The sequence below is a fragment of the Xenopus laevis genome, chromosome 2S, assembly GCF_017654675.1.
Source record: "Xenopus laevis strain J_2021 chromosome 2S, Xenopus_laevis_v10.1, whole genome shotgun sequence".
NCBI classification, from domain to species: domain Eukaryota; kingdom Metazoa; phylum Chordata; class Amphibia; order Anura; family Pipidae; genus Xenopus; species Xenopus laevis.
The window spans coordinates 96456166-96600344 of NC_054374.1; the positions used below are offsets into that span (position 1 = coordinate 96456166).

Genomic DNA, 144179 nt, shown 5'->3' on the forward strand with positions numbered 1-144179 from the left:
AATAATAAAAAAGGGAATAGATCAAAACAAAAATGGGGCACGTATCCGTGTGGCTCCTGTAACATTTGTCCCTATATACAAAATATCAAAGAAGTCGAAGACAGATTTGGCAAGAAACACCTTCTGCGGCAATGGAGCAACTGCAGAACCCACGCAGTGATATATATAGGATCACCTGTCCTTGTAATTTATATTACATAGGTAAAACAAAAAGATCTTTGAATAAAAGGATTTCTGAGCATATAAATAGTATAAAATCGACGCAGAGAGCGTTACTGGAGACTCAATTTCCAGGTCCATCTTGTACAGACAAAAAATTGCCTAACCCCAAGAAAGTTAGTCCTTTGGGAAAACACTTTTATTTACACCATAACGGCTCGCTAGATGGCTTAACAGTGTCAGTTCTTGAAAAAATTTCTCTAGGAATCAGAAGAGGGGATCTAGATCACAAACTGCTCTCAACAGAAAGCAGATGGATCTATGAACTCAATACTCTCAATCCCCATGGTTTAAATGAGAGTTTATCATTACACACGTATATAGGTTCATAGAAGCTAAAATTACTACAATTCTGTCAGGCATAATTATTCTAAACAGGATCCTTTAACACTTTCAAAAATATAACGAGATCTGAAATAATATAAAAAATAAAAAATAAAAATTATGTCCGTTGGTTTTTTTACACAAAGATTAATTAGCAGGCAACCTATTAAGAAGTGTAAATCTATGTGTACTGAAGTGCTATTTTATTGATATATAGTATCTAAATTCATGGGAATGTCAGAATGATGTATTGAAACAATTGCCAATGTGATCAGAGTGGTTACAATGTATTGTATCCAATACTGACATAAGAATGTTATGATCACGTGAGGTATCTTGTATAGGACACAGACGTTGTGACGACTGCGGATCACGTGACATCAAGAAACCAATCGGCGCGCTCGTGAGAAGTTAAATATCGCGAGAACACGCCGCCATTTGCCTTTGAAAAAGCCTAACCGGCGAAACGTGCGTCAGGCACCGTAGCTTTGCCGCTAGCTTAGCGGTTACAAAACTGGGAACCATAGGAATTTAATTTAAGCTCGCAGTGGGTCAGAGGTTCAGAGGGGGAGGAACGGGAGATACTATTTCATGGTGGGGAATCGATCACTAGTGTGTCACGTTCAGCGGATCTGTCAGTATAAGGTGTTGCCTTTGCAGTGTCTAGGGAATAGGCCAATATGCTTTAGGTGCCTCTGAGAGGACACAGTGTTAGTTAAATTCTGCGCACACCATACTGTACAGTGGCTGTTCAGCCCCCCCTCCGAACAGAAGGATTGGGGATATTACGCTTGAGGACTCAAGGGCACCCCCCCACAACCCCCAATCCACGCTCACCTCATAACCAGTCTCTTCGGAGATCACTGCTTCAGTGCTAACTTATCCTTAATGTACTCCCTGACTACTATTCAGCCAGTATAGGGAAACGGGTGATGTAAGATCGATATGGGAACAGTCTAAGGAAACAATTACACTGTTACCCCTGCTTATACAAATTCCAGATCGGATTTCCACCCTTCTCTTTTAATTGTTTTTAGTGGTTGTAATAATTAATTCCCTTTCAATCAATGAATTTTAGTATATGAAATAAAAGTTACTTTTTATGATGTCTCTTTAATTAGTCCAAGCCGCAGGATCAAGTACATTCCCATGTTCACAACTCAGCACTATGCACTTTAAAGATTTGAGTCACCATGAATTGTTAAGAATTGCACTTTAATTAATTTTGCTTTAATAATCACAGAAGAGATGATTGGATTGATCACAATAAGAACACAACAACTTATTTAAGTTCCATAGTTGATCGCTTGAAGCAGGAAGACACATTGTTTAACACAGGTTAATTTAAGATTGTGCGACGCTATATACTCCGCTTTTTGTCTCTCCTTTTGAGCATCGAACCAGGTTTTTTCCCTGGTGTCCCACAGGCCACAGAACACAGGCCTCTATGCTAGGATTATTCCTTGCTCAGAACCTAATACATATACAGTATTTATATATTTAATAGGGAATGCAAACTGTAAATAATGGGGCAGCACAATGATTTAGAAATCACCTTTAGCAGGTCCCACAGATAAATCAATGTGGCAGGATTAATGTGATCTTCTTAGGCTGGAGATTGCTTACTAAAGCCTATAGAACTATTACAATGCCCCTAGCTCAGAATGACTGATTGTGCTCTCTATTAGATGAAAAATCTACCAGTGTATCATAATCTAACTTTTGCACACCTGTGACCGTCACTTTCTAATTTTAAACACTAGAGGGTGCTCCCTGTCTGTATTGATCTTAATTTACTTTTAATACTGCAGAAACTTACATAGCTTTAACTAATGAATGCAAACAGCATATTTTCATGTTCTGTATTGTATCATCCTTACAACCTTTGTGTAAGTATACTTCTGTAACTTGATATATGACTGTAAATACACATACACAGTGGAATACCCATTTTACGTTTTTCAGGGGACCAGGAAAAAATGATTTATTAGCGAAATTTTATTAAAGCAACTCTTTGTTCAGGTACTGAAAGTAAATAAGCACAGGAGTCAGTTTTCTATATTTACTGTGATAATATACTATATTATATATAATAATTAATAAGGGTTAAGCATTGCAGCATTCATTTTATGATATGTCACATGCACAACCTGAAGCAATAAATGATTGGTGCAGGACTTATGAGGTCCAGACTAATTAGAATTGACTATTTACAGAACTATGGCAAAACATGGCATTCAGAGACTCCAGAATCAATATAGTTCATACACATTTTCATGGAGGTCACTTCAGCTACTGCAAAATTAACACATTTACTTTTTTTGTGGGGAAAATCCAAAATGGGTGACTACATCTTTCTACTCCAAACTCCCATGCCACAAATTCTTCCTAAATTTAGCAGTTTGGAATATCTCATCAAAGCTTGCTTTTTACAGCATCTTATTTTCTAAGGTGCCAAGATAAATAATCATGGATCCACCCAACATTTTGATACGTGTTATTCGTAGGATTACACAACTATGTGGCATGCAGGGACAGTGGACTAACTTGGGGTATCATGCAAAAAAAAACTTCAGACCCCTCACACAATAATCTCTACTGTCCGTGGTAATCAACTACAAGTACAATGGTCATGTGAGCACTCTGCTGGCTGCAGCAGCAATTTGGCTGATCAAACAGGGCCCCCTCAAGAGGTGAGCTTTTATTTAAGCCACTGTGTAGAGATTTTGAAATTTACCCTGTGTATACTGTGCATATAGTATTTCCCATTTCATTTTTGTACAGTGTTCCAGAGGAGCAAATGAAATTATAATTGTAGCTCTGACTGTACAACCTGTACTTGCCTATTATTCTTATATTTATGTATTTGTTTTACTGTCATATTTATATTTTCATTTGGATTTTTCCAATGCTTTTGATATACGGTTACTTCTCATCTAACAGATCTAACTGCAGGGCGGTGTAAATCTAAAAGAAAGAAAACAAACAACAGACACATAGAAAAAAGGAACTGAAAAGAACATACATGGGAGTTGCAGACAGCATTACTTACTTACCAACAACAAAATTATGACATAACAACCAAATAATAGACACAGACACGTACATGGTGGAGAGTGGCCGCAGCTGTTGTTTATTAATTATCAAATCAATAAGAACAATAACCATTACTAATGATACTAATACCTGCTCATAAATATCTTCCCAGCCAGCCTCTGCATCAGATCTCTGCAGCAGACCGCCTTAAAGATTAACAATAATTATCCTTAAGCCCCGCCTATTTACCACCTAGTCAGGGGCATACCCCCACACGACACTTTCTCTGTCATCAACAAGTTACAGCTGCGACAATATATATATATATTTAGTTTTTTTAAACATATCTTTATTCAATAACCGGGTGGGTGGGATTTCCAGAACGATCCTCTCCCTTCGGCGAAGAATGAAGACTGATTGGCTTGTTTGCCTTTTTATAGCTGGCTTTCACGGCTTTTCTCGTTAAGCCATGCCCCTTTTTTGAAGTAACCAATCAGAAGACAGGGATTAAAAAATTGACCAATCGGAAAACAGGTAAGCTTACAATGGGAAAAAACACGTGAAGCTAAAAACTTTAACCAAAAAAAGAGCTGTCACACTCCCATGTATGGGAGAGTTAAGTCTCTCCCCGTTCAGATATTTCATATACAATACATTTATTTTATTAGTATTAGGAAACCCTGTGTTAATTATCAACCCAGTAACATAAATAATGCAATATAACAATACCCGACTAAGCAGTGGCAGCCTTGTGCCCTGTAAGGGTAGTATATATTTATTGCACTCAATCATTCTTTTAAATAACCACCAATAAAACCACCAATAAAAATACCATGGGTAGGTCAGCAGGGCTTTTCTATTAAAAAAGCATCCACAGCATTCAGACCTGGAGGTAACCTAACTCCTACCTTCTGTGGCACAACATAATTAGCTTTTGTATTTTGTGTTCTATCTTTGGTCCTTATTAATATCAAAGGCATCAAGTAAGGACGCACTAAATCTTGTTTTATTCAGCACTTTTGCAGGATTCAACTTAACCAAATCCAAGCGACCCTTTAAAGTGATACTGACACTAAAAAGTGACTTTTTAAAATATGAAAGTATATTAAAAGTTACCTATAAATCATGTTGATTTGATGGTGGTGGTTTGAGTTTGTAAGTTATTGTAAGTTTGTAAGTTATTGTTCGTAGAAGTTTCTAAACCATGACTATCTTGTCAACCTGACTGTCCCATCTCAGACTGTCAGTTAAAGTTTCTAATGCTAACGGACTCCTGCTGTACAAATATGGCAGCCCCCTCATACAGGAACATGGGGCATCAGACAGGTAATGTAAAAGCATTGGGCAAATACTTTATGGCAAAGTTATAAGTAGCTTTCAAAGGCAATATTATGATAGATGTAAAAAAATAATTTAATTTCTGGTGTACCTCTTTAAGTGGTCTACTTAACTTCTCATTTATGATCCCTAATTCCACAGCAGTATGGAACCCTTAGAAGTGCATATCACTTGCATTTGCTGTCCATTACTTCTAATTTTTTAGGATATACGCTAAAGCTTAACAGGTGCACAAGTGAATAATGTTTATCCTAGCAAACACATTAAAACAATTTAGGCTTTCCTAGAGAAAAAGTCAAGGCTTTTTCAAACTGAGTTCTCTATGCAATAAAACACAACGCTGTGTTAATTTCATCCTTCTAAAAAGTAAGGACTTGGCTATATGTGTTGCCCAGTGTAATTAGTTCATCAGTTTCATAAGTTTGACACTAAAACTGCACATCGTCGTACGATTCATCATTCTCATCATCTTCTGGGAGGACATCAATGTATTCACCATTTCGCATATCTTCCCATTCTTTCAAAAAGACAGAAAAAAACATATATACATTATAGGAAGTCTTGAAATACAAGAGATTCTGCTGGGTATGTTGTACACTATTTAACTTGGTACAATCTGGGGGCTTTTAATATTTTGTTTTGTTACCTGAATTTCCATAGTACACTACAGACACATGGACCCTGCAACTTCCGCTACGTTCTTATCGGATGATTGTAATACTTTACACAGAGAGATTGTGGCACTAAATTGGTAACCTCTGGAAACTTGATTTGTCTAGTGTAGTTAGAATTATTATTCTTATACTTATGTATGTTCTAAGGCAGATGCATCCATACTTTACTAATGTGGTCTACTTTTAGTGATCTTGCCACATTATGATCTACATTCAGAAAAGCATTGTTATTCTGTTCCATGGCAAATATTACTTAAATTTTATATTGATTCATGAGAGAATTTATATTGCTGTAATAACTATTTCTTATGTAACCTTAGCGTAACATGCTTGTCTGAATAAAAAGAATGTAACTGGAGGATGATTTAGACAAGCTGTTTGTTGACAATGTCTTGAGATCTACTGATCACCAGCTAAAGGTCTACTGGTAGATCCTGATCTAACTTTTGGGCACCCCTGTTCTAAGATGAAACAGTATTTGTTATTTAAAAAAATAAGAAGCAACAACACTGCGACAACATATTGTTATATTTTTAAAACCTTTGTTTTATTTTATCTCATACTATCTACTTTCTTTTATTTTTCCTACTTTTCCTTTTCCTCCCTTTATACCCTCTTTCCACACCAATGCCTCTGACAGCAATAAATACATAGGTACATTGTCATTGTTATAGTGAAACATTAAAAATTGTTGAGCAATGTGATTTGTAACAATGTGTCCTGCTGCTAAAAATCTAAAAAAAATACAGTTAAAAAAATAATTATTATTATTAATCTTAATCTATATAGCACGGACATAGTTTGCACAAAGATTGTACATAATTCACATGTAAGTGCTGTTCCTCTTGTTGCTTAAAATACAGTTACAACAACAGCAAGCAATGTTACCTTTTTGCTGTGCCCTAGTGCACAATCACAGACTTTGGGGCCAGTGCACGCAACAAATTATAGTACGCACAAAGAATATTATTGGGGACCGCAGGAAAACCACCACCTGGGCCAACCTTCCTCTTTCCCTAGTGGGAAGGGCGAACCTTGTTAAGATGGTATTCCTGCCTAAATTCTTGTATAAGCTTCATAATGCCCCAGCATATATACCCCAAAGCTGGTTTAAACAACTGGACAAAATCACCAGCTCCTTTCTCTGGGAGAATCAAGCCCCCCGCATCAGTTTGACAACCCTCCAGGCCCCTGTATCAGGGGGAGGCCTGGCGTTGCCAAATTTTTTACTCTATTACCACGCCTCACAACTGGTTTATGCCCACTGGTGGCTGACGTTTGATTTGAATAATCATGCCCTTTTGGCGGAAGCGGCATGTGCCACCTCACTTGAGGCTCTGGCAAATCATTTGTACAGAGGAGGGAACTCCGTTTTTCCTCAGACTTCATCTATGACCCCAGTGATGAAAATTTTTAATCTATATATTAAGCACATGTACCCCCACCAAGACACCTGGTCACCTGGCACCCCCTTATGGGAAAATCCCAACCTCCAGCACTTTAGGGGGCTTCCCGATTCTGGGCTTTGGGCGTCACTGGGAATCAAATACTTGACCCAAATTGTAGAGAGAGGGCAGCTTAAACCCTTCCAGACCTTGAGAACAGAGCACCAGCTCCCTACTAATATGATATTTCGCTATCTGCAATTGAGTCATGCCTTCCAGGCCCAGTTTCGGGTTCGTCCTTTAAACTTAAACCAATGCTCGTTGGAACGATACCTCAGGCAGCCAGGGCTGCAAAAAGCCATATCTTGGTTTTATGCTATTTTACAGAAATCCTTGGGCTCACATATAGACCGTTTACGCCTAAAATGGGAAGTGGGAAGTGGATATCCCAGGTCTGGATGAGGAGGAGCAGATTCCAGAACTTTTCATGTCTAATAGGGATAGACTGATACAGTTAAAATTTTTCAACAGGGTGTATCTTACTCCCCAACGGCTTGCCAAGATCTACCCGGGAACGCCAGACACCTGCTACAAATGTGGGGTAGAGGTTGGTACTCTCTTCCATGTGTTTTGGGAATGCCCTAGTATTCAAGGTTATTGGGGGAGAGTACTAGATTTTATTCAGTCTAGTTTTGACTTACCGAATATTCGCTCCCCGGAGCTTTGCCTAATGGGTCACACTGAACCACTTACTTTCCCCCAGTGCCAGAGATTGTTTTATTTGCAATTACTTTATTATGCTAAGAAAGCCATCTTGTTGACTTGGAAGGATACTTCCCCTCCCTCTTTAAGTCGATGGACGATAAACGAAATTCTCCCCCTGCAGAAGGCAGTGTATTTGGCTAGAGGGTGCCCGGAAAAATTCCTAAAGATATGGGGCCCTTGGCTTGAGTTGCCTGACACTGCTACTCACTCATTTCAAGCATTGACTTAGGCATGGTGATATTGCTCCTCATGAAGCTAATGCATGTATATTGTTTTGTAGTACCTACTATGTAACCTTTGGTAGACAATTGTAAGACTCTCTTTTCTTCTGTACTTTGTATGTCTTTTTGAAAAAAGTTAATAAAAACAAATTTTTAAAAAAAAAAGAATATTATTGGGGTGTTTTATTAAATTGCAACTTTTACGGTTTGGGCTTTTTGACTCAAAAAATCTGAAAAAGTAGTGTGGAAAAAAGCTTGATTTTACAGGATTTATTATGTGACAAAACAATGTTGAATCCAAAAATACTCCAGCTAACACCTGTCAATCATGTAGAAGTCAATGGCAGATGTCCCTTTTACAACTGGAAGATCTTTTTTTGATTTGTGGTTTTAGAGGTTTTTGGGTGATGCTGGCTTTTGTACGACAATACAAAAAAGTTCTAGTTATTGTGCAACAAGTCGAAAAAGTTGCGCTTTTTGCAACTTTTCTGCAACTTTACCTGTTAGTGCTTATTCAGTTCAGATCTTTTAATAAAATTACATTAGTGGTTTCTGAGAAAGTGAGTTTATTCATGGATTCAAAAACCTCTAAAACCACTGAAATTCAACCTTTAAAGGGATCCTGTCATCGGAAAACATGTTTTTTTCAAAACGCATCAGTTAATAGTGCTGCTCCAGCAGAATTCTGCACTGAAATCCATTTTATCAAAAGAGCAAACAGATTTTTTTTATATTCAGTTTTGAAATCTGACATTGGGCTAGACATTTTGTCAATTTCCCAGATGCCCCCAGTCATGTGACTTGTGCCTGCACTTTAGGAGAGAAATGCTTTCTGGCAGGCTGCTGTTTTTCCTTCTCAATGTAACTGAATGTGTCTCAGTGGGACATGAGTTTTTACTATTGAGTGCTGTTCTTAGATCTACCAGGCAGCTGTTATCTTGTGTTAGGGAGCTGTTATCTGGTTACCTTCCCATTGTTCTTTTGTTTGGCTGCTGGGGGGGGAAAAAGGGAGGGGGGTGATATCACTCTTAGGGTAAGGCCAGACGAGGAGATTCGGGGAGATTTTGTCGCCTGGCGACTTATCGCCACATCTTTTGCGCGACTATCTCCCCGAACTGCCTCAGCGTTTTTTCCCCATAGGCTAGAATGAAAAGTCGCCTGTGCTAATGCACACGCGGCGATGCGTTTTCAATAGTCGCCCAAAGTGAGGCAACTTTGGGCGACTATTGAAAACGCATCGCCAGGCGACAAAATCTCCCTGAATCTCCTCGTCTGGCCTTAACATCTATGGCCAGCTTTAGGGTGAGATTTTTAAAAGATCCGATCCTCATCGTGAGACTACGATTTTCTCGGAACGATCGTATGATCGTACGAATTGACCTAAAAAGACCAATTTGCCAGGAAAACAAAGGGGAGCTGCCTGCTTGGCCCTGCAAACATAGATAGATTGCACTGGGACCGACAAAGATTTTTTGGCCTGGCCGATCAATTTCCTGACAGATGTCGGACGAAATATTGTAAGATGTACGATCGTTTGAATCCCACTAACCGCACGATAATTTCGAAGGATTGGTCGGACTTCCCTAAAATCAGTCGTTCAGCAAGAAGAATTGTCGCGTCTATGGGGAGCTTTACGTGCAGTACAGCAGTAAAGAGTAATTGAAGTTTATCAGAGCACAAGTCACATGACTTGGGGCAGCTGGGAAATTGACAAAATGTCTAGCCCCATGTCAGATTTCAAAATTAAATATAAAAAAATCTGTTTGCTCTTTTGAGAAATGGATGTCAGTGCAGAATTCTGCTGGAGCAGCACTATTAACTGATTCATTTTGAAAAAAAAATTTCCCATGACAGTATCCCTTTAATAAATAGGCCTCCACGTGTAAACACCAAATTTTGCAGTTATTCTGACCTGCACAAAGTTTTTAAAAACGTTTATAATGTGTGCACAAAATATTTTTTTTTAGCACATAGCTAAGAAGGAATTTAGAGGGAAAATTAGCACCAGGGCATATTTATTTGGATTAAGGACCTCAAAAAACAGGAACTACAAATCATATTGGGCCTTTCTCCTAAAGTATGTTTTATACTTTTTATTGTGAATAATTTTTAATTGTGGTAAATATCCCACTATGGGTCAAGGTTTATAGTAGAAGTATGATCAATCTAGTTGGTATAGCACAGGTATGGGATCCGTTATCCGGAAACCCGTTATCCAGAAAGTCCCAAATTACGGAAAGGCCGTCTCCCATTTACTCCATTATAATAAATGTATCTAAATTGCTTGTGGGAGCATGTGAAAGGGCTGTGAAAGGGCTGTTTTAGACTTGGGTTGGTGTAGAAGCCCAAAATTTTTGGTGCAAGATCATTTGTTTTTTTTCTTTGTAATTGCTTAGTTGCCACATAATAGCATTGCAGACATATGAAAATATATATTGTTTATAAAGGGATTCCAACATGGCTACAAAAATATATAGAAGAGTGAATAGGTGTTCCTGACAGATCCCACCCTAATTGGCCTTTAGGTTATGCTTCAAAGAGTACTGAGAAAAACATATAAGCCTTCACTCCAAATCTTAACCTAACTTGCCTCCCAGGCCCGGACTGGCCATAGGGCCATTTGGGCTAGTGCCTGGTGGGCCGCTCCATTTATGGGACAGGAAGTAGAGCCGAATGGGAGTCAAAGCTGAGTGGGAGCTGAATGGGGGCCGAAGTGAAAGCCACAGAAAAGAACTGAAGCCACTAAGAATAAAGAAGCTGCTGTCTCCTGGGAGGAAGCAGACCACCTGCCAAATTGTAAAGGTAAGTTTCCACTCAACACCAATGGTGTTTTTTTTTTCCAAAAGTGTACATTGTGTGTCTTTTTAACTTTTGTAGGGGGAGAGCCCTGACCGCCAAAGTTGTTTTTTTACTTTAATGGAGGACCCTAGCCACCAATATTTTTTTAAATTGTGGGCATGATTTTTTTTTGCCAGGGCTGCTTTTTACTCCTAGACCAGCCCTGCTCCCACCTCTCATGCCAAAAGTTTCACTTCCTCCAGCAGTCCCAGCCCATACTTTAGGAACCTATGTCAAGATAGGATAGTTTACAGGCTGTGTTTTCAGTTTGCATACGGTATATACATTTTTCATTGCTTTATTATTATTACTATGATTATTATTATAAATTAATGATTTGTGAAAACTTTGACTCCCACTTGTAAACATTATACATTTTACCATTTCCCTTCATATTGAGTACAAAATACAGTGTACTGAGTTACAGGAAATGTATACTTAGAAGAAATACCGTACTAAGTAAAACCTCAGCTTCCCTTGCTCATACTGTAGTTGTACTCCATTTATAAACACTCTGTTCTGACAATGGTACAGTGCATTGTGAATTTCCTGTAGCTGATTGTGAAAGACTTCCACGAATTTACGTCTGCCTAACCAACGTGAATCAAGAAGAGCGTGTGTTGCAAACTTGCAATTCCTAGAATGTCTGTTGCTTCATTTTAAGGAGTGGGATGGTGGTGATTGCAGCATCTCCAACTTCTGCTATCCATTTACACATATATTTTTTGTGGCTCTTATGCAGTAAAGCATACTACTGGTTTGTTTAACATCTGCTTACTCTATTCCTGCAATCACACTTGTATGTTCTATTTCTGTAACAGCAGACTTCACCATCCTGCACCCTGTGCTGTGTAAGATTCAGTCCCCCAGATATTGGTTATATCAGTACTACACCAGAAAATGTAAGTGTTTGAAAGGAATGACAATATAATGTCCTCTTGTCCTGCACTGGTAAAACCAGCATGTTTGCTTCAGAAACTCAGCTATAGTTTATTTAAACAAGTTGCTGTGTAGTCATGGGGCAGCCATTCAAGCTGGAAAAAGGGAGAAAAGGCACAGGATACACAGCAGTAGTATACAATGAGTTTCTTCTGTTATCTACTGTGTATGCTGTGCTTGAATGGCTGCTCCCATGGCTACACAGCAGCTTGTATATATAAACTATGGTTGTGTTTCTGAAGCAAACACACCAGTTTTACCAGTGCAGGGCAACGGTATATAATACTGTCATTCTTTTAAAATGATTTAATTTTTTGTTGTTGTTGCTATTCCTTTAAAATTTAATCAGAAGTAACCCAGTCTTGGAAATGGAGGTGGTACTGCCTACAAAACTACAGTTTTCTGTCACCCCATTGCCAGGGTTCAACATGTGGTGAGATGGACAACTTATTGGGTAGAGATGGGTTTGACCCAAGTGTCTTGGTACATACCGGTACAAATGATACAGTTTATAGTATATGGAACATAACTTCTAGATCTTCTAAAGCATAACTTCTAGAACTTCTACTGTAGATCTAGGAGCTAAGGTAAATACTGCCACAAATCAGAATCCACTGTCTAGTTTTCCATTCCCCTTTACAATTTTTTGCACCCTCCTTAACTCTGTCCCACTCATACCTGTTTCCATGGCTATGTTTTGCCTTGTTTCTGTACAGGGTAAAAAAAAATAATAAAAACAAGTAAAACAAAAACATTAACATAAGCAATTCCCACAAAAATTGCAGAGTGTAGTGGCAGGGTCCAGGCGATTGCCATACAAATCAATGGATGGGCATTTCTGATTGTTTTACCACCTGGGTATAACCAAATTTGCCATTGCCTTTAAACCCGAGGTCAGCTAATTTTGATCAGCTAGATAAGAGCTAGGAAGCACAAATCTGGCTCAAGGATTTGGAAATCCACTGCACCATCTTTTATGGATTCCCAATAAAATCAGCCACATATTACTGTTCACCAAACATACAGAGGCAAAAGAACACCTGCTGCTTAAACCCTACCATTTATTAACATTAATAATAATTAATGCAGCATTATGATAAATGAACGTATTATGTGTTATGATAAATAACATGCATTTTAAATAATAATTTATAACATTGCAATCTTAGTCTGACCTCATGACACTATCATATCAAAACAATCCCATTATCAATGTAAAGTGATACAAGCAGCCATTTTCAACATTCTAATGCTGTAATAAAATGTTATGAATGGCATATACTATAGCACCCAAACTGGTGAAGGGCAAAAAGGCTATAATTTTAGAAAATGAAAATGGCTGTTCCTTAGCAAATGGTGGTTTTCTTAATTGATAGATAAGGCAAAAACAACTATTTGAAAATGTTAAACCTCTACTGAGATAAGATAACAGGTAAAAACAAGACAATGCTAGCTTAGTTTGGGGCATGCCTCTCTTGCCATTTCTGGCATTGTTTTCTATGAACAGGATATTCCCCCCATATCTGCAAAATAAAGATATTTCACATGTTAACGTTACCTGGAACAAAATCGGCATATTCTTTTCCAGTCTGCTCCTGTTCATAATCTACAGATATTTGGAAAATATTCTCAGTCAAATACAATTTTTGTAATAAATAAGAAGCAAGGAAATAGGCAGACCTGATTACTCTGATATAGGACATTATAAAGGTTATTAAAAAGACACCACCATGAGTCCTATCTGTAAAGTATTAGGTGGTGAAAGTGGTCAAGTTTTCAAAATATGTAGGGAAATGTAATAAAAGTCAGTAAGAAAGATTGTGAATGTTATCATTTGCACCAGTGTGCAGAGTATCTTATAAAACTTCTTACTAAAAAAGTTATTATGCTGCCTTCAAGTACTTCTTAAAGTGTTCGAATTAGAAGTACAAATTTTTATTTTTATTTGTGCCAATTGTTTTTCTCTTTATTACATTCCACCCTTTGCCTATTAATACAATTTCAGCTTTGACAAAAAATTTGATGACGCTTTGACACAAATTCCGCTTTGAAACTTCACTAGTCTATTTATATTCTTTATCTAAAGCTTTTTTTCTCTCCTTTTTTTAGAATACAGAATAAGAGAGTAGAGAAGGAAGAAAAAACTTCCTCTGTGTCTATACAGTTTTGACCTAAATATTGTTGAAATGCGTCTGAGTAAACCTTATGACATTTTTTCCCCTATGACCAGAAGTGTTTCAGTGCTGCTTGGTAGCATTGGGCTCGTGCTCCAGGTATTCCCTGGGTTGGTTTCCTTACAGATTAGATCTATTCTTGACCTTATTTGTAAGCAGTGACATTACTATAGGGAGCTGCCTCCCAACCCTGTTAAAAAAGATTTCCTTCACCCCTCACACTCAGCAACCTAACTAACCACCCCCCGCTCCCCCACCAAACACACACAACTACTATTTTTCTGGCCTATGTGGTGGAGGACCGATAATGGAAACCAGTGTTGACCACTTCCTGTTTTTAAACCACACCCACGTATAAACAACACCCATGTTACCACATGACTTTTTAAGACCATATCCTCATTAATGGTGGTAGCAAACCAAAAAAACAAATGGTTGGTGCTCACTGCAGGGACATCACTCATATGTGAAAATTTAGTCATACCATAAACATACCCTTAAATCCATATGCCTCCTCCCCCCCCCTGTGGATAACACAGCAACCTCCAGCACATAATTAAACACCTTAGGGGCCCCCAACAACAATTTTCAAATGTTAGCAATCCCCCAGAACAAACCCTACCAGTGTATGTGTAAAGTGTATGTAAGGCAGAGTATGGCACACAGGGAGCATAGGGCAGGCAGAGTAGGAGACAGGGAAACCAGATGAACAGTTCATACTGTGCTACAGACAGTGACACAATACTGGTGACTCTCCCTGTTACAGGTGTGAACAATGCATGGGGGTTTACAGGTATGAAAAATGTAGGAGCTTACGGTCTGAAAATAATGCAGGAGCCAGTTAATCTCAGTGTGGATACCTTTAAAATCTTAAACAATTTCACAGCAGGCATATTTTCATGTGGGGGTCCACACAAATGTGGATGTGGGCCGCATATCAGTGCTGCCCCAGTTGGACAGCACTGATATAGACCATGAATGACCTGCTACACTTATTTTACAGTTAATATCACCTGCATTTCCATACTGTAACTGTTTCTCCTTCTTTTGTGCCATTGCATATACTGGAAAAGTGTTCTGCTGCGGGGCTTGTCGATTTGAATCCAGCCCTAAGAACAGAGAGAAGTTTAAACATAGCCAACAATCTTTTCATGCCATCTTTGTATAGGTTTTCCACCTGCCCAGTATTTTACAGTTCTATAAAATAAAACCATTTTTTATCTGATGCCAGTATTATTAATAGGAAAGAAAGATAGCAGACACAGAAAGGCTGGTATTTCATCAAAGATATGCAATATTTGTGTATCTAGATGTGCATAGTCTATAGGCAATTTTTATAGATGTAATATAGCTGCAGAAAGGTCCACAGAGCTAACATTTTAGGTTTTGTGCCCAGAAAGATAAAAGAGAATTGAACCAAAAAGAGAAGCAAAAAAACAATGCTGTCTTAAGCACTTTCGCAATGTCCTTTTTTTTTGTAGAATAAGAGACCCCTATCCTGACAGCATCTGCAGCCATCACGGATTGGCACAAGACCACAGCACAGAGGTTCTCCAGTCAGAAGCTTCCTTGCCTCTGCAGTGATAGCTGTGCCAGGTTATGAAGGTGTCCATAACACAGCAGTCATTTGTTTTTAATATATAGTTTTTTTATGAAGCCAAGGACAATTTTCACGACCTCTGAGATGTAAATTGTTAAAACTTTGATATCAGACATTTTGCTGTCATAACATACTTACTCAAATCAGGATTAGCTTTTATTATCCTTGGTGATGAAGTATAAATGCTGTTTCTGAAAAAAAATGAGATAAGTAGAGTGGCTAGTAACATGTCATTATTATAACCTCATTCAACCTGATGCTGACTAATATAAGGTTTTCTTTTTAAGCTAGTATAAGATATTTGGTTTTTAATGTATGAATTTGAAAAACTTTGTATTAATCTTCCCTTCCTACCTTAAGGGGGAGAGGGTTTAGATTTGATTCAGTTGAACACTAAGGGGCCCATTCACTAAGTTTGAGTGAAGGAATAGAAGGAAAAATGCTCGAATTTCGAGTAGCTTTTTGTGCTACTCGACTATCGAATTGATGTAAATTTGCCTGAGTAGAATGATTCGAATAGATCGAGCGCAAAAACGCTGCGACTATTTGCCCATTCAATAGTCTAAGTACTATCTCTTTTAAAAATACTTTGACTTCCTACTTCGCCACCTAAAACCTACCGAATTGCTTTAAAAGCCTATGGGAAAGTCCCATAGGCTTGTTTTCTAAGTTTTTGATCGAATAAAAAGGCATTTGATCGAATGAAAATCCTTTGATCAAATATTCGATCGTGCGACTATTTGCCGGGCGAATATTCGCCCATTCGACTATTCGCCGGCACGTAAATACGCCCGAATTGCCTATTCGATTCTATTCCCCAGTCTAATTTCGAGGGATTTAACCCCTCGAAATTCGACCCTTGATACATCTGCCCCATAGTATAGATGGGGTAATTTCTGGCATTTGGTGTGAGAGAATTTCGTGCACCCGTTTTTTTTACGCAAATGTGCTGGGCAATGTGGGAACATTGAGGCAGTAGCTGCAGAAAGTAGCTGCAGAGTTCTCTTGTGCCAATGTATGCAGAACAAAAAGCAGGAAGAAGGAAATAGAACCAAGTGAAACCATGTTGATGCAAGTACCCTTAACAAATGGGATTTTATGTGCAACGGACTAAATGGATTTAGTGATGTGAGGGTTGACAAAACATAGACCAACACCGGACCCTAACCCACCCGCTCACAACCAAACCCAATCCGACCCAGCAAGTCCCCTCTATTTGCAGACCCATGTCTGACCCACCATTTCTGATGTCACGAAAGGCAGTGGGACAGGCACATGACTATAAATAGAACATCGGTGGGGAGAGCAGAAGAAAGAGCTCAACCCTGACCTTCCCACACATCACTACAGGGAAGTTGTGAATAACCCCGACAGTACTATAAACCAAATGCTGAATAGGTAATTGTACTTTCATCCATTTCATAGTAAAGGAGACTTTAAAGAGAATTTACTATTTACTGCATTCCCCAAACTGCAACAGTGTTCTAAAAGATCTAACGCAAGCTAGGAAAAGAACTCTGGATAAAACATAGCCCAGATCTGAAGATACTGCTCAGGATAAGACAGAGGAACCTGTTTTTTTAAATACTTTTGACCTAAATTCCTACTTGTCTAACATCGCAATTACATTCCAGTAGAGATGTCGCGAACTGTTCGCCGGCGAACTTGTTCGCGCGAACATCGGGTGTTCGCGCTCGCCGGAAGTTCGCGAACGTCGCGCGACGTTCGCCATTTTGGGTTCGCCATTGTTGGCGCTTTTTTTTGCCCTCTCACCCCAGACCAGCAGGTACATGGCAGCCAATCAGGAAGCTCTCCCCTGGACCACTCCCCTTCCCTATAAAAACCGAAGCCCTGCAGCGTTTTTTCACTCTGCCTGTGTGTGCTGAAGAGATAGTGTAGGGAGAGAGCTGCTGCCTGTTAGTGATTTCAGGGACAGTTGAAAGTTTGCTGGCTAGTAATCGTTTTGATACTGCTCTGTTATTGGAGGGACAGAAGTCTGCAGGGGTTTGAGGGACATTTTAGCTTAGGTAGCTTTGCTGGCTAGTAATCTACCTTCTACTGCAGTGCTCTGTATGTAGCTGCAGTGGGCAGCTGTCCTGCTTCTGATCTCATCTGCTGACTGCTGCAATAACAGTAGTCCTTGTAAGGACTGCTTTTATTTATTTTTTTGTTGTTTTACTACTACTACTACTACTACTACTATAAGAGCCCAGTGCTATTAGTCTAGCAGTGTTGGGGAGTGGGACTGGTGTGCTAATCTGCTGCTCCTAGTAGTTCAGCAGCACCAACTTTAAATTTTTTTTTTAATATTCATTTTTTTTTTATTTTACTTTTTTTTATTTTACTACCGCTGTAGTAGTGTATAAGTTGACCTTTTAGGCATTATTTGCCCTGTAGGCATTATTTGCACACTGTTTTCTTCAACCCGCCATCGAGCTGTGTGACCTTGTTCACATTCTGTCTAAATATCCATAATATTACCGTCTCCAGAAAAAACACCGGAGTCACTTTTTTCAAGCAGCCATAATATATTTTACGTAATCCGTATCCACCGCTGTAGTAGTGTATACGTTGGCCTTGTAGGCATTATTTGCACACTGTTTTCTTCAACCCGCCATCGAGCTGTGTGACCTTGTTCCCATTCTGTCTAAATATCCATAATATTACCGTCTCCAGAAAAAACACCGGAGTCACTTTTTTCAAGCAGCATTCATATATTTTACGTAATCCGTATCCACCGCTGTAGTAGTGTATACGTTGGCCTTGTAGGCATTATTTGCACACTGTTTTCTTCAACCCGCCATCGAGCTGTGTGACCTTGTTCACATTTTGTCTAAATATTGATAATATTATCGTCTCTAGAAAAACCACTTGAGTTACTTTTTTTCAAGCAGCATTCATATATTTTACGTAATCCGTATCCACCGCTGTAGTAGTGTATACGTTGGCCTTGTAGGCATTATTTGCACACTGTTTTCTTCAACCCGCCATCGAGCTGTGTGACCTTGTTCACATTTTGTCTAAATATTGATAATATTATCGTCTCTAGAAAAACCACTTGAGTTACTTTTTTTCAAGCAGCATTCATATATTTTACGTAATCCGTATCCACCGCTGTAGTAGTGTATACGTTGACCTTGTAGGCATTATTTGCACACTGTTTTCTTCAACCCGCCATCGAGCTGTGTGACCTTGTTCACATTTTGTCTAAATAGTGATAATATTATCGTCTCTAGAAAAACCACTTGAGTTACTTTTTTTCAAGCAGCATTCATATATTTTACGTAATCCGTATCCACCGCTGTAGTAGTGTATACGTTGACCTTGTAGGCATTATTTGCACACTGTTTTCTTCAACCCGCCATCGAGCTGTGTGACCTTGTTCACATTTTGTCTAAATATTGATAATATTATCGTCTCTAGAAAAACCACTTGAGTTACTTTTTTTCAAGCAGCATTCATATATTTTACGTAATCCGTATCCACCGCTGTAGTAGTGTATACGTTGACCTTGTAGGCATTATTTGCACACTGTTTTCTTCAACCCGCCATCGAGCTGTGTGACCTTGTTCACATTTTGTCTAAATATTGATAATATTATCGTCTCTAGAAAAACCACTTGAGTTACTTTTTTTCAAGCAGCATTCATATATTTTACGTAATCCGTATCCACCGCTGTAGTAGTGTATACGTTGACTTTGTAGGCATTATTTGCACAGTGTTTTCTTCAACCCGCCATCTAGCTGTGTGTATTATCGTTTCCAGAAAAACCAACTGAGTTTTTGTTGTTTTTTTAAAAATAATGCCAGGCAAAGGCAGGCCGCCACGCAGAGGCCGTGCTAGGGGCCGTGCTGCTATGCAATCCTGTGGCCCTAGCAAATTGCCCAGTTTTAAAAAGCCAATGACCCTGAACTCCCAAAATGCTGAAGAGGTAGTTGACTGGCTTACACAGCACACCCCATCCTCTACCGTTTCTAACTTTACCACAACATCCTCCTCATCCTCCACTACTATGGCCACCCCACGTAACACTTCCTCCACCACCGGTGCCCCTTCTTCACTGGGGTCAGAGGAGTTATTTTCCAATGAGTTTCTTGAACTGAGTAATGCGCAACCATTATTGCCAGAAGAAGATGAAGGAGATGAGGACCTTACACCAGATTTAATTCTGGCAGAGAACACGATAGAGATGGACATAATGAGTGATGAGGAGGAGGTCCCCGCTGCTGCTTCCTTCTGTGATGTGTCAGAAGAAATTGATGCATCTGAGGAGAATGATGATGAGGAGATTGATGTTTTGTGGGTGCCTAGTAGAAGAGAGCAAGAGGAGGGTAGTTCAGATGGAGAGACGGAGAGTCAGAGAGGCAGTAGGAGAATAAGACTTAGAAGAAGCAGGGAGGACAGCCCGCAGGGATCAGTAGGGCAACAACATGTATCGGCACCTGTGTTCAGCCGGCCAACGCACCCGCCATTGCCGCCAATACCGCCAACTCCGCCAACTTCTACTGTTACCGCCAGATCGCACACTTCCAAAAAGTCAGCAGTGTGGGATTTTTTTAATGTGTGTGCCTCTGACAAAAGCATTGTAATTTGCAATGAGTGCAGTCAGAAACTGAGCCTTGGTAAGCCCAACAGCCACATAGGTACAACTTCTATGCGAAGGCACATGAGCGGCAAGCACAAAGCACTTTGGGAGCAACACCTCAAAGGCAACAGGCAAACTAAAAGCCACACTCCTTCTGGTCCAGCATCTTACTGCTCTACCTCTGCTCTCCTTGACCCGTCTGAACCACCCTCCACTCCGCCTTCCACCTTGACCACCTGTTCCCATTCCCAGTCATCTGCCACCAGCCAAGTTTCTGTGAAGGCCATGTTTGAGCGTAAGAAGCCAATGTCTGACTGTCACCCCCTTGCCCGGCGTCTGACAGCTGGCTTGTCTGCACTCTTAGCCCGCCAGCTTTTACCATACCAGCTGGTGGACTCTGAGGCCTTCCGCAAATTTGTAGCAATTGGGACACCGCAGTGGAAGGTACCCAGCCGCAATTTTTTTTCTAAAAAGGGAATACCACACCTGTACCAACATGTGCAGAGCCAAGTTACCGCATCTCTGTCACTTAGTGTTGGGCCAAAGGTCCATATGACTACTGACGCATGGTCCTCCAAGCATGGTCAGGGCAGGTATGTCACCTACACTGCCCACTGGGTGAACTTGGTAATGGCTGGGAAGCAGGGAATGGGTAGCTCAACAACAACAGTGGAGTTGGTGTCACCGCCACGGATTGCACGCGGTTCTGCCACCACCTCTACTCCTCCATCGCTCTCTACCTCGTCTTCTTCTTCTTCTTACTCTGCTGCTGGGTCCTCCTTCTCCTCCTCCACACCTGTGCACCCCCAGCTCCCCCTAGGCTATTCGACGTGCCAGGTACGCCGTTGTCACGCTGTCTTGGGGATGACGTGCCTGGAAAGCAAAAACCATACCGGATCTGTACTCCTGTCATCTCTGCAGTCACAGGCCGATCGGTGGCTGACCCCACACCAACTGCAGATCGGAAAAGTGGTGTGTGACAATGGAAGCAATCTGTTGGCAGCGTTGAGACTAGGCAATTTAACACATGTGCCCTGCATGGCACATGTGTTAAATTTAATAGTCCAACGTTTTGTCTCCAAGTACCCAGGATTCCAGGACGTTCTCACCCAGTCCAGAAAGGTGTCGGCCCATTTCAGACGTTCCTACACAGCCATGGCACGCCTTGCTGACATTCAGCAGCGCTACAACATGCCAGTCAGGCGTTTGATTTCTGACAGCCAGACTCGCTGGAATTCAACGCTCCTTATGTTGGAACGTCTGCTGCAACAACAAAGGGCCGTCAACGAGTACCTTTTTGAACTGGGTGGTAGGACTGGATCTGCACAGCTGGGGATTTTTTTCCCCCGTTACTGGGTGCTTATGCGCGATGCCTGCAGGCTCATGCGACCTTTTGAAGAGGTGACAAATATGGTCAGTCGCACCGAAGGCACCATCAGCGACCTAATACCCTTCGCTTTCTTCCTGGAGCGTGCCGTGCGACGAGTGACAGATGAGGCTGTAGACCAGCGTGACGAGGAGCTGGAAGCGCACGATTTCTGGTCGGAATCACCAGAACGAACCCAGGCACCTGCTGCAACGCAGGGAGAGGTGCCAGAAGTGGAGTCAGAGGAGGAAGGTGGCTTTGTGGAGGAGGAGGAGGAGGACCAACAGGAGCAGGCTTCCCAGGGGGCTAGTGGTGACCTTTTGGGGACCCCTGGTCTTGTACGTGGCTGGGGGGAGGAGACCGTGGATGATGCAGTCCTTGATAATGAGGAAGCGGAGATGGATAGCTCTGCATCCAACCTTGTGAGAATGGGGTCTTTCATGCTGTCATGCCTGTTGAAGGACCCCCGTATCAAGAGGCTTAAGGAGAAGGACCTGTACTGGGTCGCAACGCTACTAGACCCTCGGTACAAGCATAAAGTGTCAGAAATGTTACCAACATACCACAAGTCCGAAAAGATGCGGCATTTACAAACCAGCCTGCAAAACATGTTGTACAATGCTTTTAAGGGTGATGTCACTTCAGGAACTCATCAACATTCCAGGGGCAGAGGTGCCAGTAATCCTGCCACGAGCACACCTGCAAGGACAAAGCCCTTTGGCCAGTCTGTAACGTCAGACATGCAAATGTTTTTCTGTCCAAGGCAGCGCCACAACCCTTCTGGATCCACCCTCAAAGAACGCCTCGACCGGCAGGTAGCGGACTACCTGGCATTAACTGCAGATATCGACACTCTGAGGAGCGATGAACCCCTGGACTACTGGGTGCGCAGGCTTGATCTGTGGCCAGAGCTGTCACAGTTTGCCATGAACCTCTTGTCTTGCCAGCCTCAAGTGTGCTCTCAGAAAGGACCTTCAGTGCAGCAGGAGGGATTGTAACTGAGAAGAGAACTCGCCTAGGTCACAAAAGTGTCGATTACCTGACCTTTATTAAAATGAATGAGGGGTGGATCTCGGAGGGTTACTGCACGCCGGAAGACTTGTTCTGACTTCTATGCAGCTGTCCTTCTCTTCAAGCCTCATGACTCCACACACAGCTGTCCTTTAGCGTCCTCCTCCTCCCTCCGCCACCGTTACAAACTAGGGTGCAAACCCTACTGGTTTAATTTTTTCTGGCCTCTGTGCTTCAGTGGCTGCGACCAAAAAAATGCCTATTTTCTGCATTTATATGACATAATTTTTCTGGCCTCTGTGCTTCAGTGGCTGCAACCAAAAAAATTTATATTTTCAGCATTTATATGGCATAATTTTTCTGTCAACTGTGCTTCAGTGGCTGCGACCAAACAAATGCATATTTTCAGCATTTATATGGCATAATTTTTCTGGCCTCTGTGCTTCAGTGGCTGCAACCAAAAAAATTACTATTTTCAGCATTTATATGGCATAATTTTTCTGGCAAACTGTGCTTCAGTGCTGCGACCAAAAAAATGCATATTTTCTGCATTTATATGGCATAATTTTTCTGGCCTCTGTGCTTCAGTGGCTGCAACCAAAAAAATTTATATTTCAGCATTTATATGGCATAATTTTTCTGTCAACTGTGCTTCAGTGGCTGCGACCAAAAAAATGCATATTTTCTGCATTTATATGGCATAATTTTTCTGGCCTCTGTGCTTCAGTGGCTGCAACCAAAAAAATTTATATTTTCAGCATTTATATGGCATAATTTTTCTGGCAACTGTGCTTCAGTGGCTGCGACCAAAAAAATGACTATTTTCAGCATTTATATGGCATATTTTTTCTGGCCTCTGTGCTTCAGTGGCTGTGGCCAAAAAAACTGGGCAAACAATGCCTACAAGGTCAACGACGTTGACCTTGTAGGCATTGTTTGCCCAGTTTTTTTGGCCACAGCCACTGAAGCACAGAGGCCAGAAAAAATATGCCATATAAATGCTGAAAATAGTCATTTTTTGCCATACGTTGACTCAACGTATATGGCAAAAAATGACTATTTTCAGCATTTATGTGGCATATTTTTTCTGGCAACTGTGCTTCAGTGGCTGCAACCAAAAAAACTGGGCAAACAATGTCTACAAGGTCAACGTATGGCGAAAAATTACTATTTTCAGCATTTATATGGCATATTTTTTCTGGCAACTGTGCTTCAGTGGCTGCGTCCAAAAAAACTGGGCAAACAATGTCTACAAGGTCAACGTATGGCGAAAAATGACTATTTTCAGCATTTATATGGCATATTTTTTCTGGCAACTGTGCTTCAGTGGCTGCGTCCAAAAAAACTGGGCAAACAATGCCTACAAGGTCAACGTATGGCAGTTGTTTAAAGAGAACAGTAGATTACTAGCCAGCAAAGCTACCTAAGCTAAAATGTCCCTCAAATCCCTGCAGACTTCTGTCCCTCCAATACAGAGCAGTATCAAGCAGATTACTAGCCAGCAAACTTACTATCATCTGTCCCTGAAATCACTAACAGCTCTCCCCCTACACTATCTCTTCCAAGCACACACAGGCAGATTTTTCAGATACATTTTTGCCCTTGATCCCCCTCTGGCATGCCACTGTCCAGGTCGTTGCACCCTTTAAACAACTTTAAAATCATTTTTCTGGCCAGAAATGTCTTTTCTAGATGTTAAAGTTCGCCTTCCCATTGAAGTCTATGGGGTTCGCGAACCGTTCGCGAACCGCTCGCATTTTTGCGCAAGTTCGCGAATATGTTCGCGAACTTTTTTTCCGACGTTCGCTACATCCCTACATTCCAGCATGACCCAGATCATGGAGTAGTTGTGATCTGCCTGCTAAAATGTTGTATAACCATTAACGGCTGCAATCAAAATCATCAAAAGTTAGCTTAAATTTGTTTCTGTTTTTTTTAACTCATGTTTTTACTTGCACCTTCAGACTGCCGTTCAAGCCAATGGGATGGCAGGGCAGATCAGAGCAACCTTTGGAACCTTACTGCCAAGTCTATTTGTTTTGCCTTGCCATTGACCCATCCAGGCAACATCTTGAACCACACAGCCATGCTCACCACCCACACTTCACCACTCTTCAGTAATCCCAGATCATTCATCTGTTTTTAGTTCATAGTGTGATTGTGATCTTTACTTTTTATGTTTAATTCTGTCTCACTTTGATATGTCTCTCTTAAGCATATTAGGCACCAGGCATATGTTAAATGAATACAGTCATATGAAAAAGTTCAGCCTACATAATAATTAACTCCACTTTCAACAAAAAAGATAACAGTGGTATGTCTTTCATTTCCCAGGAACATCTGAGTACTGGGGTGTTTTCTGAACAAAGATTTTTATTGAAGCAGTATTGAGTTGTATGAAATTAAATCAATTGTGAAAAAATGGTGTGCAAAAATGTGGGTACCCTTGTAATTTTGAATGCATGTAACTGCTCAATAATGATTAGTGGCAATACCAAATTGGTTGGATTAGCTCATTAAGCTTTGAACTTCATGGAGAGGCATGTCCAATCATGATAAAAGGTGTTTAAGGTGGCCAATTGCAAGCTGTGCTTCTGTTTTACTCTCCTCTGAAGAGTGACAGCATGGGATCCTCAAAGCAACTCTCAAAAGATCTGAAAACAAAGATTTTTCAGTAATATGGTTTAGGGGAAGGCTACAAATAGCTATCTCAGAGGTTTAAACTGTCAGTTTCAACTGTAAGAAATGGAAGGCCACAGGCACAGTTGCTGTAAAATCCAGGTCTGGCATATGCGGAGGATTGTAAGAATGGTTACAGACAACCCAAAGATCACCTCTAAAGACATGCAAGAACATCTTGCTGCAGATGGTGTACCTGTACATCGTTCTACAATTCAGAGCAATTTGCACAAAGAACATCTATATGGCAGGGTGATGAGAAAGAAGCCCTTTCTGCACTCATACCATAAACAGAGACACTTGTTGTATGTAAAAGCTCATTTAGACAAGCCACAGTCATTTTGGAACAAAGTGCTTTGGACTGATGAGACAAAAATTGAGTTATTTGGTCAGAACAAAAAGCACTTTGCATGGCAGAAAAAAGAACACAGCAAATTTGGAGGAGGTTCCTTCATGCTGTGGGGCTGTGGGGCTAGTTCAGCCATCCAGAATCCAGACACTCATCAAAGGCTATAGGAGGGTTCTAGAGGCTGTTATATTTGCAAAAGGAGGCTCAACTAAGTATTGATGTAATATCTCTGTTGGGGTGCCCAAATTTATGCACCTATCTAATTTTGTTATGATGCATATTGCATATTTTCGGTTAATCCAATAAACTTTATGCCACTGTTGAAATACTACTGTTTCCATAAGGCATGTTATATATTAAAAGGAAATTGCTACTTTGAAAGCTCAGCCAATTATAAACAAAACTCCAAAGAAGAGGGGTTCCCAAACTTTTTCATATGACTGTATATATTGTCTACAAATAGAGTTTCTAAGTTTGTTAAATGAGGTATAATATGTAATTGGATAAAGCCAGCGTATATGAAGGATCTAATTTCAAAGGTTAAACTGTTTGGCTTGTTACCCCTGGGCTAATTAACAGTGTTTTTGCAATTGTGTAATTAATGAAGTAATGTCCGTCTTTTAGATTTAAATAAGCCAAAGGACGATGGTTGGTTTTAACCTGTTGAAATAATTTTTTTTATTTTAAACTTCTGAGTGGACGTGGAGTGCTCGCGATCTTTCATTCATTGCAACTCACCTCAAGCTACAGGCTCGGGGCGATGCACCTGTGCCACCCTCTTCATCTGGTGAGTACGTTTTTCCTCCGTTTATTATCCTCAGCATTGTTAGAAGGATTAGCTGATCCAGGAGTGGGACCCGGGGTTCATTCACACCCGAGTCACTGCACTTATCTGGTGATCGCTTGATTTTTCATCCCAGGATAACCGCTTGTATATGAATATTTGATTGGCAAAGCCTAATTATAGGTTAGCGGGGACCCTTCGTGTTTTCTTTAATACATGTTTTGGACGCGCTGAACTGAGTGAAAGAAAATTTTCCTCTTTACAAATAGAGTTTACCCTCATTCATTTTTCAAATAGGACAACAAACAAACAGCAGGGCAAAAAAAATATTCTGCTGAATATTATCTATTCTTTGGTATTATTTTCTTATTAGTCTCTGAGAGAAAAGGGTACATTTATATAGAATGAACTGCCATATTGCTTGTTGAGTTATTCACTAAAGACAGCATTCTGCCCTTGCTGTTGGTTCATCTGTAGAAATTGGGTTAGATAAGCATAAACAGTTGTTCTGTATAAGAAGATAGCGAAAAAAAGTATGTTTTGGTCTCTTTATAAAGCACCAAAAAGGCATTGAGTCTGGTGTGATATTGGGGTCTGAAGTTTCCAAAAACATCACAGAACAAAAGACAAATTTCAGAGAAAGGCAACTAGAGTAAGTAAAGATTGGCTGTTCAATTTAGATATGCTAACGCAGGGAACTCAAGGAGTTAATTTACCTTTTTGTTCAAGGATTCCCAGTAGCTGTAACATATGCCTGGGGGGAGGGTACTGTAAGTAAGTAGCAAGGCAAAAAGTACATGGCTCTTTAGCTTTTGACTCCATCGGGTGGGTACCTTTTAGGTGGTGAGACAGACAGGGTGCTTAGAAAAGAGCAGTCCAAACAAACTAGTTTGCACCAAAAAAAGTATTTGTATATATGAGGTTTTTCTGTGTTTTCTGTGTTTCGTGTGTTTTTACTAAGATTTTAACCTGGAAATTCGGCTCCTCTAGTGCAGAGAGCGCTATTGCGCTCAGTGCACTAGTGATGCTACCCCCCATTGACCTGCACCGACACTCAGCCTCCAGATTATTAGGTAGTGCTTGCTGAAAGGCCATGTTTATTTAAAGGAACTGTTCAGTGTAAAAATAAAAACTGGATAATTAGCCTGTGCAAAATAAAAAAAATTTATAATATAGTTAGTTAGCCAAAAATGTCATCTATAAAGGCTGCAGTGACAGGATGTCTAACATAACAGAACAGAATACAACTTCCTGCTTTCAGTTCTCTAACTCTGAGTTAGTCAGTGACTTGAAGGTGGGCCACATGGGACATAACTGTCCAGTGAGTTTGCAATTGATCCTAAGCATTCAGCTCAGATTCATAAGCAAACAGTTATGTCCCATGTGTCCCCCCTCAAGTCACTGATTGGTTACTGCCTGGAAACCAATCAGTGTAAACCAAGAGAGCTGCAAAGCAGGATGTACTGTTCTGGCTGTTAGACATCCAGTCACTCCAGCCTTTATAGATTTCATTTTTGGCTAACTAACCTACTACATTACATTCTATTTACCTAGTTTTAATTTTTACACTGAACAAGTGCCTGGACACCCATGCAACTGGTGAAAAGCAAATCTAATCAAAAAAAAAATTGTGCTTCCGATGTCACCATCATATAATTTTAAGGGGCCGATTCACTAAGGGTCGAATATTGAGGGTTAATTAACCCTCAATATTTGACTAGGAATTAAAATCCTTCGACTTTGAATATCGAAGTCGAAGGATTTAGCGCAGATAGTTCGATCGAATAATTCCTTCGATCAAACGATAAAATCCTTCGAATCGAACGATTCGAAGGATTTTAATCCAACGATCGAAGGAATATCCTTCGATCAAAAAAAGTTAGGCAAGCCTATGGGGACGTTCCCCATAGGCTAACATTGACTTCAGTAGCTTTTAGATGGCGAACTAGGGGGTCGAAGTTTTTTTTAAAGAGACAGTACTTCGACTATCGAATGGTCGAATAGTCGAAACGACTTTTACTACGAATCCTTCGATTCAAAGTCGTAGTCGAAGGTCGAAGTAGCCCATTCGATGGTCGAAGTAGCCCAAAAAAAAACTTCGAAATTCGAAGTTTTTTACCTTCGAATCCTTCACTCGAAGTTAGTGAATCAGCCCCTTAATAAATGTGAAATATTAACGTTTATTTCAAAATATAATATAGCTTCATGTGTGTAATTCAACCACAACGTTCAGTTATTTTGTTAAAAAAAAATGCAAATTGTGAAAGACTTTGTCTTGGCGAGTCATGCAGTGATATTTATAGTGGTGACAGGATGTTGCACAAAGTAAATGCTATCTTCCACTTTAGGATGCAGGGCTGGTAAAAAAAACAAGCTATGAGAGATCAACACAACTCTAACAACCCTGACTCTCCTCTTTTCCTCTTTACTATTGCATCTGCTGTATGTCTATTCATTAAGCTTTGTCCATTATTATGGTTTTAAAGGGTGGCATGTTGTTAGTTACTAGTTTATACCACGCAATCTTGAGAGCCCTGCCAAAAAAGTATTACTACAAACAGCAAAAAGCATACATGAGCTACAGTAACTCCCCAAAAGCTTGATATATGCTATATCTATGTCACAACTTGAGTCTAAAATCATTATTATTGTTATTGTTATGCTAGTTTACAGTCCATGGCCATCTGCAGCAGTTAATGGAACTGCCTTCAGCATTGTGACATAGTGATAATGTGGGTCTTAGAATTCAGGTTGTTCATAATTGAAATTCCATATGTGGGATTATGCTTTTGTGGGGCACACAATGTCCATATTAAATAGAAACATTAAATATTTTAGAGAACAAGAGAGTTATTTTTGTATTGTGAACAAATGAACTTGAGTAGGCTGCACCACTTCCATTAACCCCTACAAATAAAAGAATGGCTAAGGTTGTTGATTAGCCTAATGTTTGCATTATAGGTATCAGCGAGATAATCCTACATAAAATCATTCAGGAATTTCAGCTGCCTGGAATAATAATATGATAATATCAATAGTCCCTGTGTAACCTGAAGCTGTTGCCAAAATACATCTCAGCAAACCAATGGCCATCTCTATTGCCAGTATTCCCCTGGCAGGCCAGCTTAGTTAGTGGGGGATTTTGGGAACTGCACGCTAGAGCAATGAAGTATACTTGCCACAACATTATTCCAGTATCTGAATTAAAATGAATCAACTTACTGCAAAATCACTGCACTTGATTCTCTTTGTCTTTGATTTCTTGAATTCTGTCTAAAGGACTTCTGAATGCGCAAGCTTAGACCTAAAACGCAATAAAAATTTTAAGAGCTTACACATAGAAAATGTGGATGAAAGCTACAAATGATGCTGTGCAATTTCATGAGCCAAACTGCAGTGCTTACAATGTTACCAAAATATAAAAAGTAGTTAAAGGAACAGTAACACCAAAAAATTAAACTGCTTTAAAGTAATGAAAATATCATGTCCTGTTGCCCTGCACTGGTAAAACTGATCTGTTTGCTTCAGAAACACTACTATAGTTCATATTAACAAGCTGCTGTGGAGCAATGGCGGAAATTGAAAAATAGCTATATGACACAGGTAAACTAATGGATAACAGATAGACAGACAGAGCTTATTTGCTATCTGCTGTGTAACCTGAGCTTTTTCTCCTTTGAATGGCTGCCCCCATGGCTACACAGCAGCTTATTTACATAAACAATAGTGGTGTTTCTTAAGCAAACACACCAGTTTTACCAGTGCAGGGCAACACTGCATTATATTTTCATTAATTTAAAACACTTTTAATTTTTTTGACGTTACTTAAGTGGCACCCCTACTGAGTATATGTCTCCTATGTTAGTACCTTAGACATTATGAGAAGGGGAAACTTTCTTGTATTAAAGGAGAACTAAACCCTAACTAAAGAAGTCGGCCAGAAATGTTGTACATTATGTTTTGGGCTTTTGTACCAGCCCAAGGGAAACACGGCCCTGTAGTAGGGAAGATCTGTGTCTCCAAAGATGCCCCAGTAGCTCCACATCTTCTTTTATGCTGATTCACTGCACATGCTCTGTGCTGCTGTCACTTACTGAGCTTAGGAACTGACACACAATATACAGTACACATAGAATATAAATGCACAATATAAGGCTGATTAATAATTAATAAAGATAATTACTACATGGCAGCACAGAATCCAGTGTAATTAGCATCAGAATGTAATAATCAGACTTGTAGCATTAACTTATATTACAGACCAACCCAGGGCCGGATTACCCGCTAGGCGCCCTAGGCGCCTGCCTAGGGCCCGTCTAGCCTTAGGGGCCCGGGCGCCTGGCCCAGGATGGAAAAAAATCACCTGCCGGCTGCCGCATCTTCCGGGTTTCGGGCCCCGGACGGTGATGTTGCGTCTCCTCGTGACCATCCGCCGTGCTGACGTCAATGGCTATTTTCAGACTGCATTGTGGCTGAAGTGTGCACAACACAGAAACCAAGTTTGACTGCATTAAATAATCAACTTTGCGTCGCAAAGAAGCAGAATTTCGCCTGCTGCCATCTTGCTCCACCTTAGTATACCTAATCGCTGGGCACTGGGCTAGCGCATCACTTATATATGTACACAGCTATGCTTTGACTGACACAGAGGTACATTTCACAGAGTATAGAAAAGGCTTCTCAGCTTCTTGCTTTGTCTCTTCTGATGAGCACAAGTTCATTCCACCAACACAGGACACATTCAAAATATGTGCCTTTCTAAAGATTCACGATCCAATACATGTGGACCGTTTATTACTGAGGCGACATACACGGATAATATCACAGTTGGACTAAAATTCTATTACTCGTTCTGTTAGAAACATTTGAAAGTGATTATCTGGGGGTAAAATTTAAAAAAGGGGCTGTGGGGCAGTGGGTGTGGTGCTGTTGAACTGTTGCAGGGAGTGAGGGAGGAGGACAGACCGAACTGAGAAGAAAAACAAAAAAAAACTACAAAAAAAACACTACAAAAAAACAAAATCCCCAAAAAACTACAAAAAAATGATTTGAGTAATTTGTAAAGGGCCTCTGGGAGTGGGACTGTGCAAAACTGTAATAACTGAAAAAAAAAGAAATATGTTCAAACTTTCATAACCTGCCAAATTTTTTACAACTGTAACTTTACATGGTTCAAGGTGGGAGGGGGGCAGAAGCACTACCTTGCCTAGGGCCCTGTTTAGTCTTAATCCGGCTCTGGACCAACTTCATTTTCTAGATGTGACCCCCTGTGACAAGTTTGAAATCCTGGATCATTGCTGCTATTGACAAGCTGAAACATTAGGCTGGTGCAATAAGTTCAGCATATAAAATATGCCATTTTAGCCATATTAATTTTTAGGATTTAGTTCTCCTTTAAGGGGGTAGTTTCATTTACCTTTTATTTTGTTATAGAATGTCCCATTATTGGCAATGTTGTAATTATTTTCTTCTAATCTTTAAATTATTTGCATCTTCTTATGGCTCTTTTCAGCTTACAAATGGAGGTCACTGACCTGGAGCAGCCAAAAAATAATTTCTTTGTGAGGCTGCAATTTTTTGTTAGTGCTACTTTTTAAATGTCTATCTTTCTATTCAAGTGCACTATTCATACTCATATTCATGATTTTATTCATACTTTAGTCTTTATTTATTTATTTATTTATTTAAATCACTTGGTTGCTAGGCTTAAATTGACCCTAGCAACCAGATGGATGGTGAACAAACTTTCTGAACAAAAGGTTACATCATTTAAACACAAAAACAAGTAAAATGCAAACCAGTTACAATTTGTCTTAGAATATCACAGTCTATATTACACTAACATGTAAGAGGAGGCACAAGGCAAAAAGAAAAAGCAACATTTGGGGGGGGAGCGTTTATGATATTTTGTCTTGGGTGTGGTAATTATTTAATTATTATAATTTATACAGTGATTGTACCGCCATGTCTAGGGTTAATAGAGTGTTCACTTGCGTTTTTTTCAGTGCTCATACTGGCAAATCTGAGGTTAATTGAGTGCTTATTGGCCATTTCTGCAGTGATCTTACTGGCAAGTCTGGGGTTAATTGAGAAGTCATTGGCCTTTTTTGCAGTGATCTTACTGGTAAGTTTGGGGTTAATAGAGTTCTTATTGGCCATTCATGAAGTGATCTTACTGGCAAGTCTGGGGTTAATTGAGTGCTCATTTGCCATTTCTGCAGTGACCTTATTGGCAAGTCTGGGTTTAATGGAGTCCTTATTGGCCAGTTCTGACTTGATCTTATAGTCCTATCTAAGGTTAAAGGAGTGATCATTGCCCATTTCTGCAGTGATCTTATGGTCACGTCTGGAGTTGATGGAGTGCTCATTGGCCATTTCTGCAGTGTTCTAACAGTTAATAAATCCTGGTGTCCGAGTGCTTAGGAATGCAATATGTCATTAAATGGTGGCGGCCAATACCAAACACAGAAAAGGGTGTGTTTTTATATAATGGCCATTGTAATTGGGGTGGGGGGCTACAGAGTGGGCATGGCACATTTTTGGGCTATGTCCATTTTTTTTGCCTTTTCTGGAGGTATAATTCTACAGTGCCCACCTGAGTGTACGTTATTAGTCCTCATAGGTGGAAGGGGGGCCCTCATGTTTGTCTGCAGAGGGCTCCCCCCAACCTCTAGTTATGTCACTGCAAAGAAGAGCAGATTTAGTCTGAGCAACATATCTCAATGTGTGGCATCAGCCTTAGAAATATCTATGATTAGCATAGTAACTTAAAACTATATAAATATATAGTGAATAAAGTACCCCTTATTGTAAAATACTGTATAAGGATATTAGAAGTTACAGAGGAGTTTCATGACCATATAAAAACACGAGGCTGAAGGAACTCCGAGACTTCTAATATCCTCATATTTTGCAACAGGTGGTATTTTATTTATTATAATACACAAGTTTCAGTGAGTCATGTGACATCATTAAGCACCATTTATAAGGATATAATTGACAGGGTATTCATGGCTCTCAGGGTCGGAACTAGGGGTAGGCAGAGTAGGCACGTGCCTAGGGCGCAAAGCTGGAGGGGCGCCAGGCACGCACCTTCTCTGCCTCTGCTATCCCCTAGTCCGGTCCCTGCTGTGGCCGACGTGCACGTTTGCCCGAGTGCGCATGCGTGAAAAACGCCTAGGGCGCCTGCCCGCGTTGGCCCGGCACTGATGGCTCTTGTGTATTATATTAAATATAAACTTATAATAGTTTATAGAGGGGGCGACCCTGCCTTCCACCTGCTATAATAAGAAAACACCAGCGCAATGGCACTTGCGGCACTTCGGTTTCCAAAGTCGCCCGAAGTTGCCTCACAAGGAAACTTCGGGCGACTTCGGAAATCGAAGCGCAGACGATTTTTTCATTTTAGCAGGCGGAAGGCAGGGGGGAAGGCAGTTCGGGGAGATTGTCGCCTCGCAGAAGAGGCGATTTAGTCACCAGGCGACTAAATCTCCCCAAATCTGTGTGCCCCTGCCCTTAGTAGATGTGTCCTAGAATTGTCATATGATCTGGTAACCTTACTTTAAAATAAAAACCCAGTACTGGGATAAATAATGATGCAACCAGTAGTTGATGTGAAAATTAGTGATAAAAATACTGAGAGGAAGGAGTGGCAATTAAGCAGACAGTATTTTTCTGCTGATTTTTCACTACTGCTATTCTGCCACTAGTGGCGGAAAGCAAATCTTCTAAAGAGATACATGCCATAAAACAAGATAGACTTCTGGTTGCCAAAAAAGTATATATAATTAGCTTCCCCCCCAAAAACAGTAAAGCCAATACTACTTTATATAATACTTCACATTCTTTTCCCAATAAAATATACTGTATGTTAATGTGAATATGCATTAACCTGAAAACAATGTGAAATATGCAATATATGAAACAATTACAGGTATGAGGCAATCCAAAAAAATTGTGATAAGAAATATCCATAAGATGGGGGTGCATTACACAAACCCAAAGAATCTGCATACATGAATGTATATACACAGCATTTGATCAATAACATAACATGTGTTTTACAAATTGTTAGTTTGTGCGATGTTTAAATATCACTTTACTCAAAGAGTACAAGGTGTTCGTTTTTTTTACAAAGGAACAAATGCGTGTGTTATGTAGTTGTGAAACCAACATCTACACAGAACTTAGCATTCATTTACTACAAATTTTCTTATTCTTTTCTCAGTATTTATTAACAAAGTTTAAAATGTGGCAGACACTATAATTCAAAAATATACACATTCACATACATAGCTAGTTGTTATGGGTTACTACATCTGAGCAAATCTTTAAAAAAAATTCCCTCTCTAAAGAATGATTCTTGAATGAAAAATCTTATAAACAGTTTATCTGTTTGGATACAGCTACAATATACATTCCTTCACAAATGAATAAAATATGTGCTACAAGTTAGAGAATTCGTTATTCGTATGTGTTTTATATGGCCCTTCGATATTTGTACCTTTAGAAAAAGTTAATACTTCAAAACAGATGACAGAGCAAGTCAGAAACATCTACTTTGGAAAACAGAACATAAAAAATAAATAAAAACATATATATATATATTTAACTTACGTTTTGAGAACTGGGTCCTGCACAGACAAACCATGATTAGGGTGATGATAGCAGTAACAACTATAATTCCTGCAAATACCAGAAGCCAGAAGTACTGTCTGTACCATGATGTGTCCATGGATAAATACTCCTATCAGTGGTTAGAAAATAGTTATGCCTGGAACAATTGATATTGAGACATTGATACGGTATATTTTGCTTTCATTCTAGTGATCTATACCCAGGCTACAACCATATCCATATAGTTATGAACCCTAAACTGAACTAGCAACAACCATTTCATTACAGGCCACGCCTTTTTTGTCCAAAGGAAATGGAAACTGTTTGTAAAATCTGAAACTAGTGGATTGCGTGTCAGTTTCTCAGTCAAAGGTCAAAAATTTAATAGGGCAAAATCAATCTGACGAGCCTGATCTGTTATAACACTAAAACTGCCAACATTAATTGGAAATTAATTTTACTTCAATATAGTATGAAAGGCAGGGATAGTATGCCAAATGGCATGAGGCCAAATGACTGTTATTACAGAAGAAGCTATTACAGAGGGAGGATTTAGCCCTGCCAATGGCATGAAATGTTAGTGACATAAGTTTAAGTCATAAGTTTAAGTCACCTGATTAATCTTTTGCAGGTGGTCACTAGTAACCAGCATGTGCACCCATGTTCTTTTAGCACAAAACGGGGAAAAACCAAAGCGCTTGTATTACGTTTCAACCCTTTCACTGGACCAGTGGGAAAGATGGTTGTACATTTTTCAAATATGTGGGTTTAATCTGAGGTTGTTTGGCTGGAGTATGAATGTGATATGGAAATCAGATTGTAAGCTACACTGGTAGAGGGAAAGATGTGAGATGAACAGTGTCTGCACATTGCTGTTTAACATACCAACTCTATACATCTCCATGAAGATACCTACCATTGCATTTAAAGTAACTGCTACTCTTATTTTATCTCCTTCAATTTTTCACCAGTAACTGAAGTTTTGAACACTGAGCGTTCGCAAAACACACAGCACTTACAAGGTATTAGCACCAATTACAAAGGTAGTGCTGAAAGATCAGCACCGTCAGCACCCCTGGAGTAGTTATCATTATTATGCTTTATTAATACAGTGTTGATATATTATTCAAAGCCTTGCTAAGAATATATAGTTATGTCAGTACCTACCATACTGGAATTCCCTATCCAATTCACAAATTGCACACACAAGAGCCAACTTAATTAAAATCCAATTAACAAGATTAAAGGTGGCAGGAGTGTGGTAGGAAACTTGAGCACCAGGAAGAAACACACACAAACACAAGATGACAAATTGAATGTGGATAATGTCCTAATAAGAACTGCACCAGTGATAAATTCTCTAAATAAGCAATAATATGCTAATCAGCTCTACATCTTTGGTGCATCACTATGCTATGGTTTGCACCTCTGTTATTGCCCAGACACCAGCAGAAGAAAAACGAACGATTTACCTTGTCTTTATTGTAAGTGTCCCAGACTCTTCCACTCTTTCCCAATACACAGGCATCTGTTCTCATGTGAACGATAAAATGCCAGTGGGAGCTATAAAAGCAAACTTTCTTTTGAAATTTCCTGTCATGGTCAGACTTCTGTATTGTTTCTTGGATAACAAAACAAAAAAAAAGTGTCCCCCCCTCTAACCAACCAAGTGAATCTACACGCTGTTCACTCAGCAAGTGAAAATTGGTGGTATTGTTTTTTTTAAACTCTTAAATTATTCGTAATAACCTTATTAAATTTCAAAGGGAAACTATATCTATATATATTAACTTGTCTATAATTTTATTTTATTTTACAATTTTATTCACCTATCATGCTTAAGGGCTATAACATCACTACTTTAGTTTACATAAAAGTATCTAAACAACAGATACAATACTATTAATACAATTAAACTGTCCTACAGTGTATTTAGTACAAGGGCATACGTGGAGCCCTATTTCAAAAAAAAAAATATATATATATATATATATATATATATATATATATACACATAATCATTTTATTAAGAAAACATTAAGGGGGGTTATTTATCAAAATCCGAGTTCTCACTATTTTCTGAAAACTACTCCGACCAAATCCGCACAGGCTTCCCCCTCATTTATAAATATATTTTCATAAATTTTTTATTGTGCTGAAAAAGTAACAATACGATAGTAAAAAAATCCAAAATTTTTGGATTTTGCATTCGAAGGCTACGATTTTTTTGGAAACCCAGCGCAACTCAGAAAATCTTCCAGTTGTTTACATGACATCTGCCATTGGCTTTTATATGTTATCGGCAGGTCTGAGTTGGAGTACTTTTTCCATCTGATTTTTAACACCATTGGACTTTAATAAATTCAGAAAAAATCGTTTAATGTGTTTAATTATTTTTTTTAGTAGACTTAAGGTATGGAGCTCTGAATTACATAAAGATTATCTAGAAAACCCTCCCAAACATTCTGGATAACAGGTCCCATACCTGTACTTCTTTACACATTGTTCCTATGACTGCAATCCCTGATGTATTTAACATTTTATGGGAAGTACTTTAGTGACTCCTGGTGGTTCATAGCTTAATATTTACAAAAATGATTTCTTACAAACAGTATAGTGAATATATATGAATAAAGTGCAATTTAGAACACATTCACCATGTTTCCCAAAATGCAGCTTTTTTGCCCAGAATTCCAACATCTTTATGGTTGTGGGTGATGCACCTATCACAATTTGCATCCAATTTGCCATATTAAACATGCACTCCAACGCAAATCAATCACAATTGTCTCCCATAATTTCTGGTGTTTGGTGTGCAAGTTAAGACAGTGCCTATTTCTGTGCAAGTATTCTAGACCTATTAATGCTGGGCAGAAAGGAAACCCTGGAGCTATTGCCTGGTCAGGAGGTTGTGGTAGTGCCAGAGTTCTCCTGCGTCTGGTGCAGCAGCAATTGATTCAGAACAGAAGGCTGGACAGACTGATTAGTGCCAAACGCAACTATAGTGGAGCAAGTGCCTTAAGTGAAAGGGGTTTTATGTGCAATTGACTGTGAAGACATTTGTGGGACCACAACTGCACTTGTTGCCTTAATATGTCCTGCAAAGGCCTATTCAGAGCTTTGAATGGGCCACTGTAGGACATTTGCCTTTTTGTTCCTGAGCCACTTCAGTGTTACTATCACCTTGTGTTGGTTAAATGTCCTGATGAAAGATGAACTTTCACCCAAGATTTTAGGGGCCATTAATAAGTAAAATGTGCAAAATATTTCACAGTATTTGCACAAAAGCAAATCAATTAATTAAAAGCATTTTTGTCAAATGTTGCTCCTTACACTTCCACACAGTTGTGTTCAGTTCTACGGCCTTCTCTTTCTTACGAATTTTGTACAAGTGCATCCATTGACATAAGTAGTGGTAGCTCCCTGTTTCCCACAGTGGCCTGTGTCAACATACAAAGTGCAGTTGCCCCTAAGGAATCATACACATATATCTTTTATTGACGGCAAGCACCAGAAATTATGACATTTTCTTCTCAGGTGCAGTAATTGTAATGCATTTAAAGCACTTCATCTCTTGTGGATGCAATTATGCTGGGGGAAATGCCGCATTGTAGGTAAAAATAATGGTGAGTGTGTTAAAAACTGTACATTGCATTAAGCACAAAATGGCCTAGTGAGAACATTGCCTATATATATATGTACTTGCCAGCAAATTTGTAATAGTAATAGGCAGTTTACTCACCATTGATGTGTACCCCATTATTGAGATGCAGCATTTTTTTCAGATGAAAAGTTCTCACGATTAAAACTTGCTGAATTTTACACAGCCATAGGCAGCAGAATATAGTCTAGTTGGGTACGAATGAATGATGAGGTAATGCTAACAATACACCGCAGATGTTTGACCACATCCACTTTAGATGCCACTTTCACCTTTTAAAACCACCTTAAAGTCTTGCTTTATGAAAAATTAATATAATATTTCTATTGGTTTCATTATGCATACATATACTATCCCTTCAGCTAAAAAATCCTGTGAATATTTCTTTGTACAGAAGGTGGCAACCAGCAATCTGCCACATTACATAGCAAGTGCAATTCTAATACATTACACAGTGAGGATGTGGGTACTGGTTCCCAAAGTTTAGCCACAGTTTAGTGAGATCAGACTGTGATGTAATGACTACAGAGCAGATATGTACATCATCACTGTGCTTAACTGCCTTGAAGAGCAGTCAATGAACACACTGCACAGGCACAGCAGTGCACATTATCACACAAGCTACTAGTTCTACTAGTGGGCAATATCTGCCGGACCCATCATGAAATACTTAGGGGCAAACATGAAATACTTAGGGGCAAAACCGTGTCATGAAGTACTTAGAGTACAAGGTTTGTGTAGCATAGGGTTCATTGAGAGCAATGTTTAAAGGGTAGCATGGTATTATATAGTGAGGTGAACTGAGTATTGACACCAGATGAAAATTATGCAGAAGTTGTATCTGCCACCCCAAAAACATACACTAGTAGTGAGCAGTGTGTTCCGCTACCACAACTAAACGCCTATTCTACAGTGTACAGAGTGGGTGCCAACAACAAAAAAAAAGGATATCCTGATATCCCAAGGTACATTGTATAAAAAGAAGCAGTGGGCCCTGGTACCCCAAATACATATTCTAATCAAACAGGGCCCTGCTTAATGTGCTTTGGATACCTCTGTGCCAAGAGAGCTGATGTTGCAGGCTGCCAAGTTTGCCCTGCACCAGTTCACATACACCCAACAAGCTTTGCATTATTATAAAAAAAATAACCCCAAGACAGATTTTTTTAAGAGGATGAGTTCTGGCCCAGAATAGGAAATGTGTGATTTGAACCAAAAGGTTGCTCAACAAACTGGCATTCCTCATTGAATTCGTTTTATATGCCTTTAAATATATAAAGCACTAGGAATCACTGGAGATTAGTAAACAAAGAACAGAATATACATTGAGAGAGGTAGCTGGACCTAATGACCAAAAACACTATAGAAAGAAGAAGCTAGTTGTATGGCAAGGAAAACACCCTTACCCGTTACAGTACCAAAAATTCTAATTCATTGCTGACCTTCCAAACACTTTTTTCAGTTCAGTTGTTTTCAGATTGTTCCCCAGAAATAAAGACTTTTTTCAATTACTTTCCATTATTTATTTTATTAGTGTTTTTCCAAAATCTAAGTTTAAAGTTGAATGTTCCCGTCTCTCGGGTGTTTCAGTCTGGCAGTTTACTAATTCAGGTGCAGACTCTAAACTGTTACAATTTTGCAGCATTTAGTTGACACATTTTTGAGAAGCATCTCTGCAGTATTAGCAACTATTGTATCAATTCTAATAGCTGCCTGTAATGAAACCCAGAGATTCTGCTCAGTAGGGACAACGATAAGAAATTTATCTACTAAATGTATCACTTTAGAACAGTTCACACCTTTGCTGACGGCTAAACCTGAACACGAAGGGTGGGTAGATAGGATTGGGGGTGGGGCAGTGATGTAGTCACATGCATGATGAAATCAGAGGTGGGCACAATGATGTTGGTGGAATTATGACACCGGGGCAAGGCTATTGCATCACTAAGAAATTAACTGCACTTGATAGTAACTAAGCCACGTTGAGGTTAAGGTTGCCACCTGGCTGGTATTTTACCGGCCTGGATGGTAAAAATTATGGTTGATCCCAATGTTATTAATAGGGAAAAAGGATAAATATATAGGAAGGCTGGTATTTTTTCCCGTAAAAGGTGGCAACCCTAGTTGAGGTGAATATCTTGGTATTATTGATTATTGTTCGGGTTTCATTAAGCTGAAAACTGAACAAATAGCTCAGACCCGAACAGGCCTTACAAAAACCGAACTGTTCGGGTGAAAACCAAACAGGTGGCAACACTATCACAGGTAGGGTTGCCACCTTTACTGAAAAATATTACCGGCCAGTGGGGGGCGGGCACGAAAAGGGGACGGGCCATAACGCAAAAGGGGCAGAGCTATGTGGTGTGCTGCAAAAGGGGCGGAGCAACATTGCAGAGATGTCCACAGCGCTGGAAAAAAGGTAAGTTCTATGCAAATTGGGGGCAGGCCAGGGGCTTTTTTTTAAAGGGTATTACAAATTACCGGCAACTGCATTGCTGGTAAATTTGTAATACCGGCCCCGGCCTTGGCAGGTGTTTTACCGGCTAGGCCGGTAAAATACTGGCCGGGTGGCAACTCTAATCACAGGGTCGGCGACCCTCCCTCTTAGAGCTGCTTTAGAAGGTGAAAAATGGCACTTTACACTTCAATATTAGAAAAACGGTCACACATAGAAATTAGAAAGTAATTGCGGAAAAGTCGTTATTTCTGGTGATCTATCTGAAAACAACTAGTTGTTTGAAGGTCAACAACCCATATATAATATGCACAGTGACACGATAAGGGTGCTGCTGATTGTAGTACATGAGGAATAGTTAATACATTACTAAATCAAATCTAACATGCTTGACTTTATTATAAGGAGTGTACAGCAGCGTCGCACAGCGATGTAACAACTTCCACCCACAATGTTACTATCTACGTATGCCTTAAACCAACATGGCTTCCAACTCGCATTGCCCTGTCAGCGTTTGACGTCCTGTGCCGTCACCACGTGACTTGTCGCGCTGTCAGGATGACGCCGTGTTGGATGATGCTGAGGCCGCGCTCCGTATGTTCCTGTCTCGGACACTGAGTGATACTGTCCCCGCTTGATATGGCGGAGCCTGGCAGTGTCGTTCAACCGGACGGTGAGTTCAAGTTCGATAAGTATGTTGGGTTGAAAGGAGAGAAGGGGAGCGGCACCCTGACAGCCCTAATGGGATGGTGGACAGAGTAATAAGCGCAGAACCCAGTAGCTGCCCATAGAGTGGAAGGCTGTTGCTAGAATGTACCGGGACATTGGCTGCATGTGACCCAATAGCCTTCCAGTGCAGACGTCTTTATAGCCACGGGTTGAATATCCAGGCATAATACTGGGAAACTAAACAAAGTGTGGGTTTTTGCACAGATTGTTGTACACGAGCTGCGCTGAAATGCCCACCTGCTGTATATATAAATATTCATTCAAACAGGATAAATAGACCCATTTTGGATGACAACCTGCATTTCTGGCCACTCACATTGAGTGAGACAATTAACATTAAAGTGTCACTCTCCTGACATGTAACTTGTGACTGTGCCTGCTGAGTGACATAGTGATTATCACTGAAGCCTTGCACTGCCTGGGCTCCTTCATTCAGTTCCTACCTGGGTATATGTGCAAGGGGTTTGTGCTCCCACGCTCCAAAAACACACACAGGTTCATTGTCACGCTTGTTGACCAACATATGAGCTTTATGGCATTCTCCTTGGCCTATGTGTATTCACTTTGTGTGCTGTTGTTGCTGTATGCTGTGACCAGACATCTTTCATCTGATTGTGGTTGTTGGTGGCACTCTCAGAGAATATGGCCTTATATTTGTGTACCCATTTATTTTTGCTGTATGTTGTAAGGCTTGCACTCTTCTAATTTCTTCTTGTAAATTGTGGATGCTCTGGTATGGCTTTCCATTCACAATTCTTTTTATATATGTTCCAGTGTATTTATCCTGTTGGTAAGGCTTTCATTCTCAGGGATACTTGCATGGGTGTCATTTAGGGATGCACCGAATCTTAGATTTGGTTTGTGATTCGGCCAAATTTCAGCCTTTTAAGCAGGATTCAGATTTGGCCAAATCCAAGACCCTGGCCGAACTGAATTTGAACCCTTACCCTTAGGTCTGTGATTAAGTGGATCAATTTTTTTTTCTTTCTTTCCATGTTCTATTTTCTAATCTGGGTATACACATCCCAGTTTATACTGTGTCAAGGCTTGTTCATTTAATGTGTACAGTTGTCACTACCTCTTCACCGTAGTGAAAGAGGTAAATTGCTATTATGTATTAAACCATTGTTATCCACTGTGTATGTATGTATAACTCACTATATTTATGTCTTCTAATGATGCACTTTCCAACAGTCACATGCTAAGAGAAACAAACACATCTTTAAAGAATGATGTTTTCTCATTGGGTCTTCATTAGGTGCTTATTTAATTTACAAATGTCTTGAAAAACGTCACAAAATAAACTTACATGAATTTAAATGGCTGAAGCACACAAGTCCGTACTTGGAATTATTGAACCACATAAGATACATTTTTGATATGTGAAGCTTTTTTTGATACAGCTCAGATATTAGCTGTGGCTATAAAATTGGATGGTAGACCAGAAGTGAAAACATCCAGTTTGTTTACAAAACCAGGCTTCCGGATGCTTAGGAGGCATTTGTGGAGTATGGATTGACTGAGGTTAAGACACCTAAGCTTACATAAAGAGAAGTTTCAGACTGTAATTGCTTTGCATGTCTTGAGCAAAAGTTTTATTCTGGATTGAAGAAGATGCAGTACCTTATGCTCAGCTGCATCTCAAGCACCTTAAATTGGACATCATCTTTGTAAAAGAAACCTTTTGTTTCCCCCCTCCCGGCACTGTGAATTACTAAAATAAAACAGATCAGTGCAGCGGAACTCCCGGGCACCATCTTTGGCCGCTACGTATACTCTTCTAAGCTCAACGGAGTTTTGAGCATGTGCAGCTGAGGCCGATTCCTGACTTTGCCCAACTGCGCATGCTCCACCAGGCTTTGTGTCGGCATTGAATTAAAAGTAACATCTATCATGCTAGCTGGAAAAGCAGTTATGGAAAATATAGAAAGGGACAAATCTCTGTAAGACAGGATTCTTCCTTACAAAAAGTAGACCATAGACCTTGGCAAAAACATGAACCTGGTATAACATATCACTTAGAATTCAATTTAGTAATCCTAATGTGATAAATAGGGGTTCTCTTTCTTTTGTATATTTCACCCACAGTACCAGTTATTCCTACTCTTTTTGGGAAGGGTATCGTTGTGAAAAATCATACTTTAAGGTAAAAGATTGGTGCATATTTTCTGTTATAAGATATTTCTTTGTACAACAAGTGACAGAAGATATTGGTCATTTAAAGGAGAACTAAACCTTAAAAATGAATATAACTACAAATGCCATGTTTTATATACTGAACTTATTGCATTAGTCTAAAGTTTCAGCTTGTCAATAGCAGAAATGATCCAGGACTTCAAACTTGTCACAGGGAGTCACCATCTTGGAAAGTGTCTGCGACACTCACATGCTCAGTGGGCTCTGAGCAGCTGTTGAGAAGCTAAGCTTATGGGTTGTCGCAAATTATCAAGCAGAAAATGAGGTTGGCCTGTACTAAGTCAATGCTACAAGATTAATTTCTGATGCTAGTTGCACTGATGTCTGTGCTGCAATGTAGTAACTATCTGTATTAATTACTAATCAGCCTTATATTGTGACATTTAAATTCTTTGTGTACTGTTTACTTTGAGTGGGTCCCTAAGCTCAGTAAGTGACACAGCACAGAGCATGTGCTGTGAATCAGCAGAAAAGAAGATGGGAAGCTACTGGGGCATCTTTGGAGACACAGATCCTTATTGATAAAGGGTTGTGGTTGCCTTGGGCTGTTACAGGAACCCAAAACACAATGTACAAAGTTTCTAGCCTACTCCTTTAGTTAACATTTACTTCTCCTTTTAATGGTTGTGAAGCTTTGGTTAACACATGTGAGGGGCTTGTAAAATGTGCAAGAAACTTCTTTATTCACATATTTAACAATGTTTTGCTGCAAGCAAAGTCAATGTTTGGGCTAATATCTGAGTATCTAGAGATACTTCACATATGAAAAAGTATCTGCTTTGATCTGATAAGTCTACCAACTGACTTTTAGTTTCAGCCTTGTGTTTCATATGAATATACACTTGTTTTTTTTGTTTTTTTTCTTTTGGCTTTTCTTATTCCATTCCATTTACAAGCCATGACTTGTAGTCCTCATATATGACATTGTTATGAAAGCATATAAATACCCTCAGTGGTCAGGTCTACTACAGTGTGGTTAAATGCTCCCTAGGCCAGTTATACAATAAACTAGCTGTGGCACAGTCTGTGGACTAACAAAGTTTGGAAAATCTTGGACATTATACCTGTTATGTAACAAAAGGCACTAAGTTTGTCCTGGAGCAGTAACTCGTAGCAACCAATAAGATGTCTGCTTAGATGACCAGTAAATGCTACCTGCTCAGTGGTTGCTATGGGTTACTGCACCTGAGCAAACTTATTGTATTTTATTACATGAACCAGTATTATGGTTAGGGATGCATGGAATGGTGCTGTAACTTGCCTCCTATGTCTTTGTTATACATATTTGCATTAGATCAGTTGTATTAGATCACTTACCTGTACTTCATTTGTATTCTGTACCCAGTTGGACTTAATTCCATTCTCATATTGAATTTCTGAACTTAGATATATTTTTTTTTAATTAGTTATATGAGAGTTTATAAAAATTATTCAAAATTAGACAAAAGTGCAAAGTATGGTAGCTGCCTGTGGGCACTAAGGCCTTTGACTTTCCCATTAAACCTACTTTACCTAGAGAAACAGTTTGGGATTCTTTTCTTACCTTTTGCTAGGAAATAAACATTTAATTTTATTACATCTAGCCTTAGAATTATCAGAATTGTTTTTCAGGCCATTTCACAATATTATTCCTTTAAAATGTTTATGCCAATTACAAATGTATTTCATTATGCATGGGTACACTTAAGGATATCCTACATATAGGTTGTCAAAGGATACAAAGAAAAGCCGAGCTTTGGCCAATAGAACCCCCATAGGCTTGCGTGCTTATATCATGGTTATAATTGTGTTTGCAATATCTTTACATCGTTATTTTTTTATCAGTATAGGTAATGATTATTTTTGCTATTATCTTCCTCTTTTGTAATATAGATAATGATTTAAAACAAGTGATTTTAATTTCAAGAAAACCACTGTTGGGAATAATTTATATGTCTTGATACACTAAGTACATTTTGTGAAGCTAAGCAATGTGCTAGCAGGGTCATAGCATTTGCAGCTGTCTTTTGTGTTTAAATTGTGTCCTTTAGAGTTTTTCATATATGCAGTGCTGTAAAAAGGCTCCATTGCAAAAAATATCACTTTGCCTGTTGCAAAAAATTTACTGAGGTCCTAACCTAAAACATGCATGCCGTATTTTTACACACTTAATGATTTGTGTATTAGTTTATATTACAGCTGGTTCCTGGTTATATAAACTATTATTTGTAAATAATCAGTAGGACATTTGTGTCCACAAAGTTCTATAAGAGGCTGTTTATTAAATGAGACATATAAGATAAGTGGAATCCCTTCTAATCTTGTAGACAATAATGAGGATTAAACCTGAGATGATCATTACACAGGTAGTGTGGACCCATGAAAAAAGACTAACAGTATTTAATTTATAATCTGCTACAATATCTATGAATATATAGGAATTTCATGGGAATTTTCTTTTTTTCAAAACCCATCAGTTTATAGTGCTGTTCCAGCAGAATTCTGCACTGGAATCCATTTATCAAAAGAGCAAACAGATTTTTTTTATATTTAATATTGAAATCTGACATGTGGCTAGACATATTGTCAGTTTCCCAGCTGCCCCCAGACTTGTGCTGCACTGCAAGTTGGAGTGATATGCCCCCCCCTCAGCAGCCTAACAACAGAACAGCGGGAAGGTAATCAGATAGCAGCTCCCTGACACAAGATAACAACTGCCTGGTAGATCTAAGAATAGCATTCAATAGTAAAATCCAGGTCCCACTGCGACACATTCAGTTACATTGAGCGGGAGACACAGCAGCCTGCCAAAAAACAGTTCCATCCTAAAGTGCTGGCTCTTTCTGAAAGCACATGACCAGGCAAAATTAGATGGCGCCTACACCAATATTACAACTAAAAAAATGCACTTGCTGCTTCAGGAATTACAATTTATATCGTAGAGTGAATTTAGAAATAAAAACTACATCATAAAAATCATGACCCCTTAGTTGGTAACAGAAATAACCATATTCAGGACTCCATGGACAAAATATGTGAGGTAAAACTGGAGACTGATGAGACAATGATGTCCTATGATGTTATATCCCTAATTACTTGCATACACACATCTGAGGCGAACAACTTTACATTGTCATTCTTCTGTTATTGAGTCTTGTTTTTTCTTTCACACAGCTACTCTCCAGCAACGAGTTCAAGAGCTGGAAAGGGACAATGCTGAATTTCTTCGGACAAAGCAATTACTTGAGCAGGAATTTAACCAGAAAAGGGCAAAATTTAAAGAGTTGTATCTGTCAAAGGAAGGTAAGATTCTACTTTTCTGAGAATTTTTGTATACTCTCTGAGATAAACGCAGGATTAACAAAAACCTGTAAACTATTTTTAAATCATCACTATTTAAGGGCACAATTAGAAAAATGAAACCAACCCAAGGAAAAATGTATTAATCTTGGATATTCATTATCTGTTTCACTTCATCATAGCCTAAATCACCCTCTTGAAAGGGGAACTAATGCCTGACAAATGATTAGACTATAAATCATTTACCTTATATTTTCAGCCTAAAGTTATTGTACCACATGGCAATGAATATTCATACCCCAAAAAGATGCCCCAAGGTCATAGCTATCTTTTTCTGCTTAGGCACAGCACATGCTTAGTCTGCTTTCCGTCAGTCAGTTTAGAGATCGACACACACTATACCTATGTTTGGTAGGTAAGAATATTTCTATGAAATGTATCTTTTAATTCAGACAGGCAATGGGCAAATTAGTGAACCATTCCTAGTCTTGTTGCATCTTGCAGTTTGATGGACAAGTTTGGGTTTCCAGATGCCAGGAGAATTCTACCTGCCTGAATGAGTAATACTGGATGTGTGCTACAGAAAGTATATTAGTCTTGGGTTTTTGATGCATTGTGCAGGGTTCTCTAGTTCCATCGAAAGAAGACATTAACGCTATAGAGTGAAATGATAACACTTTTTTTCAGTTAAGTTGTTTTCAGATAGTTCACCAGAAATAAATACTTTTTCTAATTACTTTCTATATTCTATTTGTGACCTAATATTGAAGTTTCAATTTCCACTTTCTTAATTCTTTCAAAAGCAGTTGGGGGGGGGGTCACCGGCGGTAACCTTTCTTAATTATTTTAAATTGATATATTAGTTGATACATTACTTATGTTTGGCCCAGCTGAACAGGATCCCTGAGTTACATTAAAGGCAGCTGTTAGAACAATAATTGCTAATATTCCAAAGATAATGCTGAGAAATGTATCGATTGTAACACTTCAGAATTTGCACCTGGATTACTGAGCTGCAAGACTGAAACACCAGAGACACGAACATTAAACTTCAATTTTGGAAAAATGTTAAAAAAATAAAAGATGCAACGCAGTGGAAAATAGTCTTTATTTCTGGTGAGCAATCTGAAAACAACTGTCACGTGTGGTTTCCCAAACCCAGAACATAAGCCAAGGTTCTGGTCATAGATCAAGCTTCTGCCTATAACAGCCGCCTTTTGCTTCAAGAGGAGCCCTCTGCTACTCGGATGCTGGCAGGTCATAAAGTAAGAGAACGAGGACAAGAGTTCTGAGCAGGCAAGGGAACCGTAACGTATAACAGGAGGAACGGGAGCAAATCGTATTCGAGGAACAAGCTGTGGGGCAAAACCAGACGGTGCAGTACGGAATCGGGAAGCAGAAGCATAGTCAAGGACACAGGCCGGGGTCAAACCAATCCGTAAATGCAGTACAAAGTCAGGATCCAGAAGAGTAGTCAAATACGGCAAAGGTCAGTTCAGGCAGCAATACAGGATTAGTCAAGAACATAAAGTGGGAACGGACTAGAAGTGCACCCAGAACTATCAGAAATAAATCTACGTAGGGCAATGAGTAATTGTCTGCTGCCTCTTAAATCATTGGAATTTAATGCCGACAATGACGTCACCCGCAGAGCGCATAATTGAAAAACACGCATGGGTGCAAGCATCGTACTTGGAAGTTGCACACATCGGCATAAAGAAGACGAGGTAAAGGCTGTGAGCAGCCCCGCCACCCCACTAGACCACCAGGTAACGTAACAACAACTAAACTGAGAAAAGTATTTGGAAGGTGAAGAACAAGTTCATACTTATCTACTAATTTGTCACATTTCCTCTTCATTATAAAATGATGAAAATCCCTTTTCCATAAGAATTACTGTTGTCTCGTATGTCTGTAATGTTTTGTCGTTCTTGTTATTTATTTTATTATTAGGACCTCTTTACTTCTTATATAGGTTGTTTGTTTTTTGTATCTAATCTGTATGTTCAATATGTCCATGCATTTATTGTACAGCATTCCAGAAAATAAATACATAGTAATAATGATGATAATAATAGACTTGGGTTATTTCCTTTCTCAGTTATTGTATTTCTGTGCTGTTTTGTCTTTAGCCACCACCTTTTTTGCAAAGCTTTGTCCTTGCAACTATAACTTTAAATCTACCAAAATATTACGTCCTTGTTGTCATCCTCGTTAGTTGACCCCTTTTGGGGTGGGTAACAGTAGGCTTGATTTGCCCCTATTTTTGCACAATTTGCCTTACAGTGAACTGGTAGAAATAGTTTTATGGCCTTTTCTAGTCTGGTTAGCAACAATGACTGTTATTCAGAGGTCCTCAGAAACCATGACACACTACCACAGACCTTTGTTGTAAAGATCAGATTTGGACAATGCAAACCCATATTTCTGTTCTATAAATAAGACCGAGCCTTGCTCACACCTGATTATCATGCCATTGACTGAAGCATCTGACTCTCATTTCCCCTTCATATGAACTGAGAATCCTAGAGGTTCACATACTTTTGCCACCCCCAAAACTTTGGATCATTTCCCCCAACAAATAAATGAACAAGCATTATGTTTTTTACAGATTTGCTTAATTTAGTTTTCATTATTTAGTTTTGCATCAAAAACATATTTTTGTATAAATAAATTCAGCCAATGGAGAGACCTAGTACCCCAGTTTCTTATGTAATTTATGTAGGTCATCTACGGTTGAATACACATTAGCTCAATGACATGATCAAGGTCACTTAGATTTGTGTTTTGTGAGATTATAATTCTAAATATTTTATCTCCTTCATCTAAAATGTGTTTGTTTGTTTTTTTCCTGGAGAGTGACCTGACAGGTTTTTCCAGATGATTCTATACGGCTGCAACGGTTGTAATGTTATTGCATATTTAACAGCTTTGCATTGCTATTTTTTTTAAACGTATTCTGTGCTTTACTGATTAGAATTGTGAGAGATTTTATAATTGCTCATAATGTATTGTTTGATTACCGTATTGTTTGCTGTTGCAGGTCCTCTCACTACATAATATTGTTTAAGTAGTTGCTTCACTTGTTATGATTTGTAATAATTTAGGGATTTGTAATAATTAAATCATTTTAAATAGGAAACTATTTAGTAGATATATTTACTACGTATTATTAGTGTGTGGGGTCAATTTGGCCTTTTGGTGAAAGGTTTAAATAAAGAAGTATAAGGTTTAAATTATAGATGATTGTCTTGCATAAATGCATTACATAATAATATTAATAGAAATCAAATAACTATGATTGTTTTGCATAAATGCATTACATAATAACATATTAATAGAAACCAAATAACTATGATCTGTATTTAATTACTCCTATGGATGGTCATCCCAGGTGCAGACCCAGCAAGGTATGGCAACAATATTAGTTTCTTGTCCCTGAAGGCAAAGAGCTAGGCTGATCTGGTGTTTGTACTTTCTAGCACTTAAGTGGTTTACGGTGGCTTTAAATTCACAGATATTTGTGATCGATCAAATCCTGCTATGATCTGAACTTGGTTGGCCAATCAGGGTGATCGTCAAAAAACAGGCTTACCAATTACCTGATTTGTCAAGTGTACAGTTGTGTTCAGAATAATAGCAGTGTGTTTAAAAAAAGTGAAAAAAAAGCTCAAAATCCTTATAAAAGCTTTTATTTCCATACACATAAATGTATTGGGAACACTTCACATTCTATTCCAAATCAAAACATGAAGAAAAATGTATGAAATTTGTGTTATTCCTTTACAGAATTCGAAGAAAAGGGAATATTCGGCTGTTCCAAAATACAGCCTATTGAAAGGATTCACTGTATGAACTTTGAATAGTTGTATAACCACTGTTTCTGAGAACTGCTGCCCATCTGTGTTGCATGTCCACCAACTGGCACCTTCCACAATTCTTCTGCATTTCTTGGTTTTGCTTCACAACCAGGATTTTTGATGTCACCCTGCAAGTTTTCTGTTGAATTAAGGTCTAGGGATTGGACTGGCAACGCCATAACATCAATCTTGTTTACTAGTGTGTTTGGGCGCCGTTGTCTTGTTGAAACACCCATTTTAAGGGCATTTCCTCTTGAGCATAAGGCAACATGACCTCTTCAAGTATTTTGATGTATTGAAACTGATCCATGATCCCTGGTATGTGATAAATAGGCCCAACACCATAGTATGAGAAACATCCCCATATCATGATGCTTGCACCACAATGCTTCACTGTCATCACAGTGTAATGGCATGAATTCAGTGTTTGGGGGTCGTCTGAGAAACTGTCTGCGAACCCTGGATCCAAAAGAACACTTGCTTTCATCAGCCCACAAAATGTTGTGCCATTTCTCTTTAGGCCAGTCAATGTGTTTTTTGGCAAATTGTAACTTCTTCAGCACGTCTTTTTTTTCAACAATGGGACTTTGTGGGGGCTTCTTGCCAATAGCTTGGCTTCACATAGGCGTGTTCTAATTATAACCGTACTCACAGGTAACGTTAGACCTTCTTTGATCTTCCTGGAGCTGATCATTGGCTGAGTCTTTACCATTCAAAATAGAAGAATAGCCAAAATGGCAGTTTTCCATTTTCTTCCATGTCTTTCAGATTTTGGTTGACATTTTAAAGTCTTTGAAATTAGTTTAGCTGGGCAGTTTTTTTGTTTTCCCCTCAACTTTTGAATCAAAGTACACTGTTCTTCTGAAAAATATCTGGAACAAGCCATTTTACTCAGATTTTAGAGAGAAATTCACTATAACCAGTATGTACAACATTCACTGCCTTCCTTCCTTAAAGGAGAAGGAAAGCTACGGAGGCATTTTATTGCCAATAGATTAGCTGCAATAGTGCAAGCTAGAATGCTATATTTATTCTGTAGAATGTTTTACCATACCTGAGTAAAAAGCTCTAGAAACTCTCTGTTTGTTTAGAATAGGAGCTGCAGTATTAATGTGGTGTGACATCACTTCCTGCCTGAGTCTCTCCCTGCTCTGGGCTCAGATTACAGTAGAGAAGGGAGGGGTGGGGGGAGAGGAGCAAACTGAGCATGCTCTTGCCCAGGGCAATGAGGTTTAAGCTGAAGGCAGGAAGTCTGATACAGAAGCCCATGTGTACACAATAGAAGGAAAGAAATGCAATGTTTCTTTTGACAGGGGACTCAGAGCAACATTACTTTGGGGGTTTACTGGTATATTTAGATGGACCTTTCTGATAAGGCTTACTTAGTTTTAACCTTTCCTTCTCCTTTAAATAAGGTCCTTAATTAACACCTATTTTTTTCACAGAGTGAATGACCTCACTCATTGAACTCCACACTGCTATTATTTGGAACAAGCTATTATTATTTGGATGAAGCCTCGATTAATGAATCAATTACACAGAATCAGCAGCATGCATGTCATGTTGTGTTTGTTGGTTTTCTATAACTCTACTACACTTACTAGTAAAGTATTTGCCATGTAGAAATATATAATATAATTTCTACCAAAAACAGTGATTGATCAGGTTAGTGATGTTGGGCTGCTATTATTCTGAACTCAACTATATGTGGTTATCGCCTCCCAAGAAATGTAAGGTTCACACTTTCTGACTTATTGGATAAGTGAATATTGGCCATACATGTATAGTGCTAGTGCCAACCATTCCATGTTTCAGTAAAGTTAACAGTCATGTTGAAACTTACACATTAAAGGACCAACTCAAAATGTTAACATTTGTATAATTGTTCTGTTCCTTGCTATGACCCCTCAGCATAGTTCCTGGCAACCTCTGATCACTCCAGCCTCCATAATTCATTGCTACTTACATAATCTCTTGTATTGGGGTCATGTGGTTTTATACTTCCCAACCCTTTTAATTTATATGAGCAGTGTTGCAGGAGATGGATGACGTGCCGTATATGAGCTTAAGCATGTCTGTATTAGCAGCAATAGAGAAATATAATTGTAATGAAATGCAGCATGTAACCCATCATGTTTACTTATGGCGATAGCTGCAGGGAAAATTCAAATAATACATGCTTCTCATGCATCTAGTGCCATTTCATAGTTACAGGAATAGAACCACTGCTTGTTTATAATGGCCAAGAGGCTTATTTCATGTTATTTATTCCATATAGTTCAGCAACACCCTTCTATGACAACACATATTCAGTAGCAGGATTAGGGAAATAGATTTATAGACACTATGCCAGTCATATTACTTATATCTAACCTTTAGATTCCACATACCTGGCATAGCCTGTTCTGATGTTTGTTCAGTTAATCACTTATGCTGCAAGGTTAAATCATTCTGATATTCCTAATATGATGCAACCCTATTCAATATTTCTGTACTTTAGGGAAAAACCATGTGGCTGCTAAAGAGGCTGTGTCTAGCATTATTTCACATGGCTGCCCTAGCTAAATTTCTTTTAGATGTGTTTGGCTTTTATTTTTCTTTACCATGACTTTTTCAGAGGATCTGAAACATCAGCAAGCCGTCATACAAGTAGCACAAGAAGAGATTGTCCAGCTGAACATAAAGCTATCACAAGCGCAAGCAGAAATGGAGAACATTAAGGCTGTAGCTACTGTATCTGAGAACACCAAGCAGGAAGCCATAGATGAAGTGAAAAAGCAGTGGCAGGAAGAAGTTGCTTCACATCAAGCTATAATGAAAGGTACGTTTATGGCAAAATTGGCTATAATCTAAATGATCTGTTTGGTTTTCCTTCATATTCCTGTGCACTCTCTCCATAAAGATGTTTTAACTGGCACAAAAGTATGATTCCATGTATAATAGATCATGTTTGGGCAACTCTCCAGCTCTCTCTTTAACCAGTAGCTGTAACATGCATTCTAATTTGTGGAAGACTAACTTGCAATTTTACTAAACATTTCCATCTAATTCTGTGCTCTAGCTTAATGACTAAATCATTTTAAAGCTAGTAAATGTGCTAATACCCTAAGGGAGTGCATTAAATGTTGGATTCTAAGTAGTTCTTACATTTAAAATAAGTTAAAGGGATCCTGTCATCGGAAAACATGTTTTTTTCAAAAAGCATCAGTCTCTTATCTTCGGGGCAACAATCTCCCCAAACTGCCTTCCCCCTTGACTCACAAGAAATCTTTGGGCGACTTCGGAAAATGAAGCCCCACGTGTGCCCTCCCGCTGGCGATTTTTCATTCTAGCTGGCAGGAAGGCAGTGTCTGGAAAGCTTTTTTTAAAGTACCAAAACTTTGCTTGATAGACATGCAATAGGAATAACCAATACAGATGATTGGATAGGGTATGTACAAAATATAAAGTAAAAGAGCAAATACAAATCAGTTTTTTTTTCTGGTTACTTAGCTTTTCTAGCATTTTATCATATGTGTCGCTCATTGCACTACTATCCATGTCCATTAGTCGAAAGAAAGAATGTGTAACATAACATGACCAATAAAAATATTGTACAGTATTATACAGTCTTTGAACAAATAACTTCCATAATCCACTGCCACTTGTTCCCCCAAGTAAGGGTGATGAATTTTGAGAGCCATGGACCTATAAATTAATTTAAGGGCCTCATTCCATTTAAAAGCTACGTAGACTTTACTTGCATTTTATGCAGATATAACTGCCATAAATTTTCCAAGCTGCTTTCCAGGCATAATCTAAGAGGCAGATTAAACAATTTTAGAGGTCAATGGGAAAAAGTGATAGTTATAAATAAATAAATAAATCTCATAAAAATATGCATATGACTTTTTCTCTTACTCAACTGCAGATTTTTTTATTCACTAGCTTTTAGTTGCTAAGTTTTTTCTGACTTAATTTGGCAGAAATTTAGGGGGGTATTTACTAAAACTCAACTTTATCTTGCTTTATTTAAAAAAAAAAAAAATTGACCAAACTCACAAACCTAAATCCCCTTAATTTACCAATAAAAGTTCTCAAAAAAAAATTGGTGCAACAAAATACATTGCCAATTCGAATCATGCAAATTTTTAAAAACTGTGTCTCTTAAAATGCAAATTTATCAACGTATTTGCCCAGAAAACCCGAATTTATCAGATTAATGAACGAGAACCAGCATAAATAGCCCAAAACTATTAAGAATCCTGAAGATAAAAAACATGTTTCAATTGTTAAAGGAACCCACCTGACTTGTACATTATTGCAACAGGTTTTAGCTGGAGTGTTTTCGGGTTCAAATTTTAGCAGTTTAGGAGAATAATAAATCTGGAAAAATTCAAGTTTATATTTTCCTCTAAAAATTTAAATTTTTTCCCTTTCAAAACTCAACCAGAAAAATTTAAGGTTTAATAACTTAGCCCCTTAGTGTTTATCCCGAATGTCACCATATTTAATATTTAGTTTAGACTTTTAGGAGTAAGTAGGATAGTAAATGGGCATTCACATCCACACCGTTTGGGAACCACTGTTCTAAATAAAAACACTGGTAAACAAAACTTTCACAATGCATAAGATAGAATTTCACAATACATAGACATAATGATCACAACTTGTTAATGTTACCTTTCTTTACAATGTTTGTCCACTTAGAAACTGTGCGTGAATATGAACTTCAGTTCCACCACAGGCTTGAACAGGAGCGAGCTCAATGGGGTCAGTACCGAGAGTCTGTAGAGAGAGAGATTGCTGAGCTAAGGAGGAGGCTTTCTGAAGGTCAGCAGGAGGAAAATCTGGAGAGTGATATGAAAAAGGTATGCAGAGGATTTCTTATGAAAGCTTGGGCACCCATCATGCAAAAATTGTCTCCCCTGCTGGAGGTGCGGACTAATAGCCCACACTCTGAAATCAGAGCTCCCTCATATGCCGGCACCGTAGAACTTGCTAAGAGGGATTTTCTTACAAAATATTCTTTCCCCCAGCTGTGTGGGGGCTCTGTTAACTTGCAGCCCCAACAGAGGAAACCTTTTTTGGATGATGGGTACCTTTTCACTGAAAACTGCAGATATTGTCATAATTACATGTTTGTTTCTCAAAAGAATTTGTGTGCATGAGGGAATGTGTTCCTTGTAAAGACCAAACAGGGAGTAGTTTCTGTTTCCCCGTTTGTTCTGTTTAGCCTCACTTCCCAAGCTGTTTAGCCTCCTTTCCCAGGAGATGTTGCCACTCTGTACTCTTCACTTTAGTATAGGAACCAATCAGTAGCTAGGCTGAGCTTATACGGAACTGAAGCCTGTCTTTGCTTGCTTGTGTGAATGCAGAGTTGTGATTGACTATCCCTCGCCTACTGTGCTTCTGGTAGGGACTGTAGGACACCCCTATTCCTCATTTGAAACACGAACAAGGACCATAGCAAATCTATAGGAAGCTCCAAAAAGGGGACAAATGTGTAGCCCAAAGTGAAACAAGCTCCAAAAAATTGCCTACAAATTCATTGTTGCCTACGAGACTAGGAGGTTTTTTTTATGATTTATACACAGCCACTATAGAGCTTATGTGGCCCTAGTTACTTTAACCTTTTGCTTACTTTGGATTTCATATGCCTGTCTATATAATCCTGTTGGTTGGGAGAGTATTGAAAGACCACATTTAGTTGTGTGGTGGCTATTATGGCCTAGAGTTCTGCACGGGTCTTGTGGGACAGACCCGTGCTCAACCCAGACATGGAATCCTGCATGCACCTGCCACTCCACTATGTTTCCTACACAGACCCGCTGTTCATTGTACCCAGGAATCCATTGTGCTCCCAGAAATTACACTTGATTTATAAAATCAGTGGGTGAGATTCTGTGGTACCAAAAGCGGGTTGTCTCCAAAGTGGACCAACTTTTTTTGCCTTTTCAATAAAATCTTGTCAAATTTAAGAACACAAAATAACATGTGGTTACTTACAGTACAGTCAAGATATTTTAGAGACTGAATACGTTTTTATGTTTATATTTACTTATGGTATTCAAACCTGAATAAAACGTGCAATTATTATGTTGTTTTTAGATGTTATTAGCACTATAAGGCTAGAGAAAAACCGAGATTTTAAAAGGCTTTATCAAATTTTGAAGAACAACGTTCGCAGGCTATTATTTTATGGGTGTAGCTTCCATGCCACCCTGCTATTCATGCTTTCTGTTTTGTATAGAATCCAGGCTGGGATAGAACAGTAATATTATATAATTGGGCTAGCCAGCCTGAAACATTTTGTGTAAATTATTTGACATTAATAAAGGTTTAGCACTCATTTAACATTTCCGTCATGAACTTATGAAATGGTGTATAATGAGCAGTGTGCAAAATGCTTTTAGTCTGAACATTAACTAAAAGGTGAAACAAAACCTTCTAAAAACATGGTACATGTTCCATTATGGTTTCAGCCATATGTGAATACAATTAAAAAGGAATGCATTTGGAATAAACCACAAAGTACCGTAAAATTAGCCTGATTGTCTGTGTATACAACAATCTAAATATTATTATTTCATATTTTAGCATAATGTAGCTCATTGTATAGTGGTAAAATATATGTGAATCTTATTTCTTCATTTTACAGATATGTAGGAATAATTTTTATAATTTATGATGTGATTGTGTTGTAAGTTAGCAGAAAACACCTGCAGTATTTTACATTTCCTAACTGGGGATTTACTGTCCATTATAAGATTCTCCTAAATATGTATATTTGTCGCGATTATGAGCCAGAAGTACACAGGTTTTTAATCTTGAAACCTGGGACCATATAGAGCCCTCCAATTCATTTATTCACCTAATCGGCTTAAACCCTCCTCTTTTTAGGACATTGCAATTTTATCATTATCTTGGAACATGTATTATGTCAAATAACTGGCCAAGCAATTACTTTGATAGCAGTAAGCCACAACATTCAGAAAGGGAAATTTTCTATCCTCCTGCTTGTATTGCCTGTTATGAAAGCTGGAAAGTCACACAATTCAAATACTGTAAAAAACGAAGACCAATTGAAGGTTGCAAAGAATTTGGTCATTCTATAACATACTAAATTAATGTGAACTACACCTTTAATGGGCTAACAGTAGCTGTAGGACCAGGGAAAGCATGGGTGGACGAGAGAGAGCATGCACAGTGGTGCTGGGAGCAGAAAGCAAAAACAGTTGGAGGAGAAGAGAAGTCAAGAGAGAGGGAAAGTGCAAGAGGGAACAGATGCATGTAGTAATGAAGCAGTGGTGAAGTCAAAGGTCAGAGGGTTGAATCCGTGAAGTATGCTAATTATGTGTTAAACATTGCAAAATGAAACATTAGGGACACAGATCAGATACGTGGAGTTAACAAGTACATGAGACATTATTACATGATACGTTTGTTTTGACTACAGGCCCAAGAAGATGCAGAAAAACTTCGCTCTGTAGTAATGCCCATGGAAAAAGAGATTGGGACTTTAAAAGAAAAGTTGACAGGAGCAGAAGAAAAGATAAAGGATCTAGAGGCATCAAAGGTTGCACAATCTGTGTAAAAATAATCAACTTTTATTCCTGTTAATTTCTATGCTTCACTATATTGATATTCCTTTTTACGTACTGGCTACACTTCTTTGGTTGCTTAAATCTGTCTTTAATCCTTGCTGTTACAAGAAATAAGTTAAAATAAACCGTATGCAGCATTTACAGAGAGGCAATGCCCGCATACATTACTAGATCTACATTATAACAACTGTCCTGCATTACTAGATCAGCATTCTCTTCTTCGGAGCTGATGCTGGCACTAGTAGTTAAACAGCTAGAGAGTTCTAAGTTAGATATATTTGGAGCATGGTAAATTCTACATGAAATCTACAAAGAAATCTTTATGCAACATGGATGGCACAAACTACGGAGTCTGCAGTAATAAAACCTGTGTGTGCAAAGAATGCATTTTCAATGACACTGCCACATTTCATGTAATGATGCCCATATAACACTAATTTTGAATAAAATAAGCCTTTCTGCATAACTTCCATTATGTACCACCTGTAACATCAAAGGGTTGGTGCCTTCTGTTTTAAGAATATTTGCTCAGAGTTCACACTCTTCCCTGGTAATACACTACTTTCCTCGATTTTATGTTCAGAAATAATGTAAGAAGCCTTGTGGGTTGTTTTTTTTTTCTGTTTCTTGTTACACTTTTTATATTTTCATTTGCCAGATGAAGGAGATGAACCATTATCTTGAGGCAGAAAAGTCTTGCAGAACTGACTTAGAAATGTATGTAGCCGTCCTAAATACTCAAAAATCTGTGTTGCAAGAGGATGCAGAAAAGCTGAGGAAAGAACTACATGAAGGTATTTTACCTTGTTTTGACTGCTCATAGAAATTGTCTAGGTTTCATAATAATCAGCCACACACAGTAAAAAGCAGAAACCTTTTTTAATTCAGCCAACTAAGCAGTGCCAATGTTAATCCACAGGTGCTGAATACATCATTAAGCGGTTATACAGGTATGGGGGGGACCTGGGTTTTTCCAGATAAGGAGTCTTTCAGTTATTTGGATACCTAAAGTCTGCTAAAAAAAATAATTTAAACATTAAATAAACCAAACAGGGTTGTTTTGCCTCCAATGAGGATTAAATATATCCTGGATGGGATCAAGTACAATGTACTGTTTTATTTTTACAGAGATACAGTAGATCGCCAATTTTACGTACACTTATTTTATGTTTTCCCAGGGTTTATGTTGTTTTTCCATGCTCCCTTCATGTTTTAATGCATTTCAATAGGAGTTTTTCCGGGGTTTTAAGTTTTGTTTACCCAGATTTTTAGTCACTTTATTAACCTTGTCCCTTGCCAATTGCTCTATTTTTAAAGCAAAAACACTTTTGCTTTTAATGTTTACATTTTCGCAAGGTTTTTTTCCACAGTCCCTTGAAAAAAAATGTAAAACCGGGGTTCTACTGTATTTCATTAAAATGAAGTCTATGGGAGTTCACCTCCCCTTGAGCTTTGGAACTTTCTGAATAACTGGTTTCCAGGTACCATTACTGTATATCATGCAGCAAGCTTGTTTTTTTAACAATATTAATATGTATACCAGCAAATAAATCTCAGAACCGCCAGGAAGCCCATTAAGCATTATTACAAAAAAACATTACGGGCAGATCCAAAAGAGGTGGTACATACCTTGTGCAATTTGAGTAAAGTCTGGTCAGTGCAGTATGTGGCATTGTATCCGCTTAGTGGAATATGAGCAGCTGGGAAAACCTTTTAGCACTTCAGTTTGAAACTTTAGCATCTGGGCTTAGTTAGCTTTGTTAATGAGAGTGCAACCTAAGTTGGTTCCCTTTCATTATAAATAAGCTTACTCTAAAGCAGTGAGGCTGTTTTAATTTTTAGGTTAGTCTCTGCCAAAGCAGTAGAACCTGTCATCTACAGATACAGTAACAAAGAAAGGGCTGATAATCCACTCCACTCTGCCTGCAGGTTAAATGACAATGAATCAGATATTACTCCTTATGGTTCTGCAATTAGTCTGAATTTTTGATTCCTGTATCACTTTCTTTCCTCCTTTTTAATTTAACAGACATAATTATAATATTTTTTTAGTAGTTTTACACACACACACCACTCCTTAATTGACCGCGTAGGGTAGTCCTAAATTGGGCTGTTCTACTTAGCAGTTTGTAACATTTTGTATGGAAATGTATTATCTGTTTATGCAGGGGATAAAATTAGCCACTTTTGAGAGAATCACAAAAAAAAAAAATCACCATTTGATAGAACGTTGGCTTAAATTCGCTTGCCATAAAAGTTATTTGGAATTAGAGTGGAGTTTAATTTATTCTCTTAATAGACGGCAATACCTGTATCTGCATATGTGAACATATCCTCATGTTGCTGTGTTTGTTTGTTTTGTTTTTTTTTAATTAGTTTGTCATCTTCTGGAGCAGGAGAGACAGCAGCACAACCAGTTAAAACACACCTGGCAAAAAGCAAATGATCAGTTTCTAGAATGCCAACGGTTGATGATGCAGGACATGAAGCACATAGAGGCTGTTCTCACTACAGAGCAGCTTCGTCAAGTAGAAGAAAACAAAAAGAAAGGCCAGGTGTGAATTGCCCACTTTTTGTGTAATCACTAGTCTCCATAAAAAACCCCCCAAAAAACTATTCATATAACCAGCTATTAGACCAGCTAAAGTATTTGTGTAACCCATCACAGTGTGTTTATTACACCAGCTTTCACTGCTGCTACTCCTGTTTTAAAATCTTGAAAGAAACACCAGGCACTCACAGATCCAATTGACAGGCAAAGTGAAGGAACTGCAGACTTTATTTCAGACAAAAACTGAACAAATACAAAGCAAGTGCAAAAAAATGCGTGATACTTTGTTTATGTTCACTTTTTGCCTCAAATAAAGTCTGCAGTTCCTTTACTTTGCCTGTCCGTGCGATCTGTGAGTGCCTGCTGTTTCTTCCATGGTTTGGTATTTTCACCTTGAGCTTTAGGTCTGGGATATGCGCCCCCAGACCCCCACGTGTAAACTGGTGAGATAATTAACTTGTATGGCTATGCACCAGGAATTTCTTCATTACATTCTGTTTTAAGAGTTAAACTAGGGCATATTCAGTCTAAAATAGAACCTGCTTCTTTTCTGTGTCTTCCCATCTAATCGCCTTTTTTGTGTCCCTCATAATTTATTATAACCTTACTTACTTTCCTACTCTCATTGTATTTCTTCCCTTTCTTACTTATTATTTATCATAAATCATCACTTCTGGTAAGAAATGCTTGTATTTCAACTACCAAGCTGATTAACCATTTGTTATCTTACACAGAAGAAGAGAAAGTGCAACAGTAAGTAGGGAGACGGAGACGTGAAATAATGTAATAAATGTAAAGGTGCTTTATTTTATTTGTAGCCTTGTACTACAAATAACAAAATACACCTGAAATATGAACAAACCTTTTTTTTGTTCCTAGGTAGAGGAGCAAAGAACCAGAAAAAGAAAAGCGAAACAGACAGTGCAAAAAGACGAAGAATGCACAAAGGTTATCCTGGAGAAATCACTTCCAAATCTAAAGCAAGAGGTTATTTTATTTAAAACTGAACCTAAGTGAAAAGATTTGAACCATTTAAAGTAGTTTTTGTGTTATATGCCATAGTGAAAGTCTGGGGCCTATTGTGAGTAATTTGGGTGTACACTGAAATTTAAGTGCTCTCTAACTTATTTATGCCTTTTACAAAGGATACCACTCTGAGTTTAAACTGCTTTCTTAACGTGTCTGCTCCTTTGATTTTCTTATCTCTATAATATTTATCTGTGAAGACGAATTGACATTGCGTGAATTGTCTGACTGCTTCCATTGTTTATTTCAGGAACTACTAAACAGTTCACATAGCTCAATACATTCATTAGATACAGACATTATGTTACACGAAGGGGATTCTTTTAATAAACAAGAGGATTTGTTTAAAGATGGACTGCGAAGAGCTCAGTCTAGTGACAGCTTGGGAGCTTCTGGACCACTGCAAACAAAAACACTGGGCTACAACAACAAAGCAAAATCTGCTGGAAACCTTGACGAGTCTGATTTTGGACCATTAGTTGGGGCGGATTCTGTTTCTGAAAACTTTGACACATCTTCCCTTGGTTCTTTGCACATGCCAAGCGGATTTATGTTAACCAAAGATCAGGAAAAAGCAATCAAGGCAATGACTCCTGAACAAGAAGAAACAGCATCTCTGCTCTCAAGTGTCACACAGACCCTGGAATGCACTTATGTTCCTCCATCCGATTATCGTCTTGTTAGTGAAACGGAATGGAACCTACTTCAGAAGGAGGTAAGCTTTTCGATGAAACATAGTGGTTTATTGCTAGTACTGAACAGCAGTGAACCAAGTAACAAAGCAAAAACCATTGTTTTTGTTCAGAATATTTTTCAATATTTTATTCAACAGATTTTAGTCTTATTTTGTTGTTACTTTATACTTCAGATGACTATCCTCTAAGAATGAGAAAACTGGATGCTTACTATAGGTCCTCTCATTTTTCTTAGAAGTATAGTGGTAGTTTTTATTATTTCACATTATAATATTACTATTCTAAACTGTTATTCTATTACCCTTTAAACCTGTCTCTGTTTCCTAAATCCTCTGGGAAAACAGTCATATTTTACCCTGCAACCCTGAACAGTAAACCAGAAAAACTTTCAGGGAAGCACTTTTCTGGATTGCTCCGTTGATGTGTAAGGTATTTATAACCACTTTTGTGTAATAAAATAACACTCATATATAATAAATACTCTGTCCTCTGACAAACAGATGGTTCAGGGAAGTGTTGTCAGCATTCTCTATTGCTTCTTTCAGGTCCAAACAGCTGGGAACAAGCTTGGAAGGCGCTGTGATATGTGCTCAAACTATGAGAAGCAGCTGCAGGTTATCCAGACTCAGGAGGCAGAGATAAGAGATCAAGTAAGTTTTGAGATAGGCTTCTTAGTTTAATATTTTATAGACCTCTTTTAATCAGTGTTTTACATTTTTTATAGGGCTGTTACATACACAATGAGAACAAGACATAGCCATGTTACCCTTTCTGAGGTGCTATAATAGCCTTCATTTGTATGTTAGTGTTTCTAGAATGTTCATCTAATATTTCTTTCTAGTGGCAGAAGAAATGTTGAAAAATGTATACACCTTATTAGGTGTAACCTATATACAGTGGTCGTAAGCTTTGGGTTGCAGGCATTTTTTCTGACTGGTAGCAAAGTTATTAAAGAAGCAGGGTCCCTTGGGCTGCCAATATGTTTGTCATCATCCTCCTTCCTGGCAGTTGATCTTTCTTAGGGTTTAATTAATACATCCGAGAGTCATTCAGGGCTCATCCTTAACTGGGGCAAGTCCCAGCAATTAAAGGAGAAGGAAAGGTTAAAACTAAGTAAGCCTTATCAGAAAGGTCCACCTAAATATACCAGTAAACCCTCAAAGTAGTGCTGCTCTGAGTCCCCTGTCAAAAGAAACACTGCATTTCTTTCCTTCTATTGTGTACACATGGGCTTCTGTATCAGACTTCCTGCCTTCAGGTTAAACCTCCTTGCCCCGGGCGTGAGCATGCTCAGTTTGCTCCCCCCCCCCCCACCCTCTGCTGTAATCTGAGCCCAGAGCTATAAGTGAGCAGGGAGAGACTCGGGCAGGAAGTGATGTTGATACTGCAGCTGCTATCCTAAACAAACAGAGAGCTTCTAGATCTTTTTAATTAGGTATGGTAAAGTCATGCAAAGTCGTGGCTTCCTACACTTGGTGGCCAGTAGTTTTTTGCATTATTAGCCAAGAATAGCAGTATATCATAATGATCTGCTTTTACAGCTCGTGTACAGTGGAATCCCAGAACGGAGTTCTACAGGTCATACATTTTAAACTGGAGTTTCTGAGGTTAAATGATTAAGTGAATCAGGATATAGTAGTAGTTTTGGTCATCCTACAGATACACCACAGAAAATGAATCAGGAGAAAGCAACATCTGTTATCTCTGTGGTATGGATCATACTTTTTTACATTAGATTCTAAGGCCAAAGGAGACAGATTTCACCAAGGAAAAACCCATTTCCTTGTGGTGCACTCAACAGACTTTAAAGCAGAAGGAAAGGTTAAAACTAAGTAAGCCTTATCAGAAAGGTCCACCTCAAAGTAATGCTGCTCTGAGTCCTCTGTCAAAAGAAACTTAGCAATTTTTTCCTTCTATTGTGTGCACATGGACTTCTGTACCAGACTTCCTGCCTTTAGCTTAAACCTCCTTTCCCTGGGTGTGAGCATGTTCAGTTTGCTCCTCCCCCCCCTTCTCTACTGTAATCTAAGCCCAGAGCTATAAGTGAGCAGGGAGAGACTCAGGCAGGAAGCTAATACTGCAGCTGCTATTCTAAACAAACAGAGAGCTTCTAGAGCTTTTAACTCGGGTATGGTAAAAGATTCTACAGAATTTATATAGCATTCTAGCTTGCACTATTGCAGCTAATCTATTGGCAATTAAATTCCTCCATAGCTTTCCTTTCTACTACTTTAAGCCTCAGCCTAGGTGCATGGTATATTTCACCATCCCTTTAAAATTATATTTACAGTTTAAAGAACAAGGAAGTCATTTGTTGGGTGGTACATGAATGCAATCACTACATTTTCCTCTAGGCCAGTGCTCCTTATAGGAGAGAAAATTGCATTGCCCCAGTGAAAAAAGTAGTATTGTGTTAATAGTGCTGCTCCACCAGAATTCAGCACTGAAATCCATTTTTCAAAAGAGCAAACAGATTTTTTTTATATTTAATTTTGAAATCTGACATGGGGTTAGACATATTGTCAGTTTCCCAGTTGCCCCCAGTCAGACTTGTGCCTGCACTTTCGTATGGAACTTCTTTATGGCAGGCTGCTGTTTCTCCTACTGAACAGTTCATAAAATTAGTTACCTGGGAGCACCACGGTGTGTGACTTCTCCTCTGTGTGCATCACGTTTTAGAAAAGTACCCCGGACAAAACTTCATAGTCAAACTTGTATGTAGGAAGATGGAGCACCACAGGAATGAAGTCAGGAGTAATACCGTATATACCCAAGTATAAGCCGAGTTTTTCAGCATCTAAAATGTGCTGAAAAAGTCTACCTCGGCTTATACTCGGGTCAGCGGTACCCGACCCTAGTAGCTGAGATTGCAGTCACTTTTAATCATTCCTATACCAACAGTTCACTTGGGGAGAGACTGCAATATCCCACAATGCCCTCTGTTGGTTATATGAAAGAATAACAGTGACTGCAATATCACACAGCGCCATCTGTTGGTTATATGAAAGATTAACAGTGACTGCAATATCACACAGCGCCATCTGTTGGTTATATCAAAGAATAACAGTGACTGCAATATCACACAGCACCCTCTGTTGGTTATGTCAAAGAATAACAGTGCGCCCTCTGTTGGTTATATGAAAGAATAACAGTGACTGCAATATCACACAGCACCCTCTGTTGGTTATGTCAAAGAATAACAGTGTGCCCTCTGTTGGTTATATGAAAGAATAACAGTGACTGCAATATCACACAGCACCCTCTGTTGGTTATATGAAGGAATAACAGTGCGCCCTCTGTTGGTTATATGAAGGATTAACAGTGATGGCAATATCACACAGCGCCCTCTGTTGGTTATATTAAGGATTAACAGTGATGGCAATATCACACAGTGCCCTGTGTTGGTTATATGAAGGATTAACAGTGATGGCAATATCACACAGCACCCCTCTGCACATGGTAGTGGGACAGTGGGACATCAACTTTGCAAAGAAGTCCGGTTGATCGCTGGGGGGGTCTCTTTGGCGGAATGTGCACTGCTGGGAGACAGGGCTGTAGTTGTGTCTAGGCTTATACTAGAGTCAATAAGTTTTCCCAGTTTTCGTATGTAAAATTAGGTACCTCGGCTTATACGCGGATCGGCTTATACTCGAGTATATACGGTAATAAAAATCCAAAAATATTGATCCATTAAAAGCGGCACATCATAATAGGAACAATTAGAGAACCATAGGCTTAACGCGTTTCGTGGCTATCCAGCCACTTTCTCCTACTCAATGTAACTGAATCAGTCACAGTGGGACTTGGCTTTTACTAATTTTTATTGAATTTTACAACATAAAGAGTAGAGAGAAGAACAGATTAAGAAAGGAAAGAAAAGAAAAGAGAAAGGGGAGGGGGGAAGGAAGTATGCCTGAAAATTGTCAATCAGGTGTTAGTTGAGGTGGCAGGTGACTCGATCCAAGGATTCCATATATTCTCAAACTTATTTGGGCATGCTCGGGCGAGGTACGTGAGTTTATACAATTCCAATTGCGAGTTAATTAGTCCAATCCATCTACTCAGCGTCGGGGGCGAAGGGCCCATCCAGTGAAGGGCAACCACTTTTTTCGCATAAAAGAGAAGCAATCTCATCAGGCATCTTGTGTTTACTCTAGGTATCACTGAATCAAGAAGGCCCAGGAGACAGGTAGCAGGGTTAAGTATTTGGGGAAGTTCCAGTTCAGCAGCCATAAAGTGCACAATTGCTCTCCAAAATCGGAGTATTACTGGGTGGCTTTTACTATTTAGTGCTGTTCTTAGATCTACCAGGCAGCTGTTATCTTGTGTTAGGGAGCTGCTAACGGGTTACCTCCCAATGTTCTGTTAGGCTGCTGGGGGGGGGGAAGGATGATATCACTCCAACTCGCAGTAAAGAGCGACTGAAGTGTATCAGAGCACAAGTCACATGACTGAGGGCAGCTGGGAAACTGACAATATTTTTAGCCCCATGTCAGATTTCAAAATTGAATATAAAAAAATCTGTTTGCTCTTTTGAGAATTGGATTTCAGTGCAGAAGTCTACTGGAGTAGCACTATTAACTGATGCGTTTTGAAAAAAAACATGTTTTCCCATGACAGTATCCCTTTAAAGGTGAATGTATATATCCTTTTTAGTTTTTCTCTTGGTAGGTACAGGTTAAATCCAATACAGTTTGCCTCTTTTGACTGGAGGTGCTGTGCTTGTTTTCCTATTAAGGTTAAAAAACTACAGACTATGCTCCGTCAAGTAAATGACCAGCTGGAAAAAACGCTGAAAGACAAGAAGGATCTAGAGGATTATATGAAGCAAAATACAGAGGAAACAAGTACTCAGGTGTGTTCAACATTCTTTTTTACTGTCCAGACGGAAAGGAAAGTGTAGTCTGTGCATGGCATATAAAACCCAAACACCTCTGGACCATTTTTCTTTCTACATCCCTTTATAGTGGTAGTTTGTTTGTTCAGCATTCAAAAAGCTTAATACTTGTTCTCCTCTCCACCTTGAGTATTAAAAGGGGAGGAGAAGGACATGAGCTTCTAATTATAAGGGATCTGGATGATTCCTGCTTTATTTTCTTAAATTAAGAAGTGCCCACAAAGGCTGCAAGGAAACAACAGCTTTAGAATGTTTAGTTGTTTATGAATTAAATCTGGCTTTACTTGTTAAATGGACTGTAACACCAAAAAATGAAAGTGTTATAAAGAAATGAAAATATGTTATACTGTTGTGCTGCCCTGGTACATACAACTGGTGTGTTTCAGAAACTCTACCATAGTTTATATAAATAATCTGCTGTTAAGCCATGGGAGCCATTCAAAACTGAATAAGAAGAAAAGACACAGCTGATAATAGATACGTTATGTAGTATAGAGTGGGATTCTTCACAGCTTATCTGTTATCTACTGTGTATCCTGTTCTTGAATGGCTGCCCCCCATGACTACACAGCAGCTTGTTTATATAAACTATAGTTGTGTTTTTGAAGCAAATACACCAGTTTTACCAGTGCAGGGCAACAGTACCGTTATATTGTCTTTTCATTGACATTTTCATTCTTTAGTGTTACTGTTGCTTTAATGTTCACACTGCACCTCTTTCATTTTCACAATTATGATTTGTTTCCAAAAAATGGGTCTGTCTGCCCCAGGGGGCCTAAAGGGCAGTCGGAGTAAGGTTCAAGTTTAATTTCCTGGATATATTTTAAAACTATAGCTGAATTGCAGGTACAGAAATGTTTATTTCTATATATTGTTTGTAACCTTGTTATCGCTGGGGGGCCATGGCCAAATGTAGGGCCTCAAATGGGGCGTAAAAAAGATATGAAAACCACTGCTTAACGTGACCCAGTTGCACAAATCACAACTGCTCACTCTGTAATTCAGTTGTTGCTCTTTATTATATTTAACCATTATGTTATTTCAGCACATTAATGCTCAGAACTTTGTCTTTATTAGTATTGTGTCTACTAAAAGAGTACGATTTGTATTATTTTCTTCTCTGTTCTTCCTAGATATCAACACTTACTCTCCGAATTAACCAGTCTGAGACTCTATTAGCTGACTTACAACAGGCCTTTACACAGGCAAAGCGAAATATTCAAGACCAAATGGTAATCTATTAGAATGTCAAAGTTATTGTTTTCAGATAAGTCTTCATTTAATACAAAACATATATAATGTTTTCGTACATGTATGTATATGCGTGTGTGTATGTGATATGGATGTGTGTGTATGGATGAAATGGCCCTCTGTGGAGACAGATGTTTTAAGTCCCAACCTGATTTTAATTCTTAGGTAATTTCCTTTACACATAATAAATTAGTGAATCACATTGTAGCACCATTACAGGTTAGATCAGAGATTTCAGCCCAGTAAGATGTATTGTTTATAAGTGCTCATAGATAAAGAGGTACATTAGGATGAGATCTGCCAGATTAGCTTTCTACTGAGCATCTATAAAATTGTATTTGCTTGTATAATTATGTTGCATAAAAACAAACTGTTATCTGGAAAGATTTTTGTTGAATGCAAGTTACAAGATCCTTTTAATTAGCTAGCTAACTAATTAATTAATTAACTAATGTTCTTTAAGGCTGTACTAATGCATTCCCGTGAGCAAGTCTCTGAGGAGCTTTTGAGACTACAGAGAGACAATGAGAGCCTACAAGGAAAGCACAGCTTGCATGTGTCCCTGCAACAATCAGAGATTTTCAACCTCCCTGAAACCAGTGAGGTAATATACATTGAGGTGTATAACCCATATATATATATATATATATATATATATATATATATATATATATATATATATATATATATATATATAAAAAATTATCTGTACGTGTGCCTATTTCCTTACCTTACACCCTACCTGGCATGCTTTGATTAATTCCATGCGTTGTAGGAGCTCCAGAACCTTGTGTTGAAATATCGTGAGGATATTATTAGTGTCCGGACTGCAACAGACCACCTTGAAGAGAAACTCAAGGCAGAAATCCTTTTCCTGAAAGAACAAATTCAGGCCGAGCAGTGTCAGAAGGAAAACATTGAAGAAACGCTACAAATTGAAATAGAGAATTGCAAAGAAGAGATGGGTAAGCCATGAACGGATTTTATATTCTCAATTGTTTCTCTTAAATACACGGTAGTTTGTTACGAAGAGCATTTTTTTTATCTGTATACAGTGGAACCTCAATTTTACATCCCCTGATTTTACATTGTAGTTTTGTGGTCCCACCCATAAATTATGCATAATATATTTCCCTGGATTTAACACAATTTTTTCTGGTCCCCTGAAAAAAAAGTAAAATGTGGGTTCTACTGTATTTCCAATTTTCCTTTCATAAATATGTATAACTATTCTCAGTAAAATACAACATTCACCCCCTTTGTTATCTGTGTTTTTACTCTAATCCTTTTCTTTCTTTTTCTTCTGTCACTGATCAATATACAGACATCTTAGAAGGTAGGAGAAGCTGTGTGTTAGTAAAGATACCCAGCTGTACTGTGTGTATTACATTCTTCTCTTTTCTTAGTAATACTTCTCTTATCTTTGATCCATGATGTTAGTTTTTCATCCTTGCCTTTAAGACTTAGGGTTCTTTTTTTCCAATTTCCCCCATGTCAGTGGTTATGTTTTACTTCTGATATACTTTTATCACCCTTCTTAATGCTCCTGTCATTGTGTGCATTAATCTAAGGATATTGCCACACCGGGATGTTTCTCTGCCTGCATTTATACAAAAAGAGCCAATCCGCTGCTATCAAGTCCATAGTTCCGTTTACATACACAAAAACAACAAAAGATTAACAAAAATGAATTCTTTCAGAGCAAGAGCAGGGTCCGTCCTATGTTGTATGCTTTATGCATTTTCATTTTACAAAGCCTATCTTGCCCTTACATTTAAGTTCTATATGAAATGTTTCCAAACCTTGGTGCATATACACTATGTTGCTAGACTAGAAGTCCCAGAATACTGTAACATACAATGAAGGTTGAAGTATACTGGGAATTGAGAAACACTGGGCTAACACACAGATACTGTCTAGTCACCAACTGGGTTATACACTAACACAATTATCCAAAACATAAAATCAAGTCTCCATTTGTATTACTGAGGGGAATCAAAATGTAATGTTTGAGATGATGTGGCAGGACCTGAATGAAGCAGAGAAACCTACCAAATGATCTCAGTTCTGCAAGGAAGAGTGGCTCAGCGGCAATGTAAAAGACTGATTTTATATTACAGGAAGTGTTTGGTTGTAATTGTCGCAACCAGTTATTCATTTTAAAGGGCAGTTCATTTTTACATGGGTGATATGGGTGTTGGCTAAATTTGTTAAATTTAGTAATAACATAAAAATTGTGTTTTGTGTTTCCTCGGGTTCCTTTTGTCTAATATGACATGCTCTTTAAAGACCAGAAACCATTGTGTGTGACAAATGTATGCAACACTTGGGGAAATCAGAAAGGAGTCAAATACTGTTGCTGATCACTGTAAATGTTTGTAGTGCTGTGTCTTGTGCTCCTTCGTCTATTACTAACTCAGTAAGAAATCATTTTGATTAAATGTGTGAACCTATTTAACCTGCAGCCTAAGGGCGCAAAAAAAAACCATCACGACCTGTTGTATGGAGTTATATATATATATAAATAAATAAAGCTGCATGTGGTGCTGTTTGAACTCACAGTGGTCCATGAATCTGTAGTGTGAAACAACATTTAAACTGACTTCACCGATGGCCTAATGTTGCCTTTGTCTTTATTTACAGCTTCTACATCAAGCTTACAACTTGAATTGGACAGAATAAAAGCAGAAAGGGAGCAGGTAAGACTCATTAGTGCCTCAGTTTTGGGTTTACTGAGGCAGGAGCAGGATTGTGATGAGCCAATCATTATATAATATGGCTGACTGTAATGACAGGGGGCCAACCGTGTGCTGCTAATATGAATGCAAAATATGCTGTATTTATAAACACATTGTAATTATTTTCCTGATTCAGGAAGTAAACAATAAGGATACATAGAACATTCCTGATTCCTGATAGTACTTTCCTGATTCAGACAAATGTTGGCAACAATAGTAACAGCACCATATTTTTTTTAATTCTAGGAATTTTATTGTAATAATGGCTTTCACTGTAAATTAAAAAAAAAAAAAAAGCAAGTTCTTTTTATTACTGCAAACAATATATACTCAGGCACACTAGTAGGAGTAGAATTGTGTGTATAAGTGTCTACATTAAGGAATGTAGATTGTAAACTTAATTATTTTGCATAGACATCTTTTAACCATTAGATTTTTTTAGAGGTACAGTATATTTTTACCTGGGAGGCATAAACACAAGGTTGATTAATAAGGGTGAAGCATAAACTTGGGCCATGAAGACATACACAAAGGGCAGTAGCTGATTAAGACTGTCAAGTCTAGCTGCTTATGGCCACATAGTTAGATCAAATGCACTCATTCCAAAAAGAAATGATCTACTGTTTTCCTTATGTAGTTAGAGGTCAGCCTGCAAGAAAAGACTCAGGAGCTGCAGAACCTACAGACTTTAAAGGACTCTTTGGAAAACCAACTAAAAAAGGAGACTGGAAGCAAGGTAATGATTATAGGGGTATATCCCAAACAAAATGTTATTTCAAATTAAAGGGAAAGTACCACAAAATATATGTACATGTTAAAATATAGTAGGGATTTTAAAAGGGACAAAATTAATCTTTGTCTTTAGGACTTTTAAAAATTAAAAAAAACAAAGCACTTATAACCAGACATTTTGGCATGTCAGTTACATGCAGTTCTAAAACTATTCTGAAACTTTGTATAACATTCTGGTTGAAAAGGAGATGTGAGCTTGAAAATGGCTGTGTAAAGGTGGTGCTAAGTACTGGCCCTGCCTAGAGTCAAGACCCCAGTGGTGTGCCTCCTAGGGGTGGTAGATGAACTCATTCCCCATAATTGTTCTAGGAAGTTAATGAGAGCTGTACTGTTTTATGCAAAAAAAATGATTGCTATTAAGTGGATGAGCCCTGACTCTCCACGGATGTCAGATTGGAAAGCACTGGTGAACAAAACACCACCACTCATAAAGCTGACATATGTGGCTCGGGGTTCCCCCTCAAAATTTGATAGCATCTGGACCCCATGGATAGACACCAACCCAACGTTAGTCCTTCCTACTATACCCTCACCTAGACAACCCCAATAGATTCACACCTGACCGAATTTGGTGAACAATGTACTGCCATAACTGTATGTGTATCATGCTTAACTTAATATTGTGTACCTTGGTTAGACTCATGCTAATTTTGTAAAATGGACTGTGAATGTTTGTTTTATATGTTTGATGTTAAAAAATAAAAAAACTTTAAAAAAAAAAGTGGTTCTAAGTGTTGAATGGCTTATGCTCTATGTTTTGGTCAAAGCCTGGTGTAAAATAAATAACGCCAATAAATAAGCCAATTGGATTTTTTTTTCATATGTATAAATATTTCTGCATTTGCAAGGATGGTCATAAATCATGCCTAGGACTACAAAATTCTATAACTTTGCCAGAAATACTTTACACCAGTATTATTAGAAATACAATGTCTATATAAATGTGGCTTTAAGTACTTAGTCAATAGTGATGTACATTTTGTTTTTTAATCCTTTTTAATGAAACATTTTTCAGTTCAAGGTTTAAATGAACAAATGATATAAGTGTTTGATTATGAATTTAGTAGGTCTTTGTAAAAGGCACAGAAACAAGACTAAATGAAAATGTGTAATGCATACTTATTTAGGAGACATTGGTTTCATATACACCGACGCATTAACAAGAGGAATATCTAACATATGTCCATTCCAAATGCTATTTACCTTTAGGCAAGCCTTGAGCAGTTGGCGTTTGAAGAGAAGAACAAAGCCCAGCGACTACAGACAGAGCTAGACGTTAGCGAGCAAGTGCAGAGGGACTTTGTAAAGTTATCACAAATGCTACAGGTATGTGATTCCATTGCTGGACAGGGTCTGTACCATGCCTGGTATTTGTATGTCAGTGTCAGTATACTCAATCTCTCATGGTTATCTCTCTGCTGTTAAACCTGCAACATACTTATCAATAGATAAGGTTTATTTTAATTATTTGGGGCATGTTTACTTACATTGGAGATATCTGGAGATGTTGCCCATAGCAACCAATCAGATCTTTGCTTTTTTCTAACTTGTAGGTGGCTGTTTAAATCTGATTGCTGATATTAATCTCCAGTGATCATAAACATGTCTATTTATGCCTAAAGAAAATTGTGACTGAGGGCGTTGGCTCTTCTTAGCCCACTTCACTTGATCTATTTGGTTTCTCTGTGATGCAGCAGTGATGGTTACTGGATTACTAGACTGTAAATGTTCCCTGCTGATTGGTGTATGCGGGTTATTACTGTAACACTGGTCCAAACTATTATTGCATTTGTTTTGCTGCTTTGTACAGTATGTATAGTGTAGCATGAGGAATATTTATATACAGTTGTGTTCAGAACAATAGCAGCAAAAAAGAAAAAAAAGCGAATAAAGCTCAAAATCCTTATAATAGTTTTTATTTCCATACACACAAATGCATTGGGAACACTGCACATTCTATTCCAAATCAAAACATGAAGAAAAATGTATCACATTTTTGTGTTTCAAGATTTTGCTTTCCTTTGAATCACTGAACTAATATTTAGTTGTATACTCAGTGTTTCTGAGAACTGCTGCACATCTGTGTTACATGGAGTCGACCACATTCTGGAACCTCTTACATTCCACAATTCTTCTGCATTCTTGGTTTTGCACTTTTTATGTCACCCCACAAGTTTTCTATTGGATTAAAGGAACAGTAACACCAAAAAATTATTTAAAAGTGCTTTGAAAGAATGACAATATGATGTACTGTTGCCCTGCACTGGTAAAACTGGTGTATTTGCTTCAGAAACACAACTATCATTTATATAAACAAGCTGCTGTGTAGTCATGGGGGCAGCCATTCAAGCACAGGACACACCATAAATAACACATAAGTTCTGGAGACTCTTATTGTATGTTACAGAACTTATCAGCTGTGTATCCTGTGCCAGTTTTGAATGGCTGCCACCATGGCTACAAAGCAGCTTAAACTATAGTAGAAGTTGTGAAGCAAATACATCAGTTGTACCAGTGCAGGGTAACATAAACTTCAGTCACTCTTTAAGCTGGCCATAGACGCAAAGATCTGATCGTACGATTCGAGGATTCGTACTATTTTCGAACCCTGTGTGGAGAGTCCTGACATTTTTCGTCCGGCGGAGATCAGTCATTTGGTCGATGGGACAGGTTAAAAGATTTCTGTCGGCTGTCGATAATATCTCTGCGTGTATTGCCGATCGTATGATTTTCAGTGGGAGACTGTCACTAGCTTTGTCGGACATACAATTGCTGTCAGGGGCAGAACATTGGCTGATCTGTTCTTTTGTACTTTATTTGATCTGAATGGTTAGTGGATGGGGAAGTCCGATCGTACGATGATTTGGAATTGCTAAGCTATTATTATTATACTTTATTATGGCACCAACTAATTTAATCAGTTAGCTGCCTCTGCCATTCCTCAGGCCACCAAACAACCAAGGACTTTGTTTCTGATGTCCCATTGTTTGTTCAAAGTAACATATAATCCTTATTGAATGATGTTTCTTCTCAGGTACAGCTGGAGCGAATAAGACAGACTGAATCACTGGAGACAATCCGTGCTATCCTGAATGACACAAAACTGACTGATATTAATCAGCTGCCGGAGACATGACCCCTCTTCTTCACCCAAGGACCTAAGGCTCTAACAGAGTTTTTGTTTTAATAAAAAAAACTCATCTTTCTAGTAACATGATTTATTATTTAACTCTTGACAAGGCAGAGGATAATACAAATGTGAATTAATTGGTGACTGGCAACAGCTTGAAAAACAAATCAGGAGAGAGAGAGAGGATGAACTTCTATTCGGAACACTAATGAAACCCATCACTGTGTCTGGATAAATGGAGATGTTTCGCTCATACTAAACCTGTGTATCTGGTCTTTATTTCTCTTTTCAGATTGAGATTTACTAAATATAATGATCCCTACCAATAACATCAGACCTAGGGCCCTTCTGTGACTGATAAGGTTTTGGGATTCTCTGGAGACTTGCTTATTTTTTCCACCTTTCCACTTAATGCAGATTGGTTACTTTCTGACTTTATTTCCAGGGTGGGGGAGAAGAGCAGCTTGTCCATTGTTGAGGTGAATCTGCTGATAAAATAGTCTCTGTTCTGTTTGGCTTAACTTCTGTTTGCCTTAAATTCTGCCGTAGTCAAATACTCCTTAAATTACGCTAACCCTTTCATCCTAATCTGTTTGCTTTCATTTACTGCTGGTCAACTTGTTCCCAATTTTGATATGTGTGTGAGTATGAATAACAACCCAGTCCCTCTCCATCATACAGAAATGAGGTTTGTTATCTTGTAAAACAAAGGGATTCTGACATGATTTTTATGGTGTAGTTTTTATTTCTAAATTACACTGTTTACACTGCAAATAATTCACTCTACTATATAAAATTCCATTCCTGAACCAACTCGTGTATTTTTTTAGTTGTAATATTGGTGTGTAGGCAGCCATCTCAGGTCATTTTGCCTGGTCATGTGCTTTCAGAAAGAGTTGGTAGGGCGTTGTTTCTCCTACTCAATGTAACTGAAGGAGTTGCAGTGGGACATGGATTTTTACTATTTAGGGCTTTAACACAAGGGCAGATTCGGGGAGATTTAGTTGCCTGTCGACTAATCGCCTCTTCTTCGGGGCGACAATCTCCCCAACTGCCTTCCGCCTCCTAAAATTAAAAATCGCCTGCGTGAGGCAACTTCGGAAATCAAAGCGCCTCAAATTCATTGCTTCAGGCGATTTTTCATTTTAGCAGGGGGAAGGCAGTTTCTGGAAATTTTCACCCTTGAAGAAGAGGCGATTAGTCTCCAAGCGACTAATGGTGGCCATACACGGGCAGATAAAGCTGCCGATATCGGTCGTTTGGACCGATTTGACAGCTTATCTGCCCGTGTATGGGGGCTTCCGACGGGTTTTCCCGATCGATATCTGGCCACGATATTGATTGGGAAGGTTGGATTTTTACCCGACCGACCCGTCGGAGCCCCTTGGCGCATCGTAATTCGATTGTTCGAATTACCTCCGATATAGCCATGCAGTTAGTGGCATATCAGGGAAAGATCCGCTCGTTTGCTGATGTCGCCATACGAGCGGATCTTTGAGTCTATGGCCACCTTAAATCTCCCCAAATCTGCCCGTGTGCTAAAGCCCTTAGTGTTGTTCTTATAACTACCTGGGAGCTGTTATCTGGTTACCTTCCCATTGTTCTTCTCATGGGCTGCTGGGGGGTGGGATAGGGGTGATATCACTCCAATTTACAGCAGTAAAGAGTGACTGAAGTTTATCAGAGCACAAGTCACATGACTGGGGACACCTGGGAAACAGACAATATGTCTAGCCCCATGTCAGATTTCAAAATTGAATATAAACAAATCTGTTTGCTCTTTTGAGAAATGGATTTCAGTGCAGAAGTCTGCTGGAGCAGCACTATTAACTGATTCATTTAGAAAAAAAACATGTTTTCCCATGACAGTATCCCTTTAAAAGCAGCTGGCCAATGTTGGGCATTGTATAAGTGCATTGAGTAGCACGCTGTATAAAAACCTAATTTGGGTAGAAAAGAATTAATGTAAATTCCTAACTATTCATACCTGGCTGTTCTCACTGTAGCACAAGTGCATACGACAATAGCAACCAATCAGCAGTTAGTTTTGAACAGTGTACTACTTAACTTGGAAACCTGCTTTCACACATGAATCCTCTTGTGAATATTCCATTTTGTTTAGCTTCATTACACAAGGCAGTTGGCTACTGATCATGAGTTTCATCAGTGCCAGATATCAAATTGCAGCAGTATTTTTGCATAATTCCATTGGAACATTATGCTTTTTTCCCATTTACTTGTAATAGGCTATTAGCAGAAAGTTCACCGGCCCCTATTTCTGTCGTTTCCAGACTCCAATTTCCCCCTTCCGTAAAACAGCCTTGATTTTAAATTGTAAGCCTCAAAGAATTATTCTAAGCATGATGCTCATTTACTTAGTTATAATGCAACCATAACATGGAAGAGATGAATATCTATAGGCATTGGAAATACTTAGAATCAATATGCTTGTTGGCATCTGCTTCAAGAAATATGACATATATTAGAATATATGGCATAATTGCAGATTCCACTAATGTAAAAGTCTTCTATAGTAGGTGCTCTTATGGAGATTGCTCTTGCCTAGAATAGCATATATAATGTGATTCTAAAGTTGGCCAAACACTGAAAATAGGGCAAGCACTGGGGCAAATCAGGCTACCGTGATAGTTTGCCCTGTCCCCTGCCACCAGAAAAGGGAATTATACAGCAGACTCATGAGGTGAGCACCCAGATGAACAGACCAATGTGGTCCAAAAGAATTTCTGAAACTGCTTCATAGCTGTTTGTTCCTATAAAAGTTCCAGTAAGTTACTGACGGTCTAGAAAGGCTAAGTTGACAGATACAATGGGATCACGCATGTAAAGCTTAAAGGGATTCTGTTACCATTTTTATGGTTTAGTTTTTATTTCTAAATTACGCTGCAAATAATTTACTCTACAATATAAAATGTCATTCCAGAACCAGCAAGTGTATTTTGTTTAGTTGTAATATTAGTGTGTAGGCAGCCATTTGTCTGGTCATGTGCTTTCAGAAAGTGCCAGCACTTTAGGATGAAACTGCTTTGACAGACTGTTGTTTCTCCTACTCAATGTAACTGAATGTGTCACAGTGGGACCTGGATTTTACGATTGAGTGCAGTTCTTAGATCTACCAGGGGACTGGAGCTGTTATCTGGTTACCTTCCCATTGTTCTGTTGTTAGGCTGCTGAGGGGGATGATATCACTCCAACTTGCATTGCAGCAGTGATATGACTGCTGCACTGCAAATGTACTGAATTTTATCAGAGCACAAGTCGCATGACTGGGGCAGCTAGGAAACTGACAATATGTCTAGCCCCATGTCAGATTTCAAAATTAAAAAAAAAATCTGTTTGCTCTTTTGAGCAGAATTCTGCTGGAGCAGCACTATTAACTGATGCGTTTTGAAAAAAAAAAAAACACGTTTTCCCATGACATTATCCCTTTAACAGAATGGCTTTTTTTAATTTTTTTTAACATGGCCATTATTAAACATTAATCATAAACTGTCTAACAAAACATACATTTCATATAGAAATTTACATCTGCATGTACAGTCAAACAATGTGCAGTGCAAGGACCCAGACCAATGACAAGTGCTAAACACTAGCACATTTGGCTCCTTGCTACACAGATTTAGGACATGCTAATTGTTGCCCCTATTTCTCACTGCCCTTTATTCTGGCATTTCAACAACTGTATTAGCCTTTATATAACACATGACTATGTATACAATGTTAAACTCATTAATATACAGAATGAAAGAAATCAAGTTTTATTAAGTGTTCCTTTAAGTGCTGGAGGGGAATGGAATAAACAGTAGCTTTATAGCCCGTCCAACTCCTCTCACACAGTGAAACGGTATCAACTTCTACTGTGTTTATAAAGATAGTGTTTTACAGCATGTTTGCTAACCTATTTGATTGACTTCTACCAATAAATGACAAATACTATAGTGAGAGCATCAGTTTTCCAATAACAGTATGTGGTTTGCTCTTTCCTGTTAGTCTTTGCTGATCACTTGAGTCTGTCACTCAGAGCTGGACAGATTTTAACAACCAGAATATAAAGAAACTGAAAGAGTAAACCATATTGCAAACACAAAAGCCATTGATGTTCTGTGTGAATGTGAGTATTGGGTTCTGTAAGGCAGAATTTGAATATAATCCTTTTGTAAACTGTACTGAACATGTGTCTATAAAGAAAGTGTTGATGATTAAAAAGCTGCTGATGAGTCTATTTACATTTGTCCTGTCTTCAGTGAAATGATTTTGTGATGGACTCATTTTGTGTGACTCAGTCCAGTTATGGTTTCTCTATGGGGGTTATTTACTAAACTCCGAATGCAAAAATCACGAAAAAAAATAAATAATTTTAAATAAATTTTTTAGAATTTATTAAACCCCGAGGATGGAAAAGTCTTTATCTGAAAATCCAGACCTGTCGAGGTTGCATATGTCAATGGGAGAAGTCCCAATAATATTTTGATGTGCGTTGGGTTTCGGGCAATACCCTGAAGTTTTCGGGTGAAAATTCTGAAGAAATTGTGAAAATCGTGATTTTTTTTTCCCCCAAAGCAAATTTTCAGGGAAATGTAATAATGTAATAAATAAGCGTAAAAAAACCTGAGCAGATTTGATCGGAGTTTTAGCAAGAGTCTCATTTTAGTGGTTTTTGAAGCCCTGACTAAACCCACTCTCTAAATCCACAAATGTCATAAATTTCACCCAATAACATCTTTTTTGTATCATTGCACAAAAAACCTTGAATCAAAGAAAGAACTTCCAGTTGTAAAAGGGGATCTGCCATTGACTCGACATGATTAACAGGTTTTAGCTGGATCATTTTCATATATGGAATTTAATAAATCGCTCTTATTTTTTCCGTGCCATTTTCAGATTTTTGATGTAAAAAATCCCTACCCGAAAAGGCTGCGGTTTAATAAATCAGCTCCTTGGAATTTCACAAGGAATAGACCTTTACATCTTGTGATTAAAATACAGGTATGTGATCCGTTATCCAGAAACCTCCAATTATGGAAAGGCCGTCTCCCATAGACTCCATTTTATACAAATAATCCAGATTTTTAGAAATGATTTCCTTTTTCTCTGTAATAATAAAACCGTAGCTTGTACTTCAGCCAAACTAAGATGTAATGAATCCTTATTGGAGGCAAAACCAGCTTTTTGGGTTTATTTAATGTTTAAATGATTTTCTAGTCAACTAAAAGGTATAAAGATCCGTTATCCGGAAAACCCCAGGTCCCTAGCATTCTGGATAAGAGGTCCAAAACCTGCACCAATAACCTAAAAACCAAACACCCTGTATCATACATTTGATTGGCCCATTTTAGTGGCTATATCATTTATCTATTTTTGCTACATATATTTAGTAAGATCACCAACCCTAATTCCAATAGGCACATACTGATCAGCAGATGAAAAGTAGGAGCTTGAGAGAGGGTCAGTTCTGTAGATAGGTGGCAATAGCTTAAGATCTGTGTCAATGCTACCCAGTATAGAGATTTTGATAAATACATTTGATAAATTGCTTTCCTAGGTGGAACCTGCTGAGTTTTCCAAAGTCATTGTGATCAAAGACATTTGCTACATTGAGAGAGGCTTTGACCTGATAGACTGGTTTAAAGTAATTTGCATGGATATTAGTCAATGATATACACATTTTAATATCAGTAGACCAGTTTAGCATGAAGCCTGCCTTTTGCCAGGGTGGATTATTTCTTACATCACAACTATTGTTCTCTTGGCTTATATTTTTGTAAAGACATTGGCATCTGTGTTCAGCAATTGTCAGTAGGAAGAAGGAAGTAGACGAGTGCTATGCAGGTGGGGGTCATCAGTTCCAAGGAGGTTTTAACCAATCCAGTGGAAAGCCATCTGGGAGAGAGTTTTTTAGAGAGAGAGAGAGAGAGAGAGACACACCAACATCCTCTTTACCAGTGGGTCTGCTCTGTAGAATAGTTACAAGATATCTATGGATAAGGATATCTATTATTTTTTTTGTTGCAAAATTTTGTGACGGAAAGATATCCCAATTTAAAATTTGCCACAATGGATACTTTCCAAAAATATATAATTGTTTTCCTGGGGTCAACTTACTCTCCGAGACATTTTTAGCTTTGCAATCTAAAGGACGCATAGTTTGGTGTTTGGCTTTGAAAACGAAACATTGTAAGGATGTATGTGGGATTTCGCTTCAGTGCTTTGAAATATATTTCATATTAAAAATATGTCGAAGAACAAAATTTCAGTTGATGATTTGTCATTTAATTAAAATTGGTCAATGATTTGAATACTTTGTAAGGCACAGTAAATAAGCATAAGGGCTGCACAATGCTTCTTGTATGACTGGTTTTTAAATGTCGCCACTATAATGGAAGAGAAAGAAAGCTTCCATGACTTTAATAAGTGATCACGTTTTAAATAAATCATCTCTGAGACATGGCAGTGCCACTGCTGTACTTCACAAGTAAAGCTGCACAACTCATAAATTAGAAATCAGTTGGTATAATGTGTCTTTAGCATTGCTAACAAACATACAACATGCAAAATGTTAAATATATTACAAAAACAGCCACAGCAGCAGTGTATTCTAGAGCACTCCAAAGTAAAAATGGATATTGATACTACAAAAAAATTCTTTTAGGCTCCTGAAGTATACAAAAGATCTTCTTCTTGATCAGTTCTTAAATTCCCACATAAGTCAAAGTACTCTGGCAAGCATCGTATGGTTTGGTTCCACCGGTATGCAAGCCTTCTTCAGAACGATTGCACATTAAAAGTTCACATGGTTTCGGATGTTATTGATCTGCTTCACCATCTCTTGGATATGTTCTCCACTAGAGAAAACAGAAATGTATTTTAACACTAGAGCTTCATTTTGTACAGTCAAGTACTGGATATGAGTGGCCTCACAAGAAATTAAATTTGCTCCATGTGATGCACTATGGTCTCCTCTATACCTTTTAAGTACTATCCTGACTTTCCCCCTTTACAGCCCCCTAGGGAACAAGCCTAAGGGGCTGTAGAATAGACCCTGGGATCCAACTGCTCCAGGATCAGCACACATAGGACGTCCATCTATCTGCTTTTTGGATATTTCCTGCTGTGAAATGGATCCCTTGATGTTTTCAAAGTTAAGTTGGAATGAAAAAAATATCAAAATCCCATCAATTTCAACCACTCTTAAAGGAGAACTAAACTTGTCAAGGGGGTCACCATATTGGAAAGTGACTCACATGGTCAGTGGGCTCTGAGCAGCTGTTGAGACGCTAAGCTTAGGGGTTGCTGCAAATTATCAAGCAGAAAATGAGGTTGGTCTGTAATATAAGCTGATGCTACAGGGCTGATTATTAAATTCTGATGCCAATTGCACTGATTTCTGTGCTGTCATGTAGTAATTATCTGTATTAATTAATAATCAGCCTTATATTGTGACATTTATATTCTATGTGTACTGAGGAGAAGAAGATGGGGAGCTACTGGGGCATCTTTGGAGGAACAGATCTTCACTGCTAAAGGGCTGTTGTCACCACGGGCTGGTACAGAAGCCCAAAACATAATGTACAATATTTCTAGTCTACTACTACTACTACAACTACAACTTTAGTTAGGCTTTAGTTCCAGTGTGCACATTTGTACAGACCTATCAATACACTCACATACAAACACAAGTAAAATGACAAGCTCAGCTTTTTTTGTCACCAGTGGTTTATGAGGGTTTTTTCCCCTAAGGTAAATGAGAAACAGCATCAGGACTAGATCACACTGAAAACAGGTCCCGATAAAACCACTACTAGGGAATTAAGAAAGCTGTACTTATCAGAATTGTGCAGAAAAAAAACTGCTTAAAAATTAAAGTTATTGGCAAAAGTACAATTTTACTTTATAACATTTCAAGTGCAAAAATGCTTTTGAACAAGTGACAAAATGTAATTGTCAATTATAAATGGTATATGATTATCTAATGTTCTTCATAATATGCTTCATATAATTATAGGCAACAACTGGCTTTTTAATCCCTTATTATCCCTCTAAGTAACGCAGCAACCAAATGGATACTAAAAAGAAGATAAGAATGCGAGTCAGATACTTACTGTTCCTTTAACACAGTCTTTATGTTCTTCTTTTGGTAATCACTGAGTGTAAGACTAGATTTCCTTGGGCTCTTTCCCTTTTCCATCTGTTTTTCCTGGTAAGACATCTTTCTCTTCACCTGATGTATGCAATAACAATAAAGGAGTAATTATTTCTGCCAATACTACAGAACATGTGCCATGGAACACACACCCGTAGCTCTTTCTACAGTTTAGTGTCTAAGATAAATGGCCACTTCCTGGTAACCATGTATTAACAACAAAAAAGGTCCGTAGACGTGTTTAGAACACATGCTGGCTGTGCATCTCAAACAGCAGGTGAACCATAAAAACAACAAAAACAGAAGATATTTGTGCATATATTGTTTCCATCATTTCTACCTGGTTAATGCAGTTCCCCAGGTGCTGAAGCTGTTCGGTTGTGGCTTGTAGTTCTTTTTTCATGTCTCTTTCACTTTCGGATAAAACAGGGAGCTGAGTGTGGAAGCTACGCAGTATCCTTTTTAATCTGTTTCAGATAGAAAGGAAACACTTTAAATGACCATACATTTTTCAAAGATTAAAATAAATCCGTTTTGCAAAAAGGATCAAAACAGAGGGATCTCCATGTTATAGCTTCCTAATACAAAAGTCACTTCACTGTTTTCTGCCAGAAAATTGTTGACCATAACAATGCTTGACTATTCCCATATGGACTTCCTGTTTGCAGCGGAACACAACAAAAGCTGGAAAAATGCTTTAATCTTATTCCACACAGAAATTCTATATGGTGCCATTTAGAAGTTGTAAGAAATATGTATATATATTTTCAAGATTGTGCAAATGCTCTTTTCATTTGTAAGTAAGCTCAATAGTTCAGATAAAGAAAATTCTAGTATTACTATACAACGCGAGAGAGAGCTTTGTTCCCTGTATGCAATATAAAAAAAGTTTAAAAGGATAATGTTGCAGGAAAACATTTTTTTTCAAAAAGCATCATTTAGTAGTGCTTCTTTACCAAAATTCTGCATTGAAATCTGTTTCTTAAAAGAGCAGATTTGGAAATTTGTCCATTTCCAAGGTGCCCTTAATCATGTGACGTGTGCTTTGATAAACTTCAGTCACTCTTTACTGCTACACTGTCAAAGTTTAAAATGTACATTTAGTAGAAAAGTAATTCTATTGCTGTGAGACTTAAACATACTGAGCACTTCCCATACAGTACTTTCATAAATACAGTACCTGTTGATGAGATCTTCTTGTCTCTCTTTGGCCTCTTCAAACTTCTCTGCCAGGTGTTCAGCAGTCTCAGTTAGGCTTTTTCTGGAGTTATGAAAAAGAAAAGATTGATACACATTGATGAAATACATTTATCTTTAAAAACCTTTTTGTATTAAGTTTAAAATTTTCTGTTTATTGCAGGGTTTTTTTAAATATGTATTTAAACAGCTAGATACCTTTCTTCTCTGCAATATCGCACATCTTCAAGCTGCTTCTCTTTCTGAGCAATCAACAGCTTCACTCTGTTTAGAAAAGATTTAAAAATAAATTACTGGTTTTTTTCTCTTTCCATAAGTTTGGCATAAAAGTAAAACTTAATGAGCAAAAACAAAAACACAACAAACTGTCATTATTAGCGTAGAAGGGAAAAAACCTAAATTTTGATATATTACCGTCTCTGGATTTCCTCTTTGGCAAGGTCCTGTTTGAGGAGGTATTCTTCACGGAAAACCTGAGTAGCTCTGCTTAGAAGCTGGAGACACTCCTCAGGTGGAGGAGAGGAATCTTTGCTTGAGGAGCTGCAAGAAGGAAAAAGAAGTCAGTGTTGCAGATCATCCTGCGGGGGATAATAGCTGGAAGGAGAGCTTAACTGACTGGACAAACTGACTTTATATATGTAATGAAGCTATAATAAATAAGAAACACTGGAAAAAAAAAAAGAGATGTGTGCTGTCCATTTCTTTGAACATTGATATTTATGGAATGTGAGACATGAGACACGCAGACAAGTAGAATGTAGTCCATAAATATTTGGACAGAGACAACTTTTTCTAATTTTGGTTCTGTGCATTACCACAATGAGTTTTAAATAACTCAGATGCAGGTGAACTGCAGACTTTCATCTTTAATTCAGTGGGTTGAACAAAAAGATTGCATAAAAATGTGAGGAACTAAAATCTTTTTTTTACACAATCACTATTTCAGGAGCTCAAAATCAATCGGACAATTCACTCAAAGGCTATTTCATGGGCACGTGTGGGCAATTCCTTCATTATGTCATCAATGAAGCAGATAAAAGCCCTGGAGTTGATATGGGGGGGGGGGGGGGCTTGTATGTGGAAGATTTTGCTGTCAACAAACAACATGCGGTCAAAGGTGCTCTCCATGCAGGTGAAACAAGCCATCCGTAAGCTGTAAAAACAGAAGAAAAAAAAACATCCAAGAGTGGCAAAATCTACAGTTTGGTACATCCTGAGAAAGAAATAAAGCACTGGTGAACTCAGCAACGCAAAAAGACCTGGACGTCCACTGAAGACAACAGTGGTGGATGATTGCAGAATTATTTCCATGGTGAAGAGAAACCCCTTCACAACAGCCAAACAAGTGAACAACACTCTCCAGGAGGTAGGTGTATCGATATTCAAGTCTACCATGAGAGAAGACTGCATGAAAGTAAATACAGAGGGTGCACTGCAAGGTGCAAGCCACTCACAAGCATCAAGAATAGATAGGATAGATTGGACATACTATTAAACATCTAAAAAAGCCAGCAAAGTTCTGGAAAAATGTTCTTGGGAGCAGATGAAACCAAGATCAACCTCTACCAGAATGATAGCAAGATTAAGTATGGAGAAGGCGTGGAACAGCTCATGATCCAAAGCATACCACATCATCTGTAAAACATGGCGGAGGCAGTGTGATGGCTTGGGTGTGCATGGCTGCCAGTGGCACTGGGACACTAGTGTTTATCTATGATGTGACACAGAACAGAAGCAGCCGAATTAATTCTGAGGTGTTCAGAGACATACTGTCTGCTCAAATCCAGCTAAATCCAGTCAAATTGATTGGGAGGCGTTTCATAATACAGATGGACAATGACCCAGAACATAGAGCCAAAGCAACCCAGGAGTTTATTAAAGCAAATAATGGCCAAGACAATCACCTGATCTAAACCCAATTGAGCTGCATTTCACTTGTTGAAGACTAAACTTCAGACAGAAAAGCCCACAAACAAACAACAACTGAAAGCTGTTGCAGTAAAGGCCTGGCAGAGCATTAAAAAGGAGGAAACCCAGAATCTGGTGATGTCCATGAGTTCAAGACTTCAGGCTGTCATTGCCAGCAAAGGGTTTTCAACCAAGTATTAGAAATGAACATTTTATTTTCAGTTTTTTAATTTGTCCAATTACTTTTAAGCCCCTGAAATGAAGTGATTGTGTTAAAAGAGGGCTTTAGTTCCTCACATTTTAATGCAATCTTTTTGTTCAACCCACTGAAATAAAGCTGAAAGTCTGCAGTTCAACTGCATCTGAGTTGTTTCATTTAAAATTTATCGTGATAATGTACAGAACCAAAATTAGAAAAAGTCTCTGTCCAAATATTTATGGACCTAACTGTATATACACACACACAAACTTAAAAATATACAGCTTGCTTCATAAAAAAAGTACCTTGCTAACTTAATTGAGCAATGTGTTACCTACTTCAACAACAACGGGTTTGCAGAGTTGCGTCTTAAAATGCCTCTGATGTGAATTTCAAATGGCCCTTTCACATCTGCTAGGACATGTGGAAGGATCTCTGTGGAACTTTTGTCAATCTGAGAGCAGAGAAGAGGTGGAGAGGGAGGTCGAATGGTGGTTCTAAATTAAAGAAGAAGAAAAAATATTAATTAGAAGAATTTTACAAATAGGGGCAAATTCATTGTGTGGCAAATTATTCTGCTGTATTTTATTCCATAAATCTCCATGGAAAAAAACGTCTTAAAAATGGCACAATTTATTTCTTTGAGCAACCGGAAACGGAACAGTCTGAAACTGTGTAAACTAACAGTAGCAAATCTGGCATTTGTGTGGCATAAAATAAAACATACCTTGATATATTCTCCATTTATTTTACACTGCTTTTTACACTGTTTTTGCAGCTTATTTAATTTTAAACAGTATAATATATAGGCCCCTAAGTTATAAGGAGCAGGAGCATCCAATTTAAATAAATGTATGTAACCCACTATTTTAGACAGTCCAGTTTGGAACTTTTATGAACTACTAATCTGCATTCGAGCATATGTGAAAGTTTTGAAAAAATACATATAATAAAAAAAATGAAAACCAACTGCAAATTGTCTCAGAATGTCACTCTCTATATCAAGTTAATTTAAAGGTGATCAAGTATTAATCCTCTCTTCTTCAAATGCTTGTGTAGGCTCTATAGACAAAAAAACATTTTAATGAATATTTTAGAACCAGTGTGCAATGTGCCCAAGTCCAAGTTTGTACAGAGTTTGCAATGTATTCGGAGTATTTATGAAATTTAATCTAGTGTGGTGGAGTGAATTGTTTTCATGTGCAAGCATACAAAGATTTCAGTGTTGTTTTGTGCTCTGGTATCACAACTTTAATGCAGATAAATTAAAGTTATTTTATTATCTTTCACTGCTTATAAAATATATTCATATATTGTCAAACACACACACTAAATCAATAATGTGGTTTGCTATTAAACCCTTTTTGAGTTCTGCACCTGTTTGGAGAAATGTACACAAAGTTCTTCACTTCGCCTTATATGTAGACCTGTACTTCAGACAATATAAACAGTGTTCATTTGTTCTTTTCTCTGATGGTAAATCACAATATAAAACTTAACAAAAGTGTTCCAATGTGTTTGCAACAACAACATAAGAACATAGCTACATCAAAATCAGTTTAAACAGTTCAGAAAAAAAAACATTTCATTGTGTAGCATATACATACAGCAATGGCCTCGCAATGCACTCAAAGTCACATGTTATGCATATCATTGAGGTGCCAAGGAAAAGATCGGAGATGATCCAAAAGCCTTGAATAGGTGAAGGAAGCCTACGTTAGGGGAAAGAAAATAGAACAAATAAAAACAACACAAGTTATTTTCAACCACACTACAAGTTGAGAGTGATTTAGTTACGATTTTTTTTAAACTAGATTATGGAAAATAAGTTGCCCTTTGAAAGTCTTATCAGGACTTACACAATGCAAAAACAAGTCCCAAACCACTATATGCTTACAGGTTTAATCTGTATCATAGGACTGCTGTTTGAAAGCAGCTGGTCTAACAACACTGCAATAAATCCATGTAATGCCCCCTAGTATAACCATATACTCTCACTTTTCAAGTAAAATGTGCAATGGGTAGCTGCACCTGATAAGTTTGAAACTTACACAGAGCCTTCAAGCGTTAAGATATAAAAAAAATCAACAATCACCTGCATCGTAGAGGCATGGTACATAGGATGTGTTCCACAAGGCACTTCTGCTCTGCTGCAAGTTCTTGTAAACTGTCTTTATCTTCTTCACCTTTAACAAACACATTACATATCATCAAAAGAATGCTCTTAAAAACCTGAGCAGTAGAAGGCTATATTCCAGGCCTTTGAAGTATGGGAAAGCATACCTGAGCTGAGAAACTTTTCTAACCTGTTGAACCATGACAGCCCCACACTGTGAACACCAGCCACATGAGTGCAGTGGTATCGGGATGGGCAGATCGGGTCTAGAATCAAAAACATACAAAATTATGGTATGTTGGCAAAAATCTCTGAATAAAAAAAAATAGTAGTCTTCAATAATCGGATTGGGAGATTCGTTTTCCGAAGTCGAAAAACGAATTGCCGAAGACTTCCAAAAACGAATAGCTGCAATTGCCAAGCCGCTGGCGTTTTTTTATTGAAGCAGGCGGAAGACATGGGGAAGCAGCTTGGGGAGATTAGTCGCCCCATAGAAGAGTCGATTAGTCTTCCGGGTGACTAAATCTCCCCGAATCTCCAGGTGTGCCCTTACCCTAAGACACTACGCGTGTTTTAGCAGAGTCAATTCAGTATTGTCTATGGCAGGGTATTGTTGTAGCTGCTACTAGTACTACTAGTGTGTCTTCACCCTAAAAATCATGACAGAATCCCTTTAAGAAAGGGGAAAAAGATGACAAAGGAGACCCTGAACTGATGAGCAGCTGAAAATAGGCAAGAATGGAACAACATTTGACTTTTACCACTACAGTCTCCTTTGCTCACAAATGTTTACAGAGTGTTGTTTAAAAAAATAAATAAAAAAGAGGTGACGCAACAGTGGGAGACATGTCCCTCGTAGAACAACAGAGAAGTATTCGCACACCCTGGCCTTCCCGAAAAGTAGAGATCCCTGGTGCACAGCAAAATGGAGGAAACGGCAACCTCACGATCCAATGGCGACAAGAAATTCACCGGCACACAGGTAATGCAAGCAGGTTATACCTTGCTTGATAAAGGGGGTAACCCCGAAACGTTGCATGCTGCAATAAATTTCTAGCAAGGTATAACCTGCTTGCATTACCTGTGTGCCGGTGAATTTCTTGTAGACATGTCCCTCGTCCAATGTGTTGCTAGAATCAAATTCAAAATGAGAATATATTTTTAAGAAAACAATAACATTTCTCAGCTTCAACATTTGATAACTTGTCACTGTACTATTTGCAATTAAATTTAGGGTTTAAATGACTTTCAAATCATCCCATTTTTTTTAAATTTACATTTGACCCAACTATCTACTGAATATATTATATATATATATATATATATATATATATATATATATATATATATATATATATATATATATATATATATATATATATATATATATATATATATATATATATATATATATATATCAGACAGTGCCTGCACTCGGTCATAGACGAAGCCAGAGGTGCACGACCAAGTTTGTAGCAATATTGAAAAGAAGGTCAGCACACTCTGTATGTTCAAGGTGAAAAAGTGTTGATTTATTCACACATCAACACTTTTTCACCTTGAACATACAGAGTGTGCTGACCTTCTTTCAATATATATATATATATATATATATATATATTATATATATATATATCTGTATGGGGTCACTTATACAGAAAACCATTACCTGAATTACGAAAAGGCTATCTCCCGTATAATTATTTGCTTAGAATGATTTCCTTTTTCTCTTTAATGACAAAATGGTACCTTGCACTTGATCCAAAATAAGCTGGAAGAGTCATAAAAAGGGTAAACACCAGTAGGATTTGCTTACACAGGTCATTGCTATTTACCTCTGTAAAGTTTAATAGAACATGAAAAATCTAGTTCCAGAGATTCTTCCTCTTCTGTAGCCAATTTCAAAGCAAGCTCCAGTTCAACACATTCAAAAACATACAGTGAGGGGATCAGGTCACAGCTGGCATTCCAAGACTTGTTTGACTAGAAAAAAATACAAATCATGAGGTTCTGTTGTATACATTATTATTATTATTATTAGGAGACAGAAAAGTATTTAATTAAAAAAAAAAAAAGCATTGCAATGGCATAGATAACCAAGGACCAATAATGCGTGCTGTTTTACTTACTGTCTGCTCATCGTCTTCCTCTCCTTCCAGCACCACACAGTGATATAGTAATCCTGATTCGGTAGCAATAACTATTATGTTCGGAACACATGGTAAGCAGAGCACAGCACAGGCATCATAGCCATAATTATCTTCTGCACCAGGGTACATTAGAAGAGGGCCTAGAAGTTTACCCACATTGACGTTGCTGAAACAAAACAGCAGATATGTGTATGTCATACATAAAGCTCCTTTAGATACAAGACTATAGCAGCACAATGGACATTTTATAAGTTTTTTTGTGTTCATTTATTAGCTCAGAAAAGAATATTTTTTCCAAATAATTTCCTTAAGTGTTAGTTTATTGTATTATCCCATTTAGCATTTTAATTTTTAGAGTAGACGTCTTACCGTTTTTGTAGATCAATGTATATCAGGTAGGTTTCTCCAGTTTCATATAAGATATAAAGAGGATAAGCTACAGAATCCTCCTTGCTATGCTGCCCAAAGCCTTTAGGAAGGGCTGCCAGTGGACCAAAATCACAGGCAACTGCAGTCTCACTAAGGGAAGCTTTAAAAGATTGTCTGCAATCACATGGGAAAACAATCAGTTGACAATCCTATACATCACAAGCTGTGGTTGCGCTTCAAGTCCCAGAACCCAACCCCCACAATATATCTGCATCTCTACAGGCAGCTGCAAGGGATAATACCTGATGGTCAGAGGACCAAGCATAATGTGGGAGTTCAAATGAACCACAAGGTGCTTATAAGGTCTGATTAAGCATAATTTACACTGTCCATTTTGCTATTACTTCAGCTTGGATAAGGTCCAACAATATCCTGAAGGGTTTAATAGCAATTCTACTACATCCACACAGCACTTGGATCACCTACCAAGTGAGAATCTATAGGATGTAGGTGGCCGAATTTACAGCCAATGTCTTTCTATCCACTCCAAGATTATCATATCTCATTTGTAGCCGTGTGACTTATGCCACAGTTGCCCACTGCATATTGCTTTACTTTAGAAAGCTTTTTCCATAATGAAAGAAGAGTCAGAATAACAGATCATAAAAGAAAAAGCGGACCATACATTTAAAGATGTTATTATATCTAGATAGTTCACCCCAACTTAATATTACCCCCAGCAACGTATATACACTTTCCCCAATGTCTTAGTTTCCAGAATTAAAGGAACAGTTCAGTGTGAAAAAAAAATTAAAATCTTTCTAATATAGTTAGTTAGCCAAACATGTAATATATAAAGGCTGGAGTGACTGGATGTCTAATATATTTGCCAGAATCCAACTTCCTGCTTTTCAGCTCTCTATCTCTGGGTTAGGCAGCAACTTGAAGAGGGGCCACATGGGACATAACTGTTCAGTGGGTTTGCAATTGATCCTCAGAATTCAGCTCAGATTCAAAAGCAAACAGTTATGACCCATGTAGCCCTTCCTCAAGTCACTGATTGTTTACTGCCTGGTAACAATCAGTGGAAACCAAGAGAGCTGCAAAGCAGGAAGTAGTGTTCTGGCTATTATGTTACACACCCAGTCACTCCAGCCTTTATTACATTATATTTTTGGCTAACTAACTATATTAGAAACATGTTTTATTTGGCACAGCCTATTTAGCCAGTTTTTATTTTTACACTGAACAATTAATTTAAAGTTCATGCAATCAAAGCTATCTTATTCCAGTGGAAGGGTCTATTTCTCCTTGCCAGAACATCCAACGCTGCCTTACAATGTACATAGAAGAGGATGTATGAGAGCAATTTTGCTAATAACTCAAGGCGATTTTTACAAAAGCTGCACAGATATAAAACAAAATCAAGAACTGATAAAATAGGCACAGCACCTGAATTAGAACAAAGTAAAAACAGTGTTATTATGCATACCCATTATGGGGCAGTGTGGTTTCCTTTACAGCACTCGAGAGGGAAGTAACTTTTACAGGTGTCAAAGGATCCTGAAGATTATACAGTCTAAAATATATAAGTTCATATTTGTAAATATACAATACACACTGAAACAAATTACATTATTACCTGTAATAAATTAAAAAATTCTTATCAGTGTCCATTCATACTGAAGAAGACCAGTAGTATTTTTTTTCTTTAACCAAGGAATTGTCCCTTTAAAAGGGACAGCATACATATGTATATGAATTTACTAAACATGGGCACTTTTAATAGGGCTTTTGTTGAAAATGTATACTGTCTACTCATTAGTACCTTGGGCAGGTGCAGTTTTCAGTGAACAAGAACACCAGCCCCAAGTCCCAGATAAGTTTCAATATTGGGTGGGGGTGCCTACAGTGTTTATATTTTCTCTACTTCTATAGGATATAAAAAAAGTTAAATCTGTTTGCAAAAAAATAATTAGTATGCAAAAAAATTATTAGTACCTAGTACCGGTATGCATGTTTATATAAATGACAGTATAATAAAACCGAATAAAGCATTTGACATGGTATAATAATAAACAATAATTAACCTTAATATGCTATCAGATGTCAGCAAAATTAAATGAGGTTCCTGCGTTTCACTTGGGTACCAGATAGCCTGCTTCAGAACTAAAGAGGTAGAGCTTGTGAAAATCCTTTCAGCGATGGGCATAGTCCTATTAGGGGAGGAAAAAAAAATAAGTGAATATGTGTGCAGCCTGGAACTGAACATTTGTCGGATGTGAACATCATTAGACTTAAAGGGATCCTATCATCGGAAAACATGTTTTTTTCAAAACGCATTAGTTAATAGTGCTGCTCCAGCAGAATTCTGCACTGAAATCCATTTCTCAAAAGAGCAAACAGATTTTTTTTATATTCAATTTTGAAATCTGACATGGGGCTAGACATTTTGTCATTTTCCCAGCTGCCCCTGGTCATGTGACTTGTGCCTGCACTTTAGTAGAGAAATGCTTTCTGGCAGGCTGCTGTTTTTCCTTCTCAGTGGGAGTCTCAGTGGGACTTGGCTTTTACTATTGAGTGTTGTTTTTAGATCTACCATGGAACTGTTATCTTGTTTTAGGGAGCTGCTATCTGGTTACCTTCCCAATGTTCTTTTGTTAGGCTGCTGGGGAGGAAAGGGAGGAAGTTATATCACTCCAACTTGCAGTACAGCAGTAAAGAGTGACTAAAGTTTATTAGAGCACAAGTCAAATGACTGTATGTCTAGCCCCATGTCAGATTTTAAAATTGAATATAAAAAAATCTGTTTGCTATTTTGAAAAATGGATTTCAGTGCAGACTTCTGCTGGAACAACACTATTAACTGATGAGTTTTGAAAAAAAACATGTTTTCCCATGACAGTATCCCTTTAAATAATAAATCAAACCTTTACGCCACTTACAGTGTAAAATTTGCCCCAGTGCAAAACCCTTAATCGTTCACACATCTACTATTGTTTAGAAGTCAACACAGAGAGAGGAATGCAGTTATTGACTCAGTTGGTTGAACAGCTACTAACATAGTCACCCATCATACACAAAATTGTAAAAAAAACCAAAAAACTGCATTTTGTACTTTCAAAATGTATCTATAATCATAATACCAAATACTGTGCAATAATCTAAAAAGCACCTCACTTCCTTCACTAACAAGGCAGGGATTAAAAAAAAACAAGTGATGTGCCTACAAAAAGTTCCTTGCAGCAGCTGGTTAGCAATGGCAGCTAAGAAAGAAAAATATAGCTCTATAAGTGCACAGCAAAAGGTACAGTTAGGCTGCATTTAACAGTGCTTAGCTGGTTTTTATCCACACTTATACAGGTATGGAACCGTTTATCCAGAATGCTCGGGACCTTGGGTGTTCCGGATAAAGGAAGAGAGGGGTAAATGACCCCAAACACAAACACGGACTGAATCAACCTGAACTATTATACATGCAAGCAGGTCCAGACTGGGAATCAAAATAGGCCCTGGCATTCCAAGTACACAAAGGCCCAAGCAGCCTCCCACCAGCCCAATAAATAGTGACTGTCTATGGGAACTTACAGCAGCCCCTCTGGCATTTGCCAGAACCCACAGATTGCCAGTCCGGGCCTACATGCAAGACTGATGTAGATGAAGTGTTTAGGGGGAAGACATGCCAAAGATACCCCTATTAAAAGAACAGTCATGCAATTTTTCATTTAAATACTATAATTGTTATATGTAGAATTAAAAAATTGCACAATGATAAAAATAAAATTTTGGGTGCCAATGCATGAGTATATTTTCAAGCTTGTATGTCCTGCGTGTATGTCCTGCATGGGTCTGGTTGGGCAGACCCTCAGCTGAACCAGATACCCAGGCAGGGTGCCTGCAGACTGCCCGCCTGGTTGGTGAATTGGGAACTTTCCACCTAAAACCGACTGCTTTGCAGGTATTCACAGATACCAAACTCGCTGCAGATTTCTAACATATAGACATAATGAAGTTCTGCATCATTACAATTTATTGTTTAGTATAGAATAGGTTATTTACCTGCAGTTCACCGTCTTTTCACCACCTTCAAATTCAGATTTCTTTCCCCAGCGTTTAGGAATCTCCAGCACCATCACTCCTTTACTTCCAACAAGAGCAACATGATGTTGTGTGGGGCTTAGCAATACATCATTAACTTCAAAAAGTGGAGGATTTGTGCAAAGCAGTTTCTATTACAAAAATAAATAAATAAATTGAACAGAAGCAACTTTCCCAAGGCCTGTATAAAATGCAATACTGTGCCATCATCTTTCTTAACATTCCTAATCATCCCTTGGCAGACTGTGAATGTGACAGGAAAGGAAGATGGTGGCATAGTGCTAAGCTACATTTTGCCACGGGAGGGTGGCATCCTTCTCTTTCATTAAAATAAGCACATCCTGGGGAAAAGCTTAGCAACTGAATCAATTGGAGGGTGTCTAACATACTGGCACCAAAAGTTCCCTCTAAGTTGTATGCTTTTGCACAGATAACTGTTGAGGTGACTGCACACAACAAATTGTGGTCCTACCAGAGCACAAAAAATGTCTGAGCACATAGCCAAGAAATTATTAGAAGGAACATTGTTGACACCCCTCAATAAATTCATCTTTCCTTGTACTTTAAAGTGGACCTGTCACCCAGACACAAAAATCTGTATAATAAAAGTCCTTTTCATATGAAACATGAAATCCAATTTCTATTTTTATTTAAGCATTCATAGCTCATTTAAGCATTCATAGCTCATTTAAAAATCTCAGCTGTCAATCAAATATTGTCTGCCCCTCCTCTATGCCCGTGGCATAGAGGCGGGGCAGACAATTACTTTCACTTTCAATTCAGCACTTAGATGTCACTGCTCCCCACACATTCCCCCACTTCTCTTTACCATATAATTGTGCAGCCAGGGCATGGGGATGGATATCGGGTCCCCCATTCTGGTGCACAAACAAAATTCTGAGATGATGCAAGGCTTGTCTTAATAACAGTGTCCACAAAATGGCTGCTGCCTGCTTGCTATAATTTTGAAATCCCAGACTGAAGGAAACAAGATTCAAATAATTTGTATAGTGTAATTAGAGTTCATTTTCCTTGACTAATCTGATAAAATAGGATTTTGAATATTTTTTTTGGGTGACGGGTCCCCTTTAAGGTCATTAGGTGCAATAGTGGAGGGCAGGGGACAGCTTATGCTCTCCACCTGCTAATTTTAGAGTGAACAAGGTTTAGAAGTAATTATGTTTAATTTTTGAGAAGGGTTAAAGCAACAGTTCAGTGTTACAATAAAAACTGGGTAAATACGTAGGCGGTGAAAAATAAAAAATGTTTCTAATATAGTTAGTTAGCCAAAAATGTAATGTATAAAGACTGGAGTGACTGGATTTATAACATAATAGCCAGAACACTACTTCCTGCTTTTCAGCCCTATAACTCTGAGTTAGTCAGCGACTTGAAGGGGGGCCACATGGTACATATCTGTTCAGTGAGTTTGCAATAGATCCTCAGCATTCAGCTCAGATTCAAAAGCAACAGATAGGACCCATGTGCCCCCCCTCAAGTCTCTCATTGGTTACTACTTGGTAACCAGGGTAACCAGTCAGTGTAAATCAAGAGAGCTGAAAAGCAGGAAGTAGTGTTCTGGCTATTATGTTACACACCCAGTCACTCCAGCCTGTATACATTACATTTTTGCCTAACTAACTACATTAGAACATTTTTTATTTTGCGCAGCCTATTAACCCAGTTTTTATTTTTACACTGAACAATTCCTTTAAATGATGGTATTATACAGTAATACCCATCTATAACTCAATGACATCCATTTAAGGGCTGTGAATGAATATGGCATACATTGAAACCCCTATCCTGACAGACTAGAATTAGTACAGGCATGGGATCCATTATCCGGTAACCCATTACCCAGAAAGCTTACAGAAAGGCCATCTCCCATAGACTCCATTTTATCCAGATTTTTTATAAGGATTTCCTTTTTCTCTGTAATAGGATAGTAGCTTGTACTTGATCCACACAATTTTATAATTAATCCTTTTTGGAAGCAAAACCAAAGCCTATTTGGACCATTTAAATCGATACTGACACGTTCCAATAAAAATCATAGGAGCGTGTCCATATCAAGGAGCTGCTGCACGTCGAATAGTTTCCACTAAAAGCCCTCCTCAAAGCCGCCCCGAAACTTTGTGAAGCCGACCCTCTGACACTGCTAACGGATCTTCTGCGTTGCTTCAGTCACGCTGGGCTGGGGGATGTTTACATGGTTTTCTAGTACATTTAAGTTTAAATTACTGAAATACATTATCTGAAATACCCCAGGTCCCCGGTGTTCTGGATAGCAGGTCCCATATTGGTACCTTAGTGCTTTAGAGCGACACACCTGAGCTACACTATCTATTCACTTTTTCAAACATTTTCCGCTAGAATGGCCAACAAACATTCTGAAATGCCTACAGAGTATGGACGCATCAAAGCTGTATCTTGTTTGTGATGTTGTTTCTTCACATGTAGATAAATTGTAAATCCTGACCTGCTTTTATTCATGATAAATAAAGAGACTTAGTCAATGCTTCCTCAGTGAGAGGCAATAAGAAATATCTTATAGTAAACGCTAGTTTTATTTACCTCAAACTGGAGTGTCCAAACCACCAGAGGCCCAACACCATCAACTTGAAGCTGTAGTAACTACAACTCCCAAATACCCAACAGTGGTGCTGGCAGTAGTAATAAGTGAAGAAGATCCGCAGGCTAGACAACTCTCAGTAAGCAGCTGTCATGGCTCACTAGAATGATAACAAACAACCCGCTTACCTGCTCGCCACTGCTCCCTGTACTCTCCCCACTTAGGCTCCTCAATCTGACAGTAAGAAAGGCGCACTCCTCCGAGTCCCACACCAACAGATCCCCATCCAGGACGCACAGCAAGTTCCTCAATTGCTTATCTTTCCTTGCTCGCCTTTCTCCCTTTTCTCGAAGTTCTTCGTGATCCCTCAGCCGTTCTTTGAGACGAGAGAAGAGCGCATGTTCACTCAGCGACTTCTGCCAATGTTCCCCCGTCGCCATCTTTCACTTCCACCGTCAAAACCCCCGCACTGGCTGATGCTACTGACGTTGTGGAACGTGACCAATCAGATGGGGCTGGCGGCTACACACGCCCATGTCTAACTAAACAGCAAGTTAAAGGGACAATAACATCAAAAAATAAAATTGTTTTAAAGTAATACAAATTGGATGTACTGTTCCCTGCACTAGTAAAACAGCTGTGTTTGCTTCAGAAACACTACTATTGTTTATATAAATAAGCTGCTGTGTAGCCATAGGGGTAGCCATTCAAAGGAGAAAAGACAGGTTACACAGCAGATAAGCTCTGTAGAACATAATCTTATCTGTTATCCACTATTTAACCTGTGCCACATAGCCTTTTTTCAATTTCTGCCATTGCTACACAGCAGCTTATTTATATGAACTATAGAAGTGGATCTGAAGCAAACAAGTCACAGTTTTACCAGTACAGGGCAACAGTACATGATATTTTCATTACTTTAAAACATTTATATTTTTGGTGTTACTGTTTCTTTAAGTACACTTTACAGTTCCCACCCATAGGTGCTCCCAGGCTGTCCTGGGTCTGTACTCTGTACCTCACTAGTACTTCAGTTATTTTCCCGTTAGATTTGCAGAGACAAAGATGTCAGGGAAGACTGGAAGTTCTAGTTTAATATTTCTGTGCTGTGCATATGGTCAGCATCAATAGTCGCTACTGACTTGTGCCACACAAGTCTGGACTGGGATTAAAAAGAAAGACAATTTCAGCCTCTCACCCCCAGCAGTATCTTCCTTCTTCTTTTGCATCTGGAACCTTTGTGTCAACTCTGTCAGATACACTCTACAGATTTTGGCTAAGAAACATGAGACTTTACATTTCATGCCAAAATCCGCCGATTCGGTTTGCACCGGAGCTGACGTGAATCAATAAGGAGGATACTGCTCGCGTTAGGGGCTGATATTGGATTTCAGCAAACTGATATAACCCCTGTGTGGCCCTAGCCTAAACAACTTTGCAATATACATTCATTGAATATTTTGTTATTTGTGAATGTAATTGCTGTTGAAAACTGTATCTGTCTCTAATCCCTGGTGATTCTGACCTTAGAAACAATGTAACAAAAGTCAGCTGACTAATAGACCTGTCTTAACTAGAGGACGGCTGACTTTTACAACATTGCCTTCAAAAGTCAGGAGTAGAATAAAGGATAAACATATACTGCTCGCAATAGCAATTACATTTCACAAATATCCTTAAACCCACTGAAACATTGTAATAAATGTATATAGGGCAGTTGCTTATCAGGCAATATTGGAAGGATTCAAAAATCTAACCCTGGTCAGTATTGCTCTCACACACTCTGTTCAGCTTTTATAATGTGCAAACAGTCTATTTTCATGCCCTGTGAACAACTTGTTACAATATCTTTCTTTCCTTTCAATAAAATTGTCATGAACAGGGCGTATTTACATATAGGCACCCAAGGGCCTGTGCCTATGTGGCAAGTTTAAGGGGGTGGCCCTTGGGTGCCTATATAATCAATTTTTTTAAATTAAAAACCTCCCCAGCTGCTGCGAGTGAGTACCTGTCTAAATTCAGAAGAGCTTGGGAGGTGAGGGTGATAGGGCATGCTGTGGTGGAAGTTACACTATGTGTAGCAGAAGTTTCATCATGCATAGGGGAAGTGACATCACAAGCAGCAGTTGTGTGATGCCATGTCCACAACTGGGGGGGGCACAGATTGGTCTGGTGTCTAGGGTCACGCTGGTATCAATTGTTAATGTTATCCTTTCTTATTCTTATTATTGTTATTACCTTCATTTTCAAGTTAAATTATATAAACCTATAAACCTGAATAAATCAAAGGTGAGACAAAGCTGTAGAAGATTTATAACACACAATTAGGCACAATTGTATGGACAATTGTGTGGATCAGCAATACCAACATACTACTGACCCCATAGAGGATTTATTACACACAATTGTATGGACCAACAATATCAACATGTTGTTGATCCCGAGCACATCTTTAACACATATATTTATATAATTTTAAACATTACAAATTACCATATTTTAGAATTCACTGGATAGATGTTAAAGGGTGGTTCACTTTAAAGTAAGTTAACTTTTAATATGTTATAGAATGGCTATTTCTAAGCAACTTTCCAAATGGTCCTTACTGTTTATTTTTTTTTATAGTTTTTAAAATTATTTGCCTTTTTCTTCTGACACTTTCCAGCTTTCAAATGGGGGTCACTGACCCCATCTAAAAACAAATGTTCTGTAAAGCTACACATTTTTTGTACTTTTTATTATTTAACTTTCTATTCAAGCCCTCTCCTATTCATATTCCAGTCTCTTATTCAAATCAATGCATGGTTGCTAGGGGAATTTGGACCCTAACAACCAGTTTGCTGAAACTACAAACTGGAGAGCTGCTGGATAAAAAGCGAAATAACTCAAAAACCACAAATAATAAAAAATTAAAACCAATTGCAAATTGTCTCAGAATATCACCCTCTACCACATACTTAAAGTTAACTCAAAGGTGAACAATTCTTTTAACATGGTATATTCTGATTGGGACACTTAAATATCGCACAGGCTACTGAATATGCATACCTTAGGAATGTGCCTAGGTCAAAGGTTAAACATAAACATATATGACAGTATACATATGACTCCTTATAAGGAAAGCCCTACTTAAATCTTTAACCCTTACACAATTTCATTCAATGGCCCTATTTAATATTTTCTTGGTGGCAAACCTCTGCTGACACTACCATATTGCCGTTATATGTGTGCCCAGAGATTCCTTGCTAACACCATGGCCATACAAAGTTGCTACACTCACACTGTTAGAATAACTCCATTTTCATCCTGAGTGTCATGTCTACAATTTTGACTTTATGGGCAACAGCAGACAATATATTTTGTCATTCATGCTTAATATACCAATGTCCAATGTCCAAAATTTCTTCTGTACATAAAATGGTAACATGAAATAAGTTCTAAAAAATGCTCAGAGTGGATCATTATTTTCACCCTAATTAAAGTAGTGGTTGTTGGAGGACAATCACTGCATGCTTGCCACACCTTATTTCACAAATGTAAGTTGTGGCCAAACAGGGGAAGCACTGGGGTACAGCATACCTCCCAACTGTCCCGTTATGATTTTGACAGCTCAACCCGCAGTCCCGGTTTTGTTACTGAAATGTTCTGACTTTCTCTTCGATCTCCTGCACTGAACAGCCAGAAAAAGATACATAGTTTCTAACGTAATTGGCTTTTGACAGAGAGCCCAGAATAGATACTTAGATACTTGTAACAATTTAAGATACAGGTCTCTTGGGGAAACTGTGGTTTGCAGGTTAAAGGGCAAGTCATCTTCATTAGCAAAACTGTAATAACACATAAAAACCACAGAAATGTGTTCAAACGTAAATAACGTGCCAAATGGACATAGTAATTAGGGGGTGCGATCACAAAAATGGGTGTGGCCAAAACATCCCGGACCTAAAAGGGGCCCAGCTGTGATGCACTTTTCAAATTAAACCCCCCCTAATGGAATTGTTTCTCATTATAAAAATAAAAACTGGGTAAATAGAGAAACAAAATAAAAAATGTTTCAAATTTAATATAGTTAGCTAGCCATAAATATAATCTCTAATTATATTATACAATTAGAATTTTTTGTCCTATGGGGATAGTGATTTCTGACGCAGCCCTGTGCCCAAATATACACAATTAACTAACCAGCACAAATCTATTTTGCCACTTTATCCAGGGGAAATATATATTAGGCACTGCAAACTAGCAAAATATTTGCTGGTGGGTAAAGATCTAAATATTGGTGCTTCTGAAGTGGAGATCTCTGTGATTATCAAAAGTAGTCTCCAGCCGCAAAGAAATCTACACTACATCTCTATATACACAACGTTTTGAAAGCAGCTTTTTATGCTGCGTTTCAATCGCCAGCAGTATAGCAGTTGTCTCCCGAAAAAGACTACAATATCCATCACGCACCGCGCTCGCCTCAAGCGCGCCTTGTCACGTGGTAAGGAAGTATTTAAATACTTTTACTGAGCCGCACTTCTTGATAGTATCGCTGTTCTGCTGATAGCGATGGAGGCTGAAAGGAGGCATCGCGCCTTGTATAAGGGAACTACTCCTCCTTGGAAGGAAACTTATAGAAAGGTGACTGAGATCATTGTTGGTTTCCTTGTCGTGCGCAAGTGGTTAGGGGCTCGGTAAACTATGGTATTGGTTTTCTCCTTGGGTTCTCCTAAGACTTGAAATAATTATGGCATTTCTATCCAGTTACTGATCAACTCAAATCTGCAGATAAGCTTTACTTAACCCGTTTAGTACTTTCTTAACCCGGATGTTGTAGTTTATAACCTCCTAATTACTCTGCTTGTAAGTCAATAGCTCCTTATTTAGATGGGTTTTCCTGATGGGGGGATCATGTTATTGTACCTGTTTTAATAAAGGACTTGACTGTCTCCTATTTTAATATGTCCCTAAACCCAACCCTTATGTATGTGAATGCTGAACCCTCTGCATAATTGCCCAAACTCCCTACTGAATCTGAACCCTAAACACTTGATATCAAGTAGTATCCTGCAATACAATAATGTATTAGGTGCATCATTACCACTGCTGTTACCCTCTTTAATTTTTGGGGTTTCCAATGGAGATGCATGCAGTGTTTAACAAGTTAAACTTTGTTGCTCTTCTTATGGCCCTTAGCGATGTGTTGAACGACTGAAGCGTAACCGATCCAAGCTCCTGGATAAGTTTCGTCAGGTGGGGGAAAGGATCCATGGCGGGGTTGGTGGCTCTTTCCTTGTGCAGGAGGTGATGGAGGAAGAATGGAAGGCAATGCAGTCTGAAAATGGGAGCTTTCCATCCATGTGGAAGAAAGAGGCATTTTCCCAGGTAATCTAATCAGTTAAGGCTAAATTTGGGGACAGCTGCTTGATGTGAATGCAGCCACACCCAGTATAGATGATCTGTTTAGTTCAGAGAAGGGTACAGGTCAAGGATCTCCGACACTACAATGTACTTGGCTTCAACCCCAGAGGCTGGAAATGTGATATTACAAAATTGTGAATGCAGAAGTGAAATTGACGTGCTGGCTTTCATTTGCTTTTTAGCACTCTTGATCATTTGCCTACAGCAGTGCTGGCATTGACTTGTTGATCACTGCTTAAACTATGAAGCAAGCATTTCTATACCATGGTCTGTGCAAGGTCGGCTTTAGGTGGGGAAAACTGGATGACTGTTCTGCACTGCGTGATCTACAGTATATTGATTTTGTGTTATCTTTGAACACTAGACCAGGTGGGACTTTGTTTAGATGACAACTCTTGGATGGGGGTGAGGGAGGATTCAATGAAAAAAAAAATTATAATACAATAAAAAAAAAACTTGCATTCTGTACTCTTATCCTTGGCTAGCTTTGTGTTATATGCAGGTAATGGACATCTAAAGTGAGAGGTGACTTCTTATATCCTCAACTTACAACAGGGGATAACATTTTTCATCTACAAACTTTACTTGACTAGGCACAGTTTATATTTACTTACAGTATATTAATTTATTTCTTGGTTGTGGTATGCCTTTTTCTTTCATGAAGGATAAACACCTTTTTAAAAACCTGAATCTCCTGATTAAACTCCTGATACTAAATTCTTTTCCAATGTTTGGTTTTAGGCTTTAAACATTATGCGGGATCCTGATGAGTTGGCAACTCTTGAAGAAATAAAACAAGAGCTTCTTTTGGAAGGTAATCTAGTTTTCTTTTCACCATGCTGTCTTTTGTTTTTTTTTTTTTTTAATTTCCTCCAGTTGCATCATTCATTGTTCATAGTAATGTCATGTCATTCATCTCTGTTGGTGATATTATGGGACCCGCATGTAACTTTAATCTGCAATGAATAGAATGTAGGGATTCAATATGCAGTTCAATTAATGTCTCTTCCGTCCAACAACTACAATAAAGAAAAGTTATGGTAATTAACTTCAAGTAGGCGCAGAGAACTGCTGCAAAGTTGTGCTGTTTATTAACCACTACATGTTTCGAGCATAGCACTTTAAGTGACACTTGACAGTACTATGCTCGAAACGTAGTGGTTAATAAACAGCACAACGTTGCAGCAGTTCTCTGTGCTTAAGTGAAGTTCATTACCATAACTTTTCTTTATTGTAACTTTAATCTGCAGTCTGTCGAGTGTAACAGTTGATGGGAACAGCACTTTTACATGTCGGAGAATACAGTTTTCTGAAGCAGTTGTAAATTGTGAAAAACCAAACTTTCTCTTTCAGAAAAAGCAATGATTGAAGAATTTGAGAATATCCTACAGTTTGAGGAACAGTGTTTAGACTCTGTAGTTGAGCTCAGCACAGGAGATCAGATAGTGTGTCCCGTGTGTAATCGGTATGTACACTCTCCCTTTGCTTGGTTACTGCAGCCTATTTACTAATACTAGTATTTTGCACTTGCAGGAAGCAGTTAGCCAAATACTTTCGTTATTCTATTAGCAGCAGACACATTCATTAAGACAAATTTAGGCTTTGTTAGTGCACTAGTGAAAGTTTGCCCAGTATTCATAAATGAATATTTACATTTTTTAAGAAAGTTAAATGAAACTTCTATTTACAGGAATTACCTAACTGTAACAAGCTGCTTCATAGTTTGCCAGTGTGGTGTATACATTAACACACAGGTAAGTAGGTCAATATATTGTAAACCTTGTATAACCGCTAAAGCCAACACATTTCTCACTACTAATACTGCTTGATCTGTCAGCTGCATTTGACACTGTAGATCACCCTCTCCTCCTCCAGTCGCTTGGCCTTCGTGACAAAGCGCTTCCTGGTTCTCTTCTTACATCACCAATCGTTACTCCATTGTAGGAGACACTGAAGGATCATCTTCTCCCCTACCTCTTTCTGTTTGGAGTTCCTCAAGGCTCTGTCCTGGGACCATTACTATTCTCCCTCTACACTTCCTCCCTCGGCAAATTCATAAATTCGTATGGTTTCCACTACCACCTCTATGCTGACGATACTCAGATCTCTCTCTCATCTCCTGATCTCAACCCAGAACTCCTAACTCGCGTCCCCTCCTGCCTGTCCGCTATCTCTACCTGGATGTCGCAACGCTACCTTAAATTAAACCTCTCTAAAACTGAAATGGTTCTCTTTCCTCCAGCTAACACCAGTAACATCCCGGAAGTATAGATTATAGTTAACAATTCCACTATCACCCCCTCTCCCCAGGCCCGGTGCCTTGGGGTTATTCTAGATTCTGCCCTGTCATTCACTCCTCATATCCAGTCACTTATTAAATCATGTCACTTCCACCTAAGGAACATATCCAAAATACGATCATTTATCACCCAAGACGCTGCCAAAATTCTTATTCACTCTCTCATCATATCGCGTCTAGACTACTGTAACTCTCTTTTAATTGGCCTCCCCTTCCAGAGACTGTCACCTCTCCAGTCCATAATGAACACTGCTGCGAGGCTTATACACCTCAGCAACTGCTCCTCCTCTGCCTCGCCATTCTGCCAATCCCTGCACTGGCTTCAGTTACCTTTCAGAATCAAATTAATGACACTGACTTTCAAAGCACTTCATAACTCTGCCTGACCCTACATCTCTGAACTGATTTCTATATACTCACCCAACCGCTTACTACGCTCCTCTACTGACCTGCTACTCAACTCTTCTCTCATTACCTCCTCACCCCTCCTCTGGAACGCTCTCCCACGCTCTGTCCGACTTTCTCCCAACCTTTCTGCTTTCAAGAAATCTCTGAAACCGCATTTCTTTCGCGAAGCCTACCCTCACTCTGCTAAACTACCAAACCCAACACCACATACAATACCACATTTCTCACCCACTTAATTCGATCTTGCCCACTCCCACACCTTGTGTATTACTCCCTTCCCTTTAGACTGTATGCCTATGCATAGGGCCTTCCTCGCCTTTTTGTACCTGTTTTGATTGTGAGGTTTGTTACTCCATATGTTCTATGTATGTAATTCATGTGATGTAGTTGTATAATCACATTTACTTTACAGTGCTACGCAATATGTTGGCGCTATATAAATACATGTTGATAATAATGTAGTGTATTTTTGTTGTGAAGATGAATGCTAAAATCACTACTCCCTGTATTTGATTATACAGTTCCCAGGTAAATGGAAAAGCACTCACTATCTACAAAGGACCCATTTAGCTTTATTCTTTTAAATGTATTGTAAGTCAAGGCTCTCCAGCTAGAGGCATTGATGCTCCCTTCTGTGGGGTTTTTATTGCCACATTGATCTCCTGGTATGACATAACTAACGGCCAAGTCATGTAATGAATTGCATAATCGGTTCACTACTCTGGAGAAGGTAGATAGCACTGTTGTAGACACACTGAACCAATGTTACCTCTAAGCTGTGCACACACAAATTTTGAGGCCAGCACAATACAAATTGTTACAAGTTTAAAATGTGCAAACAAAAAAAATCTCTTGTGCGCACATGGCTGCAAAGGAATTATAGGGAACATTGCTTTGAACACAAACCACTGAAGTGTTGTAGTACTTGGAACCTAAAGAGGCACTATCACAAAACGAAAATTTAATAGAAGCTTCCTCATAATGACGCAAGAAATTTTATAAATAAAAATATATATGTTTTTGCATTGTTTCTGAAATAAAGTTTATATTCACTGTTCCTCTCTCGGCATCTTTCTCCCCGTTCTGTCTTCATGCAGCAGTTGGGTGTCAGATGAATGATCCAATATATCTTATAGATGGGCTTCCTTTCCTAGCAGATGTATTAAAGCTCACTCAAATAACTGATTCGAGTACAAACAAAATCTAAAAAAAAATCTGCCTTTTGCACAAATTCTGCATGTAGAGGGACATGATGTCTGGTGATTAAAAGTGAGCTCTAAAACATAAAGGAGCCCTCTTTATGATATATTGGATCATTCACCTGACGCCCAACTCCTGAATGAAGACAGAATGAGGAGAAACAGATGCTAAGAGAGGAATAGTGAAGATAAAAATGTTTGTAAAGTTTCTGAAATCATTAAGTTTAATTTGTTGTATTTAGAAAGTTTATTTAGTTTCAGTATGCTGAAGCTAATATTACATTTTCATTAGTTCCCCTTAAAAAAAAAAAAAATAAAACACGTTAAAGACCTTATGGCAATGTCTGAGAAATCCAGAGCGGACTTTCATTCCTATGTAAGGTGCCACTACATAATTTCTGTAGTCCAGCTTCCTGTTTTGATGTATTTTTTTTTTTTCAGTCTCAGGGGATGAGCATAGAAAAACTGCATTCTCTACTGGAGTCCAGCCTAACTTCACATGGATACCATTGCACCAAGCTTCCTGTATTTTCTGTTGCCACTGAGCTAGGAGGGGCAGCCAGTCTCTTTATGAGCTGTCAAGTAAGTATCCTTCATGTGAGCATTGATAATAGTTGTGGAAGGCCCTGAAGTAATACTAACTCTATATATGCATTTAACAGAGTGTTTTCACTTTAGGAGTGTGATGCAATGGTTGTCATCCTATAGCCTGGAAGGGAGGACCTCTTCTTGCTCAACTTGATGTGTAAAGAGTTCGCATTTATTTATATTTTTATACATAATCTCTAAATGTTAAATAAAGTAAATACTTTTTGAAAGTCTTTGTCATTGCCTCTTCAAAAGGACTTAATACTAGCAGTTACTTTTGCTGCTTTCTTTTTTCAACATTCATGTGTTTACTCATTTGCTTTCTCCCATTAATTAAAAAATGCACAATCACCCCCACTATTTCTCCTCTCCACACAATCAACACCTTAACCTCCTAAACAAAATTAAGGTTTAGATTCTACATCTCTGCAATTTCTACGTAAATTTAAAAATGCACAAACTGTTTGTTAATGCAGTGAGGTCGGTTTTTGGATTCCCAAATGTAGAATAATTTCATATTCGAATCTATGAATGAAATTAAAGACCTAAGAAGGGTCTTAAAATTTCAATTGAGCCCCAGGTTTGGTAACCACTGTCGCCGTGTGCAAGAGGCAATCACATTTAGGGGCAGATTTATCAAGGGTCGAATTTCAAATTCATTTTTTTTTTTATAAAAATGTATTTAAAACTTAAAACATCTAGTTTTTAAAAACTCTGAATGGAATAGACCCAAAAAATCAAATTTGCTTCTCATTTAAAAACCTTATTCAAGTTTTTTTTTTTCTCTGAAAAAGAGGAAGGCTGCAAACAACTCCCAATTGGTGCCTGGATGTCTCCCATTGACTTAAACAGCAATTCGGCAGGTTTTAGGTGGAAAATAGTTGAATTTGAGTTCTTAAAGGGCCAGTGTATAATAAATCTCGAAAATGTAATTAGAATTTTTTGAAAAACTCAAATCGAATTTGAATAACTCCCTAGTCTAATTTGACAGTTTGACCATAAAAAAACTCAAATTAAAATTAGAATTTTCAATTTGATCCTTAAGCAGTGCGTCTTGCTATCTGCACCTACACAGTGCTTACTGTATAGTCTAGTGACTATCCATGTTCTACCAGATCACTGATGGTTGTGGCAGAGTATTTAAGTACTCCTAGCAGATGCAACGGCATACAGCATGTATCTGGTAGGAGGAACTGAAATCTGTAGACTTTTTGCAGATGTGAATGCCACGTGGTAGTTTTTATGCTTCTAAAAATCACTTACCAGGCAGCACTTGGCCAGAACTGCCATGTACCTAGCTGGCTCTTAAAGGAGAGGTTCATCTTTTGGAGAAACACTTACTTTGCAAAGTATAACTTCCATCTAACTGTACTATGCACTTATGTGCCATGGAAGAGATTTTACATGTTTGGCATTTATTGCTTTTAGACACATTGTTCTCACTGCAGAGTCGGTCAGTGGAACTTGAGGTTAAGCTAGAGCACTCCAGCAAAACAAGTCCTATTGATGTCAGAGCCCACCTTCTGCCATTTCTTCCTGCTGCTGTTATATGTGCAAGTGCCAATTGGATCACCCTGCTAAGAAGCTTAGCATAGGCAGGGGATAATACAGCCTACCAATAGCATAACAGCAAGGAGATGTGTGCACATAAATCATGATGCAAGACAGCTGCCAGCAAAGTTGGTCTGTAACCCACTCTGCATAGCTGCTTACAGCATTAGCAGTTAATGTTTAAACTGGAACTTCTAATTTAACCAAGTCCATCTCCTTTAAAAAGAAAAAAGGGGCAAAATAACCTAATTGCACATACTGGTTTCTCTGCTACAAATAGCTATAGTAAGAAATCCAAACTTGGTAAAGATAAAGGCACCATTTGATTGTATTTATAAGAACATCTGGTTTATATAGTACACATCTTGTGCAGGCTTTAAGATGTATTGTCAAGACAATACATCAAAATGGCAGAATGCTAACTGTGCTTTGCAGATCTGTAACGCTGGCCCCAAGCTTTAATTTCTAATACTACACCAGTATTGGTGTTATGCACCCAGTTTTAACACTACTGTGTTTTGTATTTAGATCTTGCATAAAATGACACTGCACCAGAAAGTATGCAGATTCCATTTTCATTTTTTTTCCTCAAAGGGATTAACTATACTGCCACATTTGTTGTACATGACCAAGAAAATAGCTGAAAGAATTTCCATCCACTGGAATAGCATTATGTTACAAATGTACCTGCCCAAATGATAAAAGGTTTCACAACCAAACTGGTCATATGTAGTGATAAAATCACATGTATGTACCTATATTGGTTAGCGGATATCATCATATATTTGAGCTATGACTATTGGTTGCTTCATCCATAGATTGGCTAGAAAAATCAGCGCATGCACTAGTCAGTCATAACAGCCGGTGAATTCACCTCCTGCAATTTGTATTGCTTTACCAATTGACATATTGTTGGGCAAATTGATCTCAGTTTGGATACCAATTAAAGCATAAACAAAGCAGCCACACAAGGAGTGGGTGGGTTTAGAAAGGGCCACAGGCCTTTGTGGTATTTAAGTAAATTGTGATGTGTGGGCAAGTCCAATACCCATGGTTAGTGGGCAGAGTTCTTTCTTCTGCTTCCCCCACCTGTGACCTTCCTGTCTCAGCTGCAGCTATTTATAGGCATGCACCTGTCCCTTTAGTAATGTCACTGATGGGTGGGTCAGATGCGGGCCTATAAACAGAAGTGCAGGATGGGTTAGGGTAGAGTCAACCCGCACATCACAAACGTTGCACATGGTTAAAAAAAATTGTGCAAACTGCAAGCACACACGCAGGAAACAATACACAGAAATTGACTTCTATTTTAAGAAATTAGAGTGATTTCTGAAAGATATTTATTAAAAAAATAACAGATAAAGCCTTATATTAGCAAAAAAAAAAAAAAAAGTTTACATATGAGTTTACACAAGTATTGTTATATAAATAAACCAGATACCATATGTGTTATGGAGGATATTGGTTTTCTACAAACTGACCTTTTGTAGATCAGTGACTGCACAGAATGTAAAAAAAAAGAAAAACTCTTGCCTTTGCACAATTTTAAATCTGTCTGATTTAACACCCCATATGTCAGCTAAACTAGATGACATGCAACAAGAGCCTACTCAGGATACAGCCTCTGAAAAGAAAGTGATTGAAAAATGTCTTAGCATTTGACAAAGTCTTTAAGATTTTCTAGAAACTTGATGTATTCATGGTGTTCCAAAGCAGTGCTGAGTTCCACTAGCTCATCAGCAAAAGTATTATCCACTCCACGGTCAGCCAAAAAATCCATCAAGTGGTCATAAAGGGCCTACAAAAAAAGAGTCAAACAAGAGTAGTTAATGTACAAATATATGAGAGTCTTTATCTAAAATATAAAGTGGGGAAACATGCAAACATGACCAGACCAGTTATCCAAAGCAACCGATCAGCTTTGGACTGTGAATATTAGCTGCAAAACTGAGTTATTCGTTTTTTGACATGTAAATATAATGAATATATCATGAAAATGTAAAATTCTGCTTTTAAAAAAACCCCTATACCAACCCAGTCAAGTGAATCAGTGTTAAGAGTATAGCTGTTCTCCTTCCATTCTGTGTCTCCTGTGGGTTGAAAGCTAACCTCCCGGATAGTGAAAATGTCACTTTCTTCCTCTTCTTCCCCATGTCCAACCTTCATTTTTAACAAGGGGGGGAAAAAAAAACAAAACTTTAAACACACATTTATTTTGTAAATGTATTCCGGTAGGGGATATAGCCCAGAATGGCAGGATTTTAAAGGAAAACTATACTCCCAGTACAATGTAGGTCTCTATAAAAAGATATTACATAAAACAGCTCATATGTAAAACCCTGATTCATGCAAATAAACCATTTTCATAATAATGTTCTTTTTTAGTAGTATGTGCCATTGGGTAATCATAAATAGAAAATTGCCATTTAAATAAATAAAAATAAGAGCTGCCCCCTGGGATCCTACAATTCATGGTGCACACAAGCATACCAAACAGACCATACATGTTACGTCACATAAGCCAATTAATGGACAAACAATTCTTTATTTTGCTTCACCTTTCATTTTACAGTTAAAGAGTTGTAGTATTTCTGGTCAGGTGATCTCTAAGGCAGCACACAGATATAAAATGGCAATATTTACTTAAATATATATACCAGTTTGGTAAAATTCTTTAAAATGCCACTTAAATTAAAATAAACTGATGATTAAGTATTTATTTCGGAGTATAGCATATTATTTTAAGCTTTGCATAAACTGGAGGGACGGTATACAGTCTCTAGCAGCAGGATATTCAACACCATGGCCACTTTCTAAAGGCTTTTGCAAATGTATTCAGATAGCCTACAGAAATTAAAAATGCACGGATGAAGGAAAATGCATAAAAATTGTGTGTTAATGCCGGAGGGTGAACTAATGGTCAGAAAAGGTCCTCCCTAAAAACTAAAAATTCAGTTGCTGAGAATGAACTAAAGATCCAACAGTCACCGGATCCAGAGAATACAATCCTGGCTCCTTAGGGCTGAAACACACAGCGTGGATTGGTCCGATCCGACGCTATGAGAGGAAACATATGCAACGAAAATAAGGTAAATAATAGAAATTTAGATCTTGTTGCTGCGTGCATACGACACAACCGTCATTGCGTCCGTTTCCTCTCATCGCGTCGGACCAAGCCGCGCCATGTGTTTCAGCCTTTAGAATTAGGGATGCACCGTATCCACTATTTTGGATTCGGCCGAACCCCCGAATCCTTTGCGAATATTTTTGTGATTCAGTTAAACCATGATTTTATTTTGGAATGACCCATGAGTAAAGTTGGTTATGAAATCTTAAGCAATGCATTCCAATAGAACTTTGAACATATGCTTCAGCTAGTTTTATCAAATCTTAAAATGCCTAAATAACACAAATCTGAATACTGTTGTAACACACACAAAAAAACAAACAAACACCGTATTGCAGTACATACAGTATAATATAAATAAAAGACAAGCACTTGTATAGCTAGGATTGCTTCACACCTTGTAGGGATTCCAGAAATTTTAGCTGCACATGCAATCCAAATTCTAACCCACATTGATACTATGAAGTTTGCAGACTTAAATGCACACACTAGTGATGTGTGAGTCGAGGAAACGCAACCCACACCCAACCCACTGATGTCACAAAAGGGGAGGGTGTCTATAAAACTGGAAGCCGGCAGTGTAAGGTCACGGGCGTGGAGAGTAGGCGGAATAGCTCAACCCAAACCTGCAAGAGGTGGACCTGGTCGGCCTAAACTCGCCCGAACCGCGGGTATTGAGCCAGCCTGCACATCATTGAGCACACACCTGCACTCCTGTTATGCAAAGTTTCAGGGCTATAATAAGAAAACCTACATATTACAGATTTCAACTGTGTACCTCATCTTCTGGATAGTGACAGTCAAGAACCAGGGTCTGGTTGGTATCCATTTTTAGAACTTCTACCACAAAATTGGGAGTAGACACATGCTCAGGCTGTAAAAAAAAAATTATTATTATTATTCATTTTTTTTTTTTAAGTACCAGTTTAAATTGGAAAGAAAATCAAGCTGATCATAGATTCTTTTGCTACTTCAGTAAATAAAACAAGGCCTCAAATATGAAAATCCTCTTGGCCTATGCACACTATCAACTTTTGTAAAAGGCTATCCAAAAGGAAATGGCAGGGGGTGCACTTGCATAACATTATTTAAACATTTTTTTTTCTTGCAACAGATTTTTCATCTTTTTTTTAAGATATAATAAAAATACATAAAGGCAAATATGTCGACCACACCGATTATATATTCATGTTCATTACAGGCCTGCTTAAAGGGGTTGTTCACCTTCCAAACACTTTTTTCAGTTCAGTTGTTTTCAGATTCTTCCCCAGAAATACTTTTTTCAATTACTTTCCATTGTTTATTTTTTTACGTTTTCAAAATCTAAGTTAATGTCCCTTTCTCTGGTGTTTGAGTCTGGCAGCTAAGTAATTCAGGTGCAGACTCTAAACTGTTACAATTTTGCAACATTTAGTTGATACATTACTGCCTGTAATGAAATTAAGGTATTCGGCTCAGCAAGGACAAAGATAAGAAATATATTGACTAAATGTATCAATAGAGAATATTACAGGGTCAGCGACCCCCCCCCAGAGCTGTTTTAGAAGGTGAAAAATTACACTTTACACTTGAATATTAGTATAACGGTCATGCATAGAAAGTTGAAAAAAAAGTCATCATTTCTGGTGAACTATCTGAAAACAGCTAGGTGTTTGAAGGTGATCAACTCGTTTACAGGGCAATTAACAGTAAAAGGATAACCTGGTTTTACCTAAAAGTAAAAGCTATTATAGAAACATATATATGTTTTAAATGCTAAAACCAAGAACCATGTTCAAACATGAGCAAAAGAAAAAAAAAAAAAGGTTAAGGTTAAGATTCACGAAAGACAAAATATTTGGGATTTATCTCAAGCCTGCATATAGTTCAAGGATGCAGCTGAATGCGAGTTATTTGGTGCCCCCTACCTGTGTTACATATTTACTTTTTCAACATGTTGTTTATTTAATTTTACAAATCATTCATGATGAAATTCACTCAGTTAAAAAAGGATAGAAAATGTAACTTTACCTCATTCTCCTCTGCCTTCTGACCTTCTTGTGGCTCCTCATTAAAACTTGGTGGAATGCTATTATTTGTGTTGAAAGTGACTGTAATCCTATTAAGACAAATTATTAAATGCTTTTTTGTGCAATTTGATTCAGTATTTTACCACTGTATGTAACTATAAATCATATGCAATTCCAATTTGTTTACATAGGATTTCATCATCACCACTCTACAATAAAGCAGAATTATTTCATATCCACATTTATTTGTTTGACCATTAAATGGTTAGGTATGATAGGAAGATTTATGTACTTACCATTAAATCCTTTCCTCTACAGTAGTAAAGGGGACACAGGTACAATGGGGTAAAGGGCTACTCCCCACCAGGACGCAGGACAATGCAGTGATGTCAGAATTGTGGCCCGTTCCACTTGCCGAATACAAAGAAGAGCCGCCATGACAGATAGGATCTTTGTGAATACCCTTGGCATTGTGGACTGGCTCACCTCAGGAATTTCAGCAGGAAGGGTGGTGACGTCATAGTCACACAATAAGTACGGCCCAACCATGCTTTGCGATTTGACTGAAGTCAGGGAAGCACCTGGGAATAGCTCCAGATTAAACTCACAGAGAGGCATTTGTCACTGCCAGTCCAACTAGGGACACCCTGACTCTGCCATGTAGTCTTACTCCATAAGGGTTATCAGTCTGGAGAAGGCACCCATACGTATTGGAAATGAGGAGGGGAGGTCCTGCGAGGGGGCCTACACAATGAGTGCAGACAGACTGTGGACTCTGGTCTCACCCCTGTTGTCAGTGCTAATCAACGACCAATGTTAAGTCCTAGCACAGGACAGTGATCCCCAACCAGAGGCTCACAAACAACATGACAAAAAAAACCTTTGATGTTGCTTCCAGTGGCCTCAAAGCAGGTGCTTATTTTTTGAATTCCTGGCTTGGTGGCAAGTTTTGGTTGCATAAAACCAGGTGTACTGCCAAATAGAGCTATGTGGGCTGTCAGACCACTTAGGAGCTACCAATTTTTAGTCACAACTTTATTTGGCACCCAAAGGACTTTTTTCATGCTTGTATTGCTCCTAAATTCTTTTAATATTTGAATGTGGCTCACAAAAAAAATAAAAAGGTGGGAATCCCTGCTCTAGAGGCTTATCCTAATCTGTGAAGAGGACACTGAAAAAAACGTTCTGCCAGCTAAGCAAGAGCTAAGCAAGGTAAAAGGCAAGAGGGAGAGACCACAATTCTGACATCACTGCAGTGTCCTGCCTCCTGGTGGGAGGAGCCCTTTACGCTATTGTTCACGTGTATCCCTCCGACATGAAAGAAAAATAAGATACATCCAATATATTTTCGGACTACCAGAAAGGGACCCAAGTGAAAATATGCATTAAAGGAAAAAAAATATACCCTCTTAGAAAGTAATGCTTGCAACATACACACATTTTCCCCAGGTTATCAGATTTTTTGCATTATTATCTGTGTGCATAAACCTCTTTATCCTCTGCACTGCAGCAGAGTTGAACAGCCAGTTAAAAAAATCATTATAATTGCTTACGTCTGCTGAAAACATAATCGACCCAGTGTACTACTGCAAGACAATCACAATGCCATTTTCTTCTGCCTGGATGCGCTCTATGGCCTGGTCTAGCTGTGCATATGTAGTGAAATGAATACATGCACATCCAACCCAGAGACAAGATCCAAGAACAGAAAAAGAGATTGTGAAGTGGTACTTTGGTAGTACCCAAGGGCAGAGCACTTTTCATGAAACTAGCACTAGCTAAGGGTCTCGGGTAAGCAGTTATAATCACTGGGATAGTGCCTTACACTTTTAGGTCCTCATTTGTTACTAGCTATTGAAATGGTAAAATCAAGAATTATAATTCCCTTTCCCTGGATTTTTCTCATCTTATTTGTCGTACAGTATTAGAAGTGGAGTATACACATGTACTCCTTTGTATAACAGGTTATTCTTATTTGGTTTTTAAAGGAACAGTTCAGTGTTAAAATAAAAACTGGGTAAACAGATAGGTTATGCAAAATAAAAATGTTTTCAATATAGTTAGCCAAAAATGTAATCTAAAAAGCCTGGAGTGACTGGATGTCTTACATCTTAAGGACAACACACAACTTTCTGCTTTGCAGCTCTTGAACGCTTAGTTAGTCAGCGACTTTAAGAGGGGCCACATGGGACATAATTGTTAAATGAGTTTGCTTTTAACCCTCAGCATGCAGCTCAGATTCAGAAGCAAACCGTTGTGACCCATGTGCCCCCCTCAAGTCACTGATTGGCTAAAGACCGGTAACCAATCAGATGAAACCAAGAAAGCTGCAAAGCAGGTAGTAGTGTACTGTTAAGACATCTGGTCACTCCAGCCTTTATAGATTACATTTTTAGCTAACTATATTGAAAACATTTTGCACAGTCTATATTTACCAATTGTGTTATCTAGTCATGTGCAAATAATGGACTGGGTCAAGTAAGAGGACAATATAATTTTATCTAAAGTGGCAGATGAATTACTTTAAAGCATTGGAGGATTTAACTATATCCTAGGATATAGGCAATAATCATTAGTACACTTACGTTTCACCAGAAATTTTTCTGACCAGTTTAGCCTCTGTGCCATTAACCTCAAGTTCCCATCCACCAGACATTTTAGGAAGGTTCTTATGTTTTTGAATTTTTTTCTCTTCTTTGATTTCATCCTTCAGAAATTCAGCAAGAGCCTTGTCACCTACAATTATTATAAAAACAAATCAATACATTTAGATCCTGAAATAACAAAGAAGATCTCTAACAATTTTTCAAATTCTACAACGGCTTCTAGACTTTTAAAGAAGCTTCACAACTTAAGTTCCATGTACACCTATTACAAACAATGAACCATTTTCAAGAATTAAGTCATTGTTCTCTTTGAGAGACCTGGACACAGCAGAGTTATCCTGCAAATGCATGTTTTTTGTTTTTTTCAATATGAAAGTGAATAAACTGAACTTGCAGAAAATGCTATGCCCATGTCTGCCATTTTCTTCCACTTGCAAATTCCACTATTAATTAGGGATGCACCGAATCCAGGATTCAGCCTAATCCTCGTGCCTGGCCATACCAAATTCTAATTTGCATATGCAAATTAGGGGCAGGGCTGGAAATCACTTGCCTTTTTGTCACAAAACAAGCAAGTACACTTTTTTTTCAAATTTTCCTTTCCCAGACCCTAATTTGCATATGTAAATTAGGATTAATATTCAGTTCGGTATTCGGCCCGAATCTTTCACAAAAGGATTCAGAGATTCGGCCAAATCCAAAATTGTGGATTCGACACATCCCTACTAGTAATCATTTCACATCTCAATAGTTATAATATAAAATAATCTCCATAAGCAATTTGTGCTTGTTTATAGTGATGATAGTTCATTATCAATCTGTCCCCATATACATTTTTGAGTTTTTTGAGTTGAGTAATATATTTAGCTGTAATATATCATCTAGGCAAAGGGAGCACAGATGAAAAATAAAAATATATGACCCTGACACAAAGCCTACATACTAGAGAAAGAAACTGCAGTGAAGAATTACTTGGTTTTTTTAAAAAAAAAAAAAAAAAAAAAAAAAAAAAAAAAAAAAAGGTACTGAACGATTTAATTACAGAAATAATTTCATCTAGATGAAATAACATTTATTAAAGAAAATAAGTATATTGTAATAAGATATACAGTTTGAAACATCTAAGAGCAAATAGCCACCAATAAAGAGAAGCAATCCTTTTCAATATGTGGCATTTGAATGTATGGGAGGCAGCTATGAAGAAGAGAGACAAAGAAAACAATATCCATGACTCAAAGAGCTCATAGATTACTAGTGGAACGTTACCGAAGTCTTACCATAGATAGCACACGAACAACTAGTTTATAAAGCATTCAGGAGAGCCCTTACCCTCAGTGTGCAGCCCCCCGCAACCACAAGATACGGCTGGGAAACCGCGTTGAGGATGTAGAAAGTTCTGCCTGAGCCCAGGGTTCCCACCGACCAAACATAATGAGCGTGAGAAGGAACGTGCGGCGCACAAGGAGCTCAGCAGCTGTTGGGGCCGTACTGTCGCTACTCGTGTGGCGGAGAAGAGAACTCGGGACAGAGTGGAGAACATGGTCCTGGAAGTGCCCACGTGTATGTGACAAGAGGACACTGTGACACCCCCGACCTTTCACCTTCCGAAAAGGAGGTGGCGCGCAGGAAGTTGCGTCACGGGTTCCGTGGACACGCACAGAGGTCCCTCCAATTATGACTTATACATTGGTAGCGGCTAGTTCCTATTCTAGGAAAGGATCTGACGTCACGTTCATGTATCCTACCATGTGACACATCCACTGCGGCTTACCTATTCGTGAGCTGCAAATTCAAACATGGGGAAGTGATAATGGATTCTAGTGGCGGGCTATGGACTCTTAACAGGACCTGCAACTAAATTCCCAGGGTTGCCAACGTGTATTGTAGGTTTAGTACAGGTTGCAACCTCTACCTCAGGTTTTGGGGCAGTTCATTGTGTCGCTGGATGTTTGAAGGGATCACTGCCTCGAATTTCTGACTGGAGTCAAGCTATCAGACTATCATACTAATAGGACATGTCACATGCAGAAACATTAGGAACCCCTTAGTCTCCTTAAGAATCATTAGTAAAGATATTCCACCAACAAGTAAGTCTCTTGGCTGCACTTACTGCTGACACCAATATGGCACTGGACAGGGTCTTCTTTACTAACAACAGGTCTTATTAGGCTACTGCTCCTACACTGAGCCTTGTGTTCTATAATAAAGACAACAGGCCAGGGTGTTGGTTATCTTTGCATGATAATTCCATTGATTCCACACGAATTACATTGTATTGCGAAATTCGAATATTTGACTATTTATTAATAAAATAGAGTATGTAAAACTTGGACGAATTTTACCGATTCGAAAACTGAAATCGAATTCAACCAAAAAAGAATCGAATATCAGGAATGCTACAAACATCACTAAATTGATTACTGGACCTTTCCCGTTGACTTATACAGTAATTCGGCAGGTTTTAGGTGGGGAATCGTCAAATTCAAAGTCTTAAAGGGCCAGGGTATGATAAATCTCGAAAATCTAATTGTCGTTGTTTTAAAAACTCAAAACAAGTTTGGATAATTCCCTAGATGAATTTGAGAATTTTCAATTCGACCCTCAATAAATCTGCCACTTAAGGGCAGATTTATCAAGGGTCGAATTTCGAAGTAATGGGAGTTTTTTTGAACTCCCAAAACAAAAATTGAGTTTTTTTCCTGCGGGTGAACAGACCATATTCAAATCGTTCGAATCGAAACATCTTATTCGATCGAAGTCGATTCAAAGTTTTTTTTAAAAAAACCTTTGATTTTTCAAAGTCCACCAATGGACTCCAATTGGGTTCTAGGAGGTCCCCCATAGGCTTAAACAGCAATTCTGCAGATTTTAGATGGCGAATGGTCGAAGTTGAATTTTCAAAGAGACAGTAAGTACATGATACATTTCGATATTCAAATTTTTTTAAAATTCAAATCAAATTTGTACTATTCCCTTGTCCAGTACACAAAAATAGCTCAGAATTCCCCCAAGTGTCCTTTGACTTTTTCAGCAGTTACAATCCATTCCAGAAACTGAACTTGTAGCTCTTGTAAAATATAATGTGTGAGATTCTTAAGGGTATTATCTTTTATCTATATAGCAGTGATCAGATACTTATCCCTTTTCATTACTACTTATATGCAATGTAGAAGTCAGCAGTTTCTGTAGGAGGGACTAGATCCATACAGAATCCCTTCATTGTATGAGAGCTGTTCTCTTCTTTTTTCATTTGGTTAGGGGATGCTATGGCATATGCACACTGAATATAGAACCTCTAAGCATAAAAATATGCCAAACTTTGTGCACTTTACACCTGATTTTTCTCACACCTAGCACTAATGCAGCCATTGCCCCTGTAATGTGAAAGAGGCAAAATGTGCGCAAGAATTCAACTGAGCCCTGTACTTTACCTTTACCTGCGAGTAAGGGGACAGGGGTCAGGGAGTAGGCAGCCGTGGGGCAGGGGGGGAGGGCCATACAGAGAACACAACTGAGAACTGAAAAAGCTAAGGGGAAGAGATGACACCATCTCAAAAACACCTTTTTATATATTATCCCATATGTCTTGAACATTTCATGCCTGTTGTTTTGTCCAGTCCATACCCAATTCAGCCTAAATCAAACCATGCCCTGTTCCATATAGACCCCCCCTATGAGTATGAATATTGTTAGTTCCTGAAAACAACTTGCTGGGATGACAGATCTATACTTATGATGTGATAAACTATCCTCGTATCCCTTTTCCTTCCACTCTCACCATAATAACCTTGCATTCAACAAATATACTTTACTTTACTGGAAACTCTTTCATTTCAAACCTTAATTATGGTACCATACATTTAGAAAAAAAAGCTGTACAATGAAATAGTGAAATGTTTAATATATATATATATATATATATATATATATATATATATATATATACACACACATATATTTATATATATATATATATATATATATATATATATATACACACACACATATATTTATATATATATATATGCATAACCATACACACACTTATGAATATGACTTTTGGCACTGTGAGTTACAGCCAAGCATTTTATCTAAAGAAGACAACCAACCAATAGCACCAACCAATATAGTATTGCCATAGTATTGTCTTCAGCTCTCAATTGCATGCTTGTTGCTCCATGGTAAACCCAATGATGCCCGCATGCCACTGCTGGTGGTCACATGACACACCTAGCTTAACTGTTACTTGCTGGTTCAGACCAACCGCCGTTTGGACAGTGAGTAGGAGAGAATAGGAGTTTTTGATCAGCGATTGCTAAATTTATCCAAACCGTGAGTAAAAATAAAAAACCGTATAGGAGGAGTAGTATAGGAGTAAAGAACAACATGGATTTGAGTGAGAGAAGGAGATGTCCGGCTGGACAGGTAGTGAAAAGCTGCATAGAAGGTAAGACCAACAAGGATTGGATCAAGGAGTCAGGAGAAAGAAAATCAGATGCAGCAAATGATAAAAAGATTTGCAGAAATGCACAGACAAGTCTGGATAGGAGCATTAAAAGGAGATGGAGAGTAGAGAAACAGACAGAAAATAAAGAGAAGACCATTAAAAGGATAAAAATGAAAAAAGACAGATTGAAAAAGAAAGCCAGGCAGAGAAAACCAGTGAAGATGAGAAGATTAAAAGGAGAAGATTTGAAGGAGGAGATATAGAAAAGGAAAGCCAGGCAGAGAAGAAGACCAATGAAGATAAAATGATTAAAAGGAGAAGATTTGAAGAAGGAGAGATAGAAAAGAAAAGCCAAGTAGAGAAGAAAACTAGTGAAGGTAAGAGCATTAAAAAGAGAGCAGTTGAAGAAGGACAGTTACAAAAGGAAAGACAAGCAAAGAAAAAGTCTAGTAAGCTTGAGAGAATTAAAACAAGTCAGGTTGCTAAAGACGATAAAAAAATCAAAGAAGACAACAGTAAAGAAAGAAATTTAGAGCAAAATGAAGGGAATAGCGGAAGATCAAGACCAGAAGACCTATTAGAAGGTAAGGAAAAGACATTACCCTTGTTGTATGTATTTAATAGAGGCATATACTGTAGGTACATAATCACTGAATGTGAAATTACTCAGTGCCGTTATAAGCACTTTTGCTAAGCCCCTATCATATTACAAGCATGGGACCTGTTATCCAGAATGCTTGGGACCTGGGGTTTTTTCCGGGTAAAGGGTCTTTTGGTATTTTGGATCTCTACACCATGTCTACTAAAAAATTATTTAAACATGAATTAAACCCTATATGATTGTTTTGGGTCAAAAAAAGATTAATTACATCTTAGTTGGGTTACCTTTACCTTTATTTTTTTAAAATATAAATTATTTGATTCAAATGTCTATGGGGGATGGCCATACAGTGATTCAGAGCTTTCTGGATAATGAATTTGTGGATAACTTATCCTATACCTGTATTATCCATTAGGATGAACATACACATTTCTTTAATTCCTAGCTGAAATTGAATCTAAGTCCCCAGCACTATAACTGTTGTCCCACCATTAATAGTATATGGGCTATTGTAAATTGAAAAAGTGCTTATAATAGCAGGCTGCGCAATTTTACATTGTACTTATGTACATATTATGTCCCCTTCAACCTATCCCCTCACTTGCTAACAAACAGCAAACTCAACTGCTAATTTCCCTATATAACTTGTGCTGGAAAATTCCCATTGATCCTTTATGCAACACTGACAAACGTAGGCACATCCATTTCTGGATAAAGAGAGAACGGCACGACTCCATTTTGGGCCCTGTGAACAAATTTGGAGAAAGTAGAAAAAACATGGCACTTTGCAGTACAGCTGTTTTCTACAATTTGCCCCTCACATTTGTAAATGAGCCGTTGGGTCATAAAATGAGGTTGCGAGTGGCCATACATATAAGTGGGTAGGTATCACCTTCTCAATTATATGTTATAAATAAGTACCTCCCAAGAAACCATTTATACATTTAAAAAATACATTTAAAATACATGTAAAAAGTTTTTTTGATTTTCATATGTATGTTTGTTTTTTAACATATACTATTATGTACATTTTATAAGTTTTTCACTAAAAAAATTGAAAACTGCAGCAAAATTAGCCAAATGGCGAAAAATTTGCAAAATGCATTACAGTCTATGGGTCACAGCGACTTTTTGTTAGCAAAGTATACTCTAGTCCAAATGGGTGTTTTTTCTCACTCCAAGTGCATTGTCAATGGGTGTTTTTTCTTACTTTAAATCCATTAAAGCCAATGGGCTTTTTTTCAAGTTTTTTCTCACTCCAAATGCATTGCAGTGAATGGACGTTTTTTATGATTAATTTTTTCGTGGCAGATTTTTGCTGCAGTTTCTTGAAAAATCCACCATTGGCAAAATTTCATTACAAATCCATGTGTGTTTAAAAAATTGGCTTATCACTACAGTTTGTGGTGTGATCTGTTAATGGAATTTTTTTCTCTTTAACAAGGTGGAAGCATACAGAAGAGACCCCGTCTGGACATTGAAAGACCTGCTCCCCTGGATAGTAACAACTACAAGTTCCACACTGTACTGGGACAAGGAGGCTTTGGCCAGGTAAGTGAAGGATTTCCCAAGTCATGAAGCATGTTTGCATAGCAAGTTACATTGTTTCTGTCTCTATGAGAGACCCCATGATATGAATCTCTTTTCTTATTTTTATTAGGTGATGTTGGCTTCTTTTAGACCAAATAAACAACTGGTGGCAATTAAGATCTTGAAGAAACAGAAGAACGACTGCTATTCCATCGCTAAAGAAGCTCGTGTATTGAAGATCAGCAGAGAATGTGCATTTTTATGCCAATCTCATGCAACTTTTCAGTCAGAGGTAAAGCATACTGATCCTTATGCACAATAACAGGTTAAAACAGCACTTTGTATGTGTCTCTGAGATTTAATTCTTGGAACTCCCAGTCCTTATTTTCATCTAGTACTAACAGCATAATCTACTTGGTCATTGTCAAAATATTCTTGTTGGTATAGAGTGGTGGTACCTTCATGGGGTGTATTACAGGGGTACTTATTTAACATTTAAATATGTTAAACAAAACCTATTGATTGACTCACTTCCTGAAATGCACCCACACAGCTCCCAATACTGCCCTATTTGCCCTGTTAATGTTGATGCAGTTGGGGAGGGGGTATGAGATCATTGCAGGGGGCCCAAGTTACATAGATGGTTTTGTTCCCCTTAAACAAGTCCCTTTAGCCCTTCTTTTAACCAGCTCTATTTCTGTATAGTAATGTCTCATGTCTCACATTCTTCTAACCTGCACTTACCAGCTTGAAGCCTTCTTTGTCCTGGAGTATGCCAGTGGGAAATCTTTATGGCAAATGATTATGCGTGAAGGAGGTCTGCCAATGTCGACAATCATGTTCTACACAGCAGAGATGGTGGTTGCCCTCCAGTTCCTGCATTCTAAGGGAATCATTCATCGGTCAGTAAAATCTCAGTGTATTGTGTTTGTGTTCTTTAACACTTGTAAAGTTCTTTGAGGTCAGCTAATAAAATACAGTTTGTCTGGGGGGGATTAGATGCGGCTACTTATCAACTATAAGTTGCAATCGTGTAGAACACTCTATTATGCCCTCAATCAATCAAGAGCAGTGGCACACAGTGGGCTTTGTTGTACGCTTAATTTAAATTAGTTTATCACCTTCTTTTGTGGTTAATTTAATTGAGGTAATTTTTAACAACAATTAACTTTCTTAAATAGAAGGGAATGAAATATGTGATCGCATTTAACTTACAAAGACTTCACTTATGTGATAAAGCTTGACCTCTTTCCCAGAATTCTTTCTATATTTTTCTGAAAGTAAATTGTTCTTATGTTTAACCTACAGTGATCTGAAGCCAGACAACATATTAGTGGATAAAGACGGCCACATAAAGATCTGCGACTTTGGCATTGCAGAAGAGAACATCTTTGGCCAGAGGAAGACCTACGGCTTAGCAGGAACCCCTGGATATCGGGCACCAGAGGTAACATAATTTGTTGTAAAATATTTACAATATATGCATAGTAGCATATATAATAGAAAGGTGTGTATCAAAAAAAAATGAGAGAATAGTATCAACATCTTTGATGATCCCATTCCCATCTATCCCAATCTATCACCTAACAAATTCTGGCACAATGCCAATTCAAGCAATTTAGTTTTTTAGAATCTATTAGGGTCTAGTTTAGATGTTATAATTTTCACTGATCTGAACCCAATGTGACCTTTCCATGATTACAGGTATGGGATCCGTTATCCGAAAACCCTGTATCCAGAAAGGTCCAAATTATGGAAATGCTGTCTCCCTTAGACTCCATTGTATCCTATTAATCCAGATTTTTAAAAATGTCCTTTTTCTCTGTAATAATAAATCAGTACCTTGTATTTGATCCAAAATAAGATTTAATTGATCCTTATTGGAAGCAAAACCAGCCTATTGGGTTTATTTCATGTTTATATGATTTCTAGTAGACCTAAGATATGAAGATCCAAATTATGGAAAGATACATTTTGCCGGAAAACCCCAGGTCCTGAGAATTCTGGATAACAGGTCCTATACTTGTATTGAAATGAAAGTGAAACTGTCAGTCCCAATGTTATAACCTTTAAATAGAAAATAGACCAACTTTGTACTATTAACGTTTAAACATGCCATACTTCAATATATTTATTAAAACAACAGGTTAACACTACTTCCCACCTTAAAATCACTGGTGGCTAATATAAGGCACCCCTCCTGCTGCAATTAAACCTTAATTAACACAAAGCATTCTAAATGGCATTCAATACATTTTATACAGCACAGAAATGTCAGTTATAGATACAAAGTCTTATATGGGATCTTAGTATTAATATGTACTTTGTAACTGCAGAACTGTAACTCATCCAGCTGCACAGGCTCCTACAGTGGAAACACATCCCACTAGTAATTCCTGTTGTACATCCAGAACTCCAGTGCAAATATATCCAAAGCTTGTGTGATTCAGTTTGTTAGTTGTCATAGAATGTTAAATTGCAAACTAAATTAAATGCGACACCCCTGGTGTCTTTTTCCCATTCTCATGTGTTCCTCCTAATTACCCGCCAGTGATTTAAGAGGTCAATTAAATTCTTAGGCCTGTTGCTTAATAAATATATTATTTTAATATTGAAGTAAGGCCTGTTTAATTGTTAATATTACATGTAGTTAAAATAACTGAGTCCATCCATTTTCTGATGTAGTTTAGACGTTCCAATATGTTGCAAAAAAGACATCCCAGGTGTTGGGCAATGATCTTGTTGCTGTACTATAAGCAGTGTAATTCCTATTGACAGTCATGAGAAGCAGTTTATAGCAATTCCATGGAGAAAACTGTCAATGTACCCTTGTAATTAACTTTCATTGCTTGGTTATCTTTACTAACACAAATATAAGGCGTAAAGTTGTTTGTTGCTATAATTCGTTTTCATTTTTTTCTTTTCAAAGATTCTATTAAAGGAAGACTACAATACAGCCGTGGATTGGTGGTCTTTTGGGGTGACAATGTATGAAATGGCCACAGGTGAATTGCCATATTCAACATCAGGCAGCATTTTAAGGCAGCGATATATGATTTTGAACAAAACACCAAAATATCCATGTTATATGAGCGAGGAAATGCTGGACCTCCTGCCTAAGGTAAATAGATATACTGGCATACTGCTTATGTGCCTGCCAATAATGCAGGGAGTTACCTAGTATAACATCTGCAAAACTCTAACATATGACCATGTTTCTCTTTAGCTTTTGGAGATTGATAACACCAAACGAATTGGACAGAATGGGAACATCAGGGAGCATCCTTTCTACAGCACTATTAACTGGGATGATCTGGAAAATCGAAGACTGAAGACACCTTTTAAGCCAGAAATGGTAAATAAATGTGATGGAGCAATCAATGTCTTATCAATACTCTTTCATGAAACAGTAGGGCAGAGGTCTTCTGACTTATTATACATGTATGATTTGTATGAAAACATAGTCATAAGCATCACTCTCCCTTTGCATAAGACCCCTGCTATTATTGGGATGGAGGACAGGTCAGTTGCATAAAAACACCAGGCAACTGAGTTCATCCTTTTGTTCCTTGTAGTTAGGAAGCCCTCAGTGACTAATAAGATGTGATAACAAATAACATTTAACCACTAGTGAAATTAATACAAAATTGTGCCGTGTGAAATGTTGTATAAAAGGTTAAGTGCTTTTTCTTTGTTCACAGCCATCTGCGGACGACTTAGATGAATATCCGCTAACATTCTCCCCTCATAGTTGCGATGGAAAGAATTTGAAAGATTTCTCGGAAGTTGATCCCAACTGGAATTGGCAGGAGTAAGGCATTACCTCTGTTCTAACATGGGATACCATCATTATTTGCTGCCTGTAACAACCTGAGGCCTTTAACATCTGTGGCAAGCTGCACCCCTAAACAACCAATCCACCTGTTGTACCAAACCTAAACCATCTCCTGTGAATGTCACCTGGTTCTACCATCAAAGCCAGCACCAGACGGGATCTCTGTCTGTAGCTTCTAAAGGACGGAAAATAGGAAGGTAATATGGTAAGGTTACATCTTGAATGAAAATTGCCAAATAAAACCAGGTTACCCCCACCCTCCCCCAAACATCTGCCTCCCTCCTATTCCCTTACCTGTGATTAACCCCTATCCTAAGTGGCCCACTCCAGTGGCATAACTATAAAGGAAGCAAACCCCATGGCCGCGGGGGGCCCGGATCTACTTCCTTTATACTGTCTCCCTCCTACTCCCTTATCCCTGATTTGCCTCTTTTTTAATCACTAAACCACAACCCAAACTTCTGTCTCTCTCTTTTTCTCTTACCCATGATTGACCCCTTTCCTAAGTGGGTCACACCAACAGCATAACTATAAAGAAAGCAGACCCCATGGCCGCGGGGGGCCCGGATCTACTTCCTTTATACTGTCTCCCTCCTACTCCCTTATCCCTGATTTGCCTCTTTTTTAATCACTAAACCACACCCCAAACTTCAGTCTCTCTCTTATTCTCTTACCCATGATTGACCCCTTTCCTAAGTGGGTCACACCAGCAGCATAACTATAAAGGAAGCAGACCTTCTGGCCGCGGGGGGCCTAGGTCTACTTCCTCTATACTGTCTCCTCCTACTCCCTTTCCTCTGATTTCCTTCATTCATAATCACTACTGAACACCCCAAACATCTGCCTTCCTCTTATTCCCTTACCTGTGATTAACCCCTTTTCTAAACAGTGGTGTAACTATAAAGGAAGCAGACCCCCTGGCCGCGGGGGGCCCAGGTCTACTTCCTCTGTACTTTCTCCCTTCTGCTCCCTTACCCTTGATTTCCCTTCTTCCTAATCTCTAAACAACACCCCAAACTTCTGTTTCTCCCTTATTTCCTTACCTGTGATGGCATAACTATAAAGAAAGCAGACCCTGTGGCCGCGGGGGGCACAGGTCTACTTCCTCTATACTGTGTCCTCCTTTTCCCTTTCCCCTGATTTCCTTATTTACATTTCTCTCAATCCCTTTCCCTATTCCCAGCTTCTTTACCATCCACTTTTAATCCCTCCAGGTTTTCTTCCATACCTTAACCCTAGCACTTCCCATACCCATGCCCTCTTTGTCCTATCCCCAACTTCTCTCCCAACTCTTCTCTGTGAGTGTGTGTGCTCTATGTATTTGTGTGTGTGATTGAGTGTAAGTCAGTTTAGTCATTTGAAATGCTCACCCATTTGTTGAACAGGAGAACACTGAGATATATTTCTTACTATTATCCACTAGTATTTCTAGGTGCGTCTAGAGTCATTTTACTTGCAGTCCATAGCCAGTTCAGAGGTCACTGTATTTGTAGAGCTTGCATTAATAGCGCAGCAGCTGCTGACTGTACTGCAGGTGAAATTGGATTAGAAGCACCTTCAAATGCCCCTGTGTCTATCATTCTTACTGTTCTCCTGTTCAATGAATCAGTTACCAGTGCCAGGATATTTTTATAACCTGTTACTTTCCCAAATGTATGCCAATACTGAACCAACCCATATGCCCTGAAGGTAGCATTGTACTTACTGTACAAAGCTACTGGTTTTAGTAGAATTAGGAAACCATTGATCCAGGGATTATACCGATTGCCATTTTGGAGTCAGGAAGGAATTTTTTCCCCCTTCTGAAGCAAATTAGAAGCTGCTTCAGACAGGGGTTTTTTGCCTTCCTCTGGATCATCTAAAAATTAGGTAGGATTTGTTTCAGCAAAAGGTTGAATTTGGACACCTTTTTTCAACCATAACATCAATGCCACACCTGGCTGAGAAAGCTCCCATTCACTCCATGGTATAAGTGCAGTGACAGTCATGGAACAGATTTTGGTGTGAAAATGTATATTTATGCTTCTCTGCACCAAAATCCACTCCGTGTGTATCAATGCACTTACACCATGGAGCAAATGGGAGCGGATCTGCTTTTTCACAGCCTGGTGTGGCATTAGCCTCACTACTAAGTAACTGTGTCAGTGCACATAAGATAATTAAAATCACCATTAGAATATAAATTAAACCAACTAAAACAAAATCTCCTAAAAACAAAAGGGGTACTAAAATGAATCAAATAGGAGGGGGTTCAGTGCTGGCTTTTTCAAGCCGGCAATCGGCTACATATGAATCTAGGATTAGGGACTATTCCAGCAAACCACAGCAATTATATTAACTTTAATATACCAATAGCTCACTATGTGATTTGCTTTAATATGCATGTATGTTGTATGGCTTTGTGAGACGTATGAGCATTGTAAAAACAAACCCAAAATATCTAGTTCTGTGTCAGTATCTAGTTCTTTGATCAGCTAAATAGGGACATCATTAGTCATTCACCAGTATTTATAATCTAAAATCCTTACTGGTTAGGGGAGTAGTGCAGCAAACCATATGGTTAGCCAAACAGCAGAGGTATAAATCCCACGTGCTCTATGTGTCTCAATGTGATTTTACAAAATAGTCAATGTATGTGTGATGAAAGTCAGTTTTGTGTCTGAATGTGAACTTAAAAAATCCCAGTGAAGAGCTTTAGGGACTAAATAGGGAATCATTGCAGCAAGTCATATGGTCAGCAAATCAGTGAGGATTTCATCCTCCTTTTGCCTATGATCACCAGCTGATTTGCTCCAACAAATAAAATTAGCTAGCGTATGTTTGAATGAAATCCAATATGTGTATGTGGGAATATTTAGCTTGTGCCTCTCAGTCATTACTGAGGAGGAAAGGTCCCATGACGGTTTGTCACTCAGTGCTGGACCAGCTAGGGAACTATTGCAGCAAATTATAGGGTGAGCCATTTGCTGCAATAAATGGACAGTAACAAGAGTTGAAGCCTTGACGTGGCGTTACTGCTCACATGGGTAACCATGTGCCAATTCAACCATTTATGAGGCTGTGATAGTGATTGTGGAGTATATTTAGTATTTAGACTATTGAACAATTCTTCATTTTACTGAAAAACGAATCTTACGCTTACATTTTGTTTTCTAAGCTATTTTTATTTTAACTGAATCTATGTAGAAAAAAAGGAAATATACAGTTTGGAAAGTTATTCAGTTCCCACACTTTAATATTCTGTAAAGTTGTCTTTTGGCACAATAACAGATTGAAGCACTTAAGTAAGCATATACCAGCAGGAGACTTGGACTGCCAACAAAAGGGACTGGGCTTCCTACATAAGGTGGGAGGCTGGTTAGGGTCAGAGTTTTGGAGGATGAGGGGATGGGATTGAAGGATCAAGGTATTTCCAGGTGGGATTGAACCCTAATTGTAGGGCAATTATTACAGGAAAATTAAACCTAAACTCATTAGGAGTGGCAAAACTTGAAGTACCCCTGTTTTATGACAATCTGTAAGTTTTTCTCTGAATTGACAAGTTTAACTTTCTATATATGCCGCAACCTTTTTTCCAGATTTAGACTTCTGCCTGCACAGTAGAGTAAAATCAGTCTTTCCTGATGAAAAGCAGCTCTTTAGGAAGGACCAATTCCGTCATTGCTGCACTCTGCTTATAGGGAGTGGAACCAAATGGAGCATTTCTGATTGGTTTGTCATTGATAGCATGTCCCGTGGATAGAGTGTTTCCTACTCTATTTTTGGGACATTTTTACTACCTGTTTTCTTAGTATTTCATTGAGCCAGTTAACAAACAGAATCAATTTCTAGGCAACTACAAGAAACAGCTGCTAATCTGCAGGTTTAATATAAAAGCCTTCATGAACTTCTTCCTCTGATTCTACCAAAATATTTATACAACCATTCACTATTAAATTCAAGTTATATAAATTAATTGAAATCAATCTGGACCAATCTGTGTTTGGAGCTTATTAATGGTATTCACAACAAATATGTATAAAAATAATTTGCTGACCTCAAAGCAAGTGTCAAATTGTGATAATGAACGGTCAAAACACAACACTCTACTTTTCTTGCCTCTCTTTCATTACTAGCTTCATATTAGGGGTGGGTTGATTATTACAGTAGTTAAAGGGGTTTTTCACCTTTAACTTTTAGTATGATTTAGAGAGTGATATTCTGAGACAATCTGCAATTGGTTTTGAGTTTTTAGTATTTCTTGTTTCTTGAGTTATTTAGCTTTTTATTTAGCTTTTTATTTAGCAACCTCCAGTTTGCAATTTCAGTAATCTGGTTGCTAGGGTCAAAACTACCATAGCAACCATGCACTGATTTGAATAAGACACTGGAATATGAACAGGAGATGGCCTGAATGGAAACATGAGTAATAAAAAGCAGCAATAACAACTAGAAAGGGAACTTCATGTTGGTTTGAAAAACATGCAAAGTTTGCATTAATATTTAAAGAATGGCAGGAGTTTAAATTTAAACCAATGAAAGTCTATAGGTTAGATCTGATTGGCAGTTGTTGGCTCCGCCCACTTTTCTAACCTTGAAACCGTAGTCACCCAGTGAGTGACTGTGCAAAGTTTGGGAACCCAGGCACAAATAATGTGAGAATGGGAGTGTTTTAAATGTAAAACAAGGAAATTCAATGGATGAAATCTGATTGGCTGTTAGTGGCTTTGTCCACTTTTACTAACCTTGACCTGCAGTCCACCAGTGACCAACCGTGAATAGTTTGGGGACCCTGGTGTTAATACTGTAAAAATGGCAGCAGGTTCAATTCCCCCATTGAAAGTTAATGGGTGAAATCTGAATTGCTGTTTATAGCTCCACCCACTTTGGGGCATCCAACAAAAATAATCTTTTCATTCAGGTTGACCCCATGACTATGTGATTCCAGTTTGGCGAGTGTAGCTTCAAAGCTGTAACACTGGCAGCAGTTTAAATTTCTCCATTAAAGTTAATGGGTGAAATTGGATTGGCTGTTGTTGGCTCCTCCCACTTTGGGTCACTGTTTCTTTCGAGGGGACCCCATGATTATGTGATTCAAGTTTGGTGAGTTTAGCGTCAAAGCTGTAAGAGTGGCAGCAGCAAATTGGGGTGTTCTAAGTGGCTGAAAATATACAAAATAAACAAATTGTTTAACCAGTATCTACTGCATTTGAGAAGGTTTTATATGAGCTTACGGCTGTAACCGTTGGGCCCGGCTGCACATGCCCCAGACCTTCAGCAAGAGGAGTCAAACACCAGAAAAACTTCAAAAGAGGCTGGCACAAGCCTGGACCCACGAGGTAGTAAAGCCGGAGTCAAGTTGTAAAAGAGTTAAAAAAGCTTAAATTTTATTTTCCATAATTAAGAAAACAGCCCTGACGCGTTTCGTGTCTACCAGGGACACTTACTCATAGGCTAAACATGAAACAATTCATTATTCTCTATAGACTGTTGTACACAGCTGATAGACACGTACATAGAGAATAATGAATGTGGCAGAAGCAGGAATGAGGTGAGTGTAGCGCAAGACTTGGAGTCCAGGCCCTTGGGGCGCTACAGTCGGGCAGGATAATATTATGGGATGTGTATTTCATGGGGACCTGTCAAAATAATGATTAACCCAATAGTGATGCAGTATTGGAAATAACGAAATGCTAAGGGGTTCTATGTAGGGTAGGGGGGTAGAGTTTGTTTTTAAAGTTTAAATAATTCTTTTAGTAGACTTAGGGCTAGTCCACACGGGGAGATAGCGACGCGTTTGCGGTCGCGGCGACAAAGCGCCGCGATAGTCGCCGCGACCGGCGCAGGCGACAGTTTTGTATGGGCGCCTATGTAAAAACGCCTGTGCTAACCACACGAGGCGATGCGCTTTTCAACAGTCGCCTGAAAAAGCCTGGCGAGGCATTTTCAGGCGACTGTTGAAAAGCGCATCGCCTCGTGTGGTTAGCACAGGCGTTTTTACATAGGCGCCCATACAAAACTGTCGCCTGCGCCGGTCGCGGCGACTGTCGCGGCGCTTTGTCGCCGCGACCGCAAACGCGTCGCTATCTCCCCGTGTGGAATAGCCCTTAAGGTATGGAGATCCACAGAAAGAACCCTTATCTGGAAAACCCCAGGTCCTGAGCATTCTGGATAGCAGGTCCCATACTTGCACTATATATTGGGTGGTCAGCTGGTATTGTCTTTGGAAGTACTAGCCTCCATTCTCTGCCTGCCAATAAAGCTTAATAATATTCCTTGTCATTTGTACATTTTTAATAGCATAGTTTTGCTTTTATAATGCCTTTACTTGAAAAGTTTCAACCAGGTTTTTTAAGGTTCAGCAAATAAATTCATAAAGGTTATTCTGTCTATCATTTTTCAACACGGCAATCTACAATTTCCCCATAACAAAAATCACAGTTAATATAGAATGTTCAGGGGCGCTCAGGCGAGTTGAGAAACTTGTCTCAGGCGGCAGCACCCGCTGGTTGCCAGGGGCAGCAAATTAGCTTTAAGAGCCAAATTCCCATTTTTCAACCAGGAAATTCTGCTCCTTTAGTGCAGCGAGTGCAACTGCGCTCTTTGCACTAGTGACATGGACCCCCCGACCCCCTCCGCTGCTGAAAAGGTGAGTGCCGTGGGGAGGGGCGGCAGAACAAAATGGCCTGGATCACCCCTGAGAATGTTGATCTAGACTTCCATGTAGTTTAGCTCTTACGGAGAGACACTACATTAGCAGTGGAATGGGGACCCAAATAACTACCGTGTCTAGGGCTATTCTGTTGTCTTATGAATTAAATTGACAATTTCACTGATTAAGACCAGTAATTAAGAATACAATTTCAGGTTCCACTGTAATTCAGTAAAATTCCCATGGTTGAAGTGCTCAGTGTAGAATTAAACAATACCTCATACCTCATTAGTGAATGCAATGTCACTTGCAATTTTCAAACCTGCATTATAAGAAAAGACGTTTCTGGGCACCCGATAGATTGCTCAGTACTTAAAAGGAAGAAATGCAGGAAATGTACATAAGATGTGAAATATGTTTTATACATTTTGTTATGAAACCTTATAATGTGGACCAGGTGTTGTAAGAACCCCATCAATCATCAAAAATGCACCTAATGGTTCACCATATTGCAGGACATGTAAGCACGAGTGTGTTTATAAAAATCCAAATTTATTTAGAATTTTCCAATAAAATCATTGCATGAGGACAGACAAATAAAGCAGGCAGTGGAGATCAAGGCTTAACGCGTTTCGTGACTGTGCTAGTCACTTCCTCAGAAGCCAGTGCGCCCTCTGCCGAAATAACACCTTTATAGTCACATATATAAAAGGATTGGTCTAAAGGCTGTTATACACAGTCACATAAAGCGATAGTAGTCATGATAAATACTGTGGATATTGTAAAATTAATTATTATCGTTGTACCATACCCTAATTAATATGTAATAAAACAGCAATATTTATTGCGGCAGTGAACAATTTTAAACATACTAAATGGAGTTATAGATATTGCTATAAATACAATATAAATGGGGGCGTGGCCTGCATGGCGTTCGAGTAGGCAGCACACTAAGAGAGCTCCGTGAGGGCCGTCTAAACCCTGCATTACCCTGACCTGGGCTCAGCCTGAAATTGCTGCCGGACCAGGCCACCGTCTTTTGTGGACTGCTGCTGGAGTCGGATGGTGCGGAGAGGTAGAGCTAAGCGAGCCGCAATGGTTAGAACGCAGCAACAGCAGGCCGCGAGCTCCCAAGATGGCGCCGGTGAGAGCGCACCACGAGCCGCACAGCCGGAGGCAGAAGGGAGAAGTGAAGGGGCTGCTCAAAAGTTGGCGCAATTTGCCCGGACTCCCTCACCTGCCACTAAACCTCCAGGTATGTCGTCTGGGGTGCACGACCCTGCGCTGCAAGCTGGGGAAGGGAGAGAGGGGGCCCCGTCAACCTCACTAGAACCCCTCGCAGTGCCCACTGAACCAACGCTGACTGATGTCCTCCACACTATCACAGCGAATCATGCAGCACTTGTTGGCAAGATGGACGAACTAAAAACTGACTTTGCTATACTTAAGCACGACGTGCAAAAGATCAGGGAAAGAACGGGTGAGGTGGAAAGGAGGGTTGGCGACCTGGAGGATGTTGCTGCGCCACTCCCGGCCCGCATTACTGCTACCGAGAATCAAATTGCACAACTGGAACAAAAGGCGGATGATCTTGAAAATCGCCTGAGGCGCAATAACATACGCATTTTGGGCCTGCCTGAGAGAGTGGAGGCACCAACACTGAGAAATTTGTGGAACAATGGCTGACTAACAAGTTGGGCAAGCGGCCTTCTCTGTGGCCTTTACTGTGGAACGGGGCGCACCGGATCCCAGGGAAGCAGCCGCCTCCTGGAGCACCTCCCAGACCCTTAATCGCACGTCTCCTTAATTACCGGGACAGGGATGCTGCACTGACTGAAGCGAGAAAAGCGGGCGAAATTATGCACGAAAATCACAGAATATCCATCTATCCTGATTTTTCTACGGAAGTGAGGAAGCAAAGAGCCAAATTTACGGAGGTGAAGGCGAAACTGCGACAAAGGCAGATCCCATATGCCATGATCTTCCCTGCTCGCCTGAGGATCACTGACGACGGAAGAACACATTTTTTTTCTTCACCAGACGACGCATTTTCTTGGCTGGAAGCACGGCAGCATAGAGCAAGGCAGCGCGATTGATTTGAAGGAACTCAAAGTTGGGCTATGTTTCCGCAAGGTCAGCGCTGTCTTTCTCCGGTTTTTTACCTGTCAGAGTTATGTCGGTCTGCGCTGTGTCACTCCAGTGAGGTCTTACACCTGGGACTGCCTTATACGAACTCCTTGTGACGACTCTCTGGACAGGTAACGTTTGCAGTGTGAAGGGACAATACTTGTTGGGACTGGCAATCTGATAGCTCTATTGCCCTAAGTACTATTTTATCATCAGGCTCTCACGGTTTAGTCACTCAAACCTTTGTAGTCACTAACCCCTACATCAGTTTAATCCAAGTTGTACTTTTTGGGTATACAAACTCACCCTACCGAGAGTATGGAGTGGGTGGGGAGGGGGGGGAAATGGTTATGGGTGTTTGCTTGTTTTTGTTATGGTGTCTTCTCTCACACGCCCTTGTCGGATTGCCGCATGGCTAGACTTCTGATGCTACACTGTTGCACACAATTTTTACTTGAAAGTTATGGCTACGGTTAAATTTTTATCGTGGAATGTCAGAGGTCTTGGGGACGCGATCAAGCGGAGACTAGTCCTCGACTTTGCTCGCAGAACCAAACCTCACTTTATTCTGTTGCAGGAAACCCATCTGGTAGGCAGCAAAATACTGGCACTTAAAAAACCATGGATTGGGTCAATGTATCACTCTCTCTACTCCAATTACTCGAGGGGGGTGGCCGTATTGGTCTGCAAATCATGTCCCTTTGTGCTTGAAAAGGTGGTTACGGATAGGTGCGGCAAATATGTGATCCTTCATGGGGCCTTAATGGGACGAAAATTTACATTGGTGAACGTATACATCCCGCCACCCTTTGCAGACGAGGTGTTATACGAGGTAATGGGAAAAACTCTTACTCTCCCCCCATCTCCTATACTTTTGATGGGAGACTTTAACGCTATGCCTAACCCCGAATTAGACAAGCTGCACCCTCCTAAAGTTGGAACTCCAGCATTTAATAAGTGGTGCTCGCTATTTCACCTGGTAGATCTGTGGAGAGTCCGTAACCAGCATGAGAAACAATATACATGTTACTCATCTAGTCATAATAACCTTTCTAGAATAGATCTCGCTTTAGGTTGTGTAGAGACTAACAAAATGGTACAGAGCTTAGAAATCCTCACCAGAGGTATCTCGGATCATTCCCCTCTGCTTCTTGAGTTACGTGTCTCTATGGAACCTGCGGACAGGTTATGGAGACTGAGTCCCTACTGGGTGAATCATGAGCAATTGACTGAACCCATCTGCACTAGTATAGAATCGTTCCTGGCGCTCAATGGAGAGGAGGTTCCCTTAGAGGTAACTTGGGACGCTTTCAAAGCTTTCATGAGAGGTGAATACATTAGCAATATTAAAGCATTAACAAACAGCTTTGCAGCAGACATTGAGGCCAAGACCAGGGAGGTGGTTGCAGCGGAGGCGGAATATGTACTGCATCCTACTGAAGCAAAACATAGGGACTGGCAAAGCAGCCAAAGGTCTTTGTCACTAGCCCAACTGGAACTAATTCAGAAGCGAGCCCTATACCAGAGAGCTAATATCTTTGAACATGGGGATAAAAATGGGAAACTTTTAGCACTGTTAGCCAGGGAAGAAAATGTGTCCATTGCCATCCCGGCTGTAAAGCTTGCTACAGGGGAAACAGTCTCTACGCCAGGGAAATTAATGCTAGGTTTGCACAGTACTATAAAGATCTATATGCTACAAAACTAACCGTTTCCCAACAGGACATTAGGGGTTACCTACAGGGTATTAATTTGCCCAGGCTTGACGAGCACATTTCTGTCTCATTTGCACAGGACATAACGCAGGCCGAAGTGGAAAATGCTATTAATGCCTTTCCCGCTGGGAAGACCTCCGGGGTTAGATGGTATACCAGTGGAGTGGTACAAGAAGCATATTAAACTGATCGCTCCACTTTTAGTACAATTGTTCAATGGGGTGCTGAAGGGGAACCATTTACCGCCATCTATGAGAGAAACGCTAGTGATTCTAATCCCAAAACCAGGGAAAGATCCCACTGAATGCTCGTCCTACAGGCCTATTTCCCTCATTAATGCAGATGCTAAAATTCTGGCGAAAGTTTTGTCTCTTCGTCTGGTAGACCATCTCTCCGTTATTATCTCATCAGATCAAGCGGGGTTTATGCCGGGTAGGGCCACGGATACTAACATTAGGCGTTTGTACACAAATCTGACCATAGAACATGATAATCCGGGGAATAGATTAGTGGCCTCTTTAGATAATGAGAAGGCCTTTGATTCCGTGGAGTGGGACTACCTTTGGGCTACTATGCTTCAAATGGGCATATTCCTCCTAACTTTATAACATGGGGTACAGGAATTGTATTATCTTCCAGTGGCGAGGGGTGCGGACCAATACCAAAAGTATCTCCTCATTTTTCCATTACTAGAGGTACACGGCAGGGGTGCCCCTTGTCCCCACTCCTCTTTGCCATAGCCATGGAACCTATGGCTTGCCGTATTAAACAACAAGTGGCTATTGAGGGGCTGCACATAGGTCCGCTGAGGGAGGTAGTGTCCATGTATGCGGATGATACACTTCTGTATTTAGCTAATCCGGATCGAGCCTTACCGCTAGCCCTAGACATAATTGACAAGCACACTGCTTTTTCAGGCCTTAAAATTAATTGGGCGAAGTCAGTGCTCTTTGCCATTGATCCTCTCCTGCCAAATTCTCCTACTCATTCCCATGGCTTACAATGGGTGGAATCCTTTAAATACTTAGGAATTCGGATCCATAAGGATTTAAAGCAGTTCGTGGATCTTAATTTATACCCTATTATCCGATACATAGAACAAAAAATAGATGCGTGGTCTCGCCTTCCACTGACCCTTATGGGCCGGATAAATTTGTTTAAAATGGTAATTCTACCAAAACTGACTTATGTTTTTCGACAGGCCCCAAATGGTATACCAAAAACTATTTTTGCGAAATTAAGGAGTTGCATGGTTTCGATGTTTTGGAATGGTGGCCCCCGAGAATTGCCTTACGTACACTGCAATTGCCAGCACACCGAGGCGGACTGGCGGCTCCGAATCTATATCTTTATTATCTTGCAACCCAGATTGCGGTGGCCCGTCAATGGGCAACCCCTGATCTATCGAATGCAGCTACCCTTCTGGAAGCTCAGATATTGGGTTCAGTGGAAGAGCTGAAAAACCTACTATACCGGGGAACGAAACATACGAAATCATGCTCTCCGTTAATGAGAGCCACTGTTAGGGCCTGGAAAAACTGCTTCTCAATTTTTCCCGCAACCGCAACCGGGCTGCTCAGCCTATACCCCCCTGTGGGGTAATCCACAATTAAGACATCTCCGCAGTATACCGGACCCACAAGTGTGGATTAGATTTAACATCAAGTACTTAGCGGATATTGTGGAGGATAGTAAACTATTGCCGTTTCAGTCGCTTAAACAACAGTTCTCACTTCCCAATTATATGTTTTTTCGGTACTTTCAGCTAAGGCATGCAATGGAAGGCCAGTTTTGGGAGACTGCCCATAGATACGACACCCACGCAACTGGAATTGGGTGTTCACTCTCCGGAATTTAAAAAGCCTTTGTCCCGATTTTATGCACAACTCATCCAGGCAGGTAGTACCCCTCTTAATCGGCTATGTGAAAAATGGCAAAGGGATGTTCCGCAGATTACTGACGAAATTTGGGGGGGATGTACTTGATGCAACATTTGGCGGGGTCATCAGTAGTAGGGATAGGATGACTCAATTGAATTACTTGCACAGGATATATATTACCCCGCAGAGGCTCACTAAACTTAAACCTGACCTAGTGCCGGAATGCCCACGATGCAAGTATAACCCGGCAGGCTTTATCCACATGGTGTGGGAATGTCCGCATATACAGGAATATTGGGGAAAGGTACTACAGATAATTAGCACAAGAACAGATATCTCACTGCCAATGGACCCTATTGTATTGATTCTAAATTACACAGAGGATCTGCCCTTTGGAAGGGCGCATCGCACTCTCATATCAATTCTCTGTATGTATGCTAAAAAGTTGATTGCTATGCACTGGAAGTCAGATAGAGGGCCTACTTCGCAAATGTGGGAACAATATGTTGAGAATGTCGTCCCGCTTTACAAACTGACCTATATGAAAAGGGGGTGCCCGGAGAAATTCAATAAAGTCTGGGATCTTTGGATGGATGAGGATACTGAGATTGAGAATCCTTGATCTGGCTATAATAGGTACTTTTGTGGAATACTTAAGAGTATCAGCGGTTTAGAGTGGGTTGGTTTCCTCTCTCTGTGTATGTCACTGGCACCCAGTTTCAGTACCGGGGGGGAATATGTGGGAAAGAATGACACCATGATTATTGTTCTTATTTATGTTACTTTATTTTGCACAGTTTATTTTTTGTTTGTAATACATGAATGCAGACCATGTATAAGCATCCTTTAGCATACTGTATACCTGCTCAGAAACTGTATGTCTGACACTGCCTTTGTATGCTTTTGTGTGCTCAATAAAGGAATTGTTAAAAAAAAAAAAAAAAATACAATATAAATACATATAGGTAAGAAATCCAGGCAAGCCAGAAAAAATATAAATATATATGTACATGACAATATACAGTATCCTCAATGTGGATTGAAAGTAATGGGCAAACATGGAAAGAGCATGTATAAAGAGGAGAATATAAGGAAAAACATCAAGTTAATGCATAAATGGCCACTTTCATAAAATAAGCCTAAAAAAAAAAAACGTTGATAAATTCATTATTATATTATAAATACAAAGGGTACCCCCAAATTAATCAATAATGCAATTAATTTCCCAATCTCCATGAAGCCCTCCCAGGGTAACTGTGCCAAGCGTGTACATCCAAAATGCTTCCCTCTTCAAGAGGGATTTTCAAGGTTTCCTTTCCTAACCCCAGGGGTATCACCCTGTCTATCACTTGAAAGGAGACACATTGTTTTCCACCATTTTTTTCTATCAAATGTTTGGCAACTGCTGAGCTCTTATCCCCCCTAGAGACACAGCTCATGTGCTCAGAAATACGTTTTCTCACCGGTCTGATCGTTTTACCCACATATTGAATCCCACAAACACAAGTAATTAGATATATTACCCATTTTGTACTGCAATTGGCATAAAATGTCATCTTATATGTACGAGAGCTATCCCTAGAGCCAAATTCCTTAGAAGATTTCATGAGGTTACACGCATGACAGTGCGACCTACCACATCTGTAGCATTACATTTAACCAGTAAGAGTTCCTAGTTTCTTTACAATCCAAAAATAAACTAGGGGATAGTTGTGAACCCAGGCTTTTACCCTTCTCAGCAGTGTTCCTAGAGGGGGGCAGGCCCTGGTGCGTGATGCGCCGCTGGGCCCCGCCCCCCTCAGTATGGGTTGATCTCAGTGGCGTGCGGCGCTGCCGGGGGGGCCTGAGGGGGTGCGGGCCCTGCTTCCCCGGGAGTTTCGCCACGGACCCTTCTTAAAAGTAAAGCACGGTCGAGGGGATAATATTGTTTTCAAAGCCAGGTCATGTCTCAAAACACCCCAATGTTATTGTATTATTCTTTGTAAAAGGGGGGTGTCCTTTGAGTATGTAGTAATTATACGGGGGCAAACTGGATTGGCCTTGCGGGTATATGTCATCCTACAATGCAACATAATCCCACAAGGTTATTTCTTAAACAAATACAAATAGCTAAAATATAGCTCTTTGTAGTTGATGCCTATATGCTTGATAGAAATTTCAAATGCCTCAGACCAAGTTTCTGGAAGTTTTGGTTTAGTCCCCAGCCATGCCCTGTTCTGCCAAACCCCATACAATTATGGCCAAAACACAACTCCGTATACCCCATCAAAGCCCCTTTGCTCCACCCAAGTACATAAATATAGGAGATTAATGAAAAATACAGGAGGCTTGACGTGTAGTTTTAACTAAAATTTATAGAGGGATTAAGTAAAAGAATTAAGAAACAGTCAATGTTCCTTTGATAAGGTTGTTCACCTTAAAATTTACTTTTAGTATGCTCTACTGCCTTTTATTATAACCATTTTATGGCCTTGGGATACTTGTTCTTGTGCCGTACATTAGACGGCCAATATTTTCATCAAGGTAGAGCTCCTGATGGGGCCAGGTGTCGAGAGTAGATCCCAGGGAAACAAAGTCTGGGCACCCCTGCCATAGCCCCATAAAGAGATTCGCATACGAGGGTGCAAATCGTGCTCCCATTGCCGCTGCCTTCTTCTCTAAATAATATACATTATTAAACATGAAATAAATAGTACTAGATAAAGTAAAGCCTGGATCAAAAATTCATTTTGTATATCCACATATAAACCGAAATGTTTTAACCAAAATCTGACTGCTAATATGCCCCTATCCTGCTTAATAGACTATTAGATCTATAGACTATAGCATAGATCTATGCTATCCCTCAGATAACTTAATAAACTTAACACCATGGACAGCAACAGACAATCAACATATTCAGATAAAGGTTCATTTAGGGAGCCAATGCCAGATACAATTGGTCTGCCCCGCACCTCATCTAGACTTTTATGAACCTTAGGTAACCAGTGAATAATTGGAACGTGGGGATTCACTCTGTTCAGATAGGTACACTCTTTATCATTCAGAATCAAATGGAATTGAGCCCGATCAAATAAACTTAACAACCGGGTACGAAACTCAGTAGTGGGATCTAGTTCTACAACCCGGTAGGTAATATTATCCTGAAGCTGTCGAAGAGACTTGGAAAAATAATATTCTGCATCCAATATCACTAAAGAGCCTCCCCTGTCTGCATTTTTTATAACAATGGATTTATTAGAGGTGAGGTCTAGTAATGCCTTGATTATTCAAATTCCCAATAGTAACAAGGGGGTTACCTTTCTATCAAGTTTACATAAGTCTAACGTGACCAGTTTCTGAAACAAATCAATATACGAACCCCTACTCTCTATTGGGTAAAACTCGGACCTCTCTCTTAATCCTCTATGTATAATGGGAAGAAACACATTATCCTACAGTTTAGATTCGGACTGAAGATCCTGCATCATGTTAATCGCGCGTACATCCTCAAAAGTAAAATTTGACCAATCTACACAATTAACGAAGTGGGCCTCATTATCAATACTAGATGACATGTCCTGATTCCCATCAGTGTCAACGGGGCTCCCCGACTCCTTTGTTATAGAATTATAGTGTCTTACTACGGTAAGTTTACGAACAAACTTGTTGATGTTCAAAATAATGTCATGTAGGTCTTTATCAGAGACAAAGTTCAATCCTAG

The 144179-nt window shown here is 38.8% G+C and overlaps 6 protein-coding genes across 9 annotated transcripts; 3 read left to right on the forward strand and 3 right to left on the reverse strand.

Annotated features, from left to right (window-relative positions):
• Nucleotides 1–4928: 4928 nt before the first annotated feature.
• LOC108709674 (SLP adapter and CSK-interacting membrane protein) lies at nucleotides 4929–36560 on the reverse strand. 3 transcript variants are annotated; one of them, XM_041584142.1, is made up of 8 exons: nucleotides 36376–36560; nucleotides 34904–35033; nucleotides 29510–29591; nucleotides 15652–15704; nucleotides 14927–15022; nucleotides 13298–13345; nucleotides 12418–12447; nucleotides 4929–5434 (listed from the first exon to the last, which is right to left on the reverse strand). In XM_041584142.1, exons 1-8 carry the CDS (start codon nucleotides 36439–36441, stop codon nucleotides 5346–5348), a joined length of 594 nt encoding a protein of 197 aa, XP_041440076.1. In that variant the 5' UTR covers nucleotides 36442–36560; the 3' UTR covers nucleotides 4929–5345. The 3 variants fall into 3 exon arrangements, with proteins under 3 accessions (XP_041440076.1, XP_041440077.1, XP_018105210.1); XM_041584143.1 differs by lacking the exon at nucleotides 12418–12447 and having other exon boundaries at nucleotides 36376–36559; XM_018249721.2 differs by lacking the exon at nucleotides 36376–36560 and having other exon boundaries at nucleotides 34904–35202.
• A 4968-nt stretch (nucleotides 36561–41528) lies between these two features.
• On the forward strand, nucleotides 41529–76472 carry rabep1.S (rabaptin, RAB GTPase binding effector protein 1 S homeolog). Of its 2 annotated transcripts, XM_041584141.1 has the most exons (19): nucleotides 41529–41692; nucleotides 47098–47226; nucleotides 53701–53904; nucleotides 55773–55933; nucleotides 58522–58641; nucleotides 59328–59463; nucleotides 61046–61224; nucleotides 62100–62207; nucleotides 62497–62961; nucleotides 63487–63591; nucleotides 67680–67796; nucleotides 68972–69070; nucleotides 69553–69693; nucleotides 69865–70054; nucleotides 70414–70425; nucleotides 71733–71788; nucleotides 72465–72563; nucleotides 73829–73945; nucleotides 75654–76472. In XM_041584141.1, exons 1-19 carry the CDS (start codon nucleotides 41659–41661, stop codon nucleotides 75753–75755), a joined length of 2574 nt encoding a protein of 857 aa, XP_041440075.1. In that variant the 5' UTR covers nucleotides 41529–41658; the 3' UTR covers nucleotides 75756–76472. The 2 variants fall into 2 exon arrangements, with proteins under 2 accessions (XP_041440075.1, XP_018105212.1); XM_018249723.2 differs by lacking the exon at nucleotides 70414–70425 and having other exon boundaries at nucleotides 41530–41692.
• Nucleotides 76473–82076: 5604 nt separating this feature from the next.
• Nucleotides 82077–99028, reverse strand: nup88.S (nucleoporin 88kDa S homeolog). The gene is given in 17 exon segments (NM_001090932.1): nucleotides 82077–82609; nucleotides 83867–83985; nucleotides 84248–84374; nucleotides 85088–85168; nucleotides 85303–85368; nucleotides 85519–85644; nucleotides 87550–87708; nucleotides 88819–88923; nucleotides 89307–89397; nucleotides 89495–89593; nucleotides 91163–91310; nucleotides 91457–91643; nucleotides 91847–92020; nucleotides 93339–93425; nucleotides 93937–94062; nucleotides 95906–96075; nucleotides 98708–99028. Coding segments are annotated over 17 exon segments (2181 nt in total). The 5' UTR covers nucleotides 98960–99028; the 3' UTR covers nucleotides 82077–82545.
• A 4039-nt stretch (nucleotides 99029–103067) lies between these two features.
• On the forward strand, nucleotides 103068–108646 carry rpain.S (RPA interacting protein S homeolog; the record flags this gene model as incomplete). The annotated part of the gene is given in 7 exon segments (NM_001088239.1): nucleotides 103068–103142; nucleotides 103698–103886; nucleotides 104664–104736; nucleotides 105276–105387; nucleotides 105613–105676; nucleotides 108270–108410; nucleotides 108507–108646. Coding segments are annotated over 7 exon segments (681 nt in total). The 5' UTR covers nucleotides 103068–103070.
• A 2644-nt stretch (nucleotides 108647–111290) lies between these two features.
• Nucleotides 111291–119278, reverse strand: c1qbp.S (complement component 1, q subcomponent binding protein S homeolog). The gene is given in 7 exon segments (NM_001088909.1): nucleotides 111291–111765; nucleotides 112002–112127; nucleotides 113873–113968; nucleotides 115105–115192; nucleotides 117689–117785; nucleotides 117788–117839; nucleotides 119039–119278. Coding segments are annotated over 6 exon segments (576 nt in total). The 5' UTR covers nucleotides 117810–117839; nucleotides 119039–119278; the 3' UTR covers nucleotides 111291–111618.
• A 2452-nt stretch (nucleotides 119279–121730) lies between these two features.
• Nucleotides 121731–131102, forward strand: LOC108716606 (protein kinase C delta type). The gene is made up of 8 exons (XM_041584144.1): nucleotides 121731–122740; nucleotides 124202–124308; nucleotides 124418–124579; nucleotides 125035–125189; nucleotides 125596–125734; nucleotides 127217–127408; nucleotides 127514–127642; nucleotides 127989–131102. The coding sequence occupies exons 1-8, from the start codon at nucleotides 122461–122463 to the stop codon at nucleotides 128100–128102; spliced, it is 1278 nt and encodes a 425-aa protein (XP_041440078.1). The 5' UTR covers nucleotides 121731–122460; the 3' UTR covers nucleotides 128103–131102.
• Nucleotides 131103–144179: the final 13077 nt, after the last annotated feature.

Excerpts from the sequence above, each read along its gene's own strand:
- LOC108709674 (XM_041584142.1), bottom strand. The coding sequence starts at position 36,441 with ATGAGAACAGATGCCTGTGTATTGGGAAAGAGTGGAAGAGTCTGGGAC. Across the intron at positions 29,592-34,903 it reads CAGGACCCAGTTCTCAAAAC|GTCTAAGCTTGCGCATTCAG; the intron begins GTAAGTTAAATA and ends ATTGCGTTTTAG. Across the intron at positions 15,705-29,509 it reads TCAAGTGCAGTGATTTTGCA|AAACAGCATTTATACTTCAT; the intron begins GTAAGTTGATTC and ends ATTTTTTTTCAG.
- rabep1.S (XM_041584141.1), top strand. The coding sequence starts at position 41,659 with ATGGCGGAGCCTGGCAGTGTCGTTCAACCGGACG. Across the intron at positions 47,227-53,700 it reads GTTGTATCTGTCAAAGGAAG|AGGATCTGAAACATCAGCAA; the intron begins GTAAGATTCTAC and ends TGACTTTTTCAG. Across the intron at positions 62,962-63,486 it reads GGAACCTACTTCAGAAGGAG|GTCCAAACAGCTGGGAACAA; the intron begins GTAAGCTTTTCG and ends TGCTTCTTTCAG.
- LOC108716606 (XM_041584144.1), top strand. The coding sequence starts at position 122,461 with ATGATTAAAAGGAGAAGATTTGAAGAAGGAGAGATAGAAAAGAAAAGC. Across the intron at positions 124,309-124,417 it reads GACAAGGAGGCTTTGGCCAG|GTGATGTTGGCTTCTTTTAG; the intron begins GTAAGTGAAGGA and ends TATTTTTATTAG. Across the intron at positions 127,409-127,513 it reads TGCTGGACCTCCTGCCTAAG|CTTTTGGAGATTGATAACAC; the intron begins GTAAATAGATAT and ends GTTTCTCTTTAG.